General features: G+C 41.4%; 2 protein-coding genes across 2 annotated transcripts; one reads left to right on the plus strand and one right to left on the minus strand.

The window, feature by feature from the left end:
- Positions 1–49,598: 49,598 nt before the first annotated feature.
- Positions 49,599–109,630, minus strand: cckbrb (cholecystokinin B receptor b). The gene is made up of 5 exons (XM_082175833.1): positions 109,217–109,630; positions 63,633–63,881; positions 61,379–61,640; positions 56,977–57,104; positions 49,599–54,130 (listed from the first exon to the last, which is right to left on the minus strand). The coding sequence occupies exons 1-5, from the start codon at positions 109,362–109,364 to the stop codon at positions 53,601–53,603; spliced, it is 1,317 nt and encodes a 438-aa protein (XP_082031959.1). The 5' UTR covers positions 109,365–109,630; the 3' UTR covers positions 49,599–53,600.
- A 639-nt stretch (positions 109,631–110,269) lies between these two features.
- pdzk1 (PDZ domain containing 1) lies at positions 110,270–121,624 on the plus strand. Its single transcript, XM_082175824.1, has 9 exons — positions 110,270–110,361; positions 112,464–112,676; positions 112,796–113,024; positions 113,828–113,964; positions 115,109–115,304; positions 116,558–116,754; positions 118,464–118,700; positions 119,689–120,015; positions 120,960–121,624. Exons 2-9 carry the CDS (start codon positions 112,470–112,472, stop codon positions 121,032–121,034), a joined length of 1,605 nt encoding a protein of 534 aa, XP_082031950.1. The 5' UTR covers positions 110,270–110,361; positions 112,464–112,469; the 3' UTR covers positions 121,035–121,624.
- Positions 121,625–121,896: the final 272 nt, after the last annotated feature.

Raw genomic sequence — 121,896 nt, forward strand, 5'->3', positions numbered from 1 at the left:
GAATGAGCTCGCACAGCCAAAGGTGAAGGCTGACCAGCCGACTCGTAAGCAAGTGAGATGGCCTCAACCACCCACTTGCTCATCCTCTGTTTAGATGCCGGACACCCCTTCTTGGGTGGTCCAAAACAAACGAACAATTGTTCCGATTTCCTCCACAGGGCAGTTCTGTGTACATAAGCATCTAGAGCCCTAATTGGGCAGAGTAAGTTAAGTTTCTCCTGATCTGACGACACAAAAGGAGGAGGACAGAAGGCCTGCAGAACTATAGGTCTAGGAACATTGGTAGGAACCTTAGGAACATAGCCTGGCCTAGGATGGAGAAAGGCCTTCACCATCCCAGGCGAAAATTCCAGGCACGAGGGAGCAACCGAAAGTGCTTGAATGTCTCCAATCCTTTTAAGAGACGAGATAGCGAGAAGAAAGATAGTTTTAAGAGTGATACACTTCTCAGAAACCTCTTCGATGGGCTCGAAAGGAGCCAGGGAGAGACCTTCCAATACAATGGTTAAATCCCAAGTCGGCACCCTCGTGCGAACTGGTGGCCTCAGCCTCAAAGTACCACGAAGGAAACGTGTTATCAACGGGTGTCTCCCCAAAGAGACTCCACTGAAAGGGACATGGTAGGCAGCTAGTGCCGCCACATACACCTTTAGTGTGGAGGGGGATAGCCCTGTGGAGAAACGCTCCTGCAGAAACTCCAGCACTGCACCCACCGGGCAGTTAACTGGGTCCAGCTGGTGTTCTCCACACCAAGAAGTGAATAATTTCCACTTCAAGGCATATAACCTCCTTGTGGATGGAGCTCTGGAGTGGAGAATGGTCTCAACAACCTCGGTTGAGAGACCTGCACCTATGAGCTGGACCCCCTCAGGGGCCAGGCCCACAGTTTCCACAGTTCTGGGCGGGGGTGAAGGATCGACCCACTTGCCTGAGAGAGAAGGTCTCTCCTGATCGGAATCTCCAGAGGAGAGCCGTCGAGGAGAGACACTAGGTCCGCAAACCACACTCGGGCCGGCCAAAACGGGGCTACTAACAATAGGCTGACCCCGTCCCGGCGAACCCTCTCCAGAACTCCTGGGAGCAAAGCAATCGGGGGAAAAGCGTACAGACGCGACCTCGGCCACGCCTGTACCATAGCGTCCAACCCCAGAGGGGCTGGATGGCTTAGAGAGAACCACAGAGGACAGTGTGATGTCTCCCTGGAAGCAAACAGGTCTACCTCGGCACGACCGAAATGCTTCCAAAGGAGCTCCACCACCTCGGGGTGGAGTCTCTATTCCCCGGGCCTCGGCCCCTGCCTCGACAGGATGTCCGCCCCCTGATTTAAATACCCTGGGATATAAATCGCCCTTAAAGAAAGAAGCTTCGACTTCCGCCTGCGTCATGGCCGAGAGCGGTAGTTAGACTCCTCAGCTCCGACAGACCCATTAAAAATAGCCGTTGAAAGAATTTATTGATAAATGAATACAAGACTACGTGAAAGAGAAAACTTAGCGGACATGCCGATCCAAAACCCGAGCAAGAAAGAAGCAGGAAAAGGGAGTAAAACGGACGAGGGAAGACCAGGCCCCAAACAGCTAACGATAGTTGAAGCTACTCCACTGAAAACCAGCGGGGATGCTAACAACATGGCTATCACGGGGGCTAACGATGTGCTAGCAGAGTTACGAAAATTCCGACAAGAAAACACGGACTCATTTCGAGATCTAAAATCCTCTTTCACCAGAATGGAGACCAAATTGACCGAGATAGGAACACGCACAGACGACCTGGAAAAAAGAATGACCAAAGCCGAGAACAGAGTAAGTGCTACAGAAGACAGTCATGCTAAACACGGGAGGGTGCTAAGATACTTGTTGCGCAGGGAAGCTGATCTCACGAGTAAATGCGACGATATGGAGAACCGACTGCGCCGCAATAATATTCGTTTATATGGGATCCCAGAGGATTCAGAGAAAGATGGCATGGTTGACTTTGTGATACACTTTCTGAGGAGTTCGGTGAAACTACCAGACGGTCTTGAACTTAAAGTGGAAAGAGCACACTGAGCCCTTGGCCCAAAACCCAGAGGCGCGGCACCGCCACGGTCTATCATAGTCCGCTTTTTGGACTTTCAGGTGAAGCAGACAGTGCTACAACAAGCATGGAAACAACGCAATGTCCAGTTTGAAGGTCATACGATCTATTTTGACCAGGATTATTCGTCTGAAGTGCAGAGGAAGAGGAAAAAGGTCCGGGAGGCAATAAAAAAGCTCAAAGAGAAGAACATCAAGGCCCAGGCACTGTACCCTGCCCAACTGAGGATTTCCCTGGAATCAGGTACCCGCGTTTTTGCAACACTGCTTGAAGCACAGCCTACACTGAAAGATTTGGGGGTGGACATTGCCTTGGAGGACAGAGATGTCCTTGAGATGGAGATGGAGCGTGATGCCTGGAAAACACAGCCCAATGGAAGGAAAAAGAACCGACACCACCTGAAGACATCAGATATAAGAGAGTTCATCTGTGGATTGGATGAAGATGAATAAAGTTAGACAGGATGTGAGTAAACTGAACATTTTCGATTGACTTGAATAACTAATTTGTCAACATTGTTATTTATTTTTTTGTATTCTGGGGTATAGGCTTAAAATTTCGCACTAAAGTACACTGGGACTGGGTCTGTCTGGGAAGGGGGATGGGCTGGTGCTTGATCTTGGCCTTGGGACGGTCCGAATGCAAGCACTGGTTTGCCTGGAAGATCGTTTCCACTGCACAATGTGCATATTACCCGGAGAGCAAGTGCTCTCTGCCCAAAGGACATCAGGAGTGGGACGCCCTTTACTTGTTCTTCAGTTATTCTTATTTCAAGGGCTAACCACTGGTTTTCTGGAAGTTCATAAAAACTTGTTCATCATAGTTATTTGCACTGTTATTATTTCTGTTTTCTTTGTTTTGGCACTCGGCAGTACCATGTATGGTGATATTTTCTTTCTGTTTCTGGTATGAATAATCTCACTGTGGTTAGTTATAACATAAATGGTATTAATCATCCCATCAAAAGGAAAAAAATGTTGTCCCAATTAAAAAAACTAAATTGTTCAATTGCTTTACTTCAAGAAACCCATCTTGATGATAAAGAGCACCAAAAACTACGGAGGGAATGGGTAGGACAGGTTTTTAGTTCGGCGTGTAAAGAGGAAAAAAACGAGGGGTTGCCATATTAGTGCATAAAGCTCTGGGCCTTACTGTGGAGAAAACGCATGCGGATAGAGCAGGTCGGTACATTTTGATTGTTGGAACAATAGGAGAGATAAAAATATCCATTTTAAATTTGTATGCCCCAAACGAAGACGACACTGCTTTTTTCAAAGATATTTCAGATGTCCTAACTTCACTAATTGAGGGGATGCTCATATTGGGTGGGGATTTCAACTGCGTGTTGAACCAGCAATTAGATAAACAACCTTCAGAGTTTGGTCCAGCACCAAGAAAAACAGGGGTACTGCGGAGTATGATGGAAGAGATAGGTTTAGTAGATGTGTGGCGCCAAAAACATCCTAAAGAACGAGATTACACATTTTTCTCTAAAGTACATACAGTAGTAGCTCCTCCAGAATAGATATGTTATGTATGTTAAAAAGAGATGTTTACAAAGCGACCAGCTGCCGTATTGAATCAATAACAATCTCCGATCATGCTCCGTTAGTCCTTTCGTTGGTTCTGGATAAAAGTAGCGGTTTAAAACAGTGGCGGTTAAATGTTTCCCTCCTTAATAATTTGAGTGTTGTACAAAAGATTAAGCAAGAATGGAAAGATTATTTAGATCATAATGATAATGGAGAGGTCTCGACCTCTACGTTATGGGAGGCAGCAAAAGTGGTTATTAGGGGAAAATTGATTGCATTATCATCTAAAATTAAGAAAGAAAGGATTAACCCTCTGGGGTCTGAGCTGTTTTCTGGGCCCTGGAGGTGTTCTGACATGCTCTGACATGCAGTGACATTTTCATGGCTAAAGTCTAATTACACTGTATTCAGCACAAACTCTGCTACAATAATATATCAGCAGCATGTGTAAAAGTTTGTAGTTTTGAGATAATGACATTTATGCGTGGTTTGTGAAAATACAAAAAAATAATTCTCACTGAAATAAGGCCATGAAACCCATACTGATTATTTCTTCACAAGACTTTTGAAAATTGTATGATGTAGCCTAGAATATTTGCTCCAAAACTATGTGAAAATCACCCTGACTGCTCATTCAGATAAGACAATATATTGATTTAAAATTGTTACGACGTGTTTTGTGTGAGAAAGCTTTATGCGGGAGCTCATTAATATGTAAGCTTTTCACACCTGAGAAAGACAAAGACACTCCCCTAACTGCCCTATTAGGAGCTATCAGGCCCTGTCATTCAGAGCAACCTTGCACAAAGAATGAGGAGATTTAATTAAAAAAGAATGGCTTTTAGATTGTTTGGATTTATTTACAACACAACATAATCCAAAAATACACAACAAATGACAAAAGAGCACATTGAAAACAATGATCCAAAGACAGAGACCTTTGTGCCATTCCTAAAAAACATTGTACATACCTTTCATTTCCAAGGTGTTTGATTTTCACTTTACCATGTTCATGTACAGAGACTCATGTGAATGTTGAAGTCAGCAGGACTCAGTTGCATCTGGTCCCTGAAAGAAAATAAAAAAAGTGAACATACTGGTATCAAGAGAAACTAGGCCTGCACGATTTTGGGAATACATTTTAGATTTTTCTGGTTAAAATTGCTTTTTTAAAATTCACAGAATACACACACACACACACACACACACACACAAATGTTTCCAACAATATATAATATAATGAACACCATGTTTGTTGTGCCTTGTAGGCATAAGCTATGTGCAGTACTGCATAAAATAATTATAACAATAACCTATAGCAGCCTATAAATCTTCCAAAAGATTTCAGTAACAATGCTAGAGAAAAATATATTGATTATCTTATGTTACTTCAAATGTTTCCATTCGTTATGATGATATGAAATGAGATAATAGTAAAAACATAAAGCCTAATGTTTGGTGCATTTTTCCTTTCAAACGCAATCGCGCTCCAAAATATGATACATTCAAACGCACAGCGCGCTCCAAAATATGATACATTCAAACGCCATCGCGCTCCAAAATATTAAACATTATGGTTATACATATCTGTTTGAGCAGATATCCACAAACAGTATTTAACAGTAAACACGGGTCTAAATAGTATAATATTCACCATATATCTAGCAACAGTTCAACTGCAATGTGAAGTGTATGCAACAATACCATAAACTAATGAGTAAGAATTTCTTACCTTACATCTTTCTTGTCTTCAAATCGCGTTCTTCTTCTTCTGATGTAAATCCAATGTAAGCTCACAGCGCGTCTTCCAAACTCGACGAAAAGCAGAGACTTGTTAAGTGTTTTGGTGTTTTGTATTTGAGGTAACGAGGGCGTTCGCGTTCCATGTGGAGATTTGCATGTGAATCTCTTTTGCGCGAGTGGGCGTGGTCGAATTAAAAAATAATTAGCAAGCGTTTGAGATACGGGACATCCTGTTGGTTTTATACAAATTACTTAAACAGAGAATATTTGTTTTCAGTTTGAATCCGATCATTTAAAAGTACACACTTAAATGTGTATAAAGGTATATGGCTCATAAATGTGTGACAAGTATTCGCTGAGTTTTGTTTCAGTTTATAGACGTGCTCAAGAAAAAAAAGTTCACCGCGATGGAGAGGCAGAACGCACACCCTGTTTATTTTCTTTATTTTACAAAAGCACAATGTTTTGATTTGATTGTAAGTGGACACATACAAAAGTAGAAATATCACAGATTCTTTTTTTATATTTCTTTTTTCTGTATAACCATAAATGACGGAGTAATTTAAGTTTATTGTACTACAATGTGAAGAAAATCCAGCAAAACGCGGGGGCGCGTTTGCCGACCTCAGAGGGTTAAGGAACAACAAAAATTGGAAAAAAATATTTTAGATTTAGAAAAGGAACATAAGGAGACTAGTCAAGATAATACTCTTCAAGCTTTAAAGAAGTGTAGACAAGAGCTTAATGACCTGTCAACATACAAAGCGGAGGGGGCCCTACGATTTGCCAATCAACGATATTATGAATCGGGAAATCGAGCTAGTCGATTACTAGCTATTCTATTACGCAAAACACAGGCTAGTCGTACAGTAGCAAAAATTCAACATCCAAACTCCAAAAAAGTTATATCTCATCCTAAAGATATTGCCAATGCATTCTCCACTTACTATGAAACACTGTATGACTCACCGGAAGCCACTGACAAGGCAACTAAGATTGAAAGATTTTTGGAAAATATTAATCTACCTTCATTAACTGACACCCAATCGGAAGAATTAGTAAAACCAATCTCAATAAAAGAAATTGAAGGTGCCATTAAGAATTTAAAAAATAATAAGTCCCCAGGGGTGGACGGCTATCCAGGTGAGTTTTACAAATGTTTCAAAGATTAAATTATCCCTTTATTACAAAGAACCTTTAACTATGCTCTCACTCAAAATGATCCACCTAAATCCTGGTCTCAAGCAACAATATCCGTAATTCACAAAGAAGGTAAAGACCCAACAAGTTGTTCCTCATATAGACCAATAAGTCTGTTATGCTGTGACATGAAAATCTTAACATCTATATTGGCCAAAAGATTAAAGGAGTGTATAAAACATGTAATTGGTATTGACCAAACTGGTTTCATACCAGGTCGCTTGGGAATTAATAACATTAGGAGAACATTAAACATAATGACAGTAGCTAGGAAAAAAACAGACCCATCAATGCTTCTCATCCTTGATGCTGAGAAAGCATTCTATAGGGTGGACTGGTTGTTCTTAGAGTATACTTTAATGAAACTGGGTTTTCATTCTAAATTTGTCAATTGGATTAGGGTGATGTATTTGAATCCTACCTCCAAGGTTAAGGTAAATGGCTATATTTCTGATGAATTTGTGCTTAAAAGAGGAACCAGACAGGGTTGTCCCCTCAGCCCCCTGCTGTTCGCAATTAGTATATAACCATTGGCAGAGTTGATTAGGGACGATCATAGAGTACAAGGAGTAACTGTTGGAGACACAGAGTTCAAACTGTCATTGTATGCCGATGACGTTATTCTATATATTTCTAACCCGTTGACTTCTGTTCCTGCATTGTTAGAATGCCTGAGAGAATTTAGACTAGTTTTGGGCTATAAGGTCAATGAGACCAAGTCACAAGCTTTGTGGTTGATAGGGGACAAACCAAATGAATTGGACAAAATAGCTTCATTTAATTGGCCCACTCAGGGCTTCAGATATTTGGGTGTGGTTATTACGCCTCATGCCTCCCAATTGTATAATGAGAATTATAGTAAACTAATGTCCAAAATCAAAGCAGATGTGGGGCGTTGGGATATTCTCCCCCTGTCTTTAATAGGCAGAATAGAAGCTGTAAAGATGAACATTCTTCCTCGTCTTTTGTATCTGGATAAGATGATTTCTACATTTTGTGTGGCAGGGGAAAAAACCTAGGATCCGGAAGAGGTTATTGTGCAACTCTAGGGGAACGGGTGGCTTGAGTCTACCCAACTTCAAGCTGTATTATTGGGCTGCACAGTTACGAGCAGTAGTGGAATGGGTGATTCAGGATGTGGATACAAATTGGTTATGGTTGGAGAATTTCTCGAGCCCATCGGTTCCCTTGGAGACGGCACTGTTTTTGGAACAAAAGAAATGGAGAGAACTTAAAATACTAAATGAATGGATCGCATGTACTCATAGTATATGGTCAATGTTGAGGAAGAGACTGGGTATCCCTTTAATAACATCACGTGCACTCCAAATAGCCAAACTGAGTGACTTCCCTCCAAGTAAAACGGATCCTGGTTTTTTAAATTGGGCAGAGGGGGGACTGATAACTGTACACCAGATGTTTGATGGGGAAATCCTAAAATCCTTCAAACAATTACAGGACAAACATGGACTATCCTCCAAAGATTTCTTCCGATATTTGCAGATACGGGACTATATAAGGTCGAATAGGGAATGGGAATCCTTGAAAAGATTGCCTACCTCAATGGAATCCTATTTGATTAAAAATATCACTGAAAAAAATAAGAAAAAAATGGTTTCAAATTTGTATAATTTCCTACAGTCACAATTGTTAGATAATTCTTTTGACATAAAAGGCAAATGGGAATTAGAAGCAAATATTATTATTGAGAATGAAGAATGGATTAAGGCTTGTGAAATTAGTCACAAAACCACAAATAGTCCCGTGTGGAAAGAATTCGGTTGGAAAGTCGTGATGATATTCTTTAGGACTCCCTCAATTATATTCAGTTTTGACAAAAGTAAATCAAATTTGTGTTGGAGAAATTGTAACCAAATTGGAGATCATACTCATATTTTTTGGGATTGCCCCATCCTGAAACCCTTTTGGCAGGGAGTTACGCGAGAAATTCAAGTCATGTTAAAATGTAACCTGTCACTAGAATTTGTTCACTGCGTAATAGGAGTAGCCCCAAGAGGGGGTCTTAACAAACAGTACACTAAATTGATTCAGATATTACTCTTAGTGGCAAGAAAAATGATTACTAAGTCCTGGCTCAAGTTCCAACCCCCTACACTTGAACAATGGCAGAAGGGGTTGAAGGAGATATACTGTATGGAGAAAATCACGGCCCATCTTCACTTGAAAGTTGATCAGTTTAAGGAGCTTTGGGATCCGGTTATTCATTATTTTGGCTGGACACAATAAAATGTGAGTGAAGGGGGATTTTCTTGCTTATTTCGCTTGCATTTTTATGTATTTATTTATTTATTTATTTTAATTTAATTTTTCTTCCTTTAAATGCAATAAAATGTAGTTAAAAAATACTGCACTATGATTGTATTGTATGGGAATACCTAACTGGAAAAATGTAATTGTTATTTTGGACACTGATTGACATTTTACTATGATTTAATAAACAAATTAATAAAAAAAATTGTGTAGGACACTGCCGAGTTTGCCGTTGTTCTTCTATGTTTGTAAAAAACAAAAGTCAATTAAGATGTGCATTTACTTAAATAAAAATGTAAAAAAAAGAAAAAAAAAAGAAAAAAGCTTCCCCTGGGACCATAGAAGGATCTGGCGAGCCAGCTTGTATAACGGGCGCGAACGCAGACCCCCCTGATGATTTATGTAGGAGACCACCGATGTGTTGTCGGATCGAACAAGAACATGACGGCCTCTCAGGTCTGGGAGGAAGTGTTTCAGAGCCTGAAACACCACCAACATTTCTAGACAATTTATGTGCCACGAAAGATGATGGTCCTGCCACAGACCCTGGGCTGGACGACCACTCATGATCGCCCCCCAACCTGTAAGGGAAGCATCTGTCGTTAGCGTTACACGGCGACAAAGAGCTCCCAGCACAGGTCCTTGGGACAGAAACCAAGGTTCTCTCCATATGACCAGAGCACGGAGGCAACGCCACGTAACTTTGATCGTGCGGAGTGGGTTTCCCCTCGGGGAAAACCCCTTGGTCCTGAGCCACCACTGTAAAGGTCTCATGTACAGCAGGCCGCAAGGTATAACGTTGGACGCTGCTGCCATCAGACCTAGCAGTCTCTGAAACTGCTTTACAGTGAGCAACTGGCCTAGCTTCACTTGTTTCACGGCTGAGAGAATCGAAGTGATGCGAGCAGGAGACAGGCGTGCTTGCATAATTACAGAGTCCCATACCACTCCCAGAAAAGAGGTCCTCTGTGACGGAGATAACACACTTTTCTTGGCATTCAGCCTCAACCCCAATTTCTTGATGTGAGCGAGGACGACATCTCGATGCCGAGCCGCTTGCTGCTCCGAATGAGCTAAAATCAACCAATCGTCGATATAGTTCAGAATACGAATGCCCTGGAGTCGCAGCGGAACCAGCGCTGCGTCCATGCACTTCGTGAATGTGCGGGGAGATAAAGCTAGACCGAATGGAAGAACACGATATTGGTACGCTTCGCCCCCGAAAGCGAACCTCAGGAACTTCCTGTGTTGCAGAAGGATGGAGATATGGAAATACGCGTCCTTTAGATCTATCGTGACAAACCAGTCCTCGGATCTGATTTGTGACACGATCTGCTTGAGAGTGAGCATCTTGAACTTGAGCTTCGCTACAGAACGATTTAACAGGCGCAGATCTAAAATTGGACGCAACCCCCCATCCTTCTTTGGAACGATGAAATATCGGCTGTAATAACCTGACTCCTTGCTGGAAGGAGGAACCCGTTCTATAGCCTCCTTTTGCAAGAGCGTTTTCACCTCCTGTTTCATTACCAGAGTCTGCTCGGGGCCCACCACAGTGGGCAGGACCCCACTGAATCGAGGTGGACGAGATCTGAACTGGATAGCATATCCTTTCTCTATCGATTGCAGGACCCACTGAGAAACTCTTGGAAGGCTTTTCCACTCCACCAGAAAATCTACTAAGGGTACCAGCCTCTCGAGGCTGGCCTCTGGAATATTTTGAGCAGCAAATGCAGTGCCCTGTAACGGCGCACCGGCAGGGAACGACTGATTTAACTGCTCTGAACCCCTCCTCAGAGAGGGCGAGCGTCCCTCGGGAAACCGCTCGCTGGGACCGTCTACGCCCCGGCATAAAGGTAGTGTTGGTAGACCGGACCCCTGAGGGCACCGAGAGAGAATGGGCACCATCTGAAGCGGTGAACTCCTTTCCCTCACGGTGGGGACTACCCTCAACATCCTGACACCAGTGGCGTCAGGACTTCTTTTTAGACGAAGCCTTCTTAGCCATAATAACCGTCCTCAGATCGGCTTTACCGCCAGAAGGCTTCGCCTGAGAGTGCCGCGTCTGGTCCCACTGTTTGACAGGGGGAGCACGAGACACGACACTCTGTTTTTGTTGCGCCCTATGCGAGGAGCTTGTCGACGGCCGGGACTGCCCCCGCCCAGCAGTCCCTGGGACATGAATTTTAAGTGGGAGGTACTTCTGAAACGCTGCTGCTTGTTTTTTCTCTTCTTGAAATGTATCAATGACCGAGTTAACAGCGTCACCAAACAGACCAGAAGGAGACAGCGGAGCGTCCAGAAGAAAAGCTTTTTCCTTCTCCTTCATACCAGAAAGATTTAACCAAAGATGTCTCTCTGCGGCCACCAGGGCTGCCATAGAACGGCCCATTAATTTGGCCGACTCCTTGGTGGCACGCAGAGATAAATCAGCAGCCTGACGTAATTCGCGAATCACGTCAGTACTGACCTCCTCACTCTCACTCACATCCTTTAATAAATCGGCATGATACGCCTGCAGGATAGACATGGTATGCAGGCATGCTGTGGCCTGACCTGCCGCCGAATAAGCTTTGCCCACCAAAGCCAATGTATTTCTTAGGGGCTTGGAGGGCAAAGTCGGTGCCTTCAAAGACGATGCCGATTCAGCAAAAAGATGACTAGCTAACGCTTCTTCAGCCTTAGGCATCGCCCCATAACCATATAACTTAGCCCCCGCAATATTCGAATATGTGGAAGTTTGAGGGCTAAAAATACGGTATGAAACCGGTTTCTTCCACAACTTCGACACCTCGGTGTGGAGGTCGGGAAAAAACGGTAGGCACCGACGTGGAGGTAGGACACGGGAGGGCAGAAATCTTTCATCTAATTTACTTTTAGCAACAGACTCCTGCCTAACAGCTGGCCACTCAATGCTTAATTTAGAAACAGCACGAGTAAGGACCTCCATAAGCTCCTCATGTTCAGGGGAATGAGGTGACGAGTCCTCAGTATCCGCTGTTTCAATACTGACAACATCCAGCTCCTCAGAACTGGATAGTTGCAGTATTGGTGCCTCAGCCTGATCGGAAGAAACCACAGCGCGTGCTTCCAGACCCTGAACTGAGGCACTGGAACTGGCAGGTAAAGGCTGAGATAGGGCAGAGCCCGTCTCAAACCCCGCTGACAGATCCATTTGCGATCCCCACGACAAGCGCCGCCGTTCTGCCTCGGCAGAAGCGGGACCTGAGCCGCGGGGAGCGCGAACCGAACCACTTTCCTCAAAAAGTGATCGGCGGGAGCGGAGCGTTCTTAGAGGGAAACGCTCGCAATGCTCACAGTCATCCCCCTCGAGAGCTGACTGGGCATGCTGTACTCCCAAACAAACAACACACAGATCGTGTGTATCCCCACCCGTGAGGAAACGAGTACAGGGGGGAACACACTTTCTATACTGCTGTTCGCTCGCCATTATGATATATATATATGTTTTTTTTTTTTTTTTTTTTTTTTTTGAAAACTCCTGCCTAGTAGACACTAAATGACAGACAAAAAACACTTGGACAATATTCACACACAGAGCGCTTGCTGAAGGCACAGAAGCTGTCGCATTTGTGATTTTGGGGTGCTTTATAGTTTCCTGGTCGATGACGTCACCCGCCTATGACGTTCCGTCTCGCCATTGGACTGATTCCATACGTGCTTCATGACGCACTCACGCAGGGGCGTTCCCACAGCGTTTGACGCAGCTCGAGTTCCCATGAAAGGGAACCCTGTTTAGAGGCCATAGCTTTCAGAATACTGCACTTTTATACACAATTGTACGCAAGGTGCTGAATGTTATCTTCATGGTTGTCCTAAAGTAAAGGTTTAGTAAACAAAGTAGCCTATTTTTATTTATTTATTTTTTATATTGAACCAATAAAATCCCAAAAGAACCTCCAACACCCCAATGTAAAAAACAACAACAAAAAACTTTGGTTAACCTAATTTTAAAGGCTAATGATTAATTATAGCAAGCCCATTGGAAAGTAACTGCTGACTCAGAACGTGATTGTGAGAGGGTCAATCATATTCACCCATGGCCAATTTTCATTGTAAATGAATATGAATTAAATTCATTGGTGTGATTTCAAGAGTATTTCTCCACATGATTTCCTTTGAGGGATGTGTGAGGGATAGCTGTTTTTCTCAGAGTCACTCCAGCAAACACTTTTAATCAGTGTAGAGTATTTCCTGGCAGCTACTTTTATCAACAAAATCAAATAAAGAACATCCACCACAGTATCACGTCTTTTTCATAAGTATTCTCTCCAACCAGCTACTGGACAGAAAAATAGCATCCCTTAACACTTCCTTTATGATTATTTTTTCACATAATCTCACATAAGATGTCACTGTTTTTTTCTTGTTTTTTTACAGGAAATTTACTGTTAATATCTATCATTATGGAATATTTTGATATTCATTTTTAATTTTCAGTCCCACATGTATTTGGCTTACTGCCCAGTGGCCAAAAGTAATATCCGGCCTAGGAAAACAAACATCCTTACCCTATATTCAAATATTCTTCTTTTTTTACTTTTTTTTTATTGTAAGCATATTTGGAGTCAATTGTTTTATTTGCAATAATGCAATGAAACATGCCAAATTGTGCTGACATAATTTTTGGACAGGCTGTTATACAAAGAAATTATGAACACATGCAAAAACAAGAGAGAACCAATAAAATGTAAGATTTTTCCTGTGAGCTGTAGTTTGCCCTTTTTGCCAAATAATTTTGTCAGATAAATACCTTAGCCATGATTAGTGTTTTGTTCTTCCTTCATATTTAAAATAGTTTAAAAATATAAGATATTTTCCTCATATTTTGACGGTTTAATCGAACTCGTAGGGTCATTAAAAACAAATATCACATTCTGTACCTGTCACGATCGGTTCTAAAAACAAAACTGAGGACTCAATTGCAGAAAAATAGGATTTTAATAAAGGAAAAGGCAAAAATACAAGAACAAAACAAAACTCCCACGCGGGGGAAAACACTAGAATGTATTAACAAACATAAACACTGGAAACAAAACACAAGAACATTAGACAACGTAACAGCCCAGTACAACAGACACAAGGAGACTAAATAGGGAGGCAAACAAAAGAAGGTAACGATGACAACAGGTGGAATTAATTAAACCAATAACAAGATAACAAGAAGGGCGGGGCAAACAATGAACACGAGCACATGGCTCAACATAACAAACACCCAAGTGCAAAACAAGACAGGACAAACTTGTGACATAACCCCCTCCTTAAGGAGCGGCTACCAGACGCTCCACTAGGACAGGAGGGACAGACCAGGGCGGGACGGGAGGGACAGACCAGGGCGGGACGGGAGGGACAGACCAGGGCGGGACGGGAGGGACAGACCAGGGCGGGACGGGAGGGACAGACCAGGGCGGGACGGGAGGGACAGACCAGGGCGGGACGGGAGGGACAGACCAGGGCGGGACGGGAGGGACAGACCAGGGCGGGACAGACCAGGGCGGGACGGGACGGGACGGGACAGACCAGGGCGGGACAGGAGGGACAGACCAGGGCGGGACGGGACGGGAGGGACAGACCAGGGCGGGACGGGACGGGACGGGAGGGACAGACCAGGGCGGGACGGGACGGGACGGGAGGGACCAGGGCGGGACGGGAGGGACAGACCAGGGCGGGACGGGAGGGACAGACCAGGGCGGGACGGGGGGGGGACAGACCAGGGCGGGACGGGGGGGGAACAGACCAGACTGCCCATCAGGCGGCCAGGGTGGAGACTTTCCCTCGGGCGGCCAGGGCGGAGACTTTCCCTCGGGCGGCCAGGGCGGAGACTTTCCCTCGGGCGGCCAGGGCGGAGACTTTCCCTCGGGCGGCCAGGGCGGAGACTTTCCCTCGGGCGGCCAGGGCGGAGACTTTCCCTCGGGCGGCCAGGGCGGAGACTTTCCCTCGGGCGGCCAGGGCGGAGACTTTCCCTCGGGCGGCCAGGGCGGAGACTTTCCCTCGGGCGGCCAGGGCGGAGACTTTCCCTCGGGCGGCCAGGGCGGAGACTTTCCCTCGGGCGGCCAGGGCGGAGATCCTCCCTCGGGCGGCCAGGGCGGAGCAGATTGTCCATCGGGCGACCAGGGCGGAGACCTTCCCTCTGGCGGCCAGGGCGGAGCAGATTGTCCCTCGGGCGGCCACGGCGGTGAAGACCCCTCGGGCGGCCACGGCGCAGGAACTGGAACTGGCACCAACGGCTCAGGCACTGGAACTGGCACCACCGGAACTGGCACCACCGACTCAGGTTCAGGAACAAACACAGACATAGGCTCCGGCTCAGGATCTGGAACAGACACTGGCTCCGGCTCTGGAACAGACACTGGCTCCGGCTCCGGAACAGACACTGGCTCCGGCTCCGGCTCCGGAACAGACACTGGCTCCGGCTCCGGCTCCGGAACAGACACTGGCTCCGGCTCCGGCTCCGGAACAGACACTGGCTCCGGCTCCGGCTCCGGAACAGACACTGGCTCCGGCTCCGGCTCCGGAACAGACACTGGCTCCGGCTCCGGCTCCGGAACAGACACTGGCTCCGGCTCCGGCTCCGGAACAGACACTGGCTCCGGCTCCGGCTCCGGAACAGACACTGGCTCCGGCTCCGGCTCCGGAACAGACACTGGCTCCGGCTCCGGCTCCGGAACAGACACTGGCTCCGGCTCCGGCTCCGGAACAGACACTGGCTCCGGCTCCGGCTCCGGAACAGACACTGGCTCCGGCTCCGGCTCCGGAACAGACACTGGCTCCGGCTCCGGCTCCGGAACAGACACTGGCTCCGGCTCCGGCTCCGGCTCCGGAACAGACACTGGCTCCGGCTCCGGCTCCGGAACAGACACTGGCTCCGGCTCCGGAACAGACACTGGCTCCGGCTCCGGCTCCGGAACAGACACTGGCTCCGGCTCCGGAACAGACACTGGCTCCGGCTCCGGCTCCGGAACAGACACTGGCTCCGGCTCCGGCTCCGGAACAGACACTGGCTCCGGCTCCGGCTCCGGAACAGACACTGGCTCCGGCTCCGGCTCCGGAACAGACACTGGCTCCGGCTCCGGCTCTGGAACAGACACCACCGGATCAGGCATAAGAACTGGCTCCGGTTCAGGAACAAACACTAAAGGTTTGAAAGGCGTCTCCAGGATCCGAGCTAAACGCTCTAAATAGCCGGTCAGTGCCCCCCCGGCCATGAGAATGGGAATTTCCCGATCTGTCTCCAACTGGGCAGACGTGGCTAGAACCATCTCTGGCTGGGCAGATGTAATCTGAACAGTCTCAGACTGGACAGACGGGACATGAACAGTCTCTGGCTGGGCAGACGGGACATGAACAGTCTCTGACTGGGCAGACGGGACGTGAACCGTCTCTGACTGAGCAGGCGTGACGTGAACAGTCTCTGGCTGGGCAGGCGTGACATGAACAGTTTCTGACTGGGCAGATGCGACATGAACCATCTCTGGTTGGGCAGGCGTGATATGAACCTTCCCGGGAACCTCCAGGATATTAAACAGCTTTGAAAAATAATTCAACAATGTTTCAGCAGACGTCATGTCAGGGGACACAGACTCGGCAGGCATAACATGAACAGTCTTTGGCTGGGCAGACGTGACGTGAACCGTCTCTAGCTGGGCAGACGTGACATGAACGATCTCTGGCTGGGCAGGCGTGACGTGAACCGTCTCTGACTGGGCAGACGTGACGTGAACCGTCTCTGGCTGGGCAGACGTGACATGAACAGTCTCCGGCTGGGCAGGCGTGACAGTCTTTCTTCTCCTTCTGCGTCTCGGAGTCCCCAAACTCTGGACCACTGGTACTGGAATCACTGGCGCTGGAGTCACCGGCGTTGGAATCATGGGAACATGTGAAGAAAAACGCTCGGGGCTGAACCTTGCCGGTCCTTGGTCAGGAAATGACCAAACTGGAGAATGCTGTCGGTGCCCACCTGTCGTATCTCCTCCCCTGCGTCCTCCACGAATTCCTCTAAATATGACCAGCCGAGTCCCTCTAAAAGATTCTCTGTCCCATGTTGTGGGTAAGGGTCTGCGAGAATCCATTCTGCTGAGTCCTCAAAAAATGGCTGTTACGTTCTGTCACGATCGGTTCAAAAAAAAAAACTGAGGACTCAATTGCAGAAAAATAGGATTTTAATAAAGGAAAAGGCAAAAATACAAGAACAAAACAAAACTCCCACGCGGGGGAAAACACTAGAATATATTAACAAACATAAACACTGGAAACAAAACACAAGAACATTAGACAACGTAACAGCCCAGTACAACAGACACAAGGAGACTAAATAGGGAGGCAAACAAAAGAAGGTAACGATGACAACAGGTGGAATTAATTAAACCAATAACAAGATAACAAGAAGGGCGGGGCTAACAATGAACACGAGCACATGGCTCAACATAACAAACACCCAAGTGCAAAACAAGACAGGACAAACTTGTGACAGTACCATAGTGGTACAAACCAGTAAATTAAGTAAATCAGACACTGTCAACAGCTCCATAATGGAAACCCTGTGTTGTTAAAGAGTCACTGGCTTTTTCTTCCCCCTGAGGTCCACTTATAAAGTTTGTTTGCAGCAAAATCAGTGATAATCTAGTTAATTAGCTAAATGAGACAAGCCATCCAGAATATCAGAAAAAATAAATAAACGATTCTTATGTTGGCTGTAATGAAGTGTTCATTTTAAAAAGCCTTTTATCTTCTATATTTCTTTACACAAATTGTTAAACTGCAAATTGACACTGAAACTGAAAAGAGAAGCCTTCTCTGAGGGATTAACTAATAACAGGAGCGTAATATGAAAATAACTGTTTCTACGTTTCTACAATGCATCCACTATGGTACTACTGTGAGCTCTTTAGTTATTATCCACACTAATGACGAATGAATCAATATGTTCAAAAATTACAAATATGACAACATTAACTTACATATTTAGATGTTTTTACCAAATTTACTTGTTTATTTGAGAATGATAACTGACAGAGTTTCATCCACAGCATACACTTCTCAAGATTTATTTTATGATTTGGAAAATGGAAAGAAAATACTGTTTGTATCCTCTCTGTCACTTATATAAGTTAGTTTTTCTCAAACCTGGTCCCAAAGTACCCCGCACACATTTGGTCATTTTCAATTACATGTTTCACTGTATATGGAAACCATCATTGGCATCCTTCTGTCTCGAAAGACAGTGGAATCTGTGCCTTGGGGTCTCTAGACATTTGAGTTACAGCACCTGCTATGACTGTAGAGCCCAATTCTTGACAGACATGGTCTGTTGCAATTACTGCAAGGGAAAGTCTGTCATCTTTACTCTCTCCTCTCTTCCCACAGGTGCTCCCTACTCCTTTTGCTAATTGTGATGCATAGTTTGATGGCGAGCCTCTATCCATCAAGATCCATGGCTGCTTCCAAGTCGTCTGGATTAATGTTGCTTGCCTTTAGATCTTGTTTACACACATCTTTATAGCAGAGTAAAGGCCTATCTACTGGCCTGGAATCAGTGGCAAGTTTGCTGTACATCAGGTCTTTAGGCATTCGGCCAGTGTTCATGCGGCTGACATGATCGAGCCAGCTGAGAGATCTCTGGGTGGGTAAAGCAACATATAGGTATACCTACCTGTGCGAGAACATTTTTGTTTGGAACGTGGTCCGGCCAGGAGATGCCCAAAATCCTTCTTAGATTACGTAGATATAAGACATTAAGTCTGCGTTCATGGTAGGAATGTAGTGTCAACGTTTCACTGCTGTAGAGCAGTGTGTTAAGTAAGCAGGCTTGATAAACCCTCATCTTAGTGTTGATTGTTTACATGGAGTAATCCCAGACCCTCTTTGCCAGGCGAGCCATTGCTGTTGCTGCCTTTTTTGAAGCCTTTCGCTTCTGCCTTTTCAGCTCGGCATCTAGAGAGAGATTTCTGGAGATAGTAGAACCGAGGTATGTGAAATTCTTCACCACCTCAATGGTGAGGTCACCAACAGAGATGCTTGGAGCACTGCTAATATCTTGTCCCATGATGTTGGTTTTGAGGAGGTTAATGCAGTAAGTTTGTTGTCCAAACTTACTGCAAATATGTGTGAAGCAGTTGATGAGGCGCTGTAATGCTTTTTCATAATGTGCAGCATCGTCAGCAAATAGCATTTCCCTTATCATTACTTTTTGTAAACTGGTCTTAGCTCTAAAATGTGCGAGGTTGAATAGATTATCATCGCTTCTGGTGTGGATGTGTAGGCCTACACCATCCTCTGACTGATTGAAGGCATAAGACAGCAGCAGAGAGGAAATGCCAAAGAGTGTTGGTGCCAGGAACTATTCTTGTTTCACATTCTTGGAAAAGGGTCAGAGGACGAGCCATCATATTGGATGGTGCCATGCATGTTTTAATGGAAGATTCATGAAAATCCTCTGAAGTAAATTAAAAAGGCTATTCCTGTTGACTGAGTCAAAAGTCTTGGTCAGATCAATGAAGGCAATGTAGAGTTGTCGTCTCTGCTCATTGCACTTCTCCTGCAGTTGCCTTTCAAGCTCCGAAAGAACACCACCATGGGAAAATCTCAGAGTAAAACTGGGAGTTGTAAATAATATGATACACTGGTGTTTTGCCAGATAAGAAGTTTATCTATGTATCATCTTTTTACTCTTTTAATTATTTTTTATAGATGTATCATATATCTCCTTTAATTTCTTTTATAACGGTTTTAATTTTCCTTGCTTTTATTTTGTGATTATTTTAATTATTTTCTGTAAAGCACTTTGAATTGCCATAGTGTATGAAATGTGCTATATAAATAAACTTGCCTTGCCTTAATGAGAAGATCATGTCCATCGTTGATCTCCCTGCTCTGATTCCACACTGCACCATAGGATATACACGTTCTGCGAGTGACGGCAAACTGTAGAGAACTACGCCTTCCCAACAATGCTAAGAAGGGATATCTCTCAATAGTTTTTGCAGTCACTGCATTCCCCTTTATTCTTATACAGCGTAATGAAGTTTGCATCACGCATGTCATGGGGCACTGTCCCTTCCACCCAACACTGTAAGAGAAGTTCATGGAGATGACTGAGGAGAACGCTCTTCTTGTCAGCCTTGATGACTTCTGGAGGTATGCCATCGTTTCCAGGAGCTTTGCCGTATGCTAAAGATGTGATGGCTTTGCTGAGCTCTATTAAAGAGGGTGGAACGTCAAGCTCCATGACAGGCAGGGGATTTATGTTCTCATCTGCTGTGTTGGTAAAAATATTCTGTTTCAAGTAGAGTTCCAGATAGTGCTTCGCCCATCTCTTCATTTGCTTGCCACGGTCGGTTATGATGTCACCGTAGGTGGATTTTAGGGGTGCGATCATGATGATGTTTGGGCCCTGCCTGAAAGCAGCCAGTGTTCATTCAGAAAGAAAAAAACCCTAATGTACGGTTGCCATGAAAGCGCTTGACAAAACAACGTCCCTCAGGGCTTTTAGTTCAAAATTGTGCAGATTTGGAGAAATATTGATAGATTCTCATGTTTACATCAAATTTCTATAGAGAGGAGTAATATTTATAAAATTTTAACCCAAAATGCGGTGCTTTGACTGTGCAGTACCATTTAACACTTTAATGTACTGTTACTCATTCATACTGAAAACTGGAGGACGCTCTATGCATGTTTAGTCCACAAACAAGACTTGTGTTGAACAGCCATATCATGTGATATTCTAGCAAATCCTTTACATAAATAAGGCTTCCATAGCTTGCTGTAACATGCAGATAAAGATGTTTTGGAGACAATAAACAACACAATTGCAATGCTATGTTCTTCAAGCCATGTCGGGTATTTTCATAATAATAAATAATTTTTATAATGCAATGCTAATCAACAAATATCATTGAGCAGAATAATACAAAATAATATATTTTCTGTCAGATTTTTTGATCAGAAGCCACATCAGATTCAGATCACAGAAGGTTATTTAAAGCACTTGACTTGCGTTATAAAGTAAGTTTGGAGCAAAAACATGGTTTTAATCTCATAAATTGTTGTGTATTGATGGTGTGCTAATGTAACATGCTAGCTAGCCCTACAATCCACCTGCCACCTAGCTGAGCAAATATGTTTTTGTTTTTTTATATATATAATTTAGAAAGCTTATTGAAATGTGTTTTTTTTTTCAAGGGCATTTGATACCCCAGATAGCAATTACATTTGGCACGGATCCGTTTTAAGCCCCTTGCCTCCGTTTCTATCTTAGAGACGTTTTCTGATTGTGAACCAGATCCGTGCCAGACAGAGGTTTCAGCTTAAACAATCTAACTGCCATCAGTTCAGTATTTATATCATTTTACAGATCTGGCCCAGATCACTTTTCCCATAGGTAACCGAAAGACATTAGCTGTGTCTGACACTGATTTGGTCCAGATCTGCAATATGAATCTGAGCCGATACTGTTTTCACATAGGCTACACTGGTGTGGCCCGAATCTGTGATACATATCTGAGCCGACTGCATTTAAAAAAGGGCTAAAAACTGCTCTGGCCCATATCTGCAAAACGGATTTGAGCCAACACTGTTTTGACAGAGACTACCTGATGTGGACCACATCCGAAATACTTTTCTCAAACTGTGTGAAGAACTCCGTGGAATAAACATTTTCAAAACAACATGGTTACCTGTCTGCATATTTATTTTTCTATCTTAGAGCATGAGATAAATGCATTGTCATTAAGCTGAACAATATTATCAGTGTTTAAAAACTATACAGCAACAGGTCCGTTACAGCACACACTGTAAAAAAAAAAGTGTAATTTTACTCTATTTTTTTTCCAGATTTTTACCGTTTTGTCATTATACAGCAAATATTTGCAAATAAAAGGCATTTGCCGTTGCTGCACATTCAGGGCTTTGTGTGTGTGAGTGCGCGCGCGCGCGCGAGATGACGCAGATTCAAATTCGCCGCCATTACTTTTCCGCTGTTTACTCCCGCCCACAACGGTTAACGTTAGCTGATCAGGATCGAGTTTGGGCAAGCGGGAGATTTGAATTCAGTCTACTCTCGTGAAGTAGACTGTGAGATCAACAGTGGTTCAAAGCAATCGTGTTCGTCAAGAGCAGCCGTGAGCAGGAGCTGTTGTCTGTCAGTCCGTTTGGATTCTTTGGAAATAACACCCTTTTCTGTGAGCCTTGTTCGTCAGCGGACATCATGCCAACCGATCACCGGCTGAGGTAAGAGTCTCATATACTAAGTTACATGTGAACGATATTTTATATTACATTTGTGTTACGTTTACAGTTTTCAAGCTAACGTTAGCATTCTTAAATTATGTTCTGTCATAACAGGCGAGAGCTGGAGGGCAAAACACTGAAAATGTAGCATGCGTCTTTACATTTTCCATCTGTTTTAAGAAAGATCAGTTGAACCCACACCTCAAAAGACCTAAAACAAGCTTTCGTAGACTTGTTATACATATCAAAGTCCGTTTAATTGTGAATAAAATCTTCGTTAATACGCGATAGTATCTGTCAGTAAATCAATCTCTTAAATGGCGGGACATTTTGAATCACTGTCTGGAAGCTGAAAATTCTTCTCTTAAAAAATATCCTCGGTTTTAACTAACCAATTTTTATTACCATTTTTAATAACCACAGTTATACTACAAAAACAAATAGGCCTACCATGTTTTTTTTCTTGTTTTTTTTCTTTGTGGTTAAACCACAGTTAATTTTCGTAAGGGTTAAACATGGCTAACGTTATCTCAAGACTGTTAAGAAAACGAATTCAGTAAATACTGTACTTGATACAGGAAAGCACATGAGACTAGAATATGAACACAACATGATAAATTGCATATTCTGGCTGCATCTGCTTGCCAACACGTAGCTATAGAATGCATATATGTGCATATATTAGGCTTATAAAATAAAAGTTGATAGAATGTTTGTGTTCTGATGAAGAAATGAACGTATCTACATTTTGGATGGCCTGGGGTCATCATAGTAGCCTTTTTCATAGGATACTTTTGATCATTGGTTATGAAAATTGCATTGATCCAGATGAACAGACAGTTAACTTACACCCCTAAGGTTAGGTGTCTCAGCTCAAAACTTCACTGTTAGCCTTTCCTGCTCAGCTTCCAGATCATAGTCAGTTTAGGTTTTGCATTGTCTCAGTGGAACATATTCTTACATGTGTAAATGTAATACTGAGTTTTTTTTTTTTTTTTTTTTTGTGATTTCAGGTCAAGTGGAAAGCAGAATGATCATGGCAAACAAGGTATGGGAAGAAGTAATTTAAAATATTGTAATGGCCGAGTCTTCTGATTCCATATGATTTCACTAAAAGTGGCAGAAAATGTAATTTGTTTTATACTATATTTTCCCATATGAATATTCATTTGATCCTTGTGAGGCCACTGCACAAGGTTTGGTTTTACTACAGTAAGACCACGATTGTGTTAGATTCCACCCATCTATTTAATTTTTTTGTTGTTGTTGGTAGCGTAACTAGGCTTTTTCATTTAGAAACATGACTTTTCCTATCACTTAATGACACATATCTCTACCTTTCATTCCAGCTAAAGGATCTGACGGTTGCTGCTTGCATCTCAGCCTACCTGATGGAAAATTCTTGCTGGATGAATGACCTTCAACTCAACCTTGCCAAGACAGAACTGCTTATGGTTTCAGCCAAACCATCCTTGCTGTGTGATCCTGCTGATTTGCCTTATACAACATCAGAAAGATCCGGCCCTTCCTATCGGAGCCACACAACTCCTTGTCTAAGCTCTTGTTCTATCCAGACTGGACTATTGCAGCTCTTCCAGCATCAGTCAAACCTCTGCAACTGATCCAGATGCTGCAGCAAGACCTAAACTCACTGCTTCAGATCTATGTGTCCTCCAGAAGCTTGTGTTCTGCAAGGGAACGGTGCCTTGTGGTGCCATCATCCCAAAGAGACACACAATCACTTTCACTGACCTTTCCCTGGACTGTTCCCTGCTGGTGGGATGACCTGCCCAACTCAACACATTTTCAAGAAACTGCTAAAGATCCATCTTTTCATAAACACTTGACCCAATAATACTAAATCTTTGTTTTAATAAAAAAATAAAAACTTGTGCACTGTGCTACACTAACTGGGACTTGTCACTGCACTTGTTGCTTCTATTGTTCTCTTAATTTTCACTTTGGATAAAATGTAATTGTAAATGTTTAAAACAAGTTATATTAGAGTATACAGCAATTGCCTTTTAATGTGGATATTTTTACATGTTCTAAATTCTATACTAAGCTTGTATTTCCTATCATTCACGTATCTTGATGTTCAGTGTTTGTTTAATGAATACTGTAAGTGTGCAGGTATTCCGTACTTGTATGTTTAGTTAATTTAACAGAAATTCACTGTACATTTGCTATTATTAAGTACTTAATTAGAGATTGCAGGTCTAGTTTCACAACTTTGACCAAAAATTAAAACTGTAAATATACAAACTTTATATTTGAATGTATGTACTTATTGCATTTTTATACATAACTTCATAGTTATTTTACACAGAAAAACTATATAAGATAATTACTGTAGATAGACAGAGCATTATTATAAAATAACTTTATGTATGCCTAGGTAGCATAGGTTAATATGATACCCTAACTGACAAAAATGCCGAAAATAAGGCAAAAGGACAATCCAGTGCGATTTAAGTGGAATCGTAACACATCCGGCACAGCTCCGGTAGGCGGAATCGTTTCACGCACCCGTTACGCATCTGTTACGGGATGTTTAGGCGGTGCTGGATCGGCGCTGGCACATATCCGCAACAACCCCTAAAAACAGACCAGAAACGGCTTCGGCCCGATGTGCGTTTGGACTCAGGAACGAGTCCGTGAGGCGGATGCGTGCCAGACCCGGCTCTATCGTTTTGCGGTTGCGGCCCTGTTCCGTTACAGCGTCCAGTGGCTATCTGGGACAGTTTCAAATATGGTGAAGTCTGGTTTGATAAAAGAATAAGGGATTAAATCAGTGTGAATAGAAAGTCATCAGTAATTATAATGAAGAAATGTTGAAAGTAACAATGTTTTCATGGTACAATAAAGTATTTTATCTCAAAAGATCAAGGACAATTTTATTCCTTATGATATAACCCCATTAAAGAGGCTACATGCGATTTCCTGAAATTTAAACTCGCGACTGACACTTGTGGCCAAAAAACGGAATTGCTCTTCCTTTCTGCTCGCTCTCGTAGGCCTACGTGCACACTTCACAAGTCATCCGCTGCAAAGAAGTCAACATTATGTTTACAGAGGTAAGAACAGTCAAATACATATATTGTTTGAGAAACTAAGTTTGTTTGCTGACTAGCGGTGGTGGCAGAGTGATCTGAAACGTTTAACATGAACGCGCTTGACGTCACATCCGCAGACAACACGCGAAAAATCCAACCCGACAGAAAATAGGAAAAATAGGATACAGGCTTATTCATGGATTTCATCAGGTCCCTTTCCACAGGTGTATTAATCAAGCACAATGCAGTCTGCAGCTGTGTCCCAATGTTGAAGGCTGCATCCTTCGAAGGACGCAGACTTCAAGGATGCAGCCTATGCGTCCTCTGAAGGACGCTCCATGTAGCCTTCCTTGGATTTCCTAATTGCGCAGCCAGGTGTTCCCGATCACCGCTCCTGGCGCCAAGCAACAGTGCGAGAGGACAGCTACTATCCTGATCATTCATTTTGATACAGTAAACAGCTATGGAGCCAGAATTGGCTATTGTCATTCATTTTTATGTTTTATATTTTACTTGAGGACATGGTGAGGATGTTTTAGCCCCGGCGCTGCCAGGTCATGTATTTTCGGTTTAGCCCTGTTTGAATACAAAACCCAATTGAATATAAAAAGTCCAGTATTTCTCGCGCTCGTCATTGGCAGCTGTCACAGTTGCCAGGCGACAAGAACAGTCCTCCGTAGGCTAGACCGGTCCGAGCGCGTCAGATGCGCCCTTTGATATGGGACGCTGCTGTAGTGAGCAACAATTTGTTAATATTGTGACTAATTTTGTTACTTTAATTTTCGGAACTGCATATTTCGTTAAGTATTCACTTACAAATGTGAAGTAACCTACTGAAGTACTTTTTTCCTCACATCACAATATGATTACATTAAACTACACAAAAGTAGCTATATAATGTAACAACCAGATATTACTGTATATTGAAAATATACAGAAGTAAAATGCAACATATACGCAGTAATGCAGTAGTAGCCTAATATAAATGCAGTAGTTATTAAAAGTACTTTTTTCAAAAAGCCGTCGATTGAATCAGCCCTGCAAACCTGTTGGTAGACAACTTAGTGGATAGTGGAAATATGCACTCAAACGCTCTGGAGACAATCCCAGATGATGTCCCACCAGCAGGAGGCCTTAGGGGCAGCCCATCCCGGGTCCAGCAGCTCAGCTCAATAGAGTCTACATAATTTTTTTCTTATTTTATGTATTGTAAAATTAAATGTTTATGTTGATTTTGATACGTTTAACGTATTTTGTAAATAGTTGGAAAAAGTGCTTTAATGTAGCCTATAGAACAAATGATTTTCATTTACCAATTTTATTTGAAAAAATAAAAAGGTATAGAATTTGTTTCATGCAGAAAGTATTACTGTCATTACAAAAATAAACAATGTCCAGAACAATTCATTCTCTTTTATTTACACAATTAAAGTAGCATAAAAATAAATGTACATAATTTTTCTTTGAAAAAATAAAAGTGAAAAAAGTTAAACAAGAATATGTAGAACATTTTTCAATCATTCTCTCAAGAAGAGAAAACAGCCTGTCCATCCTCTCCCTTCTTTCCTGTGCACTCCTCGCCTCTGCCTCCCTCTGTAGTTGCATTTCTTCTCTGATCAAGTTCAAAAACCCGTCCTGTCTCACCGCCTTCGTGCTGGTGCTACTGGTGGTGCTGCTGCTGCTGCCCCTGGCTCCTCCTCACCGTGGGCACCCACTACTGAACTCGGCCCTGGTGTGTCCTCAGGGATTGAGGCGATGAGGACAGGGGGGTTGGTGCATTGCCTCTGTCCCAAAACCTCATCCATGAGGACAAACCAGGGCCAAGTTTCAGCAGTGGGTTTCCCACTCACACTCTCACCTGTCCCAGGACACTTGCAATCCTAAAGGCAGAGCAAATGAACCATGGCTTGTTAACAACAACAGGACAATACATTTCAGCAAAGATGTGTGTATTACTTTTCTTATATATATATATATATATATATATATAAACCCATTTTTTCCTGAATTGTTCTAAAAAAGCAGAAAAGGGTACTTAACACAGAGGAGCAATCTTAAGTGCATTGTTAACACTGCAAAATATGACACATCAAGACATGCTTACAAAATACTTAAGAAATCATATTTCTGTATACTAAAATTTGGTTAAAACCAAATAGCATGACAGCACTACAAAAACACATAAAAGTGAAACCCCATTGCCTTATCTACTGCTTTTCTTATTGTTTTGGGCTTTATTGGGTGAGTGATATTTCTTATAATACACAAGTGCAAATATTACAAATAGGTCGTTAAACTAATAACGTTATTACCACAAGTTTTGCCTAAAACTACATGATAAATGTAGCCACGCAATGGTGACGAAGGAGTTAAGAAGAAGTTTATAAGAAATTTAACTCTGGTTTCGCTAGCTAGTTGAGTAAATTAAAACATAATACTTACATTTAAATGTGAATTTGCTGTCCACCACCGATCTCTAGTCTCGGCCGCCTTTAAAAATAAGTAAATAAATGCTGTCGTCAACGGCGCGCAATGACTTATGGGGTAGAATAGGCCGCTAAGTGTCCATTTATGTATCCTTCTTTTCACGGGGAAACGAAGGGTGCATTTGGCGTCGCTTTTGAATCAGGGAAGCCTTCGTCGCGGCGCGATGACGCAACCGGCCTTCAAATACGGACTTCGGAGGATGCAGAACTGAATTGGGACAGCCTTCATCGAGCCGCGTGACGCAATCGGCCTTCAAATGCGACCTTCCAAGGATGCAGCCTTTGAATTGGGACGTCCTTCGTCGCGCCGCGGTGACGCAATCGGCCTTCAAATACGGCCATCCGGCCTTCAAATACGGCCTTCGGAGGATGCAGCCTTCACTTTGGGACACAGCTTGCATTCATAATCTAGGTGCTTGATTTTATACACCTGTGGAAAGGGACCTGATGAAACCCATGAATAGGTACACCCACTGTGAGCTGACAAGGTGTCAGTATGCTCATCAGGAGATGTTTGAGTCATAAATGGTCAAATAAAAAGGCTATTGTTACGTTTATTTTGGGGAAAAAGTTGCATGTAGCCTCTTTAAAGAAAACAGATTTAAAGTTGACATCTCATATTTCACATTTGGTTGTGTCATTTGGTTGTAAATCTCAGGGGAGATTTACCACAGCTGTGTAGAAAAGGAATACAAGTCTGAGAGGACTAGAGCGGTTTTTATAACCCTTCTACAAAACCCAGTACAGTAACGTTCCCTGTCTTAAACTATTTTATTCATTCTTAGTTCTAACTTAGATTGTTCGGCACTATAGTATTAACCTTTAAATGTTTGACTGGGCAATGAAAAAAAACTAAATATAATTCACTTTTGATGAACTCAAATTTACTCAAATGCTATATTCTTCTATTACATTTGGGGTTTTATATTAAAGTCAAACTTTTTTAAGCAATTTTAAATCCATATAAACAGGTAATAATTTGGTGTTAACTATTTGTTAGCTTTGGCACCGTTTATTAAAAATAAAATATATTTAAGGAGTTAGCATTTTCTTATACCCATAACCTAGTGTGGCAGTCAAAAATTACAGATTTTTTTTTCCCCTAACAAAATTAGTGTACCATATTTTAGTTTGATAATGTTTTTATTGTTATTATTATTTAATTGTAAGTATTTTTAAGGGTTTTTTTTGGTACTAAAATTACTCAGTATAATCCATTTATTTACTTTTTGAGCATAGACCTGCAAATTAATTTTCCAACTTAACACTTTCATGCATGGCATCCATTACAATGGACAGATATTTGAAAGCCATTTTGAACCATTTAAAAGGCAGCTATTATGTTACTTTTTACAAGATGTAATATAAGTCTCTGATTTCCACAGAGTGTGTATGTTAAGTTTTAGCTCAAAATACCCCACAGATATTTTTTATAGCATGTTAAAATTGCCACTTTTTGGGGGTGAGCAAAAACGCACAGTTTTTGTGTGTGTCACTTTAAATGCAAATGAGTTGCTGCTCCCAGCACCCTTTCAAGAAAAGGGCGGAGCTTCAAGAGCTTATCTATAAACTCTCTCTCTCAATTTCATTATCAACATAAATAGCAAATTACACAAAATCACTCGTTACAACTAACAGTAAATAAATATATACAGACTTTATGCCTTTTCGGGGTGTGCTTAATAAACTGCGAGCTCTCCCTTTCATTACTGCCGTGACCAGTATCGCTCCGGAGACTATAAGCTGGATCACGAACAGTTGGTTCTGATCCATCCTCGAATAACAACTTTTTTAGCAAAGCCTTTTTTGTGCAGACGTAAACAAATTTAAGTATATTTTGGGGTACATTACCTTCTAAAATATATAGAATAATCCACTGCGTCCTCAGTGGCTGAGATGTTGCGAGAAAATGAAAACTCTTATCATCATTGTTGTTTCAGCTACTGCCAAATATATCTCGTTGGGTCCTGTGAACAGTCGAAAATGGATACTCTATACAGTATCTACAGGTAGAAACTTTGTTGGAGAAGGAGGCCATAGAACATGTACCTCCCCCAACAGAGAAACCGATTTCTACAGCCAGTGTTTTATCGTTCCAAAGAAGGATGGGGGTTGCGTCCCATTTTTGATCTGCGTCATCTGAACCAGTCAGTCATGCAGCTCAAATTCAAAATGTTAACTTTAAGACAAATTGTGCCACAGATCAGATCTGAGGACTGGTTTGTCACGATAGATCTCAAGGACGCATATTTCCATACCTCCATTCTTTTACACAGAGCCAGGGGAAGACAATCCAACGCTCTCGACAAAATAGGAATATGCCGCCCTCTACATTCAAATTTTTAAGGAAAAAAAAAAGAGGCAATTTTTCACATATTGACCTCTACTGTTGACTTAAAGGAACACGCCGACTTTTTGGGACTTACCCTTCTCATCTCCGTGCGTGCCGTAACTCTGTCTGACGCACCGACTGCTAGTCTAGCTTAGCACAAATACTGGAGGTAAACAGCTCCAGCTAGCATACTGCTCCCAATAAGTGACAAAATAACGCCAGCATTTTCCTATTTACATGTTGTGATTGTATAGTCACAGCATGTACAAATAACAAGGTCACATGAGACACAGCCATCTTCTAACCGTATACATACTGGGAACTATATTCTCAGAAGGCGAAGCACTGCTACTTGGGCGGAGTGATTTGCTCGCAGCACCTGAGAAGCCCTGTGGTGAGGAGCAGAGAGTTCGCTCAGAGTTAAAGTAAATCCCTCCGCAGAAGTAGCAGTGCTTCGCCTTCTGAGAATATAGTTACCAGTTCTGGAGAGAGTTTGCAGGGACAAGGTCCGTCTTCTCTTAACACAACTCCGTTGTGGCCAGCCAGAGTATGGTTCGCGGATCTCATGTCTCTCCTCGACGGCTCTCCTTGGGAGATTCCGGTCAGGTGGGACCTTCTGTCCCAGGCTGGAGGCTCAGTATACATCACCCCCGCCCAGAACTGTGGAAGTTGTGGTCTTGGCCTCTGAGGAGATCCAGCTCATAGACTCCTGTCTCTCAACTGAGGTTGTTGAGACACTGACTTGAACTTGATTTCTAAAAAAAGAGCTTTCATTAAGATTTTGTTTAGCCACTGTACCAGAAGTTTCCTCATGATGAAATGCATTTCCCAATAATTTCCAAAGCTTTAATTTTTGCCCGCGAGGAGTACAAGTGTGACCATTTTCTTTTTCAGAACCATTTAATCATTTTTGAATCATGTCCACGACTTTTTTTTTTTTCTGAGTTCCCATAACAAGTGCCAAAACCTTTACCACGTTTGTACCATTCTGATGAACATAAAAAAATAAAACATAAAAAAAATGTGTTTACACCCCTGGATGGTAATTGACACTACTGAATGAACTTGCATTGCATTTGTTTAGAAGCCCATTTAAAGAACTGTTTGTTCTCTTACGAGAGGTCTCTCGTACTGCGTAAGTATCTTACGCTAGGGGAAAATCCCTTTTCCGCGAGATATTGAAGCCAAAAAATTATCCTTAATTTGTATTATTGTAAAACGCGTTGCGGCAGCATACAGACATAGGCAAGACAGTTCGCGTGCCTATTGGCTGTTCTGCGGCACCTGCAGCAGCCTATCGAGCGAGGCCTAGCGTGACGTCAGACCCAATGAGGGTGCTTCGCGCCCACTGCGTCACGTCCCGCCGAAACGGGCGTGGCTTAGGCCTATAAATCCGGCTCGCAAGGCAGCTGATATCTGATTTTTCATCTCTTCAGCGAAGCTCTCGCATCGCTGGATCCGGAGAGAAGCCGCGCCGTCTGAAGAAGCCTTTCAGCGGGACGAGTCGACACCTTGAAGCCGCTGGCCGCGCCGCCTTCAGTCGCCTTCCTGCTACGCTATCCGGCGTTATATCCTTTCTCTGCTACTGTGTTTTGTGTATGTGTGTGTGCTCGCTGCCGCGACACACACTCTCATTGCACTAAAAGAGCCGGGCGTCTTTTTCAAGACGCCCCTTTCCTGAGGATCACGCAGCTCTCGCACTCGCTGACGGCGACTGCCCTCACTGCGAGCTAGTTACTGCCTATGGTGACTCTGAGGACTCACCTGGCATCCTTCTCCGAGACTGCTCCCCCCTAACCCGCAAAGCTCGCTGGTTCGCCCGCTTGCCTTGCCTGCTTGGGGGATGATACCTGCTCTCCCTCTGTTCGAGCCGCGCAAACCGCGCCGTTCACAGGGGATGTCAGAAGCGGACGGTCACGGGGCTAGCTTTTTCTCTCCCTCTGTTCGAGCCGCGCAAACTGCGCCGTTCACAAGGGAGGCGGGAAGCGGACGGTCGGGGTTAGTTTTTCTTTACGTACAAGAAGGACCCTGCCCCTGCACCCCATTCACGCGTCACTCACCGGCGAAAGGAGAAAAGAGTGTTTATAGTCCCGCCAAGGCCGGACTGACCTCAAATTTCTCACACATTTCTCAGTTCCCTGATCAGGCGACTGGAAATGTCATTATTGCAGCATACGAGCCTGTTATAATACACGCACGCCTGCAAGCAAATGCCGAAGAAAACATGTTGACGCTCTTATATGCTCGTGCATCTGAAAGCCTTTGTGTTCCCCCCTGTGGCTCAGTGGCGGAATCTTAGGTTTTTCGCACGAGAGACCGGTGTTCGAATCCCGGTCTAACAGCAGATAAATTATGCCGCAAATGCTTCGCTCTGTCAGTTCCCTGAAGGCGACTGCAGATGTGCATTTTGCAGCCAACGAGCGCGTTGTACAACCCGCTCGCCTGCACCCAAACACTGTTTCTATGGTTCCCGTGCGTCACTGGCGAAAGGAGAAAAGAGTGTTTTATGTCCCGCTGCGGCTGGACCGATCTCCATTTCTCACACATTTCTCATTCCCCTCTGAAGTTCAGGCAAACGGAAATGTCAATATTGCAGTGGACGAGCCTGTTGTAATACATGCACGCCTGCAAACAAACGCCAGCATGTTGACGCTCTCTGTTTCTATGGCAACTTCTCGCTCGTTCAGTTCCAGTAAATGCGACTGTTCCAGTGTATTCTGCAGTAAACAAGTCGGCGACACAGCCCGCTTGCCTGCACACAAACGCCGCTTTTACGGCTACCCAGAAAAATCCCATAGAGTGTATTTTCTGGTGTCCCGGCCACGGCCGATGGTGTTATGAGTGTAGACAAAATGACCACTGCCCAGTGCTCATTCCTACACACAAACACAGCCCATCACACAGGGCTCGCGCACATGAAATCGACCCAGATCGATTGCGCATTAAACGTGGTAAAGTGCCCACAAACACTACGTTCTGCATGTCTCAAGGTTTCTGTAAAAACGAAACCAACGTGCATTCACTCTGCTCAGGCGGACAATGCTCTCAGTGTTGTAAATGTGCCCGCTATCCCGTGCCCACATTCACACATAGACATGACAGGTCTTACGGGACTCGCCCAGCCCTCCCCCTCTCGGTTGACCACCGCAGAGGAGTCGAGCGCGGGCAATCTGCCCGCTGTTATCAGCGCGCCCCCTGCCTTAAATGTCATAAGCGCGACCCTTATGTTGCAGCACACCAAAGCCCCTCTGTCGCTGAGCGACCAGAGCGCGCTTCACATTCAACCCCTAGCCATTCGTGCAGATGCATGGGCAAGGCTACCCGGGGTTTCGAAGTGGGTGCTAGACATTATAGAAAGAGGCTATTCGCTACAGTCTCGCCGACGCCCTCGCCGCTATGCGACGCGCGTCGAAACCACGGTAAAAACAGAAGTAGCACACCTACTTCGAGCCGAAATTTCGAAACTGTTGAGCAAAGGGGCCATAGAGCCCTTATCTCAAGCTCAGAGCGAAGGAGGGCTATACAGCAGATACTTCCTGGTACCGAAAAAAGACGGGGGTCTCAGACCCATACTAGATCTAAGGCAACTGAACAGAGTGCTTGCGAAGCGACAGTTCAGAATGCTCACGACCAGAAAAATCCTTGCGCAGATTCGCCGAGGAGATTGGTTTGTGTCAATAGATCTGAAAGACGCGTATTTTCAAATACAGATAGCGTCACGTCGCAGGCAATATTTGAGATTCACCTTTGAGGTCCAGGCATATCAGTACACAGTCCTACCGTTCGGCTTGTACCTAGCACCCCATACATTTACGATGTGCATGGACGCAGCGCTCGCACCCCTCAGACTACAGAGCATGCGAGTATTGAACTACTTGGACGATTGGCTGATTCTAGCTCAATCTCACTCGGTGCTCATTGAGCAGAGGACCATTTTACTCGATCACCTCGAGAATCTGGGTCTCAGAGTCAATTGGGCGAAGAGTTCCCGTCTCCGCTTCCTTAGAGGAGCTAAGAGACTGAATCCTCCCAGACCTCCCTCAGTCCCGGTATGGGACCTTTCTACGGTACTGGAAGCCATGAAAGGTGACCCATTCGAGCCTTTACAGACGATTGATCTTAAACACCGTACTCCGCCCTGTCTGTATGATGTAATTTGCGTCTGAGGGACGCTGCTATATGTGGGAGAGCGCGGTTCCACCCCTCCCTCTTCCCGGACTCCCTGTGAGTTCCCTTGGTGATTGTGCACTATATGAACCCCGGTCTTTCACCCTGGGTCTTTGGTGTCAGATCTCAGCACGCACAGCGTTTTACATTGGGTCCCCTAGCGTAAGATACTTACGCAGTACGAGAGACCTCTCGTAAGAGAACGTACTCGGTTACTAACGTAACCTCGGTTCTCTCTAGAAGAGGGAAACGAGTACTGCGTATCTTGCCGTGCATGCACACGCTCTGGTTCGCTTCGGCGATGAAAAACCAGATATCAGCTGCCTGCGAGCCGGATTTATAGGCCTAAGCCACGCGCAAACAATGTTTCTGGGTAAATAACAGGGAGTGAGAAGCAGACGGAGGTGGAGCTGGGAGCTCAACACACTGCCACTCCAGGCAGCTGCGCAGCTTGTCTCCTCTTCTGCTGCAGTTCTCCCCAGAGTCAGAAGTTTACATGAAAACACTGTATATTTCCCTCCATTGTCAAAATCTAACACCCGCGAAAACACAGATCGTTAGCGCCGATTTTACCGCATTGTTATGCAAATTAGCTCGCGCACGCTCTTACATTAAGTACAGGATTGTTCTCAGTTTAATGCACATCTTAATGATTGAAAATGACTTATTTTAAAAACGTAATTCAAAGACTGAATGTCTAGTTTGGCGGTTAGTGTACCCTGTGATTCTATAGTCTGCATTTATTTTAAATAATCATCAATTAACTTGTACTTTTGACAATAAAACAAAAATACATTAATCAGAGTGTGGCTTATTTTGTTTACATTTTAAGTGTTTTTATGATAAAAATGCAATACCCCACCCATTGGTATCACTATGGTATTTGGTACGGGGGCCCAGCAAGATGGTTTGTACCCAGGGCCCAAAATTTGGTGCTACGCCCCTGTTCGGCAGTTGCCGCAGACCAGCCAATAGGCACGCGAGCTGTCTTGCCTATGTCTGTATGCTGCCGCAACGCGTTTTACAATAATACAAATTAAGGATAATTTTTTGGCTTCAATATCTCGCGGAAAAGGGATTTTCCCCTAGTGTAAGATACTTACGCAGTACTCGTTCCCTCTTCTAGAGAGAACCGAGGTTACGCTAGTAACCGAGTACGTTCTGTTACAGGTGCTTTTTTAGTTTGTGTTGAAAATAATCTTTATAGCTGCTGCACTGAATGTGTTACAAATGACTTTAAATGAAAACAATCTATCAGGTTGGCAAGTATCATAGAGACGTGCCAGGTAGTAAACTGGATTGTTTCTTTGATTTTGGCACTTTTTCAACTATATTCCCCCAGTATCTTGAGTAATACTGATTACAAAAATAAAATGCTTAAATGTTAAAAAGAAAATAAACATTAAAGATAACATATTTATTTATCACAATCATTAACCAAATGTAGCCTACTTCAATCCAGTGAAATAAAATTACTTTATTGTATAGAAGTTGTACTTTGTAAAAAATTACATGCATGGACTGCTTTTACATACAATGCATTTATGAACACTTCATTGCACTTATTTCAAATCTGTCAAAAGATAACAATAAGGAATGTAAACAAGTCCCAAACTTACTGTATAATAATATGAAGAAACAAAATGTGTCTGTGCGATTTGTCTTTCATAATGTCATTTTTTCATATTATTATTGAGTGGAACATGCTGTTCTCAGTCACTTATGCCCAGAGTGTTGCAATAGTTCATCATAAAACTTTTTCCATTTCAAACTTGATCTCACTGTTTAGTGTAGACAGCAGCCTGGTCTAAACAGAGGTCTCAGGATATTGTCTTGCGGTGGTGTGGGATATTACCCAGCCATGTTGCCATCCTGAAGATATCTGATAGTTTATCTTTGATGGCTGATCTTAAACTTTGGTGTACCAGCTGTAGCAGGTCCAGTGTTCATCTTGTTTCCTAGAAAGAAACTCAAATTCTACAAATCTTTTTAAATATATAAATAAATAAATTAATTAATAAATAAATTAATTAATAATTTTAACTTACAGTTGTATGTATTTATATGTTTTACATCTTTTAGCGTCAAACCATTACACTTATGTATAGACAACAGTTCTTGTGCTAGTCAGGGTATATTATTGCATCTCACTCCTTCTCAGGGTTATTTTCATTAACTAAAACTAAAACTGTTTAGAACATATTTAGTAATTGAAATAAAGGTTAAATAAAATAAAATAATAAATATTATATGGAAAATTTTGTCTTGGCAACAAACTAAAATATATTTAAGCTGAAGCACTAAAAAATAACAAACTGGAAATAAATATAAACTAAAAATGGACTAAAACAAACCACAACAACATAACTAAAAATTTACATTAAAAAACCATTTAAAAAATAATACAAAATTTGTAATAAAAATTAATTCAAAATAGCATGCTGTCAGAAAAGTGCTTATTTGAAATATTCTTATTTAACATCATGATAAATGCTTGATTTTAGACATGTTTTCAGCCCTTGCTGAATTAAAAAGCAAAATGAGTTATTTACCCTTATTTAAATCTTGTTTGCATTGAATGAAATCTAATTAATAATTTATTAAAATAAACATTTCAAAGAAAAGTTCGCATTGGCTACATGGACATTGAGATTTTTATGTATGCATTTGGCGGACACTTTTATTAAAAAATGAAAAGTTGTATACTTATCAAACGTTGTATCAGTTCATGCAATCCTTAGAATCGAATCCATGACCTTGACATTGCTACACGAATTCTTTATTTGCCCTTTATAAGGTGTTGTCAACATGGGTCATGATGGTGTGCTTTGATTAGGTGTGGTAATCGGCCTGAAGCAGTTGCTGAAGAACATCTGTTCTTGATGGAATACTAGGACTAAGTTTCTGTATGAGCAACAAAAGCCAAGAATGTTCTTGGTGGATTATGGTTATTGCATCATATTTGACAACAACAAAAGCAGTAAAGCATTCTGCACTCATTTACTTCTTAGAATTTAAGTGCCTTATTTTCCATTACTTTAATAGGGAGTTCAATGGTCAAATGCTGTCAAGGCACCATGAAACCAGATGGCAGTGCCACGTTGGCAGTCGTGTTATCTGGGACTTTCACTTGCGACCATGGGGGAATGCTGGGAGTTTTTGTTTTGCTCTGTCCTAGGTTTTTTTTTTTTTTTTTGAAGCTTTTATTTTGAAGTGTCTCGTGTTTAGCGTGGCCTTGTTAACTCCTGCTGGTATATGCTAGAACTTAAGCAGTAAATTCTGATGAAAACATACTCGGTTACTAACGTAACCTCGGTTCTCTCTAGAAGAGGGAACGAGTACTGCGTAAGATATCTTACGCTAGGGGAAAATCCTTTTTCCGCGAGATATTGAAGCCAAAAATTATCCTTAATTTTGTAATAATGCAAAACGCGTTGCGGCAGCATGCAGACATAGGCGAGGCAGCTCGCGCGCCTATTGGCTGCTCTGCGGCAACTGCAGCAGCCTATCGAGCGAGGCCTGGCGTGATGCCAGACCCAATGAGGGTGCTTCGCGCCCGCTGCGTCACGTCCCGCCGAAATGGGCGTGGTCTAGGCCTATAAATACCGCTCGCAGGCAGCTATTATCTGGTTTTTCATCATCGAAGCAACCAGAGCGTGCGCATGCACGGCAAGATACGCAGTACTCGTTCCCTCTTCTAGAGAGAACCGAGGTTACGTTAGTAACCGAGTACGTTCTCTTACGAGAGGTCTCTCGTACTGCGTAAGATATCTTACGCTAGGGGACCCAATGCAAAACGCCATGCATGCTGAGATCTGACACCAAAGACCCAAGGGCGAAAGCCCGGGGTTCATATAGTGCACAATCACCCAGGGAACTCACAGGGAGTCCGGGAAGAGGGAGGGGCGAAGCCGCACTCTTCCACATATGGCAGCGTCGCTTAGACGCGAATTTCATCATACAGACAGGGCGGGGTACGGCCTGAACTGATGGGGAAATGTGGGTCTTACACAGTTTGCCCAGGCACATCTTGTGCTACTGTCGATCATCGAGCTGTGCTCAGTAGACGCAGCATTCTGAGCTGATAGCATCAGGTCAGATAATACTGGTTAACTAGACCGACAGCAGCCTGGCCTGCAGGGCGGGAACCTCTAGGTTGTAAAACCTTATAAATGTAGACGGGGAGGCCCAGCCCGCCGCCGTACAAATATCTTGCAAGGCAATCCCACTCGACCAGGCCCACGAAGAGGCCATGCCTCTCGTGGAGTGCGCTCTGACACCCAACGGGCACTGCATGCCCTTGGAGGCGTATGCCGGCGCTATAGCATCAACTATCCATCTGGATAGGCTCTGTTTCGACGCGGCTAGTCCCTTAGAACGCCCACTAAACGAAACAAAGAGCTGCTCTGTCTGTCTGAAAACAGACGAGTGAGGCACATAAGCTCGCAATGCCCTGACTGGGCAAAGGAGGCCCGCGTCTCTTTCCTCATCAGGGACCGGTAGGGCTGACAGGGAGATAACCTGCGCCCTAAACAGTGTGTTGAGGGATTTCGGAACATAACCGTGCTTAGGTTTGAGTATAACTCTTGAGTCATTAGGCCCAAACTCCATGCACGTCGCGCTCACAGAGAGCGCGTGTAAGTCCCCTATGCGCTTCACTGAAGCGAGAGCCAGCAGAAACACAGTCTTGAAAAACAGATGTTTCAGATCAATCGTCTGTAAAGGCTCGAATGGTCCACCTTTCATGGCTTCCAGTACCGTAGAAAGGTCCCATACGGGGACTGAGGGAGGTCTGGGAGGATTCAGTCTCTTAGCCCCTCTAAGGAAGCGGATGACTAAATCGTTCCTTCCTATTGACTGACCAAGCGTTGTTCTTGAGAACGCTGCTTTAGCCGCCACATAAACTTTGAGCGTGGAAGGGGTCCTGCCCTTATCCAACAGCTCTAGTAGGAAGGAAAGCACCTCCGTCACTCCACAGTCTGTGGGTGACACGCCACGGGCTGTGCACCAGCCCGAAAACACTGACCATTTCGAGGAGTAGAGCCGTCTCGTAGACGGAGCTCTAGCCTGCGTGATCGTGTTTAATACTCCCTTAGGGAGTTCAACATGTACCCGTTGATGGCCCAGACATGAAGGGACCACAATTCCGGGTGAGGATGCCAGACCGAGCCGTGGGCCTGAGAGAGGAGGTCTCTCCTCACTGGCACTGGCCACGGAGCAGTGCTCGCTAACTGCCTCACAACTGGGGACCAAGGTTGGTTTTCCCAGAAACGGTGCTACAAGCAGTACTGAGCATCCTTCTTCCCTGATCCGCTCTATCACCTGAGGCAGGAGAGAGACGGGGGGAAAAGCATAGAGCGGGCGGCGGGGCCATACATGAGCCAGCGCATCCCCGCTCTTGGAGAAAAATTCCGGACAGTGAGCGTTTTCTTGAGACGCGAACAGGTCTACTTCCGCTCTGCCGAATTTCTTCCACAGCAGTTGGACTGTCTGTGGGTGTAGAGACCATTCGCCTGCCGGAACATTGTTCCTGGACAGTCTGTCTGGTCCTATATTTAGGAGCCCTGGCACGTGCACTGCTCTGAGCGAGCGCAGGTTGCGCTGAGCCCATACCAGGAGGCGTTCTGCTAGCCTGTACAGGCTCCTGGACCTGAGGCCGCCCTGGCGATTTATGTAGGACACCACAAACATGTTGTCCGAGCGGACCAGGAAGTGGCGTCCTTTTATTTGGGGACAAAACGCGTCAGCGCGTTGTCTACTGCCAGCATTTCGAGGCAGTTTATGTGCAGGAGCTTCTCCCGTTCTGACCACTGGCCGAAGAACGGTCTGCCCTCGAGCAGCGCTCCCCATCCCGAGGTGGATGCGTCCGTGGACACCACTCTCACCCTCAAGGAAGTCCCCAGGCTTACACCTGATTGGTACCAGTCGTCCGCTCTCCAAGGTTTCAGAGCTGTGACGCACTTCTGATTGACCTTGAGGCGAAGCAGACCAGATGCCCACGCTTGGCGTGGGACTCGCGCTTTCAGCCAAAACTGCAGCGGGCGCATGCGGAGCAGGCCCAGCTGGAGCACTGATGATGCTGAGGCCATGAGACCCAGCATCTTCTGAAATTTCTTGAGCGGGACAGACGCGCTGCAGCGGAACGAGCTCGCTGTGCGCTGAATGTCTACCGCGCGCTGTGGTGATAGTCGCGCTATCATGGACAGCGAGTCCAACTCTGTGCCCAGGAAAGATATCGTCTGACTGGGGGACAGAGAGCTCTTCGCCCAATTGACTCTGAGACCCAAATTCTTGAGGTGATCGAGTAAAATGGTCGTGTGCTCTATGAGCACTGAGCGAGATTGCGCTAGAATCAGCCAATCGTCCAAATAGTTCAGTACTTGCACGCCCCTCATTCTGAGGGGTGCGAGCGCCGCATCCATGCACTTCGTAAATGTACGGGGTGCCGGGGATAAACCGAACGGCAGGACTGTGTACTGATATGCCTGGCCCTCGAAGGCGAATCTCAAAAATCGCCTGTGACTTGACGCTATCTGTATTTGAAAATACGCGTCTTTCAGATCTATTGACACAAACCAGTCTCCTCGGCGAATCTGCGCGAGGATTTTTCTGGTCGTGAGCATCCTGAACTGTCGCTTCACAAGCACTCTGTTCAGTTGCCTTAGATCTAGTATGGGTCTGAGACCCCCGTCTTTTTTCGGTACCAGGAAGTATCTGCTGTATATCCCTCCTTCGCTCTGAACTTGAGAGAGAGGCTCTATGGCCCCTTTGCTCAATAGTTTCGCCACTTCGGCTCGAAGTAAATGTGCTACTTCTGTTTTACCATGGTCTCGACGCGCGCCGTATAGAGGCGAGGGCATCGGCGAAACTGCAGCGAATAGCCTCTTTTTATAATGTTTAGCACCCACTTCGAAACCCCAGGCAGCTTTGCCCATGCATCTGCATAAATAGCTAGGGGTTGAATACGAAGCGTGCTCCGTTCGCTCAGCGATGGAGAGGCTTCGGTGTGCTGTAATGTGTGGATGTGGGCGCGGGATAGCGGGCACATTTACCACACCGAAAGCATTGATCGCTTGAGTGAAGCGAATGCACGTTGGTTTCGTTTTTACAGAAAACGTGAGACATGCATAACGTAGTGTTTGTGGGCACTGGGTAGTGGGCACATTTACCACGTTTGATGCGCAATCGATCTGAGTCGATTTATGTGCGCGAGCCCTGTGTGACGGGCTGTGCTTGTGTGTAGAGATGGGCACTGGGCAGTGGGCATTCTTTCTACACATAAAACACCATCGGCCGGGACACCAGAAAATTCACACTTATGGGATTTATCTGGGTAGCCGTAAAAGCGGCGTTTGTGTGCAGGCAAGCGTGCTGCGTCGCCGACTTGTTTACTGCAGAATACACTGGAACAGTCACATTTACTGGAACTGAACGAGCGAGAAGTTGCCATAGAAACAGAGAGCGTCAACATGCTGGCGTTTATTGCAGGCCTGCGTGCATTACAACAGGCTCGTTCACTGCAATATTGACATTTCCAGTCGCCTGAATTTCAGAGGGGGATGAGAAATGTATAGGAAATGGAGGTCGGTCCGTCCGCAGCGGGACCAGAAAACTCTCTTTTCTCCTTACGCCAGTGACGCACGGAACACCATAGAAACGGTGTTTGGGTGCAGGCGAGCGGGTTGTACAACGCGCTCGTTGGCTGCAAAATACACATCTGCAGTCGCCTTTTCAGGGAACTGACAGAGCGAGCATTGACGGCATAATTTTATCTGCCAGTAGACCCGGGATCGAACACGGGTCTCCCGCGCGCCAAAACCTGAGAGTTTGACACTGGGCCACAGGGGGAGACACATTGTAACTCAGTTAGCGCGAGTATTATCAGAGAGCGTCAGGGGGCGGAGGAGCAGTCTCGGAGAAGGATGCCAGGTGAGTCCTCAGAGTCACCATAGGCAGTAACTAGCTCGCAGTGAGGGCAGTCGCCGTCAGCGAGCGCGAGAGCTGCGTGATCAGGAAAAGGGGCGTCTTCAAAAAGACGCCCAGCTCTTTTAGTGCAATGAGAGTGTGTGTCGCGGCGGCGAGCACACACACATACATAAACACAGTAGCAGAGAAAGGATATAACACCGGATAGCGCAGCAGGAAGGCAAGGAAGGCGGCGCGGCCAGCGACTTCAGTGACTCGTCCCGCTGAAGGTGCTCTCTCTCAGACGGCGCGGCTTCTTCTCCAGCTCCAGCGATGCGTGTGCTTCGCTTGAAGGATGAAAAATCAGATAATAGCTGCCTGCGAGCGGTATTTATAGGCCTAGACCACGCCCGTTTCGGCGGGACGTGACGCAGCGGGCGCGAAGCACCCTCATTGGGTCTGGCGTCACGCCAGGCCTCGCTCGATAGGCTGCTGCAGTTGCCGCAGAGCAGCCAATAGGCGCGCGAGCTGCCTCGCCTATGTCTGCATGCTGCCGCAACGCGTTTTGCATTATTACAAAATTAAGGATAATTTTTGGCTTCAATATCTCGCGGAAAAAGGATTTTCCCCTAGCGTAAGATATCTTACGCAGTACGAGAGACCTCTCGTAAGAGAACCATATTTTTGCAGGCAACATATAAATCAAAAATATTTGTTTGTTATAGCAGATGTTTTAACAGTGGTAGATGTTTTTGTGGGCTCTTGAAAACAGTACTTTTTGGATATGTATCCCTGGCTTCTGCGTTTGATGTCAGAACTCAGGATTGATGCCATTGAAGGGTTTAAGACTGTGTTTTTGTGATATCATCAGAAATGTATGTTTTCTTGTGGCTCAAGAGTGATTACACTTGTGAAAAAGAAGTACACGCTTTAAAGAAGCATGCTTTAAAAAAAGAGTACTTTATACAAAAAAACCCAACAAAAAAACAAGTTTAAAAGAATATAGCCTACTAAACTCTTGTAATGCATAAAAAAAAAACTGTACATGCATTTCCGGATGTCACTGGTTGGCTGTAGCTTAATCTACAGATGATGCGTGATTCAGAATGAATGAGAAATATATATTTTAATTATTTGACGCATAGAAGTGGACAACTATTCAAAAAGTTGTATTTTGTTTGTGTATGTATGGGTTTTGATGGCATAGTTGCACTGCACATCAACCTCTACAGAGGACACTAGTGCATCATCCTATACATTGCCACCAAGTGGCAAGCCATTGTACTGTATGTGGATTTTTTTCTCCAAACCAAGATGGGCGATGGCCAGTCAGAAATACCAATTTGCTCTGGAATATCAATAATTTTTTTTTTTTTTTTATCCAAGGAGACTCTTGCAGGTAAAAAAATAAAATAAAATACAAATTAAATGTTGTAGCATCAAGTAACATCTAAAGCTCTATTTCTGATGGGATTAGTTTAACATGGAGAGGTGGGGTAAAGTAATTATTACCAGAGCTTCTCTGTGATTTTAGTCCCGTCCGAATGTGCCATCTCAGTAATCATTACGGACAATGTCAGTAAAGATTACAGCGACTTTTACCTTCTGTAAAAAGGTCCGGAAAAATTACCTCATGTAATACTAATCCTGTGCGAATAGACCCGCTGTAAATATGTACGTAAGTATTCCGCCATTTTCTGTTTAAAAGTAGTTTTCTGCGGTTTTTCAAGTATGGAGGTTCTTGAAACAGCAGTTGCACTCCAGGCGGTGGGACAAGTCTGTGGCAAAACTCAAGTGTTTTCCACATACCATTCAGATCAAAAAGAAGGTCCAAAGCACTTGTTAGAGACATGAAACTTATTTTAGTGTAAGGTCAGTGCATAATACCAACATAATCCAATCTGAATTTAATCAATACATTGCTCGACCGGACCTAACTGTTATATATATATACAGTAAATATAGGTTATATGTGTTTGCGCACATGAAATCAGGAAGGTAATTCATGATATAAATCGAGTTACCCCTCCCACTTCTGCTAGTTTTACTGAGATATCTTATCCCGTGTGAATTATTATTTCATTATTATTACAGACATCCTGTGGTAAAATTGTGGTAAAAAACGAATCCCATCCGAATAGGGCTTTAGCCTTGCTCCGTTCTCATAGCTCAGGACAAGGCTGAGCAATGCCTTGCGACAACCGTATTTCTTCAGTTAAAAACAAAAACAAATACTGTACACTCAAGTGGACATCTGAAAATCTCTTTGAAAAATATGACATCACACTTCTTTTTTACAAGGCTTACAGCTTACAGCGTCAGTGATTGGCACAAAACAACTTGGCTGAAAAACTGAGCACACACAAGCATAGATGGCAGTTTCGAATCCTGTCAAGCAACTGCCAATGAGATGGCAATGCTTTCTCCACGTATTATAGACCTCTTTTTTTTTATATAAAGTGTATAACCTGTTTTATGTATTATTTTACTGATCTTGAATGTATCATAATGTCCCTGGTGAATCTGAGCTTGAATCTCTAAAGGTATCTTGATTTAAGTCCCTTTTATCATGATCATCCTTGTGTTTTACTTCTGAGCTGCTGCACTTTATGTTTGAGTCATGGTTGTTACAGGCAGTCCATTAGGTAAAATTAGGTCACATCTTCATTCTGGTTATTGACCATGTCTCATAACAATGGATGGCCAAGGTAAAATCTCTCGGATGACTGGCTCCTTTTCCTCCAGACTACCATTTCTTACAATATGACTTAGAGACAGCCTATGTGAATGCAGATGGCCTCTTTAAAATGTATGGCCTCAGGTCAGATCTGAAGAGTGCTAATCCGCCTTACAATTTCCTCCTCCGCTGTCTTTTATCTTCTGGTGTCCAGATGCTTTGGGAGTATGAGCGTAAATGTCAGGCCGCAGTGCACTATCATCCAGTGTTTCACATATTCTCCCAGTCTTCATCTTTTCAGGTCACTAACAAGGTGGTTTGATGACATCCTCCAAATCTTTGATGTTTGTGATGTTTTGGCTCAAGACTGCTCATTTAATGTGCAAGTCTTCTAAGCCAGGAAAGTTCAGAGATAAAGGGAAAGGACACATTCTCATTTTTACATTTGGTGATGTTTTCGTCACTGTGTCTGATCTCCAAAAAGCTTGATAAAGACAAGTGTTTGATGTGTTTTCTTCTCTTGAACTCACGATATCTGATCTCCTTCAGTATCATTCAGTCTCCAAGCTCCCTTGAGGAGTTAGTGTGTGTGCATGCTTGCGTGCGTGTGTGTGTGTTTTTACAATGCTTGAAGTACAAAATATCTTCCAACAGTATAAACAGTCAATTTCATTTTCATGGCATTGAACATTGCGACCCTCATCTAATTTTACATGAAAGGCAGGACAGGCCTAAAACTATTTATATATTTTATATGTCTGTGATAATTTATTAGCAGTAAAAGTAATTTTTCAAGTATGACAATTATTTTCTACTGAATAGAAGCATCTACTTAGTACCAAGTAGACTATCTGCTTAATATACTGTATGATAACACTTTATTTTGATTCTCCCCCAAAATACATTCTACTTACTATAAGTAACCTTGCAACTACTGTATATGTCAACTTATTCTTCTAACCTACTCTAATGAGAGTTAGTTGACATGTAATTGCAAAGTTACTTATAGTTAGTACAGTGTCTAAAGTGTAACCTTATTATATATATATATATATATATATTTTTTTTTTTTTTTTTGCTCAAATGGGTGCATTACACTCTGTCCACTTGTTCTAGTGGCATCAATCAAAAGTTTGATCCAGAACATTTAGTGAAGCAAAACTGCTTAGATGGCATAACATTGTTTTGAGTGTGCATTTTCCTCTATAATCCTTTGGGGCATGAGATCAAAACCTTCTAGTACTTCAGGGTCATATTTGCTGTTAGAAGGGAGTGAAGTAATCAGCTAGAAATGTACAGCAATGCTGTTAGTTTGAAATATTAATCAATATCCTTCTGCATCTCTTCCTCTCTGAAAGGTTTTGATGCTCAAAGTGAAGAACATAGTAAACAACTTCCCGATATGACACAATGGAAATTACTCTTTAATATCACATACCCTTGCCCCTGTCCATTAAAGCTTGTAAACATATACCGCTATGGAATTTATCTCTTATTCATATCTTCGATTTTGGCAAAGGTACATTTCTGATAAGCTCCAAAAGATGTTTTGCAACCTTGAACTTAGTGAACTTTTCAACTGTTTTGAACAGAGCCAACAACTCCAAAATAACCAAGGTCTGTGTTATGTATCCTGAAGTTATCTATTGTGTTGAGAACGTTTTTGATTATGGTAATCTTCACAGCAGACACTACAGAGATGATAAGCTTTATTATTTGTTATATTATTTATTATTTTTATATATATATCAACAACAACATACACAGCATCAGTGGCCCCAGACGGACTCACTGGTTCACATATTCATTTACACGCTGTGAAAGCAACAAGCGTCAGTCTCTTGGGTTTGCAAGCACAATTTATACTCGCAGAGGAAATACAGAAAGGACATGATTCTGCAGCTGAAGAAAATTGAGGCTATGAGCAAATATGCCATATACTGCAATATTATTAAATTGAGTCCTCATATACTCGTGTCATTACTTACGGTTTATACTCCTTCATGTTGTCAGATATATAGAATGTGTCAAAAATATATATAATTATAGCCATATTCTTTGTATATACTCTCTCAAACATACAATTCTGGAGAATTAACTATTCACCAGCACAGTATAGATTTAATTAATTACTTCTGAATTAGCTTTTTTTTCACTGTGTTGAAGGAGCATTGAGATAAACCATCTTTCAACAACCAAGGCAATAACACAAATGGTTGTCACAACAATCATAGTACAGATTATTATAGATTATAAGTAATATCAATACAATGAACACAAGCCTAGATATGACATCCTTTAAAAACCAACAAAGCAAATTCACGACAGTGGTAAACAGATTCTAATGTTCAATTTTCAAAGAAAATAAAAAGAGATCACAAGCTCACGAAAAACTCACAAACACATATAATATACGTTTTAAGGCATCGGTGGCCTAAAGTTTCACTTTTTCATGTAGTCTTGTTTTCTTTTCTTTTTTTTCTAGTCTTGTTTACACAATACATAGATCAAATTTGAAATCATTTTAAAGTATCATTAAATCCTATTATAGTATTACACAAAAGTAATGAAATGTAACCATACATTTAGATTAGATCTAAATGCATTTAATGTTTAGAGTAGATAGCATAACCCCAACATTCATTCATTCATTCATTCATTCATTCATTCAAAAAAAATAAAATAAATAATTAATCTTCTTTGTGTTGTACAACCTGAAATACATTTCAGGCATACAGACCAGCATAAATCACTGCAAGCCGGAGGGAGGACACCTTTTTTTCATTTGCTTGGTTGCTTTTTGTTTTCTTCTCTTAATCAGAAACACTAAGCCTTTGTATTTCAGCAATGACTTGTAGGTAGAAAAATCTAAGTCTGTGACATGGTAATGAAATAAAAGCTATATGATATACAGTACACACTGCAACACTAGTGGAGGTAGTGAGTTTTCTCCTAGGACTCTATACATAACCTACACAGAGACCACTTCCGTAGGGCATACAGCTATGGGCTTTCCTATGCTTTGGTGGCAGCATCCATCTTTTAATTCAGGATTTGCTGTATGGAACATGTCACCTCAGTTGCTGGGGTGGAGATATCAGTGCATGGATACATCAGTAGATGTAATAACTTATTTTAGATGTCTCGCTTCAGCTTGAAGCCTCTGGAGGTGGTTACACCTTTATAAAACTTATTTGGTTTCACCTTTTTTTTGATGGTTCCTTTAACACATTCTGTTGACTATAAGTAACTTTGCACCTACATGTCTACTAACTCTCATTAGAGTGTTAGTAGAGTATTAGTAGACTGTAGGGTTAGAATAAGTTGACATGTCGCAAAGATAGTCAGTACAATGTCTGTTAGGGGAACATCACAATACAGAGTTAGAAGATATTAAGCAGTCATTTAATACTCTAATGAGAGTTAGTTGACATGTAGTTGCAAAGTACTTATAGTTAACAGAATGTTCAAAAGGGACCATCAAAATAAAGTGTTACCACATTTTGACCTCAAGAGTATATAACATTTCTGGGTTAGAGTCACTTTATTAGGTATCTTTAACTTACACATAAACATGTAAGGTAAGCTACAACACACTTTGCTGCTATTTAGGTGGGATACGCGTAAGTTTAGGGATGGGTTTGGTGGTTTTAAGGATTAAGGGAAGAGTCAACTGTATAATGATACAGAAATGAATAACAGCTGAAATTACATGCAGGTAGTTTTTACATACAAGTACAGTGTAATAAGTGAATCAAATCATTAATATATATGTATATATGTATATATATATATATATATATATATATATATATATATATACATTTAAATACATAGTAAAAGTAATATAAAATTGGGAATATAAAATTCTTTGATATATGAATTGTCGGTTATTCTATTAAGAATAAGTATTTAGCATATTTATTTATGCATGACTAACATTTATGTTCTCTTGAGATTTTTAATTTATTTAATAATTTATATGTATAGTTTAAATATGATACTGTATGCAATTTAATTGATTTTATATTAAGTCAAATCTTTCAAGTTATTAAAATGGCCTTGTGATATAATAGTAATGCACCTGTACATTTATAGATTTTTTTTTTTTTTTATGATGGATCTCTCCACCAGTTGCTTTGCTCTGTACAACTTATTTAACAATCATTCACAAGGAAAATACAAGTCCACTAAATATATAAACTACGAAACTATGGTTATGAAAGATTAAATTAACATATGCTCTTCATTTGTTTTTATTTAAAACTTTTTGGTGATTGGGGTGAATTTTGGAGAATGTCACTTTAATTAAATGTATAAAATGTTGACGTGATGCGCATAGGTTTGCTATTTGTTTTAGAAAGCACAATCTGTCATCAGTTTGCATGAGCCAGTAAAAGATCATGATGCTTTCTGAGTGAAATCTGTCCACTGCCTTAGTAACAGATGCTGCTTAATCCTGGTTACAAGGCTAAGCTGCCTGCAAAAGAGATGAACGTTTTAATACATCATCTAAAAAAAAAGGTTTAAAAGGACATTTTGGCTCGACCTGTGCACACTGCACATAAATCAAATCCAATCTTTCAGACTGACCGTCATTGTGTAAGTGATGTAATTTGATTTGTTTGTGCAGACAGTTTAGTTCATATCCGGTGTATCTAAATCATCACTTGCTATAAGCGTCAAGAAAACCTAAAATGTCCATCCGCTCATGTCCATCATGACATCTTGCTGTTATTCCGAACTCCTGAGGCACATCAGAGTGACATTTTGAGTGACATTTTATACATTCATGCAAATACATACTGTATGTCCAAAATCATTGACTTGATCAAAATAGCGAATGTCACATAATGGGAAAAAGTGAGAGCACAATATAAAAAATATATATATAAAAAAAAAAACTGACTACAAATGCTCTTCTGACTAAACACATTTTAGGCAAGTATGCCAAAAATCTGTTTTCTGTCTGTGTGAAGTTGGCTGCCTCAGTGTTTCTTGTCATCTTGACTGATGATGCTGTTAAACTTGTATTTTCATCATGCTAACTTTGTCTGTACAGAAGTGGCAAGGTGAAGCATTTCGAGGAAATACTACACAGCATAGCCGAGAAGAGCTGAGCGTATGTGTATGTAATCTAATGAGAACACTTGAGTTGTCTGTTGGTTTAACACCATGAAGAATGTGGTTAGTTTAGGCTTCAGATTATATCCTATTAATCAGAAGAGAGCTGTGGGCCACAATAGCACAATGTGTTCGAAGCTCTCGCCGTAGACTTCTCAAACACACCTCAGGGAAATCAATGTTGTACAGCCTTACCATTTTCAGCCCTAGCACCCAAGTCTGAGAGCATTAACAACAGTGAAACGCCTCCAGGCTGAGGCAGGCGTTATGATGTCCGACTAATTAAAGTGTCCCTCAGCTCATTTATGAAATTACTTTTCTACAGTTGTTTGCCATCTCTAAATGCTTATTGTTTCACTGGATTAACATGGCAGATGTTGTTGCTGTCTGTTCGGACGTATTCATTTAAGTGTTTAGAGTTTAATTGATTCCATGTTCCGCTAATCCAAAAACATTACGTCAAATGTTTCCTTCATGAGAGCATTTCCTGAATGAAACTAGCCTGTTTTGTGCAACAACAAAAAAAATTGTGGGCTATGAAACATTGAATACACAATAGGGTCGTATCCATATTATCTTTCACAAATGACATATGTGCCACCTACAGCAGGTTGTGCTACATTTTTACTATTGCTTTCACAGTTCAAAACGTATTCAAACTTACCAAGTTTTGGGTTTTTCTCTTGCTTTGTGGACTTCTTTATACTATTAATAAGAAAACATTTTGTAGCATGCCAGTTGTTTTTTAGAGGGAACACATGGTTTTAGTCTGGATCCAAACCTGACGTTTGCTTCAAAACGTCATTCACAGGAGAATCTGTAACACTGGCTATACATTGTTTTCATTGGTCTCATAAAAAAGGAGTCCTGGTGGGCTTGGAAAGGTCAGGACTAAATGCATCTGCTGACCTCATTTCTCTTCTAATTAGAATAAAACTGAAACATCTGCCGAACAGACATCCATCCAAACCCTCTTGAAGACTGAGTGATGCAATGCAATTTAAAGATTGGGTCATATAAAAGTATTTCGATCCTTTTTCAAAGCTTACAATCAGGAAGAGTTCAAATGGTCAGTTTCCACCACAAATGCCATCACCTTTTCCGATCTCAAAATACTAATGGGATGCTGTTAAAAAATGTCAGAAACAAGCGAATCTGACAACATTGTCTGGGGGATCTAATAAAACTAATCTTTGTGTGTGATCCTGAATACCGACCCATTATCCAAGGCATGAGCAACGCAGGGGAAGGATGCTATTAAAACCCTGGCTGGTGCATCAGGGAAAGTTTGGATGGACAAGCGGCATACATTTAATGGGGGAATTGGCAGGTTTAAAATGGGTGCTGTGTGATGGGCGGCCATCAGGGCTGGGGAGTAGTGTGGATAACAAGATATCAGTACATTATTGACATTGTTCACTGCAAAGTAGGTTCAGAGAGCAGATGCACATGATTAGAAAGCCAAGGGAAAAAAAAAGATAAACATAGAAAGCAGGGAAGAAAGGGACAGACATTTGGAAAAGAGAAGATAGGTGACAAAATAAACAGAAGGGAGAGTAATAGGAATATTCCAGGGAGCATGTATCCCGGTTCCTGCTCGGTTATGATTATGCTCAACTGTACCTACGATGTAAAGAAACCTTTTGCACATAATGATGTTTGAAGTGAGCATGAGCAATGTAAAGTACACAGACAGAAGTAACTCAGTGCTATCTTTTAAAACCAGAGTTTCCCAAGCATTTTTGTGTTATGTATCTCAAAAGCCCTATCAGTAGAGCTTCATCAACACCAAACCAGAAATGTGAATTTTGGTGAAAACAAGTCTATGAAAACCTCCATAGTCATCAGAGTTGTAAAACAAGTCTTATTGCTGAAATGCATGCAGTTCAAATCAGTCGTGTGAGAATTGTTTTATGACCAATTTTCCTACATTGTTTCATTAATGGTGCCTATTATTTGGTTTTCTTTCATTATAATGGAACTGAAAAACATCGTGACATGAATCAAAATTAGTTATTCTAACTAATTACTGCTTTATATGTTTAAAAATTCCCCTGGGATTGACTTACAGTCAATGTGACCACTTACTAATAAGTTAGTAATAATGTTAGTAATTATGTTTGGATGCGAATTGCAGATGAATAATTTTTCAAAATAAATGGTGTACATGCAAATGTATGAATAATTATATATATAAACAAGATACCATAACAAGTATGTCATAATTTTTCAAAGTGTCTGAGAAAGTGCAACATACTTATCACTGCAGGTTCTCACTTTGGCAGTAGTTTAATTTTACTTCAAGGCAGCCATGAATTTGATGTTTTCAATTTTAGTGGCTTGACCCTTTTGACTGACTCAAGTCTCACCTCCCATGGGCATAAAAAAAATCGGACATTAATTCAAGCCCCTCTCTCTTTCTCTAACCTGCTTCAAATTTTTTCTTTTCTTTTTTCTCTTCTAAAAGAAGGAGAAATGAAACAATCACAAATCAGGTTTGAATGATCCTATTTGAGGACCATATAAGGACCTTAATAAGCTTATATCTATACAATTTATGAGAGCATGTAAAAGCAGTCATAAATCAGTCTGTGAGATTATGACAGATCGGCATTAGTTTAACCTAATCGGGTGTCTTACGTTCTCTTTCAGTTGAAGTGACCTGCATTTACCGCAACTCAAGACGATGAGTCACAGATTGTGAAGGCCATGAAGGACATATTTAAAAATAAAACAAAACCTCTTTGGCTCCAAAAAATGGGATGAAACCAATTGCCAAAATCATTGTCTTGTCTAGCAAAAGACTATCATCATTAACCACCACATTAGGTGTTTGTAATACTGTAGAATATTGTGACTACAAGCATGCTACCTCAGACTTTGGAGAGCTGTTATAAGTCTGTGTTCAAGAGTTCTGATCATATCACATAAGTGAAACATTTTACATTATGCGACTACTACTCTGAAGAAAACCTTGAACTCAGAACAGATTTTAAAGAATTATGCAGGCACTTAAATCTACAACAAAAGGATAACTTCACATACAATGTGAAGGCGTGCATTCCACTAGCTATTGTCAGTCTTTTACATAGTTGTATGAGAATCATAGGAGGTCAGTGCATTTAGCCATCCCTCGGTGAGTGCTAACGACTCCAGAAACTCTGCTTCCTGCTGAGTTGATGGTCTAGCTGACTCTGACAATCGCATTTTCGACATTATCATTATCACGATAAGGCCGACCAATGAGCTTCTTCTCATCCTGAAGAATCGTTGTCAGGTTTGAATCTGATCCAAACTTCCTCTCAGCAAACTCTAAACCACATGCATCAAACGCTGCTTGTTATTCATTGTGGTTGCATAAATGAGTGTTTTTCTGTGGTTCTGCAACACCAAAATGACTTCCTAATTCAGTCTGAAATAATTTTTTCTTCATTTAGTCTTTCTTTTGCATTCTTAATAAGTGAGAGTAACAAGTAACAGACCTTCAACAGAAGAGGATGAGGTTGGTGTAACCGCTCCTACCGAGTTGTTTTAGGTCGGCCTGTGGGACGCCACCTTAAGTATATACATTTATACAAGTCTCTAGCGAGTTTGTCATGGATCATAAAACAATGACCAATGATGACGTAGCATGTGGTTTGCTTGGTTGCAAGTAGGCGATAAACAATCTAAGTCTGTCCATTTGAATACAGCCGCTCCCTTCTACCAAAGTGTAAACCCTGACAATATGTCAACATCAACCCCAGTTCTCCTCCATCATTCCCAGCCTTGGTCCTCCGAGAATCAGCACGGTCCCATTGTGCTGACAGTGGTGTAGTTGAACTTAGACATGGACGCGCCGGTGGCTGTGACCTCATCGTCACCTTCCCTGAAGCCTCTTCTACGGCAGGGCCAGCAGCAGCAAGAGAAAGTGGTGAGAAGCGCCTTTCGAAAACGCTTGTTCATAAAGCAGTAGATGATGGGGTTGACGCAGGCAGATGTGTAGGACAGGAGGTGGATGAACGAGATGGGGGCTCCAGAGAGAGCCCTGTGGGCGGAGGGAAGGTCAAACGCTTTCCAGGTGTTAACGGAGTATAGGGGCATCCAGCAGATGAAGAACATGGCCACGATGACGATGAGCATACGGATCACTCGCTTCTTTGCCATCAGTTTAGCTTCGGAGGTATTGCTACGGGGTCGGTCCACCTTTGCGGAGCCCGTTGGGGTGAGGGCTGACATCTCCATGGAGTTGGGCCTCTTGGACACCTGGATGTAGCAGCCGTCTCCGTCATCGCTGGGACATAAGACTGTGGCGCTAATACCATTTTTCATTCCTGTAGAGAAAACATTGCATTTTCCTTAAAAAGAAGCTCTGAGTAGTCAGATAAACACACATCAAGAGAATGTTTACATTTTGAAGCAGATTTGCATTTGCTGAATGTACTGTAGTTCTAAGGTGGCAGATAAAAAAAACGTTTTAGGTAAGCTCAGGTTTTAGGCTTCTTTTTTTTTTGTGAATGAAATGCTGCATCAAAACCGCTTTGTTGTTGTCATGACATGCAGCACACATCTTGTTTTCTATTGGTCGTGTACAAAAAAATGACCATCTTTGCAGTATAAATGACCATCTTTGCAGTATAAATGTGGCCATATATATATATATATATGCTTAAATAGATCCAAGAAGGAAAAAAAATCCCAATTCAGTATGCAAAAAAAAAAAAAAAAAAGATAAATATTATATGGGCTGGGTTTCCCGATAACGTTGTCTCTTAGCGCTCTACGAAGACTCTTAAGGTATAACTTAACTAAAGGTATACCATTGATAGGCGTGTTCCCCGAACCATACCTTAGGAAGCTGCTTAAGATATACCTTCTTACGTGCGACGTTACCAGGTGCTGTCCATGGCGATGGTGCTGAATTGGTTGATATCGATGGCTCGAGAATCAATTATTCTCTCGTGCAGGGGCTGCTTCACTGCATTATGTGAGAAAGCGGTGTTCTTTATAAAAGAAGCACTTCAGAAATAGTTGAAATTGCATTTATTAGGACTCATGAGATATAAAAAAATAATCCAAACTATAATAGCCTATAATAGCCTAGCCTAAATATTTTAAAATTGTATCATATACTGCTGCCACAATAACCATTTCAAATGTTTACATGCTTTCAACTCTTTCCCATTTTTGTTCACTGAGGTGGAGCTGCGATGAAATATTGTTCTTATAAATACTTTCCAGCATTTCAGTAATAAAAGCATACCTCTTAGGCACGGTGCTCGTCAGTGATCAAAAAGGAACAGTGAATTTTGAATCTCTTCTTATAAACTCAGAGATGTGGATTCAGACGGCAATTAAATTCCCACGCGACCTGTTTGTCAAAAAACAGTAGGTACTAATTTGGGCAGGGATTTTTACGCGGGTTTGGGTGAGAAAAAAACACTCACATTATGGCACTAAAATCCCCGACTTGCCCCTGTAAATGTTTAAAATACCGTACCGTACGAGCCCATGCAAAACAATTAGCGTCCGAATAGGACTTAACTGATGCTTTCACTGGTCTTTAAAAGTGCTCCGCGGACGGCGCCGTCTTTTAGAACAACTATTCGCTGTATCGTTACCATAGTTTGAGCAAACTCCCCACCACAATCATTCCCTTTTAAATAGACTATTAAGCCTTTAATGGTTTGCCAGCTGATGTACCTTTGGATAATATAATTAAAAATGTAACAACAATCAGTGTAATGACAATTTTATTCTTTGCATGAAAACACTTGAATTAGCCTAATTGAATACTGTCTGGGTGTATTAAAACTTTAGAATTATATTCGTATAGACCTGCAACTATAAGGTAAAGCTAAGAGTGGTCCAGACCAACCTTCCGAACGTATGACTTACAGAAGGTATACTTAACTAAGAAAGTTTCGGGAAACACGTATTAACGATAAGGTACAGCTTAAGGTGTAACTTAAGAACCACGTAGCGTTAAGAAGTTTTCGGGAAACCCAGCCATGGTCATTGTTGGTTTCACTTTTTTAATGAATGCATGTATCAATTTAGATCAATCTGAGACTTTCTATTTGAATTAATCATAAAATATAACATTTATGATGTCTGACGTTATTGATAAAATGTCATTTCAATTTAGTCAATGTGGTAAGCAGTGTGGGTGAATTAATTGGAGAATTTTTTGGGAGAAAAATATGAATACAAATACACTTTCAAAACCTGTAATAATGATTTACTCATGATCAAATTACTCTTATGAACTGTTATTTTTAGACAAAACGACTCACAAATCAGTCTCAAACTCTTTCACCAAATTTTAGTCTGAATTACTCTATAGAGGTTCACTTTCCTGCAGAGTTTTGCTCCAACGTTGATCAAACTCACCTGCCTGTAACTTTCTATTAATCCTGAAGACCCTGATTAGCTTGTTGAGGTGTTTTATTAGGGCTGGAGCAAAACTCTGCAGGAAAGTGGACTTCAAGGGCCAACGTTGAGAACCCCTACCTTAAGGAATCGTTAAATGGAATCATAATTATTACATTTCTTATTACATTTCACAGCTCTTGTTTCTTTCACTAAACAATAACATTTATAAGACCCCACAGCAGGTTGTATTTTGACATTCTTGAGTTTCCATCTTTTGCACAAATTATTAGCAATAAAAATGGGAAAGGAAATTACATTTTGCTAATTCAACTGAAAACATCTTAATGGGTAAAGTGGTGACTCAGCACTGGAGAGTTTGAATGCTAGATTACTGCAGCCCAGGGGAAATGGGGCATATTTATAACATTAATAAAATGTGATTTAGTCAGAACAGCGGAATTCAGGATGGGACATAATCAAAGCAATCCAGCATATATTAACTTCTAAGGGCTCCATTAATGGGCAATTTCAAGGAAATATTCAAGTCTATATTGTTCCTTACTTTTTTAGGGGCAATTACAGAAAATTTTCACAGCTGCAATTATCTTTTTGAAAGTCCTATAGGTCACATTTCATTACTTAGGACTGGCCATGACTCTACACATAGACAATTAAATCCTCAGGGCAGGTCATGCAATATGGTCACAGCGACTAGCACGGTTAATACCCTTTAGGATGGTCTGGGGCTTACTAAAAAATGACACTAAATCAGATTGTACTGTGTTATCGCCTTCATAGGTCTCACCGCACTGTCCCTTCTTCTGTTCCAATTCAAACTGTATTCCACGGTAGAGCTCACGAGATATGAGCCCATAAGCGATGATCATCACCACTCCAGGAATGAAGAACAGAACAAATAGCAACAGGATGCACCTGAAACAAAGATAAACCTTTTGAAACTCCCAATCATTACACAAGCTTGCTCTTCAACCAACATTCTCTATTATACTTGAAAAATGTTTCACCCGGATAATTCAAAACATTTTTAATTATATACAGATTTATTCTGATTATATTTTAAATATAATTAATTAACATCAGAAGTGCATAGCCATGCATCCGCACATCTTGAAGGAAACATATTTGTACCTACAATGTCTATTACATGTGATAAAATCCCATGCCTAGCCTATATTCAGAAATATTCAGAAAGAATAAGGAAAGTGTACAAGCAAACTCAAAGGATGAGCGAGAGAGAGGGAGAATACTGTTGTCACCCCTTGCTGTCTACGTGCATAGCAGTAGCTGTCATAAAACATGAATGTGTCGCAAGAGGCACCCAGCTGATGTTTAAGACCCTGGCTCCTTCTTTATATGTTTCTCTGTCTTTGTCTTGTACAGAGACAGACACAGACAACCAATGATGTTATTTTATAAGTAATAATGGGATGCTTTTCCCATTAAAGGGATGCTCCAGGTTCAAAACAACGTAAGCTCTATGGACAGCATCTGTAGCACGCTCTCAATTACCACAGACAATAATAATTTGAATCTGCATGTCAGTATTCGAACAAACATTGTGTTTACAGGTATGCAGTTACAGTATAAGAGAAGTCTATGCGGGCAATGCGTTCTGGATGCTTTAAAAACTGAAATGTGCAACTCATGTTTTAAATAAAGCACTTTATTTTTGTAGATGGTAACATCTGATATTCTTGTACTTTATCAGGTGAAAGTAAAAGGGTTTAGCAAATGTACGTCATGACTGGAGATGGATTTAACTTTGCCTAGACAAGGTTAGTAAGCGATTTTATCTTGTTACCGTCAGTGTGACATGTTTAATGCTTAAAGCTGAAGTGTTTTTTTGTGTGTTTTTTTTACAATGTTAAAGCTGCCGTCGGCAACATTGTTTTGATCATATTCAGTGAAATTGACACTATAATCCGACAGAACAACATAAATAAGATGGTTTTAGAAAAAAACCCGAGCTTCTAACTCCACCTGGAGCGTGTTATTTGTTTTGCAAAAATCCACCGCTCCCGGATCATCGGGTCCAATCAGCGCAGGGGGGTGTGAGATCTGACTGTCAATCACAGGTCGTGCACACGCCACAGATCCCCCCTCACTCGAACACGTTAATATCACATGCACACGCCACGCCTGAAGTTCGCCTGGAGATTGCATGAAGCGTGATGGCGGAGAGAAAATCTACTAACAAGCTTCCAATTCCTCGGTTATTGCTATCTATGGATAGATTAGCCAGGGCAGCCTACCTCCGAGTCCATGGTGTTGATAGATGCTGAAGAGACGGACGCGTTCACAGAAAATCAGGTACACACGCACAGTGACGCACTGACGAGCACGACCTCGATGGGAGGGTGCTCGCTGGTAGTGGGGAGGGGCATGAGAGTTGTAAACATTCAAAATTTTGGCTAATCGACCCAATCTGCCAGACTTGCCGACTGCACATTACTAATCGCCTGCCCGTGTTGCTGGAATCCTCACAGTCGTAAAGGAGATAAAGCTAGGCCAGTCACTCACTGTGAAACCGTTCCAGATGGCAGCTGCATCCAACTTGATTGGTTATATGGAGGAAACATTGGTTATTGTCCCAAGGTCCTGTGTTAGAAGCTCATTGTCATCGCGTCACACTCATGACAGATGCTTCTCTCATGGGCTGGAGAGCGGTAATGGAAGGCCGCTCACCTCAGGGTCTTTGGAGGAGTCATCATGTCTCTTGGCATGTCTCACATACAATGCCTGGAGATGATGGCTGCCTTCATGGCATTAAAGCACTTCCTCCCAGACCTGAGAGGCCATTATGTGCTTGTCTGCACAGACAGCACATTGGTGGTCTCTTACATAAATCACTAGGGGGGTCTGCGTTTGCGTCCACTATGCAAACTGGCGCACCAGATCATCCTGTGGTCCCTAGGGAAGATGCTCTCTCTGAGAGTGGTATACATCCCGGGGTACCAGAATGTAGGAGCAGACATCCTGTCGAGGCAAGGGCTGAGGCCCGGGGAATGAAAACTTCACCTCGAAGTGGTGTAACTTGGACCACATAACCAGTCACATGGGTCAATTTTCTGAAATTGAGATTTATACATAATGTGGAAGCTGAATAAATAAGCTTTCCAATGGTGTATGGTTTGTTAGGATAGGACAATATTTGTGCTAATATGCTAATATTATATATTGAAAATCTGGAATCTGAGGGTGCAAAAAAATCGAAACATTGAGAAAATCGCCTTTAAACTTGTCCATTTATGTTCGCGATTGTGCTGCATTCACTCATAAAAATAAATGTTTTCTATTTACGGTAGGAAATGTACTAAATATCTTCATGGAACATGATCTTTACTTCATAGCCTAATCATTTTTGGCATTAAAGAAAAATCGATAATTTTGGACCATACAATGTATTATTGTTGGCTTTTGCCACAAATATACCTGTGCTACTTGTGACTGGTTTTGTGATCCAGGGTCACATATAAGAGGTTTAGGGCCAAGCTGAAGTGGATATGTTTGCGTCTCAGGATACGCACTGTCCACTTCTCCCTAACACACCCAGCCCCCCAATTGCTCTGGTCCACCGGGACGGAATAAGTCTACTCCGAGTAGAACCGTACTGGCCGAGCAGAATATGGTTCGCAGACCTAGTGTCCCTCCTCGACGGTTCTCCCCTAGATATTCTGGTCAGGAGGGACCTTCTTTCTCAGGCGGGAGGTGTGATCCTTCACCCCTGCCCTGAGATATGGAACCTGTGGGTTTGGCCTCTGAGGGGGCCCAACGCATAGACTCAGGTCTCTCAACTGTTGACTAGAGTACTCTCAACTACTAGAGTACTGGGCTATCCCCTTCCATACTAAAGGTGTATGTGGCAGCCATAGCTGCTTACCTTGAGACAGTTTCAGAAAAGTTTCTGACCTTAAAAACTGTGTTCCTTCTAACTATATCTTCTCTAAAGAGAGTAGGAGATCTTCAGGCCCTGTCGGTATCCCCCAGGTGCCTTGAGTTCAAGGTCAAGGTATTCCTTTACCCAAAGCCAAGCTATTTCCCCAAGTTGCCGACCAATGTACCTCTGCGCCTAGACACGACCAAGACGCATGATGTAGTCAGCCAGATCCGGGCCGTATCCTGATCCGATGGGGGACCTGCGCCTAGACACGACCATTTATACATTTTGATAATAGTGTAAACCATTGATACATTTTATTTCAGGATTCTTTGATGAATAAAAAAGTTCAAAAGAACAGCATTTATTTGAAATAGCAATATTTTGTAAAATGAATGTCTCTGCTGTCACTTTTTATCAATTTTATTTAATAATAAAGTATTCAATATTTAATTAAAGTATAAAAAAAAAAAATCATACTAAGCCCAAACTTATGTAACCTCTATGGCTCTATCGAAATAGTGCTTCAAAATATTTTTTGCATTTCAGCCTGAAACTGTCAGAGCTGTGGTGTAGTGGTCTGTGCACATGTTCTGGACACTGTTGGCTCAGGATGAACCAGATTTGAGTCTGACTCTGGTCCTGTCTGGATTCCACTCAAGTGTCACATGCGTTAACGCACTAATTTTGACAGACCTAATTTTTATATAATTAAACATAAACATATTTATTATATTCCTTTGCTCACTCGGTTCCTCCCTGTCCACACCTGTGCTCTAGTCATCAGTTGTGTCTAAGTCTGTATGCTGGCTCGTTGGCTCGTCATTTTCACCAGTATCCTCACCCTCCACACTTTGTTTTTTAAAGTAATCAGCTATTGGCCTTTACATTTTTAGACGACATTCCTAAATGTTCTGAATTCCTAATTTGTGCATTTTATCATTCGTGCACGTATACATGACTGATAATTGGGACTTTGAGCAGCAGCTGCTGACACAACGGCAACAGCGTTTTGATTTTCTGTTGCACATGCATGAATTTAACAACTACTTTTTGACGTTCTACTATAACTGTCTACTACGGGAGAATAGCCGATTTGGCGTAGTCGATAATACGTGACAGATTAAATAAGTCCCTAATGCAAGTGCAGGTAGGCAGACCTACAATTATGTGCGTGACCATGCACTCGCACAAATGCGACCACGTCAAATTTTGACTCACTCATTCTCAGTCTCTTTTGGCTCATTCTCAGAAAATGGTCGCAGTCTGAAGCCCTGATAAGTGTGTTACTCCACAAATTAGCACTTACCACGCTTGCTCCACCTCGATCTTCGGCCAGTCATGGCGGCACATGTGAGCCGTGATGTTGTTGGGTTTGGTCAACTTAATCAGGGTGCTGAAAATGGGATAGGGTATCATAATAAGGAAGGACAGAACCCAAGTGGAAGCGATGACTTTGTAGGCGTGGGATCGGGTCTGCCATGCACGTGACTTCAGCGGGTTGCAAATGGCACTGTACCTCTCAATGGCTATAGCCACCAGACTGAAGGTAGATATGCAGACGGAAATTCCTGTGATAAAGCAGAATGACATTTTTTATCAAAATCTGTACATTTACAATGCGCAAACTGCAGTCAAAAGCTTAAAGATCGTATCTAAATAGTTTATCCACCGGGTCCTCTGATTCAGTTGCTCTTATCGTTACATGTATTCACTGCACATCTGTTATTTTTTTCCGATAGCTTGATGCCTTGCAAAATTGAAAGCGACAAATCCTTAATACGTTCTCCTAAATGTACAAAGCTTTGTGAAAAACATTACGAAATGGCATTCTTGTTGGTGAACGCTGTAAAGCGAGATTTCCGACAAGCCCTCATGTTTGAGGAATTACCCCGATGCCCCAAGAGCTTTGATCTGATCTCGCCCACCGCACCACAGCTCATCCCAGGGAAATTGTTCTTTGCTTTACAAATCCCCTTCCTTCTCCGCCTCATCAAAAAGCAAACAGTGGGAGGGAGGTTGTGTTTGGCACTGCGTGTTGGATGTGCTGCCCTGTCGCACTCCGACACTGTGTGTGCCGCGGGCCGCTCGCACACACTCAAGCAAATAAGATCTGCTCTCTTCTGAACTATGTCATCTCCAGTGCCTCCATCAGACAGTGACCATAATGCTGGAGAAAAACATCCTTTAGAAACTCTATCTGATCACCATGCGTGCAAGGACAAATCATGACAGTGTAATTGTTTTCGAGTCACCATAGCTGATTAGTTTCTTTTGACTTTGTGCCCATGACTTTTTTACAAGTATGCTACAATAGTCCGATGCTGTCCAGAACAGAGCTGTCTTAAGGTTGTTTAACTGTCTCAATTTATTGTTGATTTTTCCTTCAATCCAATTGCCAGAAGTCCTTGTGTGTCAAATCTGACTTGGCATTGTATCGGTTGGTACTGGATGGGCATTGACTTTCAATTAGGGAGGTAGTGATCCATGAAAAAGTGCAGATCAAGCTGGGTGCATTCATACATATGCCTACATCAGTGGCTAATTTCTCAAAGCGAGAGTCAGTGCCAATATCTGAAATCCAGGTAATTGTATTACAATTTAACAGTAGTCTCACATAGCAAATTTGACTTGAATCATATAATTTGGTTCACTGGTTAATTTTTACAGTATGTGCAGTTTGGGAGCCACAAACTAAAATACATGAAACAGTGAAACAGTTTCTGCAAAGAGATGTACAGGAAATACCAAATGTAAACTATAGACGACACTATACGTTACATGTACTTACTGTAGTAATAATAAATTATGCTAATTACATGCAACTAACCCTGAACCAAACCTGGTAGCAGCACTTTATTTTACAGTCCTGTCCCACACATACATAACATGTACTTATAATAGTGATTACAATAACTGTAATAACTAGATACTAACCCTGAACCTACTCTTAAACCTAACCTTAACCCATGTAGTTACCTTATATTGCTTATATTATGTGTTGGCACTACATGAATCATTGGCATTATCAATGGGCAGAATATTTTTAAGAGAGGGATTTATTTATTTTTTAAGATTTACTTTTTTATTGGCCTTTACTTCAGTTCATTTAGGTTCCCCATAAGTGGAATTGAATTATTTTCAGATTTTTTGAGTGAATAACATAAATGTCCAAAATAATAATACAAGCAATGATTCTGAATCCTTAGGTGTGGCGAGCATCGGCCACTTTACCACACACAGTGCATCAATTCAGTTATAACGCTTTATTCCATCATTGATCATGATGAATTACTGCTGCCACGATTGAGAGAAAATTTAATCAAACAGGTTTTTTTTTTTTTTTTTTTTTTTTTTTTTTTATCAAGGAAGGCTTGTTTGCACAGAAAAGACTGACTTCATTTAAATAGTCATGCCACAGCAAGCATTTCAATGATGATTGCACCTGGATTGAAAAGTGAAAAAAAAAGAATATCTTTCAACATTTTGAAGGCACATACATTTCTGCAGATGGGAATAGTGCTTGAAGCCAGTGCATTTGAAGAAATGACAGTCCATCTTACCCATAAGATAGGCCACAATCTTGCACATAGCAGCTCCAAAGATGAAATCCTCCAGCAGATTGGGAATAAGAGTGAATGGCATGCAGAAAACAGCCATCATAAGATCACTAATGGCCAGGGAGAGCAGGAATGAGTTGGTCACCGTCCGCATTCGCTTATTCGCCACCAAAACCACAATGATGAGCAGATTACCAAACACGCTTAGCAGGAATATGAGGGAGTATAGCAGTATGCGCAGCGAATCCATGTCTGAAAGACAAAGATCAAATAACAGAGCAGCATATTAAAAGACAGATCTCTGCTTTTGAAATGACAAAATTAAACAATTAAACCTATAAAACCTATTCTATCATGTTTGATACGCAAATTTCTATGATGTCTGATTGATAGTTTATGCTTTTTTAGCAAATAAAAGTTGTTTTAGTATATTTCTACAAATGTCCCCTTTGCGGTATATGTGTCTTTTTGCTGTGAAATCTTTACTGATTTTTATAACTTTTATATTTTTAGTAATGTTTTAACATGAACATTTACTGGACTGAAGCAACTTGATTATCCATAAAATAAAATAAAAATCATTGTAAAATAAATCAAATATGATAGATTAGGCTTTTGAGGAATGTATATTTGTTCCTCTAAATTATCATTGAACTGCTCTGTATTATATATTTTGTTCCCCAAAATAAAAACTACAGAACTTTGTATCATTACAATATGCATTTAAATATAATCTTTCTAAGACATATTATTAGGAGACATAGAGTGACAACTGAAACTTACATTGCATTTTATATAAATACTGTAGTCTATTATTCTGTTAAAAAAATCTGGAGATATCAGCAACGACACTAAATTGCATATTTTTGCTCAGTTTGGGTCTAGTGAAATTGATTAAATAAAATAATTTTTCCCCCTCAAATATGAGATCCATATTCTTATATTTCATACAATAAGAGTCATAATGCATCAAGTAATGATACTAAAGCAAAACACACATGCAACCTGTTTTTTTTTTTTTTTTCACTAAACTTTTCCATTTAATATATATATATATATATATATATACAGTAGTCAACATCTGAAGTGGATCAAAAGTTATACATGAATTTTGAACAATAACCGGTCTCGTCTTAGGACAACTTTGATGAACTTTTTTGATCCACTTCAAATTTTGACTACTGTTAGGGCTAACTTTGCACATATTTAATTACTGAAATTGTTTAAAAGGTCTTATTTAATGAAAGCCTCCACACTCTCATTTAATTACTTTTTGGGTTCATTTTCCACACTGTCAACAATTTCCTGATGTAAATGATATATTTATATATGAATCACAGATAAATGTAGTTATTTCTAAATTGTGCAGAGAGGAAATAAATGACCTAAGAAAAACATTTGAACAATTTGAAGCTCATTGTGACATTTTGGGTAGAGATTTTAATTAGCAAGTAATGGGACTGGGATTCGTATTAGATTAATAAACGGAATGCCTCTAATGGTTCTCAATGCAACCGTGTGCTGGTAATGGAAAAATTCCAGCCATCATTAAATAACATCTCCAGTAAGTATAACAGCTCACTCAAACACTTGCTGTGTGTTTTTCAGACATGGCTGATGGATTCTGTTTTTTTTAGCTGATCTATGTGGCCATAAATCTCAATTTTGACACAGAGAACCATTCTTCCTGCTACAGCCTGTCATTTTATTTAAGCATTGAGTTGGAAACTTGATATCTGTAACTGAAATGCTGATGTGTAATTGGAAAGTTGATCAATCAAGAAGGAACTGCAGTGATTAATGGAGAAAAGTTGCAGAATTACAGCAAAACAATATTAGAATATGAATCGTAATTCTGCACGAACGTCATAAACTTCCAATGTATTCATTTAATGGGATCATAAACATGGATCCCTTAATTTGCCACTTCATATTTATATGTTTGAACCGAAAGTTCCAGAGTATTCAACCCCTAAATGATAGTGATCTATCCATATGGCTAGCATTATTATATTTACCATAAACAGGCTGTGTTGTACGGCTACAAAAAAAACTGAAAAAAACGAATACATTTTAAGTCAGGATCAGATAAAGTTTGCATAAATGTTTCATACCTTCAAGATTTATTATGCTAATACTAGACTGTATGCATCTTATCAGAATCTGTGTAGTTCCTACAGAGCTGACGTGGATTAAAATTCATTTCCGCTGAGTTTAATAAAGACATGACACTTCATGCTAGACAAGATACAATCATTGTAATGCCACAGAATAAATAAAAAGAAACAGCAAAACATATTAATGATCAAAGTAGATATGTTATTGAATTTTATATGACATTTCAAATTATTTGTTTAGTTGGACAGGAAAAAAAGGAAAGTTCAGTGATGTAACCAAAGATTCAGGGTACCAAATGTAGAATTGTGAGAATCAGTCATTAAAAAACATATTTACACTATTATTCTGAATATGAACACACACCCCTTATTGTCTAAAGTGGTTATGGCCTGACATTTTAATTCTTTATTAAACTTCATCTGATAAAATGTAATAAATAAAAACACACACCTGGGCAAAGCCATTTGCATATGACTGCCTCTAGAGCACTGATAGTTTTACATCATCGCACCATGCCCCGCCCACTGGTGTTCAGTCACGTAACTGCTGACACGTCTACACCGGATGTGAGTGTTGTGCCAAAAGAAAATAGAACCCATTATAATCATTGATGCTGTCTACACTGAATACAGTATACTTACTGCAAGTATACTTACTGTACACTAACTGCATACAGTATACTTTCCAAGAGTAAAATAATGTTTGCTTTGACGTGACACAGTTTGACAGTTCTCCTTTTTATGTAAAATTGCAGTTTATTTTAAATGATTTATCCGTGCACATCAATATATATATATATATATATATATATATATATATATATATATATATATATATATATATATATATATACATATATATATATTTAAATCCATGTGCCCTTTACATCTTTAAAACATCTTCCCATCCCTCTTGCATCAACAACTCATCTATTCTCTTATGATCTGTTTACTGGCGTGAGGGCGGAATCAATCTGTCACTCACATGACATCACAGCAATAGCAAACCACAACCATCCAATGAACACCCGGTATATAAAATCAAGTCCTACGGTCATAGTTTTTTTTTTTTTTTGAGAAGCCGTTTCACTCGGATATACAATCCCTTTCATGCTGACTTTGTCAGGAACAAGTTCAGTGACACTTTAGTTCAAGGTCCATCAATGGTGGGGAAAGAGTTAATAAGCAGTAATCAGGAGTTTATTGAGGCAAAAGTTGTAGTTAATAGCAGTGTTGGGAGTAATGCATTACAAAAGTAACGCCATTACAGTAATATATTTATTTTTTATAACTCAGTAATATAACACAGTACTAATAAAATTTTGCTTTATATTAAGTGGCTTTAAGTACTATGTACTTACATTGAAATTAATAATTTTATACATTGGACGTATTGTGTACATACATTGTTTTTACATTGTATTTAAATTTTGAAAATACCTGCATGTAATTACAGCTGTAATAAATGTATGTAATTACATTAGTAATTACACTGTTGACCCTTCCCTTACACCTTAATCCACCCTTAAAACCTGTATCACACCTCAATAGCAGCAAAAGTGTTTTACAATACCACATGAACACAATAAGTACATTGTACTTATTTTCCAATGTACGTAAGTACATAGTACTTAAAGCCACTTATTATAAAATGGGACCTTTTTGGATTTTAAGAATTGTCCAACAATAAGAGATATTCCAGCACCAGAGAAAAAAATAGGCGGGTAAAATAGTATTTATATTTCCTGTTGCTGGATTTCAATGGTTGAGATAACTGCAGGGACATATTCTATTTGTGAGATGGACATACTCTCATTATTTTCAGTTTGTCAGAGAAAAGGTAACAAGAACATAATAGTCAAGTGCAATCAATGTGTGACACAGAGGGAACTCTCTACATCGAGAAATAGCACAAGCAACTTGAAGAAACACCTGGACCGGTACCAAGCTAACACTAAGCTAACCAAGAGAGCTGCAGGGTCGGAGAAGAGACAGAATGCCCAAAACATTTTTTTATAATAATAATAATTACGTTTCGCTTGGTCTGCCATGCTGCTTGAACCCAGAGAAGTGAAGAGACTGGTGTCCACCCAATGCATGCCAGGTTTGTGCTGTGAACTTGAATAAGAGAAAATAAGCGAAAAGAAAAAGAGCTTGTGCGTCTTGCCATGTCATTAGGCTATAGGTTGCATTAGATTGGCCTCTAGTTCTATAGTGTTTGGTATCTCTACCATAATTTACCAGACTTTGATTGTGACAGTGATTGTAACTTATTATATTGTGCCATGAGCCTTCAGTGTGCCTATTACATTGTGCTTGGGGGCCTACACCACATCGCCCTCTACTTGATGTATAATGAGCAGCAATAAAATACATGCTCGTGCACGGCTGCACGCAAAGTCAGAGAACACCGGAGAACAACCTCACAACACCCACCCCCTGTCGGTGATTGGTTGGAACACTATTTACAGTGAGGAAAATAAGTATTTGAACACCCTGCTATTTTGCAAGTTCTCCCACTTAGAAATCATGGAGGGGTCTGAAGTTGTCATTGTAGGTGCATGTCCACTGTGAGAGACATAATAAATTTTTTTTTAAAAAATCAGAAATCACAATGTATGATTTTTTAACTATTTATTTGTATGATACAGCTGCAAATAAGTATTTGAACACCTGAGAAAATCAATGTTAATATTTGGTACAGTAGCCTTTGTTTGCAATTACAGAGGTCAAACGTTTCCTGTAGTTTTTCACCAGGTTTCAAACCATGACGTCTTAGTGTATTACCAACAGTAACCTTGGAAACGGTGGTCCCAGCTCTTTTCAGGTCATTGACCAGCTCCTCCCGTGTAGTTTTGGGCTGATTTCTCACCTTTCTTAGGATCATTGAGACCCCACGAGGTGAGATCTTGCATGGAGCCCCAGTCCGAGGGAGATTGACAGTCATGTTTAGCTTCTTCCATTTTCTAATGATTGCTCCAACAGTGGACCTTTTTTCACCAAGCTGCTTGGCAATTTCCCCGTAGCCCTTTCCAGCCTTGTGGAGGTGTACAATTTTGTCTCTAGTGTCTTTGGACAGCTCTTTGGTCTTGGCCATGTTAGTAGTTGGATTCTTACTGATTGTATGGGGTGGACAGGTGTCTTTATGCAGCTAACGACCTCAAACAGGTGCATCTAATTTAGGATAATAAATGGAGTGGAGGTGGACATTTTAAAGGCAAACTAACAGGTCTTTGAGGGTCAGAATTCTAGCTGATAGACAGGTGTTCAAATACTTATTTGCAGCTGTATCATACAAATAAATAGTTAAAAAATCATATATTGTGTTTTCTGGATTTTGGAAAGTGGGAGAACTTTCAAAATAGCAGGGTGTTCAAATACTTATTTTCCTCACTGTATTTTGGTTTTGAGTGGTTGGTGAAACCAATTGTTTTTGTTGCAGATCTCAGAGCCTAGGCTGCCTACAGAGATGCGTTTTTTGGCAGCCTGCTTATGGGGTGGGCAGCAAGCGTATCGTTAAGAAAGATAAGATAAATGTGATCATTTATGTTTGGGCCTTTTTTGGGCCTGAAATCGCTGATACAACCTTTAATAGTGAGAATTGGACCCTAATCTAAAGTTTGACAACAAGCTCTAATGGCATCCCGGATCGAGTAGGATTATATGTTTGTTCTGAGCATTTGACTGCAATTTGTTTTGTTAAAAAATGAATTTTTTCAACATTTTAAATTTTTTAACATTTATGACTCTTTTTGTGTGTGTGTGTGTGTGTGTGTGTGTGTGTGTGTGTGTGTGTGTGTGTGTGTGTGTGTGTGTGCGTGCACAAATTTAAGCCATTTAAGACTTAATTTGCTCTTGCTGTAGTGATATTTGACATAGAAAAGCTTCACAAACCTTACAAAAACAGAACTGAATACTAAGCCTTAATTTTTGGACCTAACTATCAGACATTGACAAGAAGCCATTTTTTGGGCAAAGTTCTATGTATTCCAGCTGTTTTCCATTACTGCATCTGCAGAGAGCAGTCAATGTGAGCCAGCATGAGCAGGGAGGCTTATGGGATGTGAACAGTCATATCCTGTTTGTGGCTTAGTCAGGCTAAAGCAATCAATTGAGGCCACCTTTGACTACAGTGCAGGGTTCTGTGTGTGCTCCATTACTGATAGCCTGTAGCCTCTAGTCTTAAAGGATTAGATCCACCAAAATGCTGCTGACATCCTCAGGACTTTGATCTCATGTGACTGGCTTGACTAAAATCGATATAATCTCTCTCTTTCCCGTTGTTGCAAAGAATGCTTCCGCGTTTATCAAGTACTCTCTGCATGGCACTACTTTCTGTGGGAAGCTTTAGCCTAACTATGTGGGAGAAGCGTGAACTAAACTGTTTTCTGTAAATTCTGTCATAGTCGTGGGCTTCACTGGCCTTGGGATTGACTTGATTTAGAGTTAAAGGCAGGGACACACCAAACCAACGCTAAAGAACTAGCGCTGATGAAAGCTGACTGTGTTGTCGCCTCGTGTCACCTGCGTCAGGAAAAAAAAGCTGTGCTTGAGCACACTGAAAGGACTGCAGGCAACTGTCAACTAGCATTTATGCGTTATGCGCCTCTTTGTAAGGAGATATTTGTATAAAAAGGGAAACCAACACTGTAGGCTGCAGATACACAAACCATAACAAATTAGCACCACGTGCTTACCATTTTGAATATCAATCATGCTGATCACTTTCTTTATTCCATTCGGCTCATGTTACTATGAAAATATTCGTCCAGGAACACTCAGGTAAGATGATGTAAAATAAGAACAGCGGAGTCTTGACTTTTTTGCAAGCTGTTTTGCTATTATTCTCGTGCACTGACTCGTTTGGTAAACTGAACAGCCAATCAGAGTTCTCTCTCTCACCGACACCAATTCTACATGTTGAATCAGCCCCCAAAAACACAGAAGCCGTCCAAATAGAGTCAACGGTGTGGAACACACTGAACAAACCAAGTCGGTCGATGTTCAAAACCGGTCCGACACTGCCAGACGGACGATCGTCGACTTGTTGTGTCCCTGGCTTTAAAACAGCATGTGTCATCATTGCTGGTTGGATTAATTTACTATTTTGATCTCTATGATATAATCTATTATATTGTGCTTCATATTCCTTTGTAGAAGCTTTACGAGTTCAAGTCATTGAAAACCCAACTAGAGCCCTTCTTTTCATAACTACGAGTATTTATGAAACTGACAACAGTTCCCTTTCAAGGGAACTCCCGTTGCGTCGAGAAATGACGCTGTGGGAACGCTTTGCGTGATGACGTCTTGAAGCACATGTAAAATCAGTCCAATGGTGTGGCGGAACGTCAGAGGCGGGTGACGTCACGTACCAGGAAACTATAAAAGCCGGCCCAAAACAGAAACGAAAGCTTTCTGAGTCTTCAGTTGCGCTCTGTGTTGAAATCTGTCCTTGTTATTTGGTGCGCTTCCATTGCGTACGCTCCAATCCCGGTTGGCTCGGTTCAATCCCGACCACGTTCCCCAGGGCTCGGGTCCCGCCGCGGCTGAGGCTCGGCGGCGATCTCAGACCTGGGGTTCGCAAATGGATCTGTCAGTGGATGTTGAGACGGGCTCTGCCTTATCTCAGCATCAATCTGACAGATCCAGTGCCTCTCATCAGGGTGTGGAAGCACGCATTGCGTTTCTTCCCCCCCGATAGAGGCACCAATACTGCAACTATCCAGCTCTGAGGAGTTGGATGTTGTGAGTATTGAAGCTGAGTCTGAGGATTCGCCACCTCAGTCTCATGCGTTTGAGGAACTGCTCGATGTTATTACTAGAGCAGTTGACAGACTATCTATTGAGTGGCCAGAGGATAGGCAGGACGTTCGTTCGAAAAGTAAGCTCGACGAACGCTTCCTGCCATCTCGTGCTCAGCCTCAGCGAAGAAGCCTTCCGTTTTTCCCCGATCTCCACACCGAGGTGTCGAGATCGTGGGGAAAACCGGTTTCATACAGAGTGTATGCACCACAAACATCTCACTATTCATCTATTCAGAAATATAAAGATTATGGTTATGGGGAGATGCCGAAGGTGGAGGAGACGCTTGCGAGCTATCTCTCTCCAGCAACGGCATCTTCCCTGAAAGCTCCTTCACTTCCCTCTAAGCCAGTAAAATATACTTCATCTCTGGTTCATAAATCTTATGCAGCCGCTGGTCAAGCAGCAGCGTGTCTGCATACGATGTCCATTATGCAAGCCTATCAGGCAGAATTATTGGGGGATTTAGAGGAGGGCGGGGGAATTGGTCCCGATACAGTGGCTGAATTACGCAGAGCCACAGATTTGTCTCTCAGGGCCACCAAGGAGACCGCTAAATCAATCGGGCGGTCTATGGCAGCCCTGGTGGCCACTGAGAGGCATCTGTGGCTCAACCTGAGTGATATAAAAGAGAAAGAAAAGCACGTTCTCTTAGATGCTCCGGTTTCCACTGTGGGTTTATTTGGCGATGCAGTAAACAGTGCGGTAGCTAAATCTCAGGAAGCTGCTAAACAGGCAGCTGCATTGCAAAAACTCCTCCCCCGCCGTTCTTTCTATGAGGCTGCTGGGCGGGAGCAGCCTCACTCCTCTAAAAAGAGCGCTGAGCACCGTGCCACTCAGAAGCAGAGCGTTTCCTCCCGTGCTCCCCCACAAAAACCTCGGGGACACGGAGGGCGCGCTCAAACCCAGCAGTCTTCGAGGGGTAGAACGGATCTGAGGACCGTTATTACTGCTAAGAAGGCTGCTGGGAAGAAGTCCTGACGTCCGAGGACCCAGGACAAATGAGGGTAGTTCCCCCCGAAGCAGAGCGGTTAACACCTCTTTTTACGGTGCCCGTCTCTCTTCGGTACCCTCAGGGGACCTGTCTGCCAACCCTGCCACCTCTGGTGTTACAGGGCGCAGCGGTCTCCGGCGAGCACATATCTCAAGGTCCACCCGGAAACGTAGTGGCCTCGGGATGCCCGCCCCCTCAGAGGAGGGTGCTAGAGCAGTCTGTTCGGTCGTTCCCTGCCGGTTCGCCATTACAGGGCGTCGAACAGACTACTCAACAGCAACAAAATCCAGAAACCAGTCTCGAGAGGCTGGTACCTCTAGTAGAATCTTTGACAGCGTGGAAGCTACTGTCAAATGTTTCTCGTTGGGTCCTGCAGACCGTGGAAAAAGGGTATCAGATACAATTCAAGAAACGCCCACCTCGGTTTATGGGGGTCCTGCCCACAGTGGTGGGCCCCGAGCAGGTTCTGGTTATGGAACAGGAAGTGAACACTCTGTTAGAGAAAGGGGCCATAGAATATGTACCTCCCTCCAGCAGGGAAACCGGGTTTTACAGCCGGTACTTCATAGTTCCAAAAAAGGACGGGGGATTGCGTCCCATTTTAGATCTTCGAGTTCTGAACGAGTCAGTCATGCAGCTCAAGTTCAAAATGTTAACATTGAGGCAGATCGTGCCACAGATCAGGTCCGAGGACTGGTTTGTCACGATAGACCTCAAGGACGCATATTTCCATATATCCATCCATCCGTGTCATTGGAAGTTCCTGAGGTTTGCTTTCGGGGGCAAAGCATACCAATATCGAGTTCTTCCATTCGGCCTGGCTTTATCACCCCGCACTTTCACCAAATGCGTGGATGCAGCTCTGGCGCCTCTGCGCCTCCAGGGTATTCGCATCATGAACTACATCAACGATTGGTTGATTTTAGCTCAGTCGCATCAGTTGCCGGTTCAACATCGAGATGTTGTTCTCGCCCACATGAAAGAGCTGGGGTTACGTCTGAACGCCAAGAAGAGTGTGCTTTCTCCACTTCAGAGGACCACTTTTTTAGGCGTGGTTTGGGATTCTGTGTCGATGCAGGCGCGCCTGTCACCGCCACGGATAGATTCCATCCTTGCAGCTGTGAAAAGTGTAAAGCTAGGCCAGCTACTCACTGTCAAACAGTTCCAGAGACTGTTGGGTCTCATGGCAGCAGCTTCCAACGTGATACCTTTTGGACTGCTACACATGAGGCCCCTGCAGTGGTGGCTCAGGACCAGGGGGTTTTCCCCGAGGGGCAACCCATTTCGCACAATCAAGGTCACGCGGCGATGCCTACGTGCCTTGGTTATGTGGAAGAAGCCTTGGTTCCTGTCCCAGGGCCCAGTGTTGGGAGCTCCTTGTCGTCGCAAACTGCTAACGACGGATGCTTCCCTCACGGGCTGGGGAGCGATCCTGGAGGGTCGCTCGTCTCAAGGTCTGTGGGAAGACCATCATCGTTCCTGGCATATCAATCGCCTAGAGATGTTAGCTGTCTTCCGGGCTCTGAGGAGCTTTATCACAGATCTCAGGGGGCACCATGTGTTAGTACATACGGACAACACATCGGTAGTCGCCTATATCAACCACCAAGGGGGTTTGCGTTCGCGCCCGTTATCCAACTTGGCACGCCATATCCTCTTGTGGTCCCAGGGGAAGTTGCTGTCTCTCAGGGCAGCCTACATCCCCGGGGTACAGAATATAGGAGCAGACACTCTGTCGAGGCAGGGGCCGAGGCCCGGGGAATGGAGACTCCACCCCGAGGTGGTGGAGCTGATATGGAGGGAGTTTGGCCAAGCACAAGTGGATCTGTTTGCGTCTCGAGAGACGTCTCACTGTCCACTTTGGTTCTCCCTCACGCATCCAGCTCCTCTGGGACTGGATGCTATGGTACAGACGTGGCCGAGGCTACGTCTGTACGCCTTTCCCCCAGTTGCTCTGCTCCCGGGAGTTCTGGAAAGAGTTCGCAGGGACCGGGTCCATCTACTTCTTATAGCCCCGCGCAGGCCAGGCAGAGTATGGTTTCCCGATCTTGTGTCCCTCCTCGACGGGCATCCTCTGGAGTTACCCGTCAGGAGGGACCTTCTGTCCCAGGCAGAGGGCTCGATATTTCACCCTCGGCCAGAACTGTGGAACCTGTGGGCTTGGCCTCTGAGGGGGCCCAGCTCATAGAGTCAGGTCTCTCAACCGAGGTTGTTGAGACCATTCTACAGTCCAGAGCTCCCTCCACGAGGAAACTTTATGCCCTGAAGTGGAGAGTATTCACTTCTTGGTGTAGTGACCGTCGGTTGGACCCAGTCCACTGCCCAATTGGTACAGTGCTGGAGTTCCTGCAGGAACGGTTCACTGCAGGTCTGACCCCGTCCACTTTAAAGGTCTATGTGGCGGCCATAGGTGCTTACCACATTCCTTTGGGTGGAATGTCTGTGGGGAAAGACCCTTTGGTATCTCGTTTCCTTCGTGGCACTTGGAGGCTGAGGCCTGCAGTTCGCTCTAGGGTGCCACCTTGGGATTTGTCCTTTGTGCTACAAGGCTTATCCCAGGCCCCCTTTGAGCCCATTGAGGAGGTTCCTGAGAAGTTTCTTACTCTGAAAGCTCTTTTCCTTCTGGCTATTTCTTCTCTCAAGAGAATAGGGGATCTTCAAGCATTGTCGGTGGCTCCGTCATGCTTAGAGTTTGCTCCGGGTATGGTTAAAGCGTTCCTTCATCCGAGACCGGGTTATATCCCCAAGGTCCCCACTAATGTGGTCAGACCTGTTGTTCTGCAGGCCTTCTGTCCTCCTCCCTTTCAAAATGCTGACCAGGAGGCTAATAATTTGCTGTGCCCTGTGCGGGCGTTAGACGCTTACGTCCACAGAGCTGCCCTGTGGCGTAAAAGTGATCAATTATTTGTGTGCTTTGGGTCCCCTAACAAAGGGGGCCCGGTGTCTAAGCAAAGGATGAGCAAGTGGGTGGTCGAGGCTATCTCACTTGCTTATGAGGCGGCTGGGCAGCCTTCTCCTTTGGCTGTCCGGTCGCACTCGACGAGGAGTATGGCGGCCTCTAAGGCCCTTATTTCAGGAGTTTCATTACAGGACGTCTGTGATGCGGCAGGCTGGTCCTCACCGCACACTTTCGTCAGGTTTTACTCTCTGGATCTAGACTCTGCTCCAGGGTCTCATGTTTTGTCTTCCTAGTGCTGCTCTACGGATTTCACACTGGACAGACATTTGTAGCTATGGAGGCGTTGGTATAGACGTTCCCACAGCGTCATTTCTCGACGCAACGGGAGTTCCCTTGAAAGGGAACGCCTCGGTTACGACTGTAACCTCGGTTCCCTGAAGAGGGAACGAGCGTTGCGTCGCCCTGCCATATCTCCTTCATGCCTGTCAGCTCGACTTCAGACTTTTACGAAGCTTTCGTTTCTGTTTTGGGCCGGCTTTTATAGTTTCCTGGTACGTGACGTCACCCGCCTCTGACGTTCCACCACACCATTGGACTGATTTTACATGTGCTTCAAGACGTCATTACGCAAAGCGTTCCCACAGCGTCATTTCTCGACGCAACGCTCGTTCCCTCTTCAGGGAACCGAGGTTACAGTCGAAAGCGAGGCGTTCTCTTGTGAAAAAGAAGTACACTTCAGCATAATTTTTTTAATATATATACTTTCACTGTGTGAAACTGTCTCTGTCTATGTATTGTTGTTTGTCCACATGCATAAATATATATCTAGACAGGAGTATAATGGCAAGCAATTGTCTGTTCCTCCCTGCCCTTCATTATGTTAAATACGTGTTAAATACATGTTGTTTTTGTGATGTTTTTGGCCCTCTTGGCTTTCATAGACATAAGAGTCTAGTGGCTCAGATCTCGCGTTTGCCGAGGCAGCGCGTAGATTATGGGTCTACATATCTGCAATAAGAATCGAATGGCTCAGATTGCGCGTTTGCCGAGGCAGCGCGTAGATTATGGGTCTACATATCTGCAATAAGAATCTAGTGGCTCAGATCTCGCGTTTGCCGAGGCAACGTGTAGATAATGGGTCCGCAATGTATATATATATGCAGGGAACTGAGCACATGGGAATTCCCTTTCTCTCTTTCTCTTATGATTGTGTGCAAACTAGTGTTTGCATACTATTATTTAGGCTATGGTTCTTTTTGTTTGATATTATAATATGAATGATCAGAATATGCAGCCTGTCATTCAAACTATGTATTCAATTGTCTGTTTGTTTCTGGCTGCATTTAATTTTGACGAAATTAAATGTTAAATTCTCTTCTGATTTGAAGTCTATATTAATACACAATATTCAGCCTTTCACCTAAACCGTTTCTACTTGTCTGGTTGATATTTGGCTGCATTTAATTTTTGAGAAAATATGTACTCATCTTATCTTTGAGGCGTTGTGTGTTGTCTGTATTAATATACTTTTGAGATTTTTCATCTAGACTGAAATTTGGCTGCATTTAATTTTTGAGAAAATGTAATATGTACTCATCTTATCTTTGAGGAGTTGTCTGTTGTCTGTATTAACCCCCTGAGGTCGGCTATCGCACCGGCGTGATTTGCTCGTTTTTTTTTCTTATCAATTCAAACGAGACTCAAAATACTCTGTTGACTTTGATATTACAAACAAGTTTCATACATCAATCGATCCTGTTAAGTGTGTATTATGTTTGTGTATACTCACAATAAAAACAAAGTGTTGTGCTTTTTGCCAAATAAATAAAAATAAACATGATGCGAGTTCTGCTTTCTCTCTGTCAGTGTAGTCCATTCTGAAACGCGTCCGAAAATGAACTGTAAATCAGCGAATACTCAGTCAAACAGGCATACAGACAGACACACAGGCATGAAGCTTGAATTCTCTTCTTTTAAATGAAGTAATTTTTATAAAAAACAAATATTCACAGTTAATGTAATATGTATGAAAAGAGAGAGATGTCAGTCGTTCTCATCTCATCTCATTAAGTTTTAATGTGACCCCGCCCACGGAGAGCGTGCGCTATTCAAACGCAAATGACTGAGACAATCCATGCAAACTGTGAACGCCCCCATATCAGCTCGAGAAAACTGACGCACATTGCGTCTTAACGTTGTCCGTGCGTCCAGACGCTAACCGTGCGTCGCCGTTTACATCGGGATATTGCCAATTGATTACAAATTCCATGTATACAGGAGTAACTCTCTCTACTCACGCATGTAAACGGGTTATTCCGAATGTTTCAGAAACCCAAATAGTGACCTTAACCCGACCATAACCCGATATTTGACAGCATGTAAACGTAGTCACTGACGATCCTCCGAGGAGTGTCGTAAAGCAGTCAGTTAGGTTGTTTCCCGCCGGTTCGCCACTTCAGGGCACCGAGGTGCCTGCATTTACCAGCGATTCTGCGAGGAGGGTCGTAGAACAGTCAGTTCGGTTGTTCCCTGCCGGTTCGCCGTTACAGGGCACCAAAGTGCCCTCTGGGAAGACTCTTTGAGGAGTGTTGCAGCACTGCCAGAGACTGGTCCCCCTAGTAGATTTTCTGGCAGTGTGGAAGCTACTGCCAAATTTATCTCGTTGGGTCCTGCTTACTATAGAAAAGGGTTCAGAATTCAGCGGTTCTCGTCCGCCCAGATTTCTAGGGGTCCTCCCTACGGTGATGGACCCCGAGCAGGCTCTGATTATGGAGCAAGAAGTACAGACTCTCCTGCGAAAGGAGGCTATAGAAAGGGTTCCTCCTCCCAGCAGGGAGTCAGGGGTTTACAGCCGTTACTTCACTGTTCCAAAGAATGATGGGGGCTTACATTCAAACAGATTGTGTCACAGATTCAGTCTGAGGACTAGTTTGTCACGATAGATTTGAAGGACGCGTCCTTCCATGTAGCCATCTATCCTCCTCATCACAGGAAGTCCCAGAGGTTCACTTTTGGGGGCGAAGTGTACCAATATCAGGTTCTTTCCTTCGGCCTAGGTTTATCATAGCTCAATCCGAGCAGGTGGCGGTTCGGCATTGAGATGTCGTTTTGTCTCACATGAGAAAGTTTGGCTAGGCCAGTCATTCACTGTGAAACAGTTTTAGAGACTGTTGGGTCTCATGGGCCTGTACATAAGGCCCCTGCAGTGGTGGCACAGAACCAAGGGGTTTTCTCCGAGGGGAAATCTGTTTCGCATGATCAAGGTCACGCAGCGACACCTACATGCCTTAGTCATGTGGATGAAACCTTGGTTCCTAGCCCAAGGCCCAGTGTTGGGGGCTTCTTGTCATTGCGTAATGCTGGGGGGCGATCATGAGTGATCATGAGTGGTCGCTTGGCACAAGGTCTATCGGCGCAATGCAGGACCATCTACTTTCTTGCCACATAAATCGGCTAGAAATGATGGCGGTGTTTCGAGCTCTCAAACACTTCCTCCCAAACTTGAGGGGCCATCATGTGCTTGTCTGCATGGACAACACATCGGTGGTCTCTTAGGGGCTGTTTACACCTGGCCACTTCATGCGTTTTCTCAGATCGGATAGCTATCCGATCGTGAAAAGACCAGGGCCCGTATTCATAAAGATTCTAAGAATCCTCTCAGAAAACTCTTAATTTAGCTTAAAAACTTTTACGTAGGAGTCTTAGCTTAAGAGCGATTCGGGACTGATCTGAGAGCAACTCTAAGTAAGGAAAAGACAAAAACTTTCATCTTAGTAAGAAGGCGGGGTTGACCCCGTTGTTATGTATGACACAATCTTTTGACGACTGTGATTGGTTCGTTGTCCAAGAAGGGAAAAAAAAGTGATTTTAAGTATAGGGTCTATTCTAAGCCTTTACTTTGAAATTACATGCGTAATTTTTCCTATTTGACCGTTCTCACACACACACACTCACACACACACACATTATATATGTGTATACAAATCCTTTTTATTTTTATTTACCATGCTGTTAATTTCCTATAAGGTATTTGCTTGGCTTAGAATGATAAAAATTGTTCCACTCTTTCCAACACTGATTGCTGGCATGTCTATTTAAGTGGTGGTTTGAATGTTGGTTTTAATGTATCAAACGTGGAATTTTCCAAGTTGCCAAATATCGTAATGTAGTGATTACTTTCATTTCTGGCGCTATGGCATATGCGCTGTATCGGAGATATTAGCGTGTCTCTAATAAGATCTGTCACAAACATGAGCCCTGCACGATCTAATCTATAGCGTCTTATTAACTCATTGTCTGCAACACATTTCTTCTCCCTCTTCGTCTTTCTGCCATTTTCTCCTCTGCTAAAGAAACTCTTAAGCCTCTTAAAAGTCCTCGTCCGTGCTCCTAACAATTTTGACCTTAAGACCTCTTTTAAGGGTTAAGATGCTTTCTGAATTACTTTTTTCTTTACTAGGATTTTTTCTTTAATTTTAAGAGTAAACGCCCACATTTCTAAGAATTTTCTTAGAATTTTGTCACTAGGAGCTACTCTTTGCATTAAGATTCTTTATGAATACGGGCCCAGGTGTAAATGCCCTCCGAAACGCATTCGAGACGGATTTGAATCCGATCGCTTAAACCACTTCAGGAGGTGGTCTGGGCCGCATTCCAGACAAAACTGGACAAGTGTAAATGCATCTGGTTGTTGAAACCACATATGTAAATTGTACTCCTCCCAAAAATGCTAAAAAAATAAACGTGTGAGAGCGTGTTATAGGCTATATGTAATGTTATAGCCAGATATGACGACGCTACTGGAACACATCACCTCAAATGAGAAGCTGAGCATCTATTCATTAAGCCAACGTGCAAACTATCGCAAATCAAAGTGAAAGTAAGTCGTAGACGCTTAACACACAATCATCATCATTAAAAGTAAATTCTTAAGAAACGAAATGATCTTACCAGGGCTGTTGCCGCTCTCTTTTATTGCGGTCTTTGAAATTTTAGCTGATGATCAATAAAATGCAGCTCATATCTTTTGCTTTCGGTGACGTACACTCCATTAAATCTGCATATATCGCGGGAATTGAAGATCGGATTTAAATCCGTTTCGCAAAAACACATTTATGTGACCAGGTGTAAATGGAATCGTTTTGATAAATCAGATAGCTATCCGATCTGAGAAAACACATGAAGTGGCCAGGTGTAAACAGCCCCTTACATTACCATCAGGGGGGTCTGAGGTCACGTCACTTATGCAAACTGACTCACCAGATCCTCCTGTGGGCCCAAGGGAATTTTCTCTCTTTTTAAGGCATTTACATCCCGGTTTTTAAAATCATTTTCATAAATTAGGGAGCAGACATCCTGTCGAGGCAGGGGCCAATGCCCAGAGAATGGATACTCCACCCCGAGGCGGTGGAGCTCCTATTAAACTTTGGTGCAGACGTGGCCGAGGTTATGTCTGTACGCATTTCCCCCTATCTCTCTGTTCCCGGGAGTTCTGGAGAGAATTCGTCGGGACAGGGCCCGTCTTCTGTTAATAGTCCCATTTTGGCAGGCCCGAATACGGTTCTCGGACCTAAAGTCTCTCCTCGTCTGCTCTCCTCTGGGCCCAGCTCATAATTCTTGTTTCTCAATTGAGATTGTTGAGACCATCCTCCACTCCATAGCTCCCTCCACGAGGAAACTCTACACCTTGAAGTGGATATTATTCACTTCCTGGTCCAGAGAGCACTAGCCAGACCCAGTTATCTGCCCAGTGGTTGCAGTGCTGGAGTTCCTGCAGGAGCGTTTCTCCACAGGTCTATCCCCCTCCACACTAAAGGTGTACATGGCGGCCTTAGCTGCTTACCACGTCCCTTTAAGTTGAGGGAACTTAAGTCTCATGGCACTGTGACCAAGAGACTAGGAGTATGGCTGCTTCTAAAACATTATCGTCAGGAGTTCCCTACAATATGTTTGTGATGTGGCAGGATGTAGCCTTGCCGCACACATTAGTGAGGTTTTTGACCTTGACCTTGGCTCCACTTCAGGGGACTATATTCTCAAAAGGCGAAGCACTGCTACTTCTGTGGAGTGATTTACTCCAACTCTGAGCGAACTCTCTGCTCCTCACCACGGGGCTTCTCAGGTGCTGTGAGCAAATCACTCCGCCCAAGTAGCAGTGCTTCGCCTTCTGAGAATATAGTTCCCAGTATGTATACGGTTAGAAGATGACTGTCTCATGTGACCTTGTTATTTGTACACACTGTGACTATACAAATCACAACATGTAAATAGGAAAATGTTGGCATTATTTTGTCACTTATTGGGAGCAGTATGCTAGCTGGAGCCGTTTACCTTCAGTCTTGGTACTAAGCTAGGCTAGCGGTGTGTGCGTCAGACAGAGTTACGGCACGCACGGAGATGAAAAGGGTATGTATGGACTTATCTAACTCTGGGGGATACGGTGAATAAGCTAAAGTCCCAAAAAGTCGCCGTGTTCCTTTAAAGTACAATACAAGTGCACATTCAGTGCAATTAAGCACACTTCTTTTTTCACAAGGGTTGTTAAGCTAACTTAGATGGACCACCCACAAAGACCAGACAAACAGGCTGAGACAAAGTAGAAACATATAATCGCTGGTGAGTGCTATCAAAACTTAGTTAGGAGAAAAGAATTATGAGGCAATAAGTTAGATTACAGAGAATGAAACGATTGATCTCCTTTCACAAATGAAATGTTACAAAGGGACCTTCTAATCCAATTCAACTACCTCTGTGCTCTTCTCCCTGTGGATAAATGTCTTCTTCGGCATATTTCACCACGCAATCTTGGCGTTTGTGACAGATGTTTGCTTTAGGATGATATCTCAACACTTCCTTTCTCGCACAAACCTGCACTGTCAACTTTCGCAAGTCACATTGCTATTCAAACCATCCAAGACAGTATGGTGTGTCCAAACACTGTCTTGGCGTTTGTGACAGATGTTTGCTTTAGGATGATATCTCAACATGTCCTTTCTCGCACAAACCTGCACTGTCAACTTTCGCAAGTCACATCGCTATTCAAACCATCCAAGACAGTTTGGCGTGTCCAAACACTGTTGGTCATTGATCATTTATTTAACCCTCTGAGGCTAGAAGACTTGTAGATCTTTAAAAACATGTCTAACCATTCAGGGAGTGATATTACTTTCAAACCACCATATGTGAGGGCCTTTTATTTATTGGGTATTTCAATGTGAATTTTCATTCAGCTCTATTAATAAATAAAAACCATGCAACATGGATATTTTAATGACATACTATTCAAGGCTTTTTGTTGACTTCAATGCTTATATTTGTAGAAATAGGGACAAATGGGGATATAAAATACCCACAATATGGACATCTAGAATATTTTCTATTTAAAGAGAGATCATAATTTATTATGTTATTTTAAACCACAATTTATGTAGGTTAATGGGTTAAAAGGGCATATTATTGCTTGAAGTGCCCCTATTATGCTATTTTAAAGATTCCTAATTTTGTTTTGGAGGTCTCCTACAATAGATTTATGTGAATCCAGGGTCAAAAACATTTAATTTTTCTCATAAGATACCTCTTTTCCTCACATTTTCTGACAGTTCGATAAAGGATTCAGTCTCTCTAAACCCCTCCTGTTCAAGAGTCTACTCTGCTCTGATTGGTCAGATGGCCCAGTCTCTTGTGATTGGTCTACCGCTTACTGCGTGTGTCAGAAACGAAATAGTATATGAACAGTAACGATGGCATCGTTTTTAGCATATCAAAATCATAATTTTGAAGTGACTGCAAAGTGCAACCCTAAATGTATAGTGTCCTCTACAGAAGACAGACTCTCTCAAAATAAATAATTTTATAATAATTGTAATAATAATAATAATAAAGGTTGAAAGTAGATATTTTTTAGATGCGATCATTTATGTATCAGAGGGTTAATGATCCATTCTCATCTGTACTATGCTGTTGTATGCCTTTGGGGTGTTTACACTGTGAACCTAAAAAAACTAAACTTATAGCGTGATGTATACCACACTTAAAATTATCTAAAATGTGTATGCAAGATATACAGATCGTTAAATCAGATGGATATTGTTTAAAAGTGAACTGAATATTTGTTCTTAGATGGGATAAACTGCAGCTCATGTGATTAAATGCCTTGGCTCTGTGTCCTGTAAACAAAACATTACTATGATTTCTCATCATCCCTCATCCATTTCCATCTTCCAACACAGCGCCTCTAGAGCCGCATAGCTACTGTTTTAGCTGTTGAACTTCCCCTTTCCAAAACCCTGCTATTTCATCAATGCTTTTGGCCTCATAATCAATTCATGGAGAGATTGAACTGGGTTATGAATACAGGTATGGCAAGCCGTTTTAACATTTAATCCTTAAAACCTACTAGTATCTATTTTCATGCTACTAGTACTTTATATATATATATATATATATATATATACTAGTATCTATTCCATTAAGTACTAGAACTAATTCATTAGCAACTAGTGCTTATTTTTTAGGTACTAATGCCTATTTGTTAGATACTAGTGTTTATTCTAGGTACTAGTACCTTTTTAACGATACTAGTACTTATTCATTAGATACTAGTTCTTATTTATTATATACTAGTACTTATTCCAAGTGTCTAGTATTTAATTATACCTAACTTGTTAAGAAAAAAATAGAACTAGTGTTTATTTTTTTAGTTACTAGTAACATTTTAAATCAAAGATATCCTTACCCTAATAGATACCAGTACTATTTAAATAATAAGTATGCAAATAATATGTTGAATATTAATGAGCCAACAACATATCAAAGAAAGATGACACAGAAAATGGAGTGAATTGCACAAGGCTGTTTTTATAATAACGATATAATAATAGCCTACTTTTTAATGGTATTAGAGTTTTAAAAAAAATGAATAGGCATATGTAATATAGTGCATATATGCTCTTATTTTGACATGAGTCTCATTCTCAAACGCAGATTAATATTCTGTATTTTTGATTGTAAGGAATTATGAATGCTCTCCAAAAATCCCAATCTCTGGGTATTGTGGTTATTTGGCTGGTGGGTATGAACCGGTTTTTGGATCTACTTAACTGTTGTTTGAATTGTATTATTGGCAGTTAAGTAGTCTATTATAGCCTACTGTACATTCAACACATTTATGAGCGGCAGTTACATAAAAGCTTTTTATTTGTTTTCTTCCTAATTGTCCTTAAAATAGTGGTAAAGAACCCCCCCACCCCCAACACAAAAATGGTTTGACTACTGATAAAAATGTGATGTTGTCATTTGATTTGAAGTTCCCTACGCTCAAAATGTCCGGTCAGCACAAGTCCGGTGATCAAAAAAGGAAAGAAAAGAGAAGAAGAAAATAGAGGCCTTAGATATTTTCTAAACAAATATTTAAAAAAAGGTGGTGATGGTGAAGCTGGAACTAGTGAAGTCAACGTAGAGCAAGGTAAGAAACAGCGCAGCCAATGTTTACGAGCCTTGTCAGGGGTTTTCCTGCATTGATTTTTTTTGGCGGCCACCAAAGCAAATCTTTGTCCCGTCAAAGCCTTATTTGATCGGTGAGTGATGTAGAATAGAATGACTTTCACGTGGAGATTTTTTCTCCTGAATTACCGCAGGGTGTGAATTGTGCTAAACTGCCGAGATAATCACACAATGCATTGCAGGCTACACATCCACTAATGACACGTCCGATACACAAACAAATGACTCCTTTGAACCATTCACTTTAATGAATGGTTAAAACAACTGATCTGTCCAACACTGAGCTCACGAGACGTCTGAATCGGTGTATAAAAAAATCGGTAACACTTTACAATAATGTTCCATTTATTAAACTCTAGTTAACATACTATTAATAAACTGCACTTCTACAGCATTGTTAATGTTCATTTTAATATTTAGGCTACTAATAGCCTACATTATTGAAATCAAAAGTTGTATTTATTAACATTGTTAATGCACTGTGAAGTAACATGAACAAACAATGAACAGAGGAAGAGCAGAGGAGAGGAGAGGAACAGGAGAGGAAGAACAGAGGAGAGGAACAGGAGAGGAAGAGCAGAGGAGAGGAAGAGCAAGGGAAAAGGGCCCATCTAAGATTATCTGACTGTCAGCTGGCCTGCTAGTATCTAAAAAATTATGAAAATAGATAGTAGGTTTTAAGGATTAAATGTTAAAACGGCTTGCCATAATATGGGTCTCAAACCAGAGAATGATGAATAATGAATAAAATACAATCAAGGGGAATCAAAATATCATGAAAGTTGGTTGGGTGAATTATGAATCTGAGGCCAAATGTGAGTGCATAAATATTTTACACTTGCATAAATTTGTTTCCTCACATGTCAGCTGCATTTTACATGCTCCAAGTCATTGTTATATATGACCAGTGCTATGACTAACTTGAGGGGAATAACTAACTTGGTATTTTTCTTAAAGTGTGATTGTTGTCATGAACTATTTCTATTTTTTGACTTGAATAAAATCAATTCATTCTAAATGTGTTACATTCTTACATTTTTTCAGTTGACAGTCACAGTATAGATCAGCTGCTTTAAGTGTCATGTCTCTATGCTTTCTGATATGTATGTGTTTATATTCTAGATTTTCAGTTGTATTCAGTGTGATTTATTTAGTGAGTTTATTTTTGTAATTTATTTATTATTACGTTTAATGCTCTCACCCTAACTGGTCAACCTTTTTTTGAGCCACAGCAATATATTAAAATATAGAGATTTAAAATATAAATGATAAAATCCAAGAATAATATATTGACCCTTTAAAGAGTGTCTTATTTTTGTTAAAGTGCCCCAATTATGCTATTTAAAATTTTCCAAATTTAGTTTTGAAGTCTGCTACAACATGTTTGCGTATATTAAAGGTAAAAAAAAACACTTTAATTTTCTCATAATATAGATTGCACATCACCTCATTTCTCAAAGAGCCTAAAACCACTCATTCGAAGATTCAGGGTCCGTTTACACAACACTCTTTTTCAACTTGGGGGCTTGAATACGCGGACTTTTTCAAAGTCCAAGTTTGTGAAAACGATACTGTTATCATCTCCTTGTATACTACAAAAATTTTAATTTGTGAAAACGGTGACGTCATGCGCATGTGTGTATTATGTGTTCAATATATAGATGCGTAGTGTTTCTTTACAAAGTGACATCACCAATTACTGGCCTGGTATGAATAACTCAGCGTTTTTAGTGGTTTTCTCGCATCTGTGTGAATGGGGATCATTTTGCCAATGACAATTTTTAGTAGAGGGTTGTTATGTAAACGTAACCTCAGTCTCTCTAAACCCCTCCTTTCCAAAAGCCTACTCTGATTGGTCAGATGGCCCCATCTGTAGTGATTTGTCTGCTGCTTAAAGTGCATGTAGGAAACGAAACCAAAGTCGTTTAGGCCTCGGCTACAACTCCAGTGTTTGAGTGCGGGTCAAATTAGATGTTGTTTGTGAGGACCTAATGAAGACTGCAAAGAAGACTTTTGGGAAACAATAACGCCTCGGTTACGACTGTAACCTCGGTTCCCTGAAGAGGGAACGAGCGTTGCGTCGAAATTGACGCTATGGGGAACGCTTTGCGTGATGACGTCTTGAAGCACATGTAAAATCAGTCCAATGGTGTGGCGGAACGTCAGAGGCGGGTGACGTCACGTACCAGGAAGCTATAAAAGCCAGCCCGAAACAGAAAACGAAAGCTTCGTAGAGTCTGAAGTCGTGCTGACAGGCATGAAGGAGATATGGCAAGGCAACGCAACGCTCGTTCCCTCTTCAGGGAACCGAGGTTACAGTCGTAACCGAGGCGTTCCCTTTCAAGGGAACTCGCGTTGCGTCGAAATTGACGCTATGGGGAACGTCTATACCAATCAAGTGAGCAGCACTAGGAAGACAAAACCTGAGACCCTGGAGTAGAGTCTAGGTCTAAAGAGTAGCACCTGACGAAGGTGTGCGGTGAGGACCAGCCTGCCGCATCACAAACGTCCTGCAAAGATACTCCTGATATAAGGGCCTTAGAGGCCGCCATACTCCTAGTAGAGTGCGACCGGACAGCCCAAGGAGAAGGCTGCCCAGCCGCCTCATAAGCAAGTGAGATAGCCTCAACCACCCACTTGCTCATCCTTTGCTTAGACACTGGACCTCCCTTGTTAGGGGACCCAAAGCATACAAACAATTGATCACTTTTACGCCACAGGGCAGCTCTGTGGACATACGCGTCTAACGCCCGAACAGGGCAAAGCAAATTATTCGCCTCCTGGTCCGCTTTTCGAAAGGGAGGAGGACAGAAGGCCTCCAAGTGCCACGAGGGAAACGAGATACCAAAGGGTCTTTCCCCACAGACATTCCACCCAAAGGAATGTGGTAAGCACATATGGCCGCCACATAATAAACCTTTAAGGTGGACGGGGTCAGACCTGCAGTGAACCGGTCCTGCAGGAACTCCAGAACTGTACCAATTGGGCAGTTGACTGGATCCAACCGACGGTCACTACACAAAGAAGAGAATACTCTCCAGTTCAGGGCATAAAGTTTCCTCGTGGAGGGAGCTCTGGACTGTAGAATGGTCTCAACAACCTCAGTTGAGAGACCTGACTCTATGAGCTGGGCCCCCTCAGAGGCCTAGCCCACAGGTTCCACAGTTCCGGTCGGGGGTGAAAAATCGAGCCCCCTGCTTGGGACAGAAGGTCCCTCCTGACGGGTAGCTCCAGAGGAGGCCCGTCGAGGAGGGACACAAGATCAGGAAACCATACTCTGCCCGGCCAGCGCGGGGCTATAAAAAGCAGGCAAACCCGGTCCCTGCGAACTCTCTCCAGAACTCCCGGGAGCAGAGCAACTGGGGGAAAGGTGTACAGACGTAGCCTCGGCCACGTCTGTACCATAGCATCCAGTCCCAGAGGAGCTGGATGCGTGAGGGAGAACCAAAGTGGACAGTGAGATGTCTCTCGAGACGCAAACAGATCCACTTATGCTTGGCCAAACTCCCTCCATATCAGCTCCACCACCTCGGGGGTGGAGCCTCCTTTCCCCGGGCCTCGGCCCCTGTCTCGACAGAGTGTCTGCTCCTATATTCTGGACCCCGGGGATGTAGGCTGCCCTGAGTGACAGCAACTTGCCCTGGGACCACAAGAGGATATGGCGTGCCAGATTGGATAATGGGCGCGAGCGCAAACCCCCTTGGTGGTTGATATAGGCGACTACCGACGTGTTGTCCGTATGCACTAACACATGGTGTCCCCTGAGACCTGTGATAAAGCTCCTCAGAGCCCGGAAGACAGCTAACATCTCTAGGCGATAGATATGCCTGGAACGATGATGGTCTTCCCACAGACCTTGAGATGAGCGACCCTCTAGGATCGCTCCCCAACCCGTGAGGGAAGCATCCGTCGTTAGCAGTTTTGTGACGACAAGGAGCTCCCAGCACTGGGCCCTGGGACAGGAACCAAGGTTTCTTCCACATAACCAAATCACGTAGGCATCGCCGCGTGACCTTGATTGTGCGAAATGGGTTGCCCCTCGGGGAAACCCCCTGGTCCTGAGCCATCACTGCAGGGGCCTCATGTGCAGCAGTCCAAAAGGTATCACGTTGGAAGTTGCTGCCATGAGACCCAACAGTCTCTGGAACTGTTTGACAGTGAGTAGCTGGCCTAAAATGGAGAAAGCACACTCTTCTTGGCGTTCAGCCGTAACCCCAACTCTTTCATATGGGCGAGAACAACATCTCGATGTTGAACCGCCATCTGATGCGACTGAGCTAAAATCAACCAATCGTCGATGTAGTTCGTGATGCGAATACCCTGGAGGTGCAGAGGCGCCAGAGCTGCATCCACGCATTTGGTGAAAGTGCGGGGTGATAAAGCCAGGCCGAATGGAAGAACTCGATATTGGTATGCTTTGCCCCCGAAAGCAAACCTCAGGAACTTCCAATGACACGGACGAATGGAAATATGCGTCCTTGAGGTCTATCGTGACAAACCAGTCCTCGGACCTGATCTGTGGCACGATTGTCTCAATGTTAACATTTTGAACTTGAGCTGCATGACTGACTCATTCAGAACTCGAAGATCTAAAATGTGACGCAATCCCCCGTCCTTCTTTGGAACTATGAAGTACCGGCTGTAAAACCCGGTTTCCCTGTTGGAGGGAGGTACATATTCTATGGCCCCTTTTTCTAACAGAGTGTTTACTTCCTGTTCCATAACCAGAACCTGCTCGGGGCCCACCACTGTGGGCAGGACCCCCATAAACCGAGGTGGGCGTTTCTAGAATTGTATCTGATACCCTTTTTCCACGGTCTGCAGGACCCAACGAGAAACATTTGACAGTAGCTACCACGCTGTCAAAGATTCTACTAGAGGTACCAGCCTCTCGAGACTGGTTTCTGGATTGTGTTGCTGTTGAGTAGTCGGTTCGTCGCCCTGTAACGGCGCACCGGCAGGGAACGACTGAACAGACTGCTCTAACACCCTCCTCAGAGGGGGCGGGCATCCCGAGGCAAACTACGTTTCCGGGTGGTCCTTGAGATATGTGCTCGCCGGAGACCGCTGCGCCCTGAAACACCGGAGGCGGCAGGGTTGGCAGACCGGTCCCCTGAGGGCACCGAAGAGAGACGGGCACCGTATTTTTCTCCTGCTGTTGAGTAATCGGTTCGTCGCCCTGTAACGGCGCACCGGCAGGGAACGACTGAACAGACTGCTCTAACACCCTCCTCAGAGGGGGCGGGCATCCCGAGGCCACTACGTTTCCGGGTGGTCCTTGAGATATGTGCTCGCCGGAGACCGCTGCGCCCTGAAACACCGGAGGCGGCAGGGTTGGCAGACCGGTCCCCTGAGGGCACCGAAGAGAGACGGGCACCGTAAAAAGAGGTGTTGGCCGCTCTACTTCGGGGGGGGACTACCCTCATTTGTCCTGAGCCCTCAGACATCAGGACTTTTTCCCAGCCGCCTTCTTGGCGGTAATAACGGTCCGCAGATCCGTTTTACCCCTCGAAGACTGCTGGGTTTGAGAGCGCCCTCTGTGTCCCCGAGATTTTTGTGGGGGAGTGGCACGGTGCTCAGCGCTCTTTTTAGAGGAGTGAGGCTGCTCCCGCTCAGCAGCCTCATAGAAAGAACGGCGGGGGAGAAGTTTCTGAAGTGCAGCTGCCTGTTTTGAAGCTTCTTGTGACTTCGCTACAGCACTATTAACTGCGTCTCCAAATAAACCTTCAGTGGAAACCGGTGCATCCAAAAGAACATGTTTTTCTTTGTGCCACAGATGCCTCTCAGTGGCCACCAGGGCTGCCATAGAGCGGCCGATGGATTTAGCCGTCTCCTTGGTGGCCCTGAGAGATAAATCCGTGGCTCTACGCAGTTCGGACACAGTATCGGGACCAATACCCCCGCCCTCCTCACAATCACCCAATAATTCTGCCTGGTATGCTTGCATTAATGACATAGTGTGCAAACATGCTGCAGCTTGGCCGGCGGCGGCATAAGCTTTATGAACCAGGGAAGAAGTGAATTTTACTGGTTTGGATGGTAATGCAGGAGCCTTCAGAGAAGATGCCGTCGCTGGAGAGAGATAGCTCGCAAGCGTCTCTTCCACCTTCGGCATCTCCCCATAACCATGCTCTTTATAATTGTGTATAGAAGAGTAGTGGGATGTTTGTGCAGTATATACTCTGTATGACACTGGTTTCCCCCACGATCTCGACACCTCGGTGTGGAGATCGGGGAAAAACGGAAGGCTTCTGCACTGAGGCTGTGCCCGAGATGGCAGGAAACGTTCGTCGAGCTTGCTTTTCGAACGAACGCCCTGCCTATCTTCTGGCCACTCAACAGATAATCGCTCGACAGCTCTTGTAACAACATCAAGCAATTCCTCAAACGCATGAGACTGAGGTGGCGAATCCTCAGACTCAGCGTCAATACTAACAACGTCCAACTCCTCAGAGCTGGACAATTGCAGTATTGGTGCCTCTATCGGGGGGGAAGAAACCGCAGCGCGTGCTTCCACACCCTGATGAGAGGCACTGGATCTATCAGAAAGAGGCTGAGATAAGGCAGAGCCCGTCTCAACATCCACTGATAGATCCATTTGCGAACCCCAGGTCTGAGATCGACGCCGTGCCTCGGCAGCGGCGGGACCCGAGCCCTGGGGAACGCGATCCTGGTAAAATAAAGCCAGGCGGGATCTGAGCGTACGCATAGGAAGCGCATCGCAATGCTCACAGCCAGCACCCTCGAGTGCTGACTGGGCATGCTCTTCACCCAAACAGACAACACAAAGAGTGTGAGTGTCCCCACCCGTTAAATAACGCGGGCAGGGGTGAACACACACTCTAAACTGCTGCTGAATAGTTCTGAATATATATATATATATATATTAGGGCTGGGGGAATTAACGCGTTAATCTTTGCGATTAATTTGAAATGTTTAACGCGTAAAAAAAAAATAACGCAATTGACGCAGCACTTTTTTTTTTGCCTCGTTTTAATGATTTCCTGTTGCGTCTGCTATTAAAAAGGCCGAAATATGCCGTCCCGCCCCTCCATGTTCGGCGGTCAGGTTTCATTCTCGGGCAGCTTTCATGAGCGGGTCTTTTCCGCTCTGTATGTGCGTCGCGCTCTGTGCTCCGCGCGCGTGAGTGTGTGTGTGTGTGTGTGTGTCGGTCGGTCGGCGCGCTCTGTGCTCCGCGCGCGCGCATGCGTGTGTGTGTGTGTGTGTGTGTCGGCTCGCTCTGTCGTTAATGGCCCAGCAGCGGCGAGCTCTCCGTTCCGTGTGTGTGTGTGTGTATGTGTGTGTGTGTGTGTGTGTCGGCGGCTCTGTCGTTAACGGCCCAAAGGCTTCAATCATGTACTAAGCACTGGAAAAGTAAAGTCCACTCAAGTAACGTGAAATTTCTCTGTTGACTTCTGTTTGCTGAGCTGGTATAGCCATGCTGGGCAACAATGGTAAAATGACCTGCTCTGATCACATGCTCTGGTAATAATAGCTTTGTAGGACTATATTTTGTTTTAATAATTAATAAAATAATAATAATAATAATAATCTGTTAAATTGATTATGTTGATTGATTATTGAAAAAGAATAATATATTGATATATTGATGTTTAATATTTGAATATAGGGCTATTTTCTGTTCCCTTTTTTTCCTGTGTTGTTTAATTAGGTGATTCTAAGTTTAAATATTGATGATTACAAGCTTGGGGGAAGCGCAATTAATTGCAATTAATTACAGAAATTGTGCAATTAATTAGTTAATTTTTTTTAATCGATTCCCAGCCCTAATATATATATATATATATATATATATATATATATATATATATATATATATATATATATATATATATAATACAATATAGACAGACAACACCAAATAACAAGGACAGATTTCACACAGAGCGCAACTGAAGACTCAGAAAGCTTTCGTTTTCTGTTTCGGGCTGGCTTTTATAGCTTCCTGGTACGTGACGTCACCCGCCTCTGACGTTCCGCCACACCATTGGACTGATTTTACATGTGCTTCAAGACGTCATCACGCAAAGCGTTCCACATAGCGTCAATTTCGACGCAACGCGAGTTCCCTTGAAAGGGAACTCCAGTTAATGTGTGCTTTAATCTTTGAAACTCTGCAGGCCTTTTACATTCATAAACAGCTATAGTACACACTATATGAAAGACAATATTAGAAAAAGCATTATAGGGCACTATAATTAGAAATATGTCTAATCATGGATTTTGGTAGAAAGCACGACGGTCAGACAAAGTCAAGTGGTTATCAGTCCTTTTAGGCTGCAGTCAATATTCCCAAAGCAGAGAAGTAATCCATGCTATTTCCTGTTTGTAATTGGTGTCCACAGTGAGGCCAAGTGCCTGACCATAATTGAAATAATCATCTGTTTGCTAATTAAAATGCAGGACAAAACACAGGATAAACATTCGGCAACAGATTGTTTTGAGTGTAACCTACTGCATTTGCCAAAAGTATACATCAAAGAACACTACACTGCATATTCTATCCCATAATGCAGTGTGCATTGCTTGGCCTTGTTTTTCAAGTGAACCGTTTCTTTTCTTAACCCATTTATTTGACTCATTTTTTTATCAGACTGTCAAAAGAAAAACAAGAAAACAAGCCTATTGTTCACTTGCTATTTTTGAAGATCTCGTTTAAGTGTTGCTGTGGTGTACAGAGTCCTTGAGCTGTGTCCTAGGAGAAATTAATGGATGTGGCTCATTTCTGCAAGCCGGTGGCCTTCAGTGATCCCTCAGTTTGCTCCTCTCCATCTGGATCATTCTGTAAACTGTTGTATAGTACTTCTGTATTTACCAGAATAGGCCATTCAAGGACCTGAGAGACATTCTGTTAGCAAAACACAACAGAAACTAATAGTATGCACCACCGCATCATGATATCAGCTGCTAACAGTCTGTGGAGAATCAGGGAGCCTTGCAGGTGTTAACTGTAAAAGTGTCAGAGGATGAGATTGCATGTTGCTGAGTAGAAGAGCCCACACAAGTTTACAACTCAACAGTCTTAACAGTCTGAAGTGTCAGGTGAAGTCGTTATAGATGGCAACACTTTTATTTACATTCAGAAAGGTTATTAGGAACATTCAGAAAACAGGTACATTTGTTTATCCAATTAACTTTAAACCTTTGGGCAAGTGAAATCAGTGCAGTGTAAGAATTTAGCAGGTATTTGGGGGGAAACGTCACTGAGCCTGAAAAAAATCCATAAAAAATGTAAATGTGGAAGAAAAAAAAAAGAAAAAAAGAAAACCTGTAGTGATTTCCTCCATTTTAACTAACATGTTATAATTCATTATATTCTATTTAAGTGTTATTGTTTTGTATTATTGTAATGTTATTATGGTATTTATTAATAGTTTGAATTATTTCATTTTTATTTGTATTAACTTATTTTAGCTTTTACTTCTTTATTTCAGTTTTAGTAATTTCTCATTTTAGTTTCACATTTTTGTTTACTTTTTGTTAGTTCACATTTTTCATCCAATATTTCTATTTTATTTTATTCCATCTTTAGTTAAATTAACGAAAACAATGTTTAATAGTTTTAGTTTTAACCCTGTTCTATTCTAGGCCTGTCTAGTTATGGGTTAAGTGTCTTTTTAGTTACTTTTAAGTTTTATTAATTGATTCAATTAATCTGTTTAACCCTTAAACGCACACCTCAGGTCTTTAGGGACCCGGGACGTCATCCATTACCCTCCTCCTCATTAATTATTTTTAAAGTTAGATATCAACTTTCTTAGTATTCCTCAATCAATTCATTATAAACAATATAACAAGAAAAAAATATATTAAAGAATGCCTGTTTTCTCATTATTATTTTTTTTTTCCAAATTGTATAGGGTCGCTAACGACCCGAATATGTAACAGTGTATTTTTTTCTGCACAACAGTAATTTAATATTTGATGACTGAATAAGTGCAATTCACCTTTATTCCACAAGGTGACATTGTCTGATACACAATGATGAAGTGACGTTTCACTTATAGTTACCGCAGGCAGAAAACAAAAGAATAGGAAGTATCATCAGCAAAACTTGAAATGACTCAGTGATTTACTGCAGAGCAAGTACTGAACACAATCAAATATTAGTGTCACTGTCACTTGATGGTGGATCTGGTGAAGAAGCTGTCAGCGATCATGATCTGTTTGAGATCATGAATATAAGCCAGATGCTGAATGTACTGAGAAATGAGCTCTGATGAGGACAGTGATGATGGTTTAAAACATTTGCTCAAACTGAACCCTTCCAAACTCCAAAAGGTAACAAAATATGCTTTATTGTTCTGTAATTGTTACTCTAATATCAGGAGAGTTTTATATTATTGCGACAGGTAGAGATCCATGCGTGTTAGATATAGATTTGGGTCGCTAAAGATCCAAATATGTGATAATGATTGGCGAAACATTTATGCATTTAAGGTTTAAAAAATCAATGGCATGCTATATGTTATTATGTGGTAATCCCTTAAAATATTATAATCCCATAATAAAGGTAAAAAAGATCATGTTAGTCAATTTCTCACTATAAATTACATCAAAAGTAGAAAACGTTAGTAATTTATTTATTTATTATTATTTACACTCAGTGAAACGCAACTTTTAGACACCATCTATTTTTAGCTTAACTGTCACAGAATGGAAAGCACAGGATTGTGGGATATCATAGGCGGCGAAGGAATTCAAAATTTGATCAGATGAAGATATCTCAGGAGACGGGATGTGAAGCTAACATTGGATTTGGACATTCTCCGAAGGCAGCGTTTTTTTGCTTTTGGATGCAGCCACAGACTCTTTCCTAACACAAATATGTAAGGAAAATAAGTAAGTAATGCAGTGTGGACACAAAATTATAATAAATTTGCTCTTAAATGACCGGGTAGCAAATGTTCTTGAGTTATTTGCTTTTATATGAAAGCCAGAAACATAGGTAATGTCATCATTTTGATTCGGATCACTGTCTGATGTGCTGAAGACAACCAAACAGCACATTTGTCAATTAAGACCATTATACCCATTTAGGCACATCGTACACTGCAATAATACAATCACAATTTCTTTCTTTTTTTTCAGTGAACAATGTGAAAAATGTATTCTGATTTGCTGTCTGCTGAATCACTGTAGCTGTATGAAGCCATATAGCATCCAAGATGTAACCAAGATATATCCATAGATGTATAAACCGCTTTGAAGAGAAGTGTAACAGACAGGCAGTAAAGCAGTAAATTATCTCATGATTGGATCCTAAATATGTAAATATGCGTGAATCATCATCATGTCAAGAACTGTCAAGGAAGTTTATTAATCACATAAAATGTTTCTATTTTAAGCAAAAGCATGACGTTCTGCTAACCTTTGTGTCCTTTTAAATTACCCTGACGGAGCTTCATCTCTGGAATCTAAATGTTAAGGTCTCATGACTGATGACCTCATCCTGAGAAGACTCAATGGGGGTCTTAACTGAGATCAGAGGTTGCATTGCTTTAAGCCAAATGACTTATACTACCTGCCTTGTCAAGTTAACACAGCACGTGTTTAAACATAATACTATTGTGCTTCCCAACTGGTGGGTCACAGGTAGTGCATCAGACTACGCTGACTTCATTAAGCACTAACTGTGACTACAGTATATCAACATGCAATACTGTTGACAGGAAAATACTAAACTAAAATGTAGTTAAAAATGTTTTTTTTTTTTGTTTGTTTTTTTTACTTTACCAAAATCTGTTTATTTTAAGCAGAAAAAAAAATGTATACTGTTTTAACAAGTCTCTATGAGCTTTCGTGCTTGGGGTTGCCAGTCGAATTTCAATCCCCCAATCATCCCCCCCTTTTTTTATAGAAAAATTTACCATTTAGACTTATTGGAATTACTATTAGGAATTTCACTATTTCAGCTCTTGAGAGAAACTTTTGAAGTAGAGAGTGTTAACTTATACCATAATATTATAAATCAGGGGACTAGATTAGTAAATGTGTCAAATGAACCATGCGAGTTTGACATTCTCTTGATTTGTGCTTAGATGTGAATTAAATTTAATTCAATTCAATTCAATTCAGTTAATTTATAAAGCACATACATCTACAAGTGATCTGGATGGGTCGTGAGTAACAAGTCGGAAAGGTATGTAGGTGCTAGATTGTTGAGAGCTTTATAAACAAATAATAGAATTTTAAAATCAATTCGGTATCGGACTGGCATCCAGTGCAGAGAGCTTAAAATGTGTGTGATATGATGTAATTTGTGGCTCCCCATGAGCAGACGGGCAGCAGCATTTTGGACCATTTGGAGACGAGAGATGGATGAGAGAAGTAACCTGACATACAATGAATTACAGTAATCGAGTCATGTTGAAATAAAATTGTGAATAACAGTTTTAAAGCTATCCCTACTTAAAGGGATACTTCACCTCTGGAAAGATGAATGTGTATTTAAAATAGGTCATTTATGTAGAAGAAGTGTGAAATTATTTTTGAATTTGGAGCTTTCTAGACTGAGAAAAGCCAGAACATTTATTTTTGGCTTATGTGGATGAAAGACAACAACTCCCAGAATGCACTTGCTTCGCTGCCCTAGGAGGCCACTCCCAAGCCACGCCTACCGGTAAGAGAGCGCAGTTGAAAACAAGGCTAGGCTACCAGTGAGTCTCCGTGACGAGTTTGCCCGGGATTTCGAGATCGCCCAAAATGTCTTTGCGTTCTACAGTCGCCATTCATTATGTTTACTGTGGCGAGAAGGACAAGGCTAGGGCCGTGGGAGAACGGCGCGAGGCCGGTGGCGTGATTACTGAGACGCACCGGTCTCATAGGCTATCTCTCAAGGAGGAGCGGGAATTTTCTTAGCAATGTTAAAACGCACATCAACCGATCACTTGTTTAGCGTTCATGTAAACACTACATTCAGATTCACCAGTCGGAATGAATTCAGTTAGATTGAAACAAAAGGTGTGCATGTAAACAATGAATGGCGACTGCAGAAAGCAAAAGCCGAATCCCGGACATTTTGGACGATCTCGACAGTCGGACATGTCCGGGAAAAAGAGGATGGTAACCCCTACTACTCAGCTTTCTCCTACTACTCAGCTTTCTCCACAGAACAAGAGCCTTCTAGCTTAGCTTCCAAAGAAAGACGGCTGACACTGTGTACATTCTGTGAGTGAGATCCCACCTCCTATGGGCGGGTTGAAAACATGCGGGACAGCCCCTCCTACTGGCTGTAGTCTTCCGCCTCTGGCCAAAAAATCCTCCGATGACGCAAAATGACGATTTTTGCGTCATCGGAGGATTTTTTCCAAACAAAAAATACATAAATCTCTCCTCTCAGGGGGATATGAGGGTGGAAAGCAGGGTAATTCGAAAATACTACAGGTTTTCTACTAATACAAAGCTTAATGCTAAATCCTGAAGTATCCCTTTAAAAAAGCTAAGACTTTGACTAACAGGCGAAAATGGTAAAAGTTAGTACTAACTTCATTTGTTCATAATTCATTTGTTTGTACCATCTTGTGAGATGTAAATTGGGGGCCATTATCTAAGACAAGTTGCACTGGAGGTCCAAATCTACTGAAAATTTCTCCCAGTTTCTCAATTGTCTTTTCAGCTGAGGTAGATTTCATGATTGCCACCTCAGGCCACTTACTGTGTGCTTCCACGACAACCAGCAGCATTTTGTCCTCGACTGGGCCTGCAAAATCAACATGAATGTGATGCCATGATTTCTCTGGATATTCCCATGGGTGCAGCGGTGCCAGTTGTGATACATTACGTATGCGCTGGCATGACGTACATGTTCTTGTCTTTCCCTCAATTTGGCCGTCCACTCCTGGCCACCAGAAGTAACTCCTGGCAATTTCTTTTATTCGGACCATTCCACGGTGTCCCACATGCAGCTGTGTTAGCACTGGCTTGCGCAGAGCCGGGGGAATAATCACTCTCCTTCCCCACAGCAAGCAGCCTGACTGCACTGAAAGTTCATGACGTCGAGAGACGTATGGTTTTAGCTCCAGGTCATCGCTCTCCCCTTTTCCTGTCATGACGATATCCATGACCTTGGACAGGACAGGGCCATTGCGTGTGCTCTTACGTACTTGCACAGCTGTTACTGGGGCCCTTTCCACCTGGCTGAAGTAGAAAATTTCCGCAACTCTTTTATCCTGTCAGCGAGAGGCAATCTGGACTATCTTCCGACTTCCGATATTTGATGTCATAGGTGTGAGCGGATAACAACAAAGCCCATCTTTGCATCCTACTGGCAGCAAGAGAGGGAATGCCATGGTGTGGGCCAAAAATTGCAGTGAGTGGGCGATGATCGGTCAGCAACGTGAACTTCCTTCCAAAGATGTACTGATAAAACTTCCGAACTCCAAACACAATGTTCAACGCTTCTCGCTCGATCTGAGCATAGTTTGCTTCTGCTTTACTCAGACTCCTGGAAGCAAATGTGATCGGCCTCTCTTGACCATTTGGCATGATGTGGGACAAGACAGCTCCCACACCATATGGAGAAGCGTTGCAGGCCAGCTGGATGGGAAGAGCACGGTCAAAATAAGTGAGGGCATTTGACCGTAAAAGTGTCTCCTTTGCTCAGAGGTCCACCTCCAATTTTTCTCATGACACAACAATTTGTGCAGAGGTTTCAGCAGCGTAGCGATGTTTGGAATGAAACGCCCATAATCATTTAGTAAACCGAGGAAAGACCGCAGCTGGCTTACATTTTCGGGCACTGGAGCATCCGCAATGGCCTTAACCTTGGATGGAGATGTATGTAAACCAGAGGCATCAATGACATGGCCTAAGAACTCGACTGAAAACTGGAAAAATACACATTTATCCTTCCGCACTCTCAATCCGTATTCTTTCAGTCTCTCAAGGGTAGCATCCAGATGTTGTAAGTGTGACTCTTCATCAGTGCCAGTCACTAGAATGTCGTCTAAGTAACACACCACTCCTGGAAGGCCCGCCAGAATCTGATCCATCGCTCACTGAAAAACGGATGGAGCCGAAGATTTCCGAATGGTAACCGTTTATACCGAAATAGGCCTTTGTGGGTGTTGATGGTGAGAAGTTCTCTGGACTGTTCCTCAACATGCATCTGCAGGTACGCTTGGTTGAGGTCGATTTTGCTGAATTTTTGCCCTCCTGTCTGCCCAGCAAAAAGATCATTAATGTGAGGCAAGGCGTATTGTTCTGCTGACAACACTGGTCTTACAGTGACTTTAAAATCCCCACAGATCCGTATGCCTCCGTCTTTCTTTAAAACTGGAACAATGGGTGTTGCCCACTTACTCACACTGACTGGTTCCAGCACACCCTCCTTCATGAGTTCAGCTAAGCTTGCCTCTACCTTTGGTTTTAGCGCATATGGAAGGGGGCGGGCCTTTACAAATTTTGGCTGGCTTCCCGGCTCTACAGTCAATTTCACCTTGATTCCCTCTATGCTGCCCAACTCCTGTTTGAAGACATCACTGTGTTTTTGGAGAATACCTTCAAGGTCCAGTGTTTTAGGTGTCATCATATGTATGGCCGGCCAGTCCACCTTGAGTTGCTCCAGGCAAGAACGTCCCATCAACGAGGGGTAACCACCCAAGACCACATACAATGGCAGTTTTTTTGTTTGTCCTGAGTGAGTCCTTTCATGGTCACCACTTCCCTAGTGTAAGTCTAAAGAACCACATCAGGTGGTGTGAGTGGCAGGTGGCTCAGTATTTCGCTGTATACCGCATCCGACACAAGCGACACAGCAGCACCAGTGTCAATCTCCATTTTCACTGGCTGTCCTTCCAGCAGTGCGGTGACCTTATAAGCCTTGGTTCCACCTGCGACAGTGAGCACATGCAAAGGAAATTCCTCATCAGATGTGTCAGTAACCTCCTTGTTTTCCTGCCCAACTGCAAACATGCGTTGCTTTTGCTTCCTTCTGTATACTGGTTTCTGCTGCGTTTTTTTTCTTCTTTTCTGTTTTATTTTTACATGCACGCTCAATGATTCCTTTTTTCTTGCAGCTGCGGCACTCCACATCTTTAAACCAGCACGAAACAGGTGAGTGTCCCGTCTTACCACAGCGAAAACATGGGCCTTTATTTTCAGTTTGTTTTTCGGTCTCCATCTTATACACTTTACTGTTTGAGCTCAGTTGCTGTGTTTCCTTCGCAGCCAATTCCATAGACACACTCAGCTCAATTGCTCTTTGAAGTGTCAGGTTGCTCTCCGTTAACAGTCTTTTTTGTGTGCCCTCACAGCGGAGTCCGCAGACTAATCTGTCCCGAAGTGTGTCATTTAGTACTTCACCAAATTCGCAGTGTTCAGCAAATTTTTTAAGCACCGCTACAAACATTGTCACAGTTTCTCCTTCCAGCTGATTTCGTCGGTGAAATCGAAATCGCTCTGTAATTACTAAGGGCTTTGGAAAGAAATGCGCTTTGAGAGTGCCCACTATTTGATCATACGTTTTCTCTCCCGGTTTTTCTGGCTGCAGGAGGTTACGCAGTAGTGTATATGTCTTTGGACCCATCACACTTAAAAAAGTGGGTACAACTTTCTCTTCAGTAATAGCATTCGCTGCTACAAAGTACTCAAATCTTTCTGTGTAAGAGCTCCACTGCTCACTACTTTCATCAAAGGGACCAATGTTACCAAAAACTGCTGCCATTTTGTGCCGTTCTCTGTCGTTTTCAATCAATTCAGTCACTTATCTGAATCGTTGTCTTTCTTCCCCCTCTTCAGTCAAGACGTGGATTAGCAGCAGGCTCGTATAATTTCTCATTTCCAGCGATCTCGCCGTAAAGCCGCTTCATTTCCGAATTTACACCACACACGAGGATTAACAAGATCCTCGTCGCCACTTTATTGTGTCTTTTAGAAGAGTATAACGGCATATGCAGGCAAATATGACACACACACAAACTTAGCGTGACTACTCTGTTTACTCTCATCACACATCATGACATAACACCGGAACATATCCGGAAACACATGTACAAAGTGCATCAGCGTTAACACAATATACAACAAATTTTAAAACAGTTTGATCTCATATAAATATCTGTTATTCCCATAATTATTTATGTGGTGAAATGGGTAACGCTTTAGATTACAGCCCGGAAAGTACTGCATAATTAAAATGAAAGTACAGTGTAACTTTTGGTAATTACAGTGTACCTATAAAGTACTTACGTGTAAGTATAGGGGAACAATATGTAAAGTCTTGGGAATAAAGGTGTAATAACCAGGAAAATACTGCGTAATTAAAACGAAATTACAGTGTAACTTTCGGTAATTACAGTGTACCTATAAAGTACGTATGTGTAAGTATAGGGGAATAATATGTAAAGTTTTGGAAATAAAGAGGTAACAACCAGGAAAATAACAAATTATTTAGGCAAATTATTTAGACTGCAAGTATTCCATGTAGTTACAGGGTAAGTATGACATTGCGGGTTGTAAATTAAAGTGGTGCTTCTTACCCTCTTGTTCCATGTAGTTACAGGGTAAGTATGGCATTGCGGGTTGTAAATTAAAGTGGTGCTTCTTACCCTCTTGTTCCATGTAGTTACTGGGTAAGTATGACATTGCGGGCTGTAAATTAAAGTGGTGTTTCTTACCCTCTTGTTTCATGTAGTTACAGGGTAAGTATGACATTGCGGGCTGTAAATTAAAGTGGTGCTTCTTACCCTCTTGTTTCATGTAGTTACAGGGTAAGTATGACATTGCGGGTTGTAAATTAAAGTGGTGCTTCTTACCCTCTTGTTTCATGTAGTTACAGGGTAAGTACAACAAAAAACACATGTACACACACACAATCTGATATCACTCGGAAAACTTTATTTGAAAAACAACTTATTTCAAAACAGATTTACAACATATTACACTTCTTATTCTTTATTATTTTTTTAAAATCAACTTTTCATTTCAAATACTAAAGTCCTGACAGAAAGTAGCATGTTTTGTCCTTTTTTGTTTCTCTTGCATGGCTTCCTCCTCCTCTTGGTCCTCCTCTTCTTTTTCTATCGTTCCACTGATTAGCCTAATCTTAAGAAGGAGTCTTTTTCTATTCTGTATTACCGGTATGTATTAAAAGAAAATACAGTACACCCAGAAATGTTCTCATAATTTACTCATCTTTTCGCTACCGACCAACTGTCACCAGCGAGTGCATGAGAGTCGGCTTCACACGGTCGGCTTGAATGGCTTCGCGTTTGGTGAAGCTTTAAGCGTTCATTGCATTTGATGTGAAACTCGCGCGAGAACTGGTGTCTGTTCTTCTGCATGGTTTGTTTTTCATTATTATTATCTGTTATTGTTTGCATTTTGTTGTGTGCAATAATAAAAACATTAAAAAAAAAATAATTTGACATTCGGTTTTTCGGTGCGCTTACGTCACGCTTTAAATTGTCAAGCGTAAACTTACTCAACCCTCTCATGAACGCGCAGGTGACAGTTGGTCGGAAGCGATAGTCTACAGTTTAAAAATTTTAAATATTTGGTATTTTTCTTATAAACGCTTATCGTTTCACTTCAGAAGACATTGATTCATCCATTGGGGTCGTATGGATTACTGTAGTTATTGTTGTATGCGCTGTTGTCAACTTTTAGGAACACATGAGCTTGCATTATATGCATTCACAGAGATTATTTATTTTTCTAAAAACTTTTGTTTGTGTTAATCTGAAGAAGGAAATTTGTATACATCTCGGATGACATGAGGGTAAAAGATGAGTAAATGGTGAGGACATTTCTGTACTGTATTTTCTTTTAACACATAATACAGAATAGCAAGAGACATGGATTCCTTCTTAAGATTCATCAGTGGAAAGAAAGAAAAAGAAGAAGAGGAACAAGAGGAGGAGGAAACCAAGCAAGAGAAACAAAGTGCTGTAAATCCGTTTTGAAATAAGTTGTTTTTCAAATAAAGTTTTTCCGAGTGATATCAGATTGTGTGTGTGTACATGTGTTTTTTGTTGTACTTACCCTGTAACTACATGAAACAAGAGGGTAAGAAGCACCACTTTAATTTACAGCCCGCAATGTCATACTTACCCTGTAACTACATGGAACAAGAGGGTAAGAAGCACCACTTTAATTTACAGCCCGCAATGTCATACTTACCCTGTAACTACATGAAACAAGAGTATATTTTCCCAGCATTTAAAAAAAAAAAGTTGCAATAGTTTTACTTGCCTTGAAACTTAACCAGTGCACCTTTGCAATAACAAATTAGCCTACTTTATAAATACTGATATGTACCCCGTAATTTAAAAAAAGCCTTTATGTATTTTTATACACTATTATTACAAAAAGGTGCAGTGTATGTACTCGCTAAATTGCTACCAAAAGTAAGATTCTAAAATACTTAGTCTAAATAATTTGCCTAAATAATTTGTTATTTTCCTGGTTGTTACCCTTTTATTGACAAAACGTTACATATTATTCCCCTATACTTACACGTACGTACTTTATAGGTACACTGTAATTACCAAAAGTTACACTGTAATTTCGTTTTAATTACGCAGTATTTTCCTGGTTGTTACACCTTTATTCCCAAGACTTTACATATTGTTCCCCTATACTTACACGTAAGTACTTTATAGGTAAAATGTAATTACCGAAAGTTATACTGTACTTTCATTTTAATTACACAGTACTTTCCGGGCTGTAATCTAAAGCGTTACCGTGAAATGCAGTGTAATAAGTCGTATGACTGTACCATATCCCTTAAATGTCAGTCTAGTTTGAACTTGCCACGCTAGCAACTGCTCTCTCTGTGGAAGCTTTGCGTTTAAAGACCAAAAAAATAATATTTCAACTCAGATCAATATTTCGTGTCTATTTATTTTCTTATGTGGCAAGTAGCCGTGTAATAAGCTGGATAATGTACATCCAGACGGTTGTTATCTCAGAATAAACCCCTTCAGGGTGATTCAAGACCCTCATCACCCTGTCTGTGATTATTCTGAGATATGTATCTCCTTATGATATGTAGCTCCTTATCTCCTTATGTAGAGTTTGGTGTCGTCCACATAGCAATGGTACGACAAACCAAATCTAATTATGATTGATCCCAAAAGAAGCATGTATAATGAAAATAATAGGGGTGCCAGATTCGATACCTGGGGTACACCACAGATGAGGTAAGCCACAGAGGATGAATGAAATCCTAAACTAACAGAGAAACTTATTTTAGACAGCAAAGACTGAAACCATTTGAGTACCATACCTGTGATACCAATAGAACGTTCCAGATAAGATAAAGGAATACTGTGATCTACGAAGTGAAAGCGCAATAGATGACAAAAATCATGCTCAGTACAATGTTGAGCAAAATAATTGAGATAATCAGTTTAACCATTACACACCATGACTAAGTTTTCAATGACTAAAACTAGACTTAAATTCCCAGACTTTTACCCCACACACACCTCACAGACGGTCCCAGACTAAAATGCATGCATATGCTGTTTTAACTGAAAGCAACTTGCACTTTTTACAAATTATTTTAAAAATATATAAAAATTATTTAAATGTCCTAATTAAACTAAGGCCTAATCTTGGCTTAGTCTAAGGCCCTGTCCACACGGAGACGCGTTTCACTGTATACGTATAAATTTTTTATCGTATTGGCGTTTCGTCCACACGGATCCGCCGTTTTCGGAGACTGAAACCGCTATTTTTTTAAACCGGGTCCCAAGGTGGATAAATCTGAAAACGCCGCCTTTGCGTTTTCGTGTGTACGGCCAATCCGTATATTTTGCGAAACGATGATGTCATCACACCAAGTGTCAACTAGTCAGACACCGTTAAGTCACAGCAACTACATTTATGGTTTTTCATATTGTTCAACAAAGTTCTTGATTAAAAAATAAAAAAGAAAAAAATAAGCTACTGTGCCTAATATTATTGTTGTATACAGCGCGCAAGGTTTATGCGCGAGCTCCAAGTCTTCTTCTCCGTTTTTAGTGTATGTCTGAGGCAGAATTACAGCGCCACATACTGGTCTGGCATGTATACTACATCGTTTTGAGTCGGTTTCAGTGGTTTCGTGTGTACGCAGATATTTCTTGAGACGACGCCGTGTTTACGGAATTTTGTTTTTGAACGGGAAAAAAAAATATCGGATAGGGAAAGCTCTGGCTTCGTGTGGATGTGGCCTAAGCCCTGTCTGTGAAACCAGGATTTAGTCAAACAAAACTTGACTAAACAAACAAATAACCAGGATTGGTTGACTAATATATATATTATATAATATATATAACACTAAAAGGGGTATTTGACACAGGACTAGGACTAAAACTATTTAAATAATAATACAAAATATTAATAATAAAAACAAATAGCTGACACCAGTCACAGGTTTGTTCTGATGGGGCTCAGCAGAGAAAAATATGCTAAAGGAGAAAATGCTCCATTTAGATGTAAGTCGACAATATTGCATTGCCAAGTAAAGAGATTAACTAAGAGATCACTGAGATGATACCAAAGTAAGCATGTGCATGCCATATAGACTCATCATGAAGAAGAATGAATATGTAGTGTATGCTAACAGTCCAAAATCAGTGGATTTGAAGAGGCTGTTGGAGCACTATGTGATGGAGATAATGACAGACGTCTGTTTGATGATCAGGGTTTATTATGGACCCAACGACAGAGAGCCCAGCGGCCTCTGCTGATGGAGGAAATGGACAGCGAATATGTGAATTGTCGAGAAGTCTCTGATTAGGCTCCTCAGTGGCAATGCACTAAATTTAGCCTGGACCCCGGAGGTATGCTGAACACTTACTCCAAACCACCCACAGAGAAAGAGACATTGCTTGTTTTCGCTGTAGAATGTGAACATATGTAGCGTGTGCCTTAAAGAGCTGTTTCGACATCAACTGACTCTTTAAAATGACGTTCATTGGTGTAACTTAATAAAGGCAGGTTCAATAAGTCTTTAAATAGCCTAGTATTTTTGATATTAAAAAAAATTAAGTATATGAAATTATAATTAAAAGCAGGTAATTTAGATGTTGAAATAATTACATGAAGTGTTTAAAGAATTGTTATATTGCGATGAACAACGACTTGTTTTTGTTACCAGTATGATTCATTATTTATTTCTAATTACTGTTGTTTTGTTTTCTTCTGCAAAATGTTATTTTAACTTTATGATTAGTGCAATTTGTCTAGAAAGGCTCTAAAAGTGATTCATTTAATATTCAGTTTTCAAATTTTAGAAATCCAGTCACAACCATGACGTTTACAATCCTGTTAAAGCGCACAACAGCCTAAAGCCTTGGGGACACTGTTTTTATGGCTTCATATGTTGCAAATGGCAGTTGGAGCCTGTCATGTAATGTACATCACTAATCTAATATAAGGAAAATGTAACTTCTGCTTTCTTCCAGTAAAGCACCCTTTAAGGCTTTAAAAACTCATTTAATGCTTTGGGATATATTGTATATTTTGATAGTTTACTGTTTTAACGTTAACATTTAAGGTGATGTTTTTATATAAGTCTAGAATAACTACTACTGTACATTTTGCTTCTTCGTGTCATAAAACATCTCTCACGTCATAATGCCCAGAGGATGAACACCCTATGAATGCAGTGAAGTCTTCTGAATTATTTACATGCTTTGACTGTGATTCTAATAGCAGTGGAAATGCTGCAAACTCTATTTCCTGAATAGGCACCGCTGGCGTCATTTAGACCTGTGAAATTTAATGAACTTGTTAAATCCAAATTTTTCCCATCAACGTGAGCACATGTGTTATACTTCTTGTATAGCATAATGAAACAACAGCATGCCTTTACCAACAGTAAAAGTGTGTTTTATTGCTCAATTTTACAAGTGCCAAACTAGTAAAAAATAAAAAATACCCAACAGAATGTTGCAAATAAACTAACTTTCTTTCTGTCTTTGTTTATTTGATGATAAAAAAATCAAAAAATTAAATGCATGCTTCATTTTAGTTTAACTTTGTTTTATTTAATGCAGTTTGAAATCTAAATAATCATATCTCTATAATAAATGTAATGTTTTTGTTTGTTTGTTTTTTTGGGGGGGGGGGGGATTTTGTGTTTCTCTGTTTCTCAACTGTTTCTCTACTGTGTGACCACTGATGTATTTACATGTGTAATCATGATTTACTGTATATGAAACAGGGTATATTCAGACATTTTAAATATTATATATCCCAAATATGGCACTAGGACACAATGTAGCACAACCGAGATTGTAATTAAAAGAAAAAAAACTCACGTGACTATTTACAACAGCCATGTAAAAATGTTCACATGAAAATCAATGCTTTGATTACAGTTCACACTAATGCACTAACAAGTCTTCTAGGTTACTAACAAGGTTCTTCACTCATATGTAAATGTTGGTCACAGGTGGGAATTAAAGGGTTTAATTAAATAGCTAAACTAAATCAGGTTTCCACTTAGTTAATTATCCTTTTGTTGTATCATCTCCCGTTGACTTAAAGGCACCAGAAACCAATAAGCCATAGGATTATAAAACAGTATAATTCAGATGTCGCACTGACATCTGAATTACCACTCTGCAGTGACAAATCAAGCTGTAGTGATGCTGCCAGACACAGTTTACAGTTTTCCAAGATATAACAAGTATTGACCTATCCCCTACACCCTACAGTGATAATCCTTTAGTAATTTGATATACGCCATTTGATATAGTACACAAATTTGATACACACCAGTGCTGAATGGTTACCATATCAGGTTATATACCATGATACAGGACATAAACATCCTGGAGTCATCATGAAGAAGAATGAATGTGCAGTGTATGTTAAAAGTCCAAAATCGGTTTTTGAAGAGGCTGTTGGAGCACTATGATGGCAACAATGACGGACGTGTTTGATGATAAGGGCTTTTTGATACAAGAACAGAGATCCCAGCAGCCTCTGATGGAGGAAATGGGTAGCAAATATGTGTATTATCTACATGTAGCCTAGAAGTCTCTGATTAGGCTCCTTGCAGGCTTACGCTCTAATAACTAACTATCTAACTTTTGTGGTTAGCTACTGGAATGTTTTATTTTATTTTGTTTATTGTATGTGTATAGACTATAATCTTTAACGCCCCAACCACTTCAAGCTTTTGGGGGGTTCTCCAACCTCTCCATAATGTCAAAGTCAAGATAAGCTTTTGGTACGTCTTTGTTAGAGTGAACGAGAGTGGCTTTGAATGAACGATCTGAAACGGCTGTCTGGCGTGTCGAGAGATCCTCACCTTTGGTGCGCGCTGGTTCCGTCTTGGGCAGCGGGAGCGCGTCTCCGCAGGTGCCGTTGGGGAACTCCAGACTTCCGTTTGAGGTCCCGTTCTGAAGCTGGAGACATGCCCAAATTCCAGACGTATCATTTAGCGTTTGTAAATCCATTTCGGACCTAACCACAACTATTTTAGTTGTTCCTCGCAATCATTAGTCAACAATAAGTGTCTAATGAGAGCGCAATAGTAGCTATGTGGCTTAGAGAGTATTTTACGTTTAAAGAGGATATTTAAAAGCAATAAAAACAACAAAACAAAAAAAGGTAATCAGGGAGAAATAGGATTCGTTTATGAAGGTTAAAACGTTTCAGCCGTTGTTGCTCAGCAGTGTGAAGGCACAGTTGCTCTGTATGAGAATGTGATGAAGCGCGGACCGACACTGAGTCTCTCGCGCGTGGACTGAGGGTTTATTGATGAGCTCTTAAACAGCAGGGGTGGGAGTTTGGGGGTGTGTCGGTGGGATTCAGGGATTTGAGCATCCTGGAGAGGTGGAGACATTGAAAGGAGTTTGTGGAGTACGTGCGCAAAAGGTTTAGGGAAAGTTATGAATGATGAGACAGGTGGAGTGGAGCATCAGCTCCCTCTTGTGGAAGCAAACTTGGTTGCAAGACGTCGATTTTCCATTGCTGGGGATTATGTTTGGACACTACTTTATATTACTAGGAATTTAGAATTGCATTGTAATTTTAACTGCAAAAGCCTCATTCAAGATATATGTAGTGCAGTCTGGTTACTTGGATTTCGATATTGTGGACTTGACAGTATATCAAATGAGCACACTCTTTTTACAGCCATGAAATAGCCATGTAAACCAAGTAAATAGAGTGGATAAGAGATATCCTTGCAGACTTCATAGATTTACAAATGAAGGTGCGTGTCTTGTTAAAACAAGATCTTTTTTTATAAAATGTATTTCGGGTAGAGTATGGTCACATAGCAACAGAGAATAACCCTCCAGCCACGGGACATGGTTAAATAACTCACCTTTTAGATCGACCTTTGGCCTTTCAAAGTCCTTCACACACACTTACACAGTGCTAGATAACACCTGAGCAGAAGCAAGCAGCCACCTCCTTTAGACTGGGACACTGAGGAGACTGCACCTGGTGAGTGGCATACACTCCTTTTCAGAGCATAGATACATATACGTTTAAATATTATATGCTTTGAGGTGTAACTTACAATCTGGAAAATAGATTCAGAGTCAAGTCATTTGAATGTTTTTATCAGAATAGAATAGAATAGAATAGAATAGAATAGAATAGAATAGAATAGAATAGAATAGAATAGAATAGAATAGAATGTATAAGTTGGAAAATATATAAAGAGTCATGCCATTTGAAAGTTTTTATCAGAATAGAATAGAATGAAAATTTAACTTACAATTTGGAAATATATATTCAGAGTCATGTCATTTGAAAGTTTTTTTTTTTTCAGAATAGAATTGAATAGAGTAGAAATGTTAATTCCAATTTGGAAAGTATATTTAGAGTTATGTCATTTGGAAGTTTTTATAAGGATAGAATAGAATGGAATGGAACAGAAATGTAACATACAATTTGGAAAATATATAGAGTCATGTCATTTGAAGCTTTTATCGGAATAGAATAGAATTTAACTTACAACTTGGAAAATATATGCAGTCATGTCATTTGAAGTTTTTTTTTTTTTTTTTTTTTTTTTAAGAATAGAATAGAATAGAATTGAATTGAATTGAATTGAATTGAATTGAATATATATTTTGTACCCGGACCCCTAAGTTCTCCTTTGAAATCTTGTTGAGAAATGTTATCATGCTTGTTGATCATGCTTATCATGCTGTCCTGACCCGTTTGACAGCTTAAGTGAAATTCTTGTTTTCAAATTATTTGTACCAGATGAGAAACTTGAAGCAAGTAGCATTAATTATTAAACAGCAGAAAGGAGCTGGTTTTAGGCATAATGCAATGGTGTGAAAGCATTACCAGCTCATATAGCAGTTTATGAAGCGCTCAAGTGTGAGAAGTGTACTTCAGCTCTCAGCTGATGTGTGAGGTATTATGTAATTGATATGGCATCTGTGGTACTTTAATCTACAGCTATGTTTATGCAGTTTTCCCTGGTAAAACATTTATGAAAATGAACAAAGGCTGTAGGCAATCTTGCTAAAGCCGTGGAAGCCTTGATGACGGGTCCTCACATAACAGTCTACTGTTTTGTAAAGATTTTATGATTGACATTCGTAATTACTAAGATAATGTACAAGCGTTTTAGACCAAAACATAGTTTAAAATAAACACCTTCAGCCACTTTGGTAACAATGAACAAATACAGAATCAGAGCGCTTTCTCACTCACTCTTTCTTTCTTTCTTTCTTTCTTACTTTCTTTCTTTCTTTCTTTCTTGATTTCATGATCTGTAATCGTAATTGCAGAGACAAGGTACAAGCGTTTTAGAGCAAAGTGTACTTGGACATAAAAACATTTATCCACTTTGTTAACAATTAACAGTTGGGTCAGAGCGCTGACTCTATTATTTATTTATTTATACGTTATTTCTTTCTTTATTTTACACATTCCTGGTATTATTGCGCATGATTAATTGGTGTATATAAAAATCAAAAGGTTAATACATTTAATACTTACTCTAATCATTTAATTTGAGCTGATATCTAATTAAATTTAGTAACTAATTTAATTCTAATTTATATTTAATTAAGAAAACATACCCGCTCGGCCTCTGAAATGATTTTACCTTGTATGTGTTTTTAGCTAAATAACCTGCTCAGAAATATAAGTGAAATATGTTGACTTTAAACCTTAAGTAGTTTGGCAGATGCACCCTAACACAGGTCGATGATTATATGGCCTTTGATAATTCTATATTACCCCAGTTATCACCTCCATTTCAAGAACATACGATTGCATAATCGTGTCAGCTTGGAAGGGTTCCTCTTTGTTTAATCTGCACTTCTGCTGCCATTGATTACTAACACCTGTGATTTATCTTACAACATTTAACTGCGTATAGTGAGAAATGAAATCAGTCTACCCTCACTTCATTGGTACATTCTAGATTGCAATCACCAATTTGATCACCAAATGACTGTTATATAATGAATTGTGAGCATCTGATAAGATAACATCAGATGTACCAAGAAGAGTATATTATCACATGTTAGATGACCTCGGCGTGAAGGCAACACTGATCGATTAATGTTTCCAAACAGGAAAAAATGGCTGGGCCAAAACCACGTATTATTTCTCTGACCAAGCGAGAGGGACAGGGCTATGGCTTCTACCTCCGAGTGGAGCACGGCGAGGAGGGTCACCTGATCCGAGCCCTGGAGATGGGCGGCGTGGCTGAGCTGGCTGGTCTGAAGGATGGAGACCGCATTATCAAAGTCAATGGAACTTTTGTGGACAATTTGGAGCACAGTCAGGTTTGACATATTTTGAAATGGCTTTTCTAAATGTTAAATTAATCTCATGATTGTGGTTACTGAAAGGAAAACATTTATTCTAAAAGTTTTACCTCGCACTTGACTTTTTCTCGGGTCAGGTTGCAGATTTGGTGAGAAAGAGTGGGATGAGCGTCACATTGCACATTCTTGGAGAGGAGCCATATAAGACAGCCAAAGCCAAGGGTGTGAATCTTGCCGACCCTCAGTCCCAGTCAGGTCAGAGCCAACCCACCATGAATGGAGTGTCTGCACCAGCCGCTAAAGCCAAACTTTGTTATCTGCAAAAATCCAGCAGTGGATTGGGTTTCTCCTTAAAGTCCACCAAAGGTAAGCTATAAAACTCCCATAGACAGATCTTTGACTAACAGCATAACACCTGGTCTAAAATTTGGGCCAAGGATTGACTACTTGAACAAAATAGACCATCTGACCAATATGGGACCATGATAGAAATGAAATATCAAATGTGTGAAGAAAAATGTGTAATGAGTACACTTCAAAATAAAGGTTCCAAAAAGAGGGATTTCACACCCTTTCCACTATAATGAACCTTCTGTGCAATGGAAAGATTCCATGGATGTAAAAGACTTTTAATGGGATCATAGATGCCAATAAAAAAACGTTATTTTTAAGAGTGTAAAAAGTAGATTGTTCCACAGCTATAACACATGCACACACACACACACACACACACACACACACACACACACACACACACACACACACACACACACACACACACACACACACACACACACACACACACACACACACACACACACACACACACACACAAAAGCAGTAAATCTAGTTAAATTTATCCCTCTGTCTGAACATCTTTTAAAGATTTGCCTCTAAACTGGCAAACGCTGGTAAATCCAGTCATTAGTTCATCCTCAGAAATGCTCATGGTCAGCAAGTCAGGTTGCCAACTCAAGAACGTGTTTTCCAGTGCTGTCAACAGTCAGCAAATGGTCATCTGAGGCTGAGAAAATTAAAGGTTAACTCATTTTCTCAGGCCTGTCTTGGATAAATCAACCAATATGTTGATAATTGTCTGAAATATTTGGAATGGCTTGTGAAATGAAGTACTCACAGTAGTTATTTGTTCTAACCCTGTTTTCTCTCAGGTACTCATGGCATGTTCATGACAGAAGTGGTGCCAGGAGGAGTAGCTGATCAGGCAGGTGTGAAGCTAGGTGATCGTTTGGTGGAGATAAACAGCGAAAATGTTGAGAGTCTCACACATGATCAGATTGTGCAAAAGGTAAGTTAAATAGTCATCCTACAATAATTTCTGTCTAACGTTTCCTCTTTGTCAACAATTTTATAATACAGTTGCTTTAGGGTTTCAGAAAAGCTTTAAATGGATCATTCTGTCATCATTTACTCACCCTCATGTCATTCCAAACCAGTAGCCTTTCTTTCTTCTCAGAACACAAAAGAGGATATTTTGAAAAATGGTTATCAACATTTTTCAAAATATCCTCTTTTGTGTTCTGAGAAGAAAGAAAGGCAGTTTCAGTTCCCATTCACTTCCAATGTATTTTTTTGACCATACAATGGAAGTCACTGGGACCCGAAACTGTATGGTTACCGACATTCTTCAGAATATCTTATTTTGCCTTCCACGAAAGAAAGTCATACAGGTTTGGAGCGACATAAGGGTGAGTAAAAGATGATAGGGAAGATGACTATCCCTTTAAAGAGGTCATATTATGCCCTTTTACAAAGTCTTGAATTTCTTTTTTGACTTTACTAGAATAGGTTTTAATGTTTGCATGTTCAAAAACACATTATTTTTCACATATTTTACATTGTTGCATCACCTCTCTTCCCAGTCTGTCAGTAATGCTCTGTTTAGTGCCTTCGGAAGCCCCTCCTTCCGAAATGTGCTCTGATTGGTCAGCTGGACCAGCGTGTTGTGATTGGTCAACCGTTTCAAGTGTGTTTTGGAAATGTCATGTCCCTTACCATAACTGCGAGTTTCAACACACTATTAATGTAACTCACCCAGGCTTCGATTCTTTTTTTGCATATGCCTTGGGCAGGAATTATATTAAAGAAAAATTTGTGACGTGTACGTTACCGGAAGAAAACTCAAGATTACAATTGAGGCATTTCACGGAGTTCAGAAACAGTGCTTAGTGATATAGCGAATAAATTCCTTTGGAGTGACTTTGTGCTTTGCAGGCCTTTTTCATGCTCATACAGCAACATTAAGCACTAAAGTTGTAAATGTAAAAGTAGTCAAATCGATATAATAAGATGAAAAAAAAAATAGCTTTAATAGCTGCCATGCATGCTGCTGAAGACCTTGACTCTAATGTTTTACCCTGCATAATGCATTACCCCAAATATCAGTGCTTTGAGGAGAATATTGTAATAATGTATTCCCTTTGTTATTGTAGGTGAAAGCAGCCGGTGACAGAGTGATGCTTCTGCTGGTGGAGGAGGATGCTGACAAATACTTCAAGAGCAAAAGCCTTCGACCAGGGGTGGCTCATGCCACGGTCAGGCACCTCTCACATAAGCCACGCATTGCAGACATGATCAAGAAAGCAGACGGTTATGGCTTCATCCTGAAAGAAGATCCTAAATGTCCAGGTGAGTGTGTGCAATCTGCCATATTATATCAACATGATCAATTCGCATTTACCATTTTACGTCACTTAAGTCAAATGTGTTATCATGCTCATATTGACTTTTAGGCCTTGTCAAGGTTAGATGAAGTCTAAATTAAATCTGCTTCAGTTGTCCAAAAACTCAAAATATGCTATTTGTGAGCTTTTATTTTGGGTAAATTAAACCTTTCCAAGTGTCTTGGTGGCTTATCTTTTGCTTTCTGCTGAGGGGTGTGTTATAGCAGTGCACTTTATTTTTTTCAACCAGCCAATGCATGTAAAAGTAGTTTGAATATTTAATGTCACAAGCTATTCATTCTTTTTGTAAGTAGTACGAATTTCATCCTTTAGATAGTTATTTTGCAGATGCATTTCATTATGCGTATAAGTACACTAATTGCATGGACGGACGTCTCACTGGAGCAACCTAAGATTAAGTGCACTGCTCACAAATACAGCAGGATTATAATGTTCTGGGTCCTGGAAATTTGATGTTAGCAGCCCAGATTCTATTAACCATTGCACTACTACCCTTTTGTTTAGCATGGTGGTGCCAACTGAACTTACTGAAGTTTATTGCAATTGTAAAATTGACATTGCGTAACTGAGGCATTTTAATAACGTACAATGCAAAGGTTATCTACTGTAATGGCTCTATGATGCTGTAAAAAGCATTTCAGTGTGATTTAATACCTTGACAACATGGATATTTGAGTTGACTAAACTTACAGTTTTAGACACTTTTAAGGCAGCATGAGCATTTACTTTCAATTCTGCTGTAAAGCAGCTCTAAAGACAATACTAAACAGTCATTGAAATCAGTTCAATGTTGATACATTTCGGTTCAATACCTGTGTAAATTATGAAACCAGTTCAATTCAGATAAATTAATATCTACTACAGCCTACTAATACTCTAATGACAGTTAGTTGACACTTAGCTGCAAAGTTACTTATAGTTAGTAGAATGTCTAAAGTGGACTATCGAAATAAAGTGTTCCCTTTGCACTTAGTGCAAAGAAAATACTATTTTCACTTTGTGTAAATTTAGCATTTAACGCTAGTGCAAATAGCCGCTGCCTAATTAAATTGGTTAAATATTCATATTTTTATTAGAACTAAGAAATTAATTCCAATACTAATAACAGACTTTGTGAAAAGATAAAGTGAGAAGTAGAAAAATGTCTGTGTCATGTTTCAATATTTGATTCATATCATATGTTGTGCCATATCTCAGGTCATTACATTGGAGAAATAGACAAAGGAAGCTCTGCGGAGAGAGCAGGATTGAAGGATATGGACCAAATTGTGGCTGTGAACGGAGAGGAAATCGATAACTGCACACATGACCAGGTGGTGGACAAAATAAGTAAAGGAGGAAACAAGTGCTGCCTCCTGGTGCTGGATGCTGAAACCATGAAAATTTACAAATTGGTGAGTCATTTTCATGCACTGACATTGTTGCAATACAGCAATAAATATTAATTTGAATGTACAATGTCTGGTGACTGCATACTTAAATTAAAATAAAAAATTGGGTACACTTTATTTTGATGGTCCTCTTTAGACATTCTACTAACTATAAGTGACTTGCAACTACATGTCAACTAACTCTCATTAGAGTATTAGTAGACTGTCTGCTTAAAGGTCCCATGACATGCTACTTTTTGTAGGCTTTAATATAGACCTTAGTGGTCCCTAGTACTGTATCTGAAATCTCTTTCCAAAAATTCAGCCTCGGTGCAGAATTATAGCCACTACAAACCAGTCCCAGAATGAGCTTCCTTCAGACAGGCCGTTTCGGTGTCTGTAGCTTTAAATGATAATGAGGAGGAGAGAGGTGGAGGGTGGGCGTGGCCTTGACCATCTTGCGCAACGATACCACGCATGTTTGTTTATGTTGGATATATTGCAATGGCACGAAGACACGCAGTCGTTCAAGCATTTCAGTTTGACCCAGAATCTGATCCAGATGGAGAAGCTGCAACTCAGCAGCTCCAGCAGGACGTTTCCGAATGGTAAGTTTAAAATATTATGTTTGGATACGGTACTTTATTCGGATGGTTTACAGTTATCATCATGTAGCTAACGCGAACCTACTGTTGCCTTTTCATGAGAGATCTGTAACGTCTGTCATTTATCTTATTACAATTACATCAAGCTCTGCGATCTTGAAATGCGGATATCGCGCGCGCCATATTACCAACAGGAAAACGGTTATCCAAATAACAAAGACGTGTACAACACTCGCGTTACAGTGTGTGTATTCACACACATAAACTGCATAGCTCATGTGACAGCCACATTCTACGTGTAACAAGCTAGGTAACCATAAACAGTAAAGCAACACACTTATATATCATTAGTTGACTTACTTGTCCGAGGTGTGTAGCTGAGCCAAAGAGATTGATCCAGACTTTAGTTTCAGACGTTCAGCAAGCCCAGCTTTGTATTGACCCTTCAGTGTTCATTTGTACATCCAATTATTGAGCAATTATTATGCTTTGCTCGCTCAAAAGCCATTATGTCTCTCGTGGACAAACTAAAATCGCGCGTGCGCGTTCCTGTTTCCTAGCTCGTTTTCTCATGGGCGAGAAATATCCTCTGGGCGGGCAAAGCAGAGAAAGGGGAGGTAACATTTCCTCCTTGTAACGTCATAAAGAGGGGATTCAAGATCAGCCTGATTGAGCCTCCATTTTCTCAAAGGCAGAGAAAGATAGGAAAAGCTCGATTTATACCGATTGAAATTTCTAGAAACTTGGGGACCATATACAGGCTAGGGGAACTCATATTAATGTTAAAAAACCTCAGAAATTGAAAATTTCATGTCATGGGACCTTTAATATCTGCTAACACTTTATTTTGATGCTCCCCAACAGACATTCTACTAACTATAAGTAACTTTGCAAACATTTCAAATTATTTTAACCCGAACCCTACCACCTAACCCAAACCTAACAGTCTACAGTCTACTAATAATCTAATGAGAGTACACATAGTTGCAAAGGTAGTATTGTATGTCTAATGTGGACCATCAAAATTAGTGTAACCAAAAATTGGAGTCTTAAATATTCCACTTGCATTTGTTTTGTATTATACATTAAATTCTATATTAAATTATTGAATAATACTGTAATGTCAAGGGTGGTGCTTCTCCTCTTCTGTACTGGGAGGAAATGAGAGGATCCCTGCCCGGCTATCCTGAGCATGAACTTGCTCCAGCAGTGCCTGCGCCTGTCCCAGCTGTACCTGTCCCAGCTGTACCTGTCCCAGCAGACGTGGACCGCAAACCCAAACTGTGCCAACTGGAGAAGACCGCTGCTGGATTTGGTTTCCATCTCAATGGCATCCAGGGAGTTAACGGACAGTACATCAAAGAGGTCTGAGAAATGCCCTACACTGACATTTATAGAAAGCTTGTCTAGATCTATTTTTTACAGGTTCAGAGTTTTAATAGGTTAACTCAATAGGTTCAATAGGTCCACTCATGACATTTCAAACTTGTATGACTGACTTTCTTCAGCACAACCCAAAAGGAGAATATTTAAAGAATATCCCTGCTGTTCTTGTCCATTTAATGAAAGTGAATTGGGTGTGGTGTCTGTCAAGCTCCAACAAATCAGGAAAGCACCATAAAAGCATTATAAAAGTATCATAAGTGTTGTCCACAAACCATATAATCCAAGTGTCATATACTCAAAATGTAGTTATAAATGTAAGATTTAAAATATCCATCCATTTGGATGGAACATTAACCATAATAAACTTAATGTGGTGCATATTTGTCTGTAATATATACATTAAACAGGTAAAAAAAATAAAAAATTTAAAAAATAGGTACGATTTCTGTAATAGTACTAATCAACTGAACGTGTTTTAAATAAACAATAACCAAGTTTATACATTTATCAGCAACAAACCCAGTTTATTTCAATCTCACATATTTTAACTAATTAAATATTGCTCATTCTACAGCTAGCCATATTTTAACCATGTACATACATGTTAACTGAATAAATGTAATCGTTTTCATGACGAACAGAATTATGCTGGTTTAAAGCTAAATTAAATGCAATTTGAAAATATAATTATTTCTTAGTTTTGTCTGAGAATCTGAAATTTTGACTGCTATTTAATTTGTTATTCATGTGTAAGCTATATATGATACATTTAGTAGTATTAGTATTTCAGTAAATGGAGACTTAAACCACTTGTATGATACTTTTATTGTACTTTTGTCAATTTGGAGTTTAAAAGACTCGCTAGGAAAACAAATTTAAAATAATCTTCACAAATATCCTTCAAATATAGAACATGAGGGTGAGTAACTGTTTTTCATTTGGAGAAAAATAATCCTTTTTCTGCCAGGTGGTGAAAGGTGGAGCAGCAGACAGAGCTGGACTGGAGGATGAGGACATGGTTGTGGAGGTGAATGGGGTGAACGTGGAAATGAGCACACATGAGGAAGTTGTGAACCTCATCCGCAAGAGCGGGAACACACTGGTCCTCTTAGTGGCTGAGAGGACAGCCTATGACCACCTGAAAGCACAAGGGATCTCCATCACCCCTCAACTGCTGAATAAAGAGCCCTCCGCTGACGTCCCAGCACCAGCTTATACACAAGAGGACAAGAGGAAAGACTCAGAAAGTGACAGTGAAAGACCAGCCACTCCGCCAGCTCAAACCCGTTCAAGGGTCAGTATGCTTTTCAACATTTCCCATTATCAGCAGAGAGAACTACCTTATAAAAATAAGAAAGGGTTTCAACCTTTACAATATACCTCACAATACTTTTTCCCATTCTGTCATCTTTTACTCACCCTCATGTCATTCCAAACTTGTTTGGTTTTTTATATAAGGAAGTATTGCCGGCTCTTTCCCATATAATGAAAGATAAGGGGATTCTGGGTTGTTGAGCCCCCAAAATGTATTTCTAAAAGTAGTCCATACAAAATGTGTGCTATATTTTAAGTCTTCTGAATATGTATTTCTATCTGAATATGCTTTTTGTTTGGAATGGCTTAAATGTAAGCAAATGATGATAGAATTTGAATTGTTGGGGTGAACTATTCCTTTAAAGTGATTAATTCAAAAGATTGTGGGGTGGGGGGGGTCAGTTACTTTTTTACTCAAATAAATGCTGTTTTTCTGTCTTTCTGTTTATCAAATAATTCTGAAAAGACAATGATTTCCATAAAGTTAGATTGGATTAAGAAAATGAGAAGATTTCCATATTAAGCAACACAACTGTTTTTAACTGATAATAATTATGTTTCTTGAGCAGAAAATCATATTAGAATGATTTCTGAAGGATCACGTAACACTGAAGACTGATGATGCTGAAAAATCAGCTTTCCCATCAAAGGAATAAATTACATTTTTAAATATATTCAGACAGTTATTTGACATTGTAAGAATATTTCTCAATATTACGGAAATTTTGATCAAATAAATGCAAGCTTGGTGAGCATAAGTGACATCAAAAGAATCCCACAAACTTTTGAACAGTATACAGTATATTGTTATTGTATTTGTTTTGTTATATTCTAAACCTGAGGTATATCTATATACTATATGATTAAATCCCCCAAAAAACACACAAAAAAATCCTAACACCAGCATTTATCTTTTCACCCAAGGCTTCTTCTTCATCATCCTCATCATCATCATCTTCATCTTCAGCATCAGATGCGAGTGAGGACGAAAGACTCTGAGCACACCACACCTTCCTGTACCAACAGATACTTTCAATAATATCACTTTATTTTAGTGTCCTTGTTAGACTAGATATGTTACATGTACTTGCTATAGTCATAAAAGGAAATTATGCATAATTACATGCAAATAAGTGCATGTTTATTATTTTACTCAGTACTTAAATATATAATTACACTGTAACAAGGACACCTTCAAATAAAGTGAAACCCTTTCAATACTGTGATTTAGTGACAGGTCGATCCACTTACCTGATAAACTACTGCACAATCTATTAAGAGAGGAAATGCCCATTTGAACAAGAGACTGTAAGAACATTGATTAAAGAAAGGAAAGTAAGGATATCAAATACAACAGATTATTTCTGTACTGCTTTCATTGGGATCTACATCTACAACAACAACAATCTATTTAAACTTTATTTCACTTTTGAAGCATGAAATATTAAATTACAAGCAGTTACAGACTTTCAGACAATGCATACTTCTTGATGTGTAATTTATTCTACGGATGTTTTTTCATTTTTTTTTTTTCATTTTTCTGGTGGATGCCTATTGAATAAAACCTGCTCTTTATTTGCAACATCCAATCGAATTCTGTGTAACCCATTCTTTTCATTTTAAAGGAGCATTTAGCAAGTTCTTTAGCAAGTGTTGGCATCACTGTTCTTCGTGTACCAATTACAGTGTTGTAAGACAATGTTTTATGCAAATTGCACTGAGTTTCAGAGAGCATTCTACACAATAATTAAAGTCGGCATGTAATTGAAGTTGCGAAAGTATTTTATTCCATATTGTGACGTATTATTCAAATTAAACATTGGACTTTGGGTTTTGTCCATTGGGAATTGATTGGATGGTT

This window comes from Leuciscus leuciscus (genome assembly GCF_965113295.1).
Source record: "Leuciscus leuciscus genome assembly, chromosome: 7".
In the NCBI taxonomy this organism is placed as follows: Eukaryota; Metazoa; Chordata; class Actinopteri; order Cypriniformes; family Leuciscidae; genus Leuciscus; species Leuciscus leuciscus.

What these genes read in the sequence shown, in the direction of transcription:
- cckbrb (XM_082175833.1), bottom strand. Translation starts at nt 109,364, where the DNA reads ATGGATTTACAAACGCTAAATGATACGTCTGGAATTTGGGCATGTCTC. An exon ending in GATTGTGGCCTATCTTATGG is followed by an intron (nt 61,641 to 63,632) that starts GTAAGATGGACT and finishes GCTTTATCACAG; the next exon opens with GAATTTCCGTCTGCATATCT. An exon ending in ACAGAAGAAGGGACAGTGCG is followed by an intron (nt 54,131 to 56,976) that starts GTGAGACCTATG and finishes TTTTCTCTACAG; the next exon opens with GAATGAAAAATGGTATTAGC.
- pdzk1 (XM_082175824.1), top strand. Translation starts at nt 112,470, where the DNA reads ATGGCTGGGCCAAAACCACGTATTATTTCTCTGACCAAGCGAGAGGGA. An exon ending in ACAATTTGGAGCACAGTCAG is followed by an intron (nt 112,677 to 112,795) that starts GTTTGACATATT and finishes TTCTCGGGTCAG; the next exon opens with GTTGCAGATTTGGTGAGAAA. An exon ending in CAGCTCAAACCCGTTCAAGG is followed by an intron (nt 120,016 to 120,959) that starts GTCAGTATGCTT and finishes TTTTCACCCAAG; the next exon opens with GCTTCTTCTTCATCATCCTC.